General features: G+C 35.4%; 11 protein-coding genes and 1 long non-coding RNA gene across 15 annotated transcripts; 9 read left to right on the top strand and 3 right to left on the bottom strand.

Moving 5' to 3' along the window:
* The first annotated feature begins 9,138 nt into the window (after positions 1–9,138).
* On the top strand, positions 9,139–11,459 carry LOC141622048 (uncharacterized). Its single transcript, XM_074438119.1, has 7 exons — positions 9,139–9,315; positions 9,656–9,742; positions 9,839–9,880; positions 10,125–10,202; positions 10,530–10,613; positions 10,905–11,026; positions 11,401–11,459. The coding sequence occupies exons 1-7, from the start codon at positions 9,161–9,163 to the stop codon at positions 11,457–11,459; spliced, it is 627 nt and encodes a 208-aa protein (XP_074294220.1). The 5' UTR covers positions 9,139–9,160.
* Positions 11,460–16,422: 4,963 nt separating this feature from the next.
* LOC141621124 (uncharacterized) lies at positions 16,423–17,142 on the top strand. The gene is made up of 2 exons (XR_012532108.1): positions 16,423–16,456; positions 16,858–17,142. It is a non-coding gene; the product is annotated as an uncharacterized LOC141621124 (long non-coding RNA).
* A 1,471-nt stretch (positions 17,143–18,613) lies between these two features.
* On the bottom strand, positions 18,614–24,251 carry LOC141622156 (putative protein phosphatase 2C 55). Its single transcript, XM_074438214.1, has 4 exons — positions 23,414–24,251; positions 22,822–23,146; positions 20,528–20,677; positions 18,614–19,042 (listed from the first exon to the last, which is right to left on the bottom strand). Exons 1-4 carry the CDS (start codon positions 23,986–23,988, stop codon positions 18,752–18,754), a joined length of 1,341 nt encoding a protein of 446 aa, XP_074294315.1. The 5' UTR covers positions 23,989–24,251; the 3' UTR covers positions 18,614–18,751.
* Positions 24,252–31,858: 7,607 nt separating this feature from the next.
* On the bottom strand, positions 31,859–35,413 carry LOC141622154 (zinc finger protein GAI-ASSOCIATED FACTOR 1-like). Its single transcript, XM_074438213.1, has 4 exons — positions 34,531–35,413; positions 33,933–34,329; positions 33,459–33,751; positions 31,859–32,870 (listed from the first exon to the last, which is right to left on the bottom strand). The coding sequence occupies exons 1-4, from the start codon at positions 34,679–34,681 to the stop codon at positions 32,119–32,121; spliced, it is 1,593 nt and encodes a 530-aa protein (XP_074294314.1). The 5' UTR covers positions 34,682–35,413; the 3' UTR covers positions 31,859–32,118.
* A 4,303-nt stretch (positions 35,414–39,716) lies between these two features.
* On the top strand, positions 39,717–47,436 carry LOC141622153 (splicing factor U2af large subunit B-like). 2 transcript variants are annotated; one of them, XM_074438211.1, is made up of 13 exons: positions 39,717–40,014; positions 41,763–42,124; positions 42,364–42,486; positions 43,410–43,474; positions 44,283–44,353; positions 44,425–44,469; positions 44,573–44,632; positions 44,736–44,796; positions 44,898–45,010; positions 45,157–45,603; positions 46,206–46,341; positions 46,586–46,653; positions 47,077–47,436. In XM_074438211.1, exons 1-13 carry the CDS (start codon positions 39,901–39,903, stop codon positions 47,212–47,214), a joined length of 1,803 nt encoding a protein of 600 aa, XP_074294312.1. In that variant the 5' UTR covers positions 39,717–39,900; the 3' UTR covers positions 47,215–47,436. The 2 variants fall into 2 exon arrangements, with proteins under 2 accessions (XP_074294312.1, XP_074294313.1); XM_074438212.1 differs by lacking the exons at positions 39,717–40,014; positions 41,763–42,124; positions 42,364–42,486; positions 43,410–43,474 and adding an exon at positions 43,728–43,854.
* A 351-nt stretch (positions 47,437–47,787) lies between these two features.
* Positions 47,788–49,469, top strand: LOC141622151 (small ribosomal subunit protein mL103 (rPPR7)-like). The gene has a single exon (XM_074438209.1). It carries the CDS (start codon positions 47,877–47,879, stop codon positions 49,095–49,097), a length of 1,221 nt encoding a protein of 406 aa, XP_074294310.1. The 5' UTR covers positions 47,788–47,876; the 3' UTR covers positions 49,098–49,469.
* Positions 49,470–51,045: 1,576 nt separating this feature from the next.
* On the top strand, positions 51,046–52,889 carry LOC141622152 (uncharacterized). Its single transcript, XM_074438210.1, has 3 exons — positions 51,046–51,659; positions 51,743–52,078; positions 52,355–52,889. Exons 1-3 carry the CDS (start codon positions 51,375–51,377, stop codon positions 52,844–52,846), a joined length of 1,113 nt encoding a protein of 370 aa, XP_074294311.1. The 5' UTR covers positions 51,046–51,374; the 3' UTR covers positions 52,847–52,889.
* A 1,441-nt stretch (positions 52,890–54,330) lies between these two features.
* Positions 54,331–58,432, top strand: LOC141622150 (proline-rich receptor-like protein kinase PERK15). 2 transcript variants are annotated; one of them, XM_074438208.1, is made up of 8 exons: positions 54,331–54,982; positions 55,407–55,889; positions 56,350–56,433; positions 56,597–56,667; positions 56,765–56,841; positions 57,202–57,349; positions 57,544–57,705; positions 57,884–58,432. In XM_074438208.1, exons 1-8 carry the CDS (start codon positions 54,394–54,396, stop codon positions 58,157–58,159), a joined length of 1,890 nt encoding a protein of 629 aa, XP_074294309.1. In that variant the 5' UTR covers positions 54,331–54,393; the 3' UTR covers positions 58,160–58,432. The 2 variants fall into 2 exon arrangements, with proteins under 2 accessions (XP_074294309.1, XP_074294308.1); XM_074438207.1 differs by having other exon boundaries at positions 55,404–55,889.
* A 1,195-nt stretch (positions 58,433–59,627) lies between these two features.
* On the top strand, positions 59,628–69,699 carry LOC141622148 (ATP-dependent DNA helicase DDM1-like). Of its 2 annotated transcripts, XM_074438205.1 has the most exons (16): positions 59,628–59,755; positions 59,997–60,090; positions 61,446–61,724; positions 61,842–61,928; positions 62,567–62,913; positions 62,986–63,175; positions 63,278–63,453; positions 64,029–64,098; positions 64,183–64,372; positions 65,157–65,261; positions 66,916–67,010; positions 67,110–67,229; positions 67,901–68,020; positions 68,285–68,383; positions 68,470–68,571; positions 69,131–69,699. In XM_074438205.1, the coding sequence occupies exons 2-16, from the start codon at positions 60,022–60,024 to the stop codon at positions 69,365–69,367; spliced, it is 2,286 nt and encodes a 761-aa protein (XP_074294306.1). In that variant the 5' UTR covers positions 59,628–59,755; positions 59,997–60,021; the 3' UTR covers positions 69,368–69,699. The 2 variants fall into 2 exon arrangements, with proteins under 2 accessions (XP_074294306.1, XP_074294307.1); XM_074438206.1 differs by lacking the exon at positions 67,901–68,020.
* A 915-nt stretch (positions 69,700–70,614) lies between these two features.
* On the top strand, positions 70,615–77,469 carry LOC141622146 (nuclear matrix constituent protein 1b-like). Its single transcript, XM_074438203.1, has 8 exons — positions 70,615–70,908; positions 72,115–72,324; positions 72,438–72,691; positions 72,962–73,232; positions 73,340–73,423; positions 73,540–75,320; positions 75,465–75,750; positions 77,027–77,469. The coding sequence occupies exons 1-8, from the start codon at positions 70,687–70,689 to the stop codon at positions 77,051–77,053; spliced, it is 3,135 nt and encodes a 1,044-aa protein (XP_074294304.1). The 5' UTR covers positions 70,615–70,686; the 3' UTR covers positions 77,054–77,469.
* Positions 77,470–78,878: 1,409 nt separating this feature from the next.
* Positions 78,879–85,288, top strand: LOC141622147 (branched-chain amino acid aminotransferase 2, chloroplastic-like). The gene is made up of 10 exons (XM_074438204.1): positions 78,879–79,068; positions 79,180–79,265; positions 80,461–80,635; positions 81,202–81,378; positions 81,484–81,615; positions 81,700–81,798; positions 82,286–82,402; positions 82,638–82,733; positions 83,632–83,744; positions 85,073–85,288. The coding sequence occupies exons 1-10, from the start codon at positions 78,937–78,939 to the stop codon at positions 85,188–85,190; spliced, it is 1,245 nt and encodes a 414-aa protein (XP_074294305.1). The 5' UTR covers positions 78,879–78,936; the 3' UTR covers positions 85,191–85,288.
* Positions 85,289–95,836: 10,548 nt separating this feature from the next.
* Positions 95,837–102,481, bottom strand: LOC141622144 (cholesterol 22-monohydroxylase CYP90B51-like). The gene is made up of 8 exons (XM_074438202.1): positions 102,028–102,481; positions 101,526–101,850; positions 101,260–101,412; positions 100,833–101,087; positions 100,646–100,738; positions 100,256–100,334; positions 99,933–100,042; positions 95,837–96,245 (listed from the first exon to the last, which is right to left on the bottom strand). The coding sequence occupies exons 1-8, from the start codon at positions 102,228–102,230 to the stop codon at positions 96,000–96,002; spliced, it is 1,464 nt and encodes a 487-aa protein (XP_074294303.1). The 5' UTR covers positions 102,231–102,481; the 3' UTR covers positions 95,837–95,999.
* Positions 102,482–116,497: the final 14,016 nt, after the last annotated feature.

Here is a 116,497-nt window from a genome sequence, read left to right as displayed (position 1 = left end):
TTTTCTATTTCTTTATCATAATTTAAATTAAAATATGTGTAAATAATATGAAATTTATACTCTAGTGGTGGAATTTTTTACGACCAGTCTAGTTATATTATTTTCGGAACTTTTTTTACGATGATTATAATATCATTGTATGATCATGTTTCTCCAACTTACATGAAATTTGTTCTTTACGATGTCATTATATAAGAATATATATTAGTTCTTTTTTGTATGAAATCGGATCGTAGGATCGTAAGATCCAAGGGGATCGTTTTATGATTCTATCTCTATAATTTTTCAAATAAATAGGATCGTAAGATTCTACAACCATGATAGAATCGTAAGATCCAAGAGATTCTGACAATAACGATTTCACAGAAAGGTAAAGTTCGATAAAATGGGAAGGAACACTAATGCGCACAGATGATCACTGTACAGATGATCACAAGCGATTATAATATGCAAACGACGAAAATTACGAGGTCAGTGTGTGACTCTTTAAACAGAAAACTTGTAGGTTTTTATGGGGTGGTGACGAAGGAAAAAGGAAAATGCACTTGATCTCTTGGGAAACGATACAAAAACCAAAAAACATAGGAGGTCTCGGTATACGATTAGCACGTTAGTCTAATGCTGCTTTTCTAGTGAAATTGGGATGGCATGTATTGACAGAACCGTCTAGCCTATGGATTAGGGTACTTCGGGCTAAGTATTACAATGGTTGGCGTAACGTCGATATGTTCCAACCTCATCCGAATATGTCAAATGTGTGGGCCGGTGTTAGACCATTTGGTTGATGATGTCAAGTTTCTTGTCATTTAATGGTTTGCTTCTTAGTTATGTTTAATAGCATTTGAAACTCACAATTACTCCTCAAAGATGGTGCAAGAATGATCAAGATGAAGAAGAGCCATAGCCTAAGTCAAATGTTGTAAACGAAATTGTGCAACATTCTCAGAATGTCAAGTGACAGTAAAACCATGCAATAGTGCAAGACACTGTGGTTTATGATACAACTAAAGGAAAATTTTGAAAATGTAAACAAGTGTTTAATCTTTCAAAAGCTTCATTGTTTTCAAAAGATAACGTCTTACAAATCTGAAGAAACAAAAGGAGATTACTTACAAGTTGATTTTTGAGATAACAATCCTAATTGTGCAAGTTGATTATATTGCCAAAAAATGGATACTTCATTTTTTCTATTTATAGCAAAATTGTGAGTTCCAATAAAAACTCTTGAAAAAATCTTCTTTCATTGGAAAATGATTTTCTTCTTGAGCCTTACAAACTAAATGTACTCTTTATATAATTGTAAATGAGAAAGTATCTTGCAAAAATATTAAAATAATAAAATGAAGTACCATATGATTCTTCTTATGTGCACTTCTTTTCTCTATAAATAGAATCCTCATTTGTCATTTATTCTAAAGACTTTTAAGAGCATCTATTGAGATAAACTTTGCAAATCATTCTACATTTAAAGCTTTGTTTTCTAAGTGTTTGCAAAATAAGTTTTCAGTTTCAAAAGTCTTCATTCGTTTTTCAAAAAGGGCTGTAAAATCTCCATGTATCAATTGGCTACATTGTGGCATATAAGTTTGTTCATGATCTCATATTTAAGTCTTAATCGTGATCTCCATGTTCATTAAGTGAACCACTAAGATTCAAAGACTTTGTAAACCTGTGAGATAGAACACATAAACTCTTGAAGCGGAATAACTTTAAGTTTGAGTGCAACTGGAGTAGGTTGTCAAGTTATTTTCATTGGAAAAGGTTTAGTAGTTTGAGTAAATCTCTAAACAAGTAATAAAATAACGGTTGGACGTAGGTTTCGGAGTAGAAATCGAACCAATTTTTTAAACATCGTCTTATTTGTTTATTTACTTTTGTCTTCCTTTTCCTTACTTATCTCGTTTCAATTGAGCACTTTTGTCTGTGCAACAGTCCATCATATAGTTGCTCACACCTGCTGTTATTTTCTTCCGAACTTAAATTCGATTGAGTTTCTCAAGTTTGTGCTTAATAGTTTTTACTTGTGTTATCAAATAACCAAGCTAAGTATAAATTTTTTTAAAGTACGCCTAATTCACCCCCTCCCCTTCTCAGGTGTTAATTGTTCTTAAATTTTCAGCCGGGATTACTTCTTAAGCAAACATTCTTCAAAAATGTGTCATGGTCGCAGTAGGTAATGGTCGAACAACCTTATTTTAGGATCATGCTTGGGTCGATGAAGGTTGTCTATCTGAAAACATTAATATTCCGGAATCTATCTTAAGAGCGACCTTTAGCGAAGTGGGATGATACGTCGGGATGGAAATGGGACATATTCTCAAATTACCTTCTAAGGGAGGAATTGCGAAATTGAGGCATATTCGTTAGCACCCGAGTCTTACATCGAGGATGCTCTGTTTTGGAGGAACTACTTATGGTAAATTTTCCTTCAAGTCTGCCTACGTGTTTACGCGCACTGATGACTCTCCATCCGAACCTGACACTGTTGAATGTCACTTGATTTGGATGCCCCCCTTTCAACAACGCGCATCCGTATGTTCATTTGGGTTTCATCCCATAATCGTATCATGTTTAATTACAACAGAGTTCGTCGTTGCTTGACTAATGACCCAATGTGTCCTAGATGCTTGTCAGAGGATGAAACAACGGATCACTTGTTGCACTCCTGTCCGTTTTATACCGAAATCTGGTTGCAATTAGGCATGCTCGTGACATATGATTCGTTCTTCTTCGGCCCGTTTCCCAGGTGGGCTTCGGATAGTGTTCGAAACACCTATGCCAATGCCTCTCCTGATTGGACTATGAAATTTGCTATAACATGTTGGTGGTCATAAAAATGGAAAAATAATGTCGTATTCGGTTGCGGGGATGAAAATCTGACCGATCTCATCCGGTTTCTTCAACACCAATTCGTCACCTTTAAGAATGCATTTAATCTATTCTCTCTTTTTAACTCGTCTCCTGGTACATCTTATGAGGAAATTTATGTAAGATGGTATCCTCCTCCCTTTGGCTGGTTTCTTCTCAATACTGATGGGGCTTCAAAAAGAAATCCGGGTCTGATCGGCTGTAGTGGGATTATTCATGACAACTCGGGTAATTTCGTTTCAGCTTATCTTTTCTCTTGTGGTGTCTGTAATTCAATGAGAGCGGAGGTGAGAGCTTTTCTGGCCGGGTTAGAACATGCTCGTACTCTCCATATCACGAAACTTCTTTTTCTTATAGATAATAGTTCATGTGTGGGTTTCTTTCGAGATGACCAGCTCTTAAGCCATAGATTATCCCCCTTTGGTCCAGTGCTGCAAAGAGCTAGATGGATGGTAGGTAAAAATTGACCACTCGTATAGAGAGGCCAATCGTGTTGGTGATTGGCTTGCTAATGAAGGAGTCACTTCACTTTCATCAACAACCATTTTATCCGATCCACCTTATAGTTTACGTTCTATTCTTCGTGAGGATGTTCTAGGTGTTTTCTTATCTCGTATTGTAGCTAGCTAGTTTTGGGGCTCTGCCCCTCTTATGTACAAAGTATTCGGTGGAGGCCCTCAATTACAACCAATAAATTATTAATCCCTTCGTGTGTTTGAAGAGAACCTTCTTTTTTCATGAACTAAAACGCAACTAGCTTCGAGAAAAGATATAGAATTCTAAAACATTAAATTGTTAGATTTGAGATATAGTGACCCTGGCTTAAGACCGAGTCAGTCGAAGTAAATTTATCAACTATATTATTTAAAGAAACCGAGAAATAAAACAAGAAAATTATGCATCCCATAACAAATACAGAAACAACAAATAAATCAAAATAAAGAAAATTAACGAAAAATTAACATCGTAAAACCAAAAACAAAAGAAATAAAACTGGAATAAGTTTATACATCCTTCATCCCGGTATGTGTTTATCTTTAGTTTTGGAATAAATACAATTAGAAAAGTATATCCAATTAGAAAGTAAACAAATAAATAAGATACTCACAAATAGAATAGATAAACAAATGACGAGAAGGACGAAGTATAAATATTCTTCTACGTAGGGGTGGGCAAAATCCGGTCCGGACCGAAAAAATGGACCGGTCCGGACCGGAATTAAAAACCCAGTCCGGTCACCGGTCCACCAATTTCCAAGATTCCGGTCCGGTCCAGTCTGGACCGGCTTGGACCAGAAAGAGCGGATTTAATTACTATTTTTCCTTGAAAGTAAATTATAATCCGGTACAACCTGTCCAATGGACCGGAATTTTTTAACTAGGATTTGAAAAAGTGGGCATATTATGTTAAATTCCGGTCCAACCGATCCAGTTCCAGTCCTTAATTTTTGCCCGTTTCGGTCCGGCCCAGTTGGTTTTAGGCTGGTGCCCACACCTACTTATACGGAGTAAAGAAAAGGGATGAGTTTGAGAAAAAACAAAAGAAATAATCAAGGCGGAAAAGTCAATAGTCAAAATGTGGTAGAATTGGGCTTGGTGCAGGAACATATTTGCGGAATAAAAGAGCAAAAATGAACGCGGTGTCCTTGAACTTTGATGTTTTGCCTGAAATACTCAATTTTTTTATCCGGAAAACTTTAAGAGGCTGTAACTCGTGTTTACGAGCTCAAAAAGTGACGTTTTTTTTCAAGTTGATTATCTTTTCGAGGACTATGACTTCAAAAAAAAATGTCGAGTTTGTAATTCGTGACCAAGAGATATGGTCACTCAAAGTTTGTTCGGTAAAGCAAACTTTGACGTACAAAAACTCCTAACCACATGATCCAAATACGATAATTTTTTTTTTCAAATCATAGTTCTCGGAAAGATAATCGATTTGGAAAAAAATTATCACTTTCTAAACTCGTATACACGAGTTATAGCCTCTTAAAGTTTTCCGGAACAAAAAACTGGGTATTTCGGGCAAAACATCAATGTTCAAGGGCACCGCGTGCATTTTCCCATAAAAGAGATGATTGTTATCCGTTGTTTGGAGCCTCAATAATTATAAGGATAATCTCTCACATGCACCTTTTGTTATCGGGATCTCCACTTATTGTATGTGATGCACCTATTATTATTGGGGTTCTCACTTATTGCATGTAAGAGGGTGACTCTAACTCATTTTCCTATTTATAAGTTATGCAAAAGGTAAAATGGTTATTTTTTCGCGAAAGTGGTAATTTAGCTCCATCACTTTGCCTAATCTTGAGATCAAACCCTTAAGTTTAGATTGTAGCAATTAGGCCTCATAAGTTATGCAAAAGGTAAAATATATAACAATCAATTTGAGAAAATTTTAAATTATTTCATAAAAATAAAAATATTTATGTTTTATTAAAGAACTGAACATTTTTCTTGAAAGTGGTAATTTAGCTCCATTACTTTGTCTTGTAAGAAAATTATCCCCTACATATGCCTACTTTGATTTTTATTTTTATTTTAATATAATTTAAATTAGAATTATGATAAAATAATTTAAAATATTTGATTTTTTATTTGAGTATATTAATATTAGTTTAAAAACAACTTTTTTTATATAGATTTATGTTTTGTACGCGGAATGTCTTTTCATCCTTTTCTTTTTGCAACAGTTGGTTTTTTTTTCTTTTGCAATAAGCCAAACATTTTTTATTTCTTAGACTTCAAACTTGATGTAAGATTTATTATTGCAAAAAAGAAAGATAGAAAAAAAGATGAATTATAACGTAGACTTGTACTAACTTCGATGTTAAATGTTATTCGACTATTTCGAACACAATATATAAATAAAGTTATGAAAAAAGTATTAGTATTATTTTAATAATGTTAATACAAATAAAAAAAACATTTTAAATTCTTTGAGCATAATTGTAATCATAAATTAAACGGAGTTAAACTCTACTTCGGCTTTTAAAATAGTTTTAATCTCTATTCTCTATTTAAATTTTAAGTTTTTATAAAAGAAATCCGGACTTCTATTTTAAAACCTATAAGTTCACCTTAGACTTTGTATTATGTTTTGCTTTCCCTTTTGTTTTTCATTTTTCCCTTTTGTTTTTTCTCGCATTGTAAAGTGTGCGTTCAACGATACTAACTCCGTTTACAGTCCTGTTATGCCATGACGCGATCGTCCTACACCTCCTACGAACTACCCGATAATTTTCCGCCATTGTCTGAAATTATTAACCCAACACACTCATTACAAAAAAGAAAGACTAAAAGATAAGCCAAATACGGTGTTACATTGGGTTTAACCAAACAAAAAGATATGAACTTTGAGCATAGATCTACAACAACAAATCAAATATCTTCCCTCTAATTTAGTTGTTATTATTACAAAAAATTAATTTAATTTTTGGTTTAAAAAACCCACCAAAAATAACAACTACACTTAATAATATAATAAGCAATAATTGTAAACAAACATTTTGGGTTTAAGAAAAACCCCAACTTTTTAAACTAACACCAATAAATGAGGAAGGATTTGTGAGAAATAAATATACAAAATTACTACAGTAAAAAGCAAGTGCATATCTTCAACACCAAAAAAACACGCAAAAGATACTAACTTTGTATTGTATGCATAACCAAAATTTAGATCTACATAAATTACATAAATGTAGAAGAAGTTTAGTTGTTATTATTATAAAATTTTTTTACAAAAGATAAATTGTAAGGTTAAATAAACTTACAAAACTTGGGTGAAGGAATAGGTGAACCTATAAATTCTTCCTCCTTTTGTCTCTCAATGAAATGTTCACATATATTTTATACACAAATATAAGGTAGGATAGAGGGGAGGTGTAAGAAGGGAGACGGGATATAATAAATAAACCGTCTTAAATAAAAATCTGATTTTGTTTAACTTTGAGACGGGATATAGTAAATAAAAATATGAATTTGTTTAAGTGAGACGGGATATAATAAATAAAAATATGAATTTGTTTAAGTGAGACGGGATATAATAAATAAACCCGCCTTTTAAATAAAAAACTAGTTTTAAACCCGTGTAAAAAATGCACGGTTTGTAAGAACAGACGTTATCATTGAATATAGGAGCATATAAATAAGATTCAATATCATGACATTATAAATAGTCGCGATGGAGTATCTAGTTGAGGATCAATATGAATACACGCAGTGATGATACTCGCTTGCTCGCCTCATTGAGCTAATATATAAGATATGAATATTAGGTAATAGACAGTCATTTTATTTTAGTTACTTCCATTTTTTTCCAAAAACGTCTACTTACAATAAAATTTAACATGGTAAAGGCGAATATTGAATAAAACTAATTCAACATGTTAAATACAAATAATGACAATATAAATATTTAAGATGAAAATAATTATGTTTTTAATAGAGTTATTAATAATTAAAAAAAACATTAAAAGAAATAACCCGTTTAACAAATAATTGGGTCGAGAAGTAATAAATTATAAAATGATAGCCTAACTACAAATTTTAAAATCGCATCCCCTAAACCCGACCAGCCTAATAAACTCTTAAGCGACCCTACTAACTCCAACGCCCATAAGTCATATCAGTCACTACTCACTCTCATTTCACCCTCTTCTAATTTGTGACTTTTCCATCTCCATGTATTCAACCCAAAATAACCATAAATATGTATCCTGCTCTTTATTTTATTTTGTAGATAAACAAATCAAACATTGATTTAGTTAGATTTTTTCAAGATTAGATGTTCTAGTTGTTGTATTTTTCATGTAAAATTCGTTTTGTACACGGGTCTAGTTACTTTTATTTCGTTTTGTACACGAATCTAGTTACTTTCTACAAATGGAGTAATTGTTTAAGAAAGATTATAATTTTAGATTATATGAGATCCAAATTTATTTGTAGAGCATATGTTTTTGCAGTTATTTACACGTTGTCGTTTCATTTGAGATTTACATTTTGTTTATTTACGATACTTTATCAAATTCAAAGTATTTTTTTATGTTTTATATTCAAATTTGACATTTTTTCTGAAATTGTACCAAATAGTTCCATATATTTACATCTAATTATTTTCATTCAATACAGATGTCATATCTGTATATTTATTTTGTTAAATTTGTGATGTGGGAGTATAACAATCATGCTAATTTTTTTTGTTTGATTTACACAATGAATTTGACTACTAATTCCGAATGATTAATCAGTATGCATTTTTCACATTTTATTTATCCAGCTTAGAAGTAGGGGGAAGATTATTTGAATTTTTTAAAAAAAAATTAATTGTAATTTATTAATGTGTAATTGTATAATACTCCCTCCACTTTTTTATATATGACGTTTTACATGTACGAGGTAAGCCTTTAACTTTAATATTTACAAAAATATATTTGTTCAAAAAATATAAAAATGGTACCATTAAATTCCTTACGAAAAACTCTTTCATATGAGTATACATATTATAATATTTAGTCTTATATTTTAAGAGATATTGAAGAGAGAAGGGAGTGTCTCGAAATGTGAGAAAGTCATATATAAAAAAATAGAGGGAGTACATGGTTTTATATTATTTTGTGTAAATGCGTAATCTTAATTAAATAAGATTAAGAGAGTAATAGGAGTAGTGTAATTAATTTTATAGAGATAATGGGGGGCGCATTAAAAAAAAAGAAGAAAAAAAAAATCAGCCAATAGAAATCCTTTAAAAACCCATCTTTTATACTATGTAGATATTAATCGGCCTTTGTTCCAGAGATTCATGAAAAAAAATGACGTTTCTACTCTATAAACGTGGGGCTACATTTCAGGAAGATTAATTTCACAAAGAATTTCAGAAGGAATTAATTTCACCCTCGACAATCAATACAAATTTACATAGTATGGATACTACAAATTTACCAATATCTAAAAGTAAAAGTTTCTGAAGAAAAGAAACTATTTAGTTTGTATTTATTTTTTGTACAAATTTCCATTTATTTTATCTTTAGAGTAAGATTGAATGCATTTAATTATTTTTCATAAGCTTTTTAACATATGAATATGAATATATGAATAAGATTAATCACAATAGAAATTAAGTTGATGAGTGGAGTGGATAGAGAGTAATTAAATGTTGTACAAATCATGGAGGGTCTCATATGCATCAAATTCTCTCAAATCCATCAGCCAATCAGAAGTCAAAGAAAAACCCAACTTTTATACTATGTAGATACGAATTTGTCGAATACAATAGTTGTAAACTTTGAACAACAATGGGAGTGGAGAGAGAAAACGACGATGTAGATTTTGAGGTGAGCCTTCCTGGACAACGTTATCATTCAAAAGATGCTCCCTACAATTTTAGGAATTCCGTCGATCCCAGATTTTCCAAAAGTTTGATCGATTTGTTTTTCGTATCTGATGAATTGTAAGTTTTCAATCCTACTTTTCTCAAACCCTAATTTTTGTATCGTTAGATTAATTTGTTATTTTATGTATCAGCTGATGTGTATGGATTATTTTTTACTGCTTTAATCATACTTTTCTGGAACCCAAAATTTCCCCCCTTTTCGAAACCCTAATTTTTTGTTCGTGATTTGTTCAATTTTTTATGTTCAGATTAATTTCCTGTATTTTTTTATCACCTGATGTGTTTTTTTGTTGCTGTTTGAATCATTCATTTCCAAAACCCTAATTTTTCAATATTTATCATCATGTTTTAATCATACTTTTTGAAACCCTAATTTTTCAATATTTTCTATCATCAGCTCCGATTCGGATGCAGAAGAGCCACGGGGACCGGTGGAACTCATCAAACCGACGAAAAAGACGAAGGAGAAGAAGATGAAGAAGAGGTATTTTATCTAATTAAGTAATTTTTTATTAGAATCTTGTGTATAAAACACCAGTTTGAAGTTCTGAGTAGTTTGTGTTTGATTAATCTTACACAGGAAGTTGGAAGGCACCTCTGGAGATTCTAAGCCCGAAACCGGGTAACTAATTGATATTCCCTTTGTGATAGGATCCTTCTGTATATATAAATACATAATTACAACACTTTGTTTGAATGGTTGATGCTTTCGCTTTTTTACTAGTTTGTTTTAACTCATTTGACTTTGTTCTCCAAATTAAATTTTCATTCGGGAGGGAATATTCGATTCATTTATGATATGTTACAGCAAATTTATTTTTGTTTTTGTCGTCTTTAGATGGACTCATTCTATAATTTGTGAACAGGTGTGGAGTTATAAAGTCGGGTCCGGGGGTGAGATCCAAGGAGGCGCATGCTAAGCTCAATATCAATCTTACTTTCAAGTATGTACATTAACCCTCCTCGCAGCACTTATTTTCTGTAGCCGTATCTTCTCAACCCACCAATTGAACTTTTGATTGATTGATGCTTTCACTTTTTGTACGAGATGGGAGTATTTCATTTATTTTGAATGATTGATGCCTTCCCCTTTATACTAGGTTGTAGTCCAACTTTTAACTAGGAAGGGACTAGTTCATTCATTTATTTTGATAAATGTAGTAAAATGAGCAGAATGGAAGGAATGTTATTATATTAGGCAATAATTGTTGCAGTCAATCTAGTTTCATTTCCGTGTCTTTAGATGGACTCGTACTATAATTTGTGAACAGATGCGAAGATATAGAGTTGGGTTCGACGGAGATTTCTAAGGAGGAGCTTGCAAGGCTGCGTTATAAGAATAATACTCCTTTCAAGTACGTACATTCACCTAACCACCGAACATTTAATTTCTGTAGTCATATCTTCTTATGGGTCAACCCCATTCAACTTTCTTTGTCGTGTTGAACACAAGGAAGGAAAAGGTTGCTTTTTCAAACATCCGAACGCCCTACCCCTATCTTCCCGAGGCAGATGGTTCATGCTGTTGTTGACTTGTTGCTCCTGCTGTATCTTCTTAAAACCATTGCGTTCTTGCCTTTACTTTGCTTTTGGAGCTTGTGGAATCCCTGCATATTTATCACTTTCTTTTAATGAATGCCTTTCAGACAGCGCCATAGAGAGATGTTGAAGAAGGATAGGAAGGATTGGGAGGCTAATAAGGAACGGATATTTCGTGACCGGGATATTCGTTGTGCAAAAAAAGAGAGAATTCTACAACAAGAAACACGTATGTTTGTATTATTTTATGCTTATTCTTTTTCTAGTTTGCTCCTTGTTCCGGGGATTTTCCGGCCCATATTTGTTTTATCAATTGTTTGATCAGCTCTTTTTTTTTTTTTTGTTCGAGGTAATCGATTATATAATTGTTGAAACCCTCGGAAGCTATCTTTGCAATGTTTGATGGACTTCACTATCATTGCAACTTCAGAGCTGAGCGTGAATGTGTAATCAATTCTGGAAGACGCCCCTCACCTAAACTCTTCTTTGCCAAGTTACTTAATCAACTTGATCTTTGATTCTGTCAAGACTGTGTTATCTTGGATAACCCCGATCCTTGTAAGTATCTCGAAATTTTCTATGAGCTTTTTATTATTGCTATAGTGCTACCTTATGTCTCTTGCTCAGTGGCTGCTTTTGCGAATGCATTTTCTTCCTCCTAATGGTATATAGCTAGACTGATTATACGTGCCAAGGATTAGTAAATCTTGCTTAAAATTTCTTCCCATCATTTAGATTTCTTAAACTCATGAAATAATGGGCAATTGCATTCATTACACGTAGATGGTAAACAAAGAATATACATGACACATGATTAAAGAACCGACTTGAAATGTTTCGATTCGATTACCTATGTATTCCGGATATAATTATGTTGTTAACGCGTTGTTCTCACATGTAAATCTGCCTAGTATGGAGTATAAGTTTTGGTGATAGATGGCATGGAAAATATGTGTCTGCTTGTATTGTGCTTCTCTACGAGATAATACATGAGGTTTGAAGCAGTCATCAGTCATCACACGTGGCTGGTAAACAGCAATATATACGAAACATGATTAAAGAACTGACTCGAAATGTTTCAGTTCAGTTATCCATGTTTTCCGGATTTAATTATGGTGTTAACGCATTGTACTCGCATGTAAATCTGCCTAATATAAGTTTTGGTGATATATGGTATGGAAAATATGTGGTCTCCTTGTATTGTGCTTCACATGTAAATCTGCCTAGTATAAGTTTTGGTGATATATGGTTTTCCCTAGTTATACTTGATTACGAGACCATTCATATTTATTTCCCAGTTTTATTCTTTGATCAATCCCACATGATTGTTTAACTTTATATGTTCAGGTTACCGTTTTCCCCGTGGCTGTAAAATATGTCCAGATCTGTTGTGGCATCCTGTCAACTACGTAAGTAATAGTTGGATTCCGGAGAAATGAGAGGGTGATATCTTTGCTTGATTCCTTGCAAATGACGTGGTTGGAGGTGAACTTGTATTATATAGACTTAATTAGCAGGGTAAAAGTCTGACTTATATTATATTATGACTTTTAATGTTGGTTCCTCGTGAAACCTGTCAAGTGTTAACTGTATTAAGTTTGGTTGAGACTTTCTTAAAGTTCTGATGATTTTAAACATGAGACTGCTTGTTTTTTGCTCTTATGTATGATGAGACTGCTTGTTGTGTGATCATCTGTGCGCATTAGTGTTCCTTCCTTGAGTAGTTTTAGTGACCATGGTCCTTAGCTACTACTGCATTTTTCGGCATTTTGTCGTACTTTACCTTTCTGTGTAATCAATATCAAGCATCTTCAAGAATTCCTCCCTCTACTAGCAGTTGCCTTATGTTATGAGACAAATTAAGTCCCATCATATGGCTATTTGAAACATAATTCTCACCATTGTCTTATCTTTATTTTCACCATATAGTTAAACTCTACTTCGGCTTTTAAAATAGTTTTAATCTCTATTCTCTATTTAAATTTTAAGTTTTAAGTTTTTATAAAAGAAATCCGGACTTCTATTTTAAAACCTATAAGTTCACCTTTGACTTTGTATTATGTTTTGCTTTCCCTTTTGTTTTTCATTTTTCCCTTTTGTTTTTTCTCGCATTGTAAAGTGTGCGTTCACCCATTGATAGTGCTAGAGGATGATTCATGTCAGCCGACCCGAAATCATTTTGGGGCAAGGCTCTGATGTTGTTGTTGTAAACAAAATTATTCCCTTTAATTTCTGATTACAATTATGCTCAAAGAATTTAAAATGTTTTTTTATTTGTATTAACATTATTAAAATAATACTAATACTTTTTTCATAACTTTATTTATATATTGTTTTCGAAATAGTCGAATAACATTTAACAGTTGTTTTTTTTTCCTTTAGCAATAAGCCAAACATTTTTTTTCATAACTTTCTTTTGTTTTTTAAAACCTATATATTGTGTAGGACGTCTTGATCTGATGGGCGGCTCAACGATATTAACTCCGTTTACAGTCCTGTTATGCCATGACGCAATCGTCCTACACCTCCTACGAACTACCCGATAATTTTACGCCATTGTCTGAAATTATTAACCCAACACACTCATTACAAAAAAGAAAGACTAAAAGATAAGCCAAATACGGTGTTACATTGGGTTTAAGCAAACAAAAAGATATGAACTTTGAGCGTAGATCTACAACAACAAATCAAATATCTTCCCTCTAATTTAGTTGTTATTACTACAAAAAATTAATTTAATTTTTGGTTTAAAAAACCCACCAAAAATAACAACTACACTTAATAATATAATAAGCAATAATTGTAAACAAACATTTTGGGTTTAAGAAAAACCCCAACCTTTTAAACTAACACCAATAAATGAGGAAGGATTTGTGAGAAATAAATATACAAAATTACTACAGTACAAAGCAAGTGCATATCTTCAACACCAAAAAAACACGCAAAAGATACTAACATTGTATTGTATGCATAACCAAAATTTAGATCTACATAAATTACATAAATGTAGAAGAAGTTTAGTTATTATTATAAAAAAAATTTACAAAAGATAAATTGTAAGGTTAAATAAACTTACAAAACTTGGGTGAAGGAATAGGTGAACCTATAAATTCTTCCTCCTTTTGTCTCTCAATGAAATGTTCACATATATTTTATACACAAATATAAGGTAGGATAGAGGGGAGGTGTAAGAAGTGAGACGAGATATAATAAATAAACCGTCTTAAATAAAAATCTGATTTTGTTTAACTTTGAGACGGGATATAGTAAATAAAAATATGAATTTGTTTAAGTGAGACGGGATATAATAAATAAAAATATGAATTTGTTTAAGTGAGACGGGATATAATAAATAAACCCGCCTTTTAAATAAAAAACTAGTTTTAAACCCGTGTAAAAAATGCACGGTTTGTAAGAACAGACGTTATCATTGAATATAGGAGCATATAAATAAGATTCAATATCATGACATTATAAATAGTCGCAGTGGAGTATCTAGTTGAGGATCAATATGAATACACGCAGGTGATGATACTCGCTTGCCTGTCGCCTCATTGAGCTAATATATAAGATATGAATATTAGGTAATATACAGTCATTTTATTTTAGTTACTTCCATTTTTTTTTTCAAAAACGTCTACTTACAATAAAATTTAACATGGTAAAGGCGAATATTGAATAAAACTAATTCAACATGTTAAATACAAATAATGACAATATAAATATTTAAGATGAAAATAATTATGTTTTTAATAGAGTTATTAATAATTAAAAAAAACATTAAAAGAAATAACCCGTTTAACAAATAATTGGGTCGAGAAGTAATAAATTATAAAATGATAGCCTAACTACAAATTTTAAAATCGCATCCCCTAAACCCGACCAAACCTAATAAACGTCTTAAGCGACCCTACTAACTCCAACGCTCATAAGTCATATCAGTCACTACTCACTCTCATTTCACCCTCTTCTAATTTGTGACTTTTCCATCTCCATGTATTCAACCCAAAATAACCATAAATATGTATCCTGCTCTTTATTTTATTTTGTAGATAAACAAATCAAACATTGATTTAGTTAGATTTTTTCAAGATTAGATGTTCTAGTTGTTGTATTTTTCATGTAAAATTCGTTTTGTACACGGGTCTAGTTACTTTTATTTCGTTTTGTACACGAATCTAGTTACTTTCTACAAATGGAGTAATTGTTTAAGAAAGATTATAATTTTAGATTATATGAGATCCAAATTTATTTGTAGAGCATATGTTTTTGCAGTTATTTACACGTTGTCGTTTCATTTGAGATTTACATTTTGTTTATTTACCATACTTTATCAAATTCAAAGTATTTTTTTATGTTTTATATTCAAATTTGACATTTTTTCTGAAATTGTACCAAATAGTTCCATATATTTACATCTAATTATTTTCATTCAATACAAATGTCATATCTGTATATTTATTTTGTTAAATTTGTGATGTGGGAGTATAACAATCATGCTAATTTTTTTTGTTTGATTTACACAATGAATTTGACTACTAATTCCGAATGATTAATCAGTATGCATTTTTCACATTTTATTTATCCAGCTTAGAAGTAGGGGGAGATTATTTGAATTTTTTTAAAAAAAAATTAATTGTAATTTATTAATGTGTAATTGTATAATACATGGTTTTATATTATTTTGTGTAAATGCGTAATCTTAATTGTTGTTGCGGAATCCCTACCGTGTACAAATAGGGGTATCACTTCAACGACCAGTTAAAAGGACAGCCAAATTTAACCATCAATATTTGAGCTTTGGTAGACATTTAATAGTCTTTTCTAGGTTGGCGCTCTGGATTTGAAAGGGGTGATCTCTTTCCCGTTCTCCCAGGTATTCAGGAAGTAGGCAAAGAAAGAGGTTGTATTGCTATGCTATTTACAAGTTACAACAATTTTCATTGGTACCTTCTTGTTTTCATGAGGGTTTACAAGAGCGTTTGTCCTAGGCAGCCGAATATAAAACTATAGTTGATTAGGATATCTTTTGTAGAGATGCTTCTAATGTTTTAACTATGCAATATATACTTACTATTCATATCTTGTCATATGAGGCATGTGACAGAAGGGTATAAGACAAAATTGAGCCATTTTTTGAGGGAGCATGGGATTTCTCGACTGTCATGTTCTTTCTTCTTCTTCATCATTCTCTTTTATGGCGAGTTCCCTTCAACTTTCCCCTCTTTTCTTTACTTTTGGTGGATCGGTTATTGGTTGCTTGTTCTATTGTTTGTCGTCCTATTTTTCATTTTTTTTTAAAAAATTGTATGTCGGGATGTGGATTTGCATGCCGGATTTCTGGGGTTTTTATACGCGTTACTGTAGCCGCCTAATTTCTGAGTTTTTTTGACGCGTTACTATAGCTGGCTGATTTTTTTTTTTTTTTTTTTTTTTTTTGTGTGGAGGTGTTACTGTAGCGTGCGCAACTTATTACTTGATTCATAGTTGATTCATAGTTGCACTTTGGTATGTATCTGTATCCTCCTTTCTCATTTTTGTTTTTGGGTTTTAAAAGTTTGTATGCCGGGATGCTATTATTCCAATTTAATGTCCGGATTTTATTGATACTTATATTTCCTTTTTCAGGGACGATCCTACAAGAAATCAACCGAACAAGGTAAATTATTTGTTAGTGTGGTTTATGAATTAAGATGTCTAGGTTGAGGGTTATTAATCAAGTCGATCAATTTCTCCGAGGGCCATTAATTGTCCAGCAATTTTTTGTCATTTTTTTACGAGTTTTTTTTATTTTTATTTTCTCTGTGTATGCTTGGTTGATTATAATTGCACGTTAGTCTGACCAACCTTTCAAATCTCGTCTTTTCATTGAATTTTGAGCATATTTTTCAAGTTGATACGAATCCTATATTTTCCCTTCAAATTCAGTTTTAAATAGAAATTTCAATGGAGTACATAAATTATAAAGATTTGACATATGGAAAGGCAGTTCAATATTTATGTTGACAAGAATAGAGGATGTTATGAAAATTGTTCCTAAAATATTACCGGACGATGCAGGAGTTAGAGAAGATAAAAGGTAGCTGAGGAATTAATCGTCGATTGCTTTAGGGGTGGTCTCACAGTTGAGAGGAATGGTTTTATGGTTAAGAATACTGTTTTATATACAATGCTCGTTGGCTGATTTTATGTACTTGCTTAAACTTCCAGGAGTTCGGCATTTCAGGATTTGAGCTCTTTGTTGTACTTCAATGTTTCATACAATTATTTTTCTTATTGTTCATCCATCATAAGTTCATAGTCTCGGACCAAGGCTTCAATATATACTCCATATTTGATTTTGCAGTATACTTGTTCCTTTGTACAGAACACAACAAAATAATGATTTGTATTGTGAAGAACCATCCTCTTGCTCTTTTTAGATCATGAATGCAATTTTGAATGTTTATTTATTTGATGTTTCAAATGACATGTTTTTTACCGATCAAGGTAACTGGTTTCCCCCGACTTACTTCCAGTTAGAATTACACCAAATTGGGGCACCGCGCCCGCAACAGCTAGTTTATAAAAAATAATAATTATAGACATCGGATTTTTGCAAAAAAATCGATGTCCATTGATCAAATAGACATCGGTTTTCCTAAAAATCCGATGTCCACTCCATTGATCAAATAGGCATCGACTTTCCTAAAAATTCGATGTGCAAATTTTAATGGACATCGGTTTAAAATCCGATGTCCATTAATCCACAATGGACATGACCAAACTCTACATCGGCTGTGTATCCGATGTCCATATAGCGAAAAGTCCGATGTCCATCACAAGTTTTGTAGTAGTGGCAAGTAGTGAAATGTTATTGGTATTGTTTCATTAATAAAAGTAAAATATTAATATCGGGAGTAGTGAATTTGTCTCAAAATTTATTTCAAAGTAATTTTAGGATATGTTATTAAATATATATTAGTGATAAATTTATGGGTTATGCAACTTTAAGTAATTTTATTTAATGAAAAAAAAATTAATGGTGTGGTGAGTATAGGTAGCCCGGGCGAAGCCGAGCACCAATACTAGTTAACTCCGAAATAAGGAGCTTTTGTTTTTTTTTTTTTTTTGGTATACATTGAGAATTAATAAAATCGAAGCTTAAGCTTCATGAATCAGGAGGCAAGTTACTAAACCACCAATCTTTGTAAAGTGTATTATTTGTATGTGTTTGCTGCTGTAAACTCTGTTGGACCTTCTCCTTCTCTGAAAACAACTCAAATTTTGTTTCAGAGATTTGTTGGAGGGAAGCTTTAGCCTACGCCAGTGATACAAGGCTCAAGTTGCGCAGATTGAAGGCGGGCAGGGGGTGCCGAGTTACCGGATACTCCCACCTCCTCACTCAGGGCCGGGCTCGGTGTGACTCGCAATCACAGAGAAATACTCCTACACTGCAACCGTGTTGGTATGCCCTACCGAGGATAATAGAATGCACTACCGACCTGTTGGATACCGTTACATTTTAGGGACTACATCTATTTGACGTATTATTATCAGGTCATTTAAATAGGCATCGTTGGGTAAATTTGGTTAGAATCTTGTTCCTTTGTGTTGGCTACACTACTCCGTATTTGTTACTACATAAAAACCTTCATCGAGATGACGGAGTTTGGATGGCAGGATACGATCATACGACGGATTTGTCTGACATGGTTACTTATTCATATTGAGATCAGAGATTTTTGGGTAATTGATTTCCTTGAAAAACAGTTTCAGCGAGCAGAAGATCCAGATTGTAGACATTACATGGTAAGGACTAAGGAGTACACTCGGGTGGATGAAACGGTTTTGACAGTAAATTTTAGGAGTTTCGAAAAGTAGATCTTACATTATGAAGGAAAAGAGAAAAGTGGGATAATATACGAGTCAAAAACCAAAACTCAAACAAAATTTGCAGTCACAGAGTTCGAGGTTAATTATCGGCGGTAAGATAAGACACGACAACTGTGATGTCGTCAAGCTTGCCTCCAATATAACTCAAGCCAGCATCATGTGCAGCTGCAGAAAATGGCGACTTCCGGTGGCAATCCTGAGCTTTTTGTTGTGCTATGTTGGCTATATTTTGTGCTGTAATTTGTGGCTCAACACCTTCTTTCATTGCTTCAACCACCAAAGCAGCAATCTCATTATCGAACATGTTGTCAAATAATCCATCAGTGCCAGCAACTAAGACATCCCCTGGAGCAACTGGAAATGTGAAGACCTGTGTAAATCCAGCAATACCCTCTATCAAAACAATCCTCCCTATAAAGATAGGATCGCACCTTGAACTGAATCATTTGTATGCGAAAAAGCTTGTTGAAAATGAGGTTGACATTGTTTCCGATATTTGAATCAGGCAGAATTTAGGAACTCGGACCCATTCCCCAAAAGTAACCAAACATGGAACCCTGCAACGCTGGATAACAGTGCGATAGACTATGCACAGAAATCGCACAACTAAAAACCCAGGTACAACTACAAGGCAAAGCTGTAGAAATTCATATATCCCTTGCATAACACAGGGCTCCAAAAAAACCAGGTTGAAGAAATAAACTTTGAAGTCTCAAGGCTAGCACAGTAGAGAAATGCATTTAATTATAGTGCGCTCCTTTTAACCGCATCGACACAAGATCCAACTATGGGTGAATAACTGAATATTCTACACGTTTTTATACTGCTCCAACTTCTTAAAATACTCAGAACTTGGGTGACAGAATGGTATCTTACTTTGTAGCCTAGAGTCATAGACGATAGTCTCAGCAAGCTCTATCTCAAGTTTGCAACACCTATAGATCTAAAGTCTTAAGAAGCATGAAAACGAGACGCTTGCTGTAAGAAAATATAAATATAATCTCTTAATCTCACATGATCCAGTTAGGTACTTGACTACTAGTGCACTATTATCAGAGTCTGTATTCTTTCTATTCTGCTTTTCTAACAGCCTCTTTTTTATTATCGTTTCTCTTCCCTCTGTGCGTTCACTCTGAAAATGAAATATCTAAGGCTTTTGTAGAATGTGCCATACAAAGTGAGACACTGAAAAGCAAATTTTTCAGAAACAAAAAGAGAGCCATTAATTGAAAATTTGTACAAGATTTTAAGTCGATAACAATCCGTGGCAATTCTAGGAATTAGACGAAAGGGGTGCAAAGTTAAATCAACTAAAAGACATTTAGTAAGAGGCGAACGTTAAATTCGAACAATAGGGGTTTTGAGTCTAAATAAGAGAATTAATTAGGCTAGCGAAATTTATACTAGTAATTTATAAGTCGATGAGTCAATCCTATAATATGAGACTATGAGGCCGGCCCAAAAGAAATACTCCGTATAGTCCAAAAGATTTCTACTTGCATGTATGAAGAGGCCCACTTTTTACTACGATATGAGTCAATAAAAGCGAACACAAAATGTGTAGTCTAACAATCGAACTTGAGAACTCGTGAGTCGTGACCCAGGTTTATTACTAATCCCTAGAAGCCTAGACTCCCTACCACCACTTAACAGAGACTATCTTACTGATCCTTAATTACATAAATTATATTAATATCAGATTCAGAGGGAGCGCAGGTGGATCCCATACACCCTCTTGGAATGACAGTATATTTATCAAAAGTACCCTATCAAAAGGTCACTTATATTCTCCTTAAGTACAAGCAATCACATGAAAGTACACAATGGCAAATGAAAATTATGCAAAGAAGTATACCTGACCCGAACTGGGTGAATCCCCTTCACTGCCACTTGCCAACTGATACGGAAAATTGAAACCATACTGCTGTACAGGGGACCGAAAAACGGTACTTCCATCTCTTATTACTATGAATGCACTATCACCAAGATTAATTGCATTTATTCCCTGCCAAAAGTAATAAACTGGTGAGCCTCTGACAACAACAGTTGATAACATATTCAGAGATGTTATACGCATAGAGACCCAAGAAGAGACAAAACAAGCATAGAAAACAGACTAAGGAAAGCCACATAAATTTGCAAGTCGTAGAGTTGGTAACATATTCAACAACACTGCCAGCCGAAACCTACAGAAATAAAAACACCCTCAGTTTCGTAATAATCATGCTAATTTACTCTCTGGTTCAATGTTTACCGCAAACTTAATACCAAAATGTGTAGGTATTTTGTATTCTTGTTAAACAACACTGATTACAGTAACCAGAAATTCAAAATGTAAGCTTCATCATTCTAAAGTACTCTTAATATATTAATTTATTAGAAACCTTAGAGTAGAAATATGTGGTAAAGATGACAGGGTTTGATTACCAAAGAAAAAATAAGGTCAATTAATTTGACATGGACGTAGAGTAAAATAAAGGCGTAAGGTGCTTCACAAGGATGTCGCAGAATGTAATATTTACTAATCGTATAATGTTACGTCCATATGTCAGGTAAAAGATTTACTAATTCTATATTTTGTTACTATCGCACTTCAGTTATAAGATTTACTAATCCTATTTTATGTTACTTCCACACTGCAGTTTAGTTGGTGTCGTTTGTATCCAGCACTTTGAGAGTCTGATAAGCAGAGTCCTTTGACATAAACCAGTGCGAAAGGAGACATAGTACTCCCCTGTCCATAGTTTTAGATATTGGCCGTGACACCAACGCGACCAAGTTATAAGGGTTTTGGAGTTTAGGCGATCACATTTTACCGTATTTTAAGGCAATATTGACCTCATTTAGCGAAAATGCGAGATTAGGTGCGACAGGCAATACCGTGACTGCAAGCAAAACTGCGATTCAGAACTATGCCTCCATTCTACTTAATCGTCCCCTTCCTAAATATAGAGATAAAGAAGGTTCGAAAAGATGAGAGGATCAATGAGTATAGACTCCTATAGAGTATCATTGATAACTAGATCAATGTTCCAAGAAGGGAAGCTAAACACACCAAGGAGAGGGATAGCCAAGTGATAAAATCCGTAAGTCAAAAGTAAAGCAACTTACACTAAGGGTGATACGATGCACTATAATCCCCAACTAGAAAATCCAACTCATTTTACTTCTCGAGCATCCTCACGCAAATCTACAACACTACTCCAAAGAACTTCCTCAACCTCAAACACCGTCAAACTCCACTTACAAATTAATCCTCGAGACATTGGTATTCACCACAATTGTAACTTTCGATTTCCAATCAATGAGTTCCTTCAAACGTTTTTTTACAAATATCCAGACCAAAGCTACTCACAAAGAATGATCCCAGACAAGCATCGACTAGTATTGACATTCTCCCATCACGCCACAATCCTCAAATGATGATCCACAGTCAAGAATCCTTACTAAGTTTTATCAACCCAAATTCCAGCATGTCTACACCCAAAACCACAAGCACAAATGATCACAATTAAAAAACAAAAATCTTTACCAACCTCAAGGCAATGAAACCACCGTTCAGGTTATCCAGCCCCACTTAACTCGGATTTTTGCGGTCTTATCTTACAACAACATTTCACATGCCCAGATTACTACACCAAAATATCGTAAAGTAAGGCCTCTATAGTTGACATTAAACTCTCTCCTATAAGGGCTTTGAAGTGAATATTAGAACTCTCGACCAAAGTGATCGAGTCTCCCTCACAAATGAACCTCAAGGTAGCACTTAAACCACCAGCCTGGAAATGGCGCAGATCCTATATTACTCCTAGTTAAGTAACAACTAACATTTGATCCCAATTCACTGCTATTATCTAGCTATCTTCTCTTAATAAAAGGTTAATAATTTTAATTTTCACGGCATTTTCTTAAATCGAACTTTTTAGTCAAACGGAAAACCATAGGACTGGAAGGAGTAATAGATACAAAGTGATCATGATACAAACAAGTCAAAAGTACCATGGCAGTCAATGTCCCTCATTTATGGAAAAGATAGACTGCACATAAATTCAGAGGAATTCATACACAAAAGCAAACACAATAATCATCAATCATAGTAAAAATATTTACCTATTACTGATAGGATCATAACATAGAAAATGTACCAACCTGATCTGTAAGAGCGACAATACATGCTGTTGAGGAACCCATAATGTTGGTGTTAGCGTGAGCTTTTACCAGAACATTCGCTGGGTCAACTGAACCCTTGGACTCTTCTTTAATAGCAATTACAGAGTTGGACATGAGTAGCCGAGCATAAAATCCGGCATCAATGCCAACCTCTGCCCAACCTCCAACACCATCTGCGACTCCAATAACTTGTTTTTCTTCACAAATGAAGTGAGCATCCTCCCCACCAGTTTTCAATTTTTCAGGATGAGGCAGGTAACATGAGCCTGAATTGAGCTTCAAATTTCTCGTACCCACATGTTTACTTCAATCAACAGCAGAAAATCCAATTAATTCAAACCATCTAAATACTGTTGTTTTTTACTATTTTTTTTTTTCATTGAGCAAACAGCCTATGAATATCTTATGTTAGATTTTAAAGCATGAAGTATGTCCGTAATCATTACTCCATAATGGCAATTAATTAAGAGTATATTTTAGATGTATGAGATTGCTATCCTTTTGAATAAGCTAATAATATCAGAGCACAACCAATTCTACAACAGCCAAATTACGACACCAAACAACATACCTAGCTGAAGAATCAACAGAATGCTCGTCTCTAACAGAAATGTCAAGTGGGGCATCAGCAGCCGCAGCAGGAGCATTACTAGAAGAACAAGACACATGATAATGCCTTGAGCATTGTCCAATGAACAACCTAGAATAGCGACCCTTGTGAGCAACAACCCTTTGGACACCTTGATTCCCCAAACTAATATCACAAACTACGCACCTAGAATCGCGGCCCCTATGAGCAACAACCTTTGGGATATCACCAGATAACAACCTAGAATCGCAACTCCTGTGAGCAACAACCCTTGCAAGAGTTGCAACACCTTGATTCCCCAAACTAATATCGCCAAAGAACGCCGCAGCTGGCTTTGCAAAATTCCCAACATTCCCATACCCCCTCTCATGAACGTTACAAAAAGACGATGAACTAGGGTTTATCACTGGAACCTTATTATTCCTATACCTCAAAAAATTACCTCTTTTACTAAAAATTTGAGCATCCTGCTCCAAAGATTTAACCTGCCTAATTACAGCTCTTTGAAAAGAATTACTGCAGGCATTGTTAAGCTTCGATATAGAAATCAATTGCATCTTTCAAACCCTAAATTTAACAACTTCGCTAACTAATTAACTATAATAACAGAAACTATATCAATAATTGATTCAAAAAAAAAAAAAAAAACTATATAAATAATAATTTCGACAATTCTTCAACTTCAACAGTTTAATAAGATTACAAATTACATGTATCAAAGCTAATTAAGAACACCTTGAAATGTTGAAAATTTAGAAAATGAACTTACGAATTACGGTAGTATGAGGTTATGAGCAAGGAAGGCGGAGTGTTTTTGGATAATTTTTGAACGGAAAATTAATTTGATGGATGCCAAGTTTTGGGTTAGAGGATGAATGAGGCCCGCTTGTTTGTGGATTGATCGATGGGCCGAACGGGTGATTCACATTTTTATATGTTTGATCATATTTTCATTACAGTCCGTCTCATTATAGACGGATAGTGTCCTATCTGTCTATAATGAGAATTTGTGTTTTCATTAATAGGTTCCGATTTCATGATAAAACGAGTTCAAATAGAGAATGATTATCAGATATGAATACGATACTAATAGGAACCTAAAATTTTAAGTTGAAAAAGTATTTTGTATAATGATTATCGAATTTTTTATTAATGATTATCAAACTTTTATGCGTCAATTATCATTATCAAAGGTTTATCAAAATAAATTTTATAATTTGTACATTTAAGTAATACATCGTATCTACTAATTTCATATAGAACAACTAGAAAATTATCGAATTGAATGTTTATGTCATAAAATTCAAATTTATCAACGTCAAAATTATTTATTTATTAGTTTTTTTTTTACTCAAAATATACTCCCTCCATTCATATCTAAACACCCATTACTATGCATGAGTAAAGAGGATCTCACGATTCCTTACAATGTATAAGAAACAATAAGTTATTTGAGACTTTGTTTGATTCATCTTTAAGAGTGCAATAAAAATACCAAACTTTTGTATTTCTTATAATGTAAAATTATTAAAACTAACGATGTTTCTGATTTAAAATGTGCATTGACAAGTGTGCAAAAGTCAAATACTCCATTTCAAAAAAAAAACCGTCTTAATTTTAGATTTCTTACAAACTTCTTTTATTTTCTTTAATCAAATATAATTATCATTTTTAATTAAAACGGTCTTAAATAAGAATGGATAAGGAACTAATGTCTTACTATTCCTCTTTGGTTGTTTCCTTGCCTTGAAGAATTCTTCTTGTATATGAACAAATAAAAAATTTGGGGCTCTAACCAAGAAGTTTGACCAATAATGAAAAAAAGTCAAAGTGCATTAAAGCACCGATGCGGCTTTGTACGACTTACACCCTTACTCACATCACAAATTCTTGTTTCAGACGGACACTTTTAGTCTTATTTATTAGACGGATAAAATATTGCCATTTTTTAAGAAAATGTAACCAATTAATTCACAAAATGTTATGACTAGAAGTGTCATTTTTTACTCTGAAAATAATGTGAACAATAGTGGTAACATGTTATCAAAAAATAACAACATTTTATTGTAAAATGATGACATATTACCCGTCTTATTTCGAACCAAAAACAATGATCTTAAGAAAAACGGACCGTACTCACATAGTCACATAGGCAGAGTAGGACAAATTTCTTAATCATGTGATGTTTGTTAAACAATTATATAAACCACAATCGACGTAACGTAAACAAAAAGTACATGATTCTTTGATTCATGTATCATCCAAAAAGGAAGATGCATCATTCTAATATCTAATGTGAATGTGACATAAGCAAATTATATGATAAGCATTGTTAATTATTGTAAAACCTTCGCAAAATTACAAGATCGAGTGATAAGAGTATCACTCGCCTACGCCTTTCTAATTACGTACTCCTAATTTAGTCAACCTAATTAGCTAGCTTACTACTTACTGTTAGATAACACAAATTCTCATTTGTGCGAGGCATATTCGTTGCAACTTTGTGACGGGTCAAGTATTACTCATGTAAGGTAGATAAGACAAAAGCAGAATGTCAGGGGAGTAGCAATCTGTTTTGTCTTATTTACCCACATGGTTATTTAATTATTACTTGACTCGTCACAAGAGAGAGTCGCAAGCTTGTGACGGATACTTCTGTCACAAGAGAGACATGTTGTAGATTTAATCATTCGACTAAAGGCCAATAACTTCATATTAAATTATTCGGTAAATACTAGATGCGAAAGCGTACCTGAATATATGACGAAAAGTTGGCCTGAACCGCCTAATGGGAAGCGGAGAGATTAGGTAATTGTGTGCTACCAGAGGTCATAACCCACGTGACTACGGAGTAATATATAGTCTCCTAGTCTAATTGTGTCCATCATGCATTAGCAAACCCACCCAATGAGTATCTACACTTAGATAATAGATTGACTCGTACTTTTTAATAGACTGACTCGTACTTTTTAAGACGTATAAGTAATCAATCAATCAATCAATCAATCAATACTATATATTAAATTCAGAAACCAAAGGATTTCAATGTAATTAAAGAAAGTTATACAAATTAATTATACTATATAGTTTTAAATCAATAGTACCATGTGATGGACCCGATTAATGGATCTCAATGCAAATATTATATAATTTGGGTTAAAATTAAATTATATAAAAGTTTGGTAATTTTCCTAAACATTTGTAAGAGACTAAAACATGGTCAATTTCCTTAAAATAAAATAATTAATTAAGATGGACAATTTCCTTAAAATAAAATAATAATTAATTAAGATGGTCAATTTCAAGGAGACTAAAAAGAGAGAAGATGTTTGGTAATTTTCCTAAATATTTATAGAAGACTAGAAGATGGTCAATTTTCTTAAAATAAAATAATTAATTAGTATAAACATGCACACTTATGGTATTAATTATTATCATCATAAAATTATATATTAAATTTAAAATATATACAATTTTATTAAACTTTATAGTTTATTAGATGTGTAGAAACGTTAATTATTTAACATACACAAATATAATAAGTAGGTTATAAATAGTTCAAGTTAGATTCCATAATATATAATATTGCATAATTCTTTCGATTTGATTTAATGCATATATGTAATATATTTATATAAATATATAATTCTTTTTAAATTGCATGACTGAGTAGTAAAAGTAATTTCGTCAGTAAGAAAAGAATTGTAGTAACATTGGATATAGTTATATGATAGTAATCACTCATTTGAATAGTAAAAGTAACAATATTATCAGCGATATTAGTGAAAGTGATAGAAACAACAACGGGAGTAGTGAAATAATCAATATTAATGCGTCAATAGTGAAAGTAACAATAATTACGGCGGGAGAAGTGAAAGTAACAACGATTACGGACAAGTAGTGAAATGTTATTACTATTGTTTCATTAATAAGAGTAAAATATTAATAACGGAGTAGTGAATTTTCTCAAAATTTATTTCATCGTAATTTTAGGGTATGTTATAGAAAAACATATTAATGAAAAATTTAATGAAAAAAAATAAAAATTTATTGGTTGTAGAGGTAGCCCGGGCGAAGCCGGGCACCAATACTAGTAAACCCATATTGTATACTCCCTCCTATCCATAATAACTCTCCCTCTTTCATTTTTCATCTATTCATATAACTCTCTCATTTTCCTTATTTAGTAAGTTTTATACTTATTTTAATTACTTCACCTCACAACAATACCCCACAATACTCATACTTTATCTTATTTTAATCAACTTACCCACAACAATACTTATTTTAATCATCTTACCCCACAATAATATCTGCCCTCTCTCCAATTACCTTACACCACCACAATACTTTACACTAAAATAACTCTCCCCTTGATGTACGTGCCCTTTTAAAAGGGGAGAGTTATAATGAATAAGAGGGAGTATATCGTACTAGATCACTTTATATTTGAGTTAAACTTAACCGATAGCGCATAATTAAACAAAATTAATAATTTGTCCACATATATTAATATATTGAGACCCATATTTCTTACATTTACTACTTACTAGAGTTACCACCTTTATTTTCAGACACGAAAATTAAGGAATTCAAATACCGTTATTACCTCCCAAATAATAAGCTGATTCAAAGACGAAGTTAAAATACACAAAATTGAAAATGAAAAAGAAGCAACTTTGAGAGTTTGATTATGATCGGGCGGTAGGGTCAGTCACTATGGGTGATCAATAATGTATGATGAGTTTTCATCAATTGTCGATAAATTAGTACTCTGCATTTTTTTTTTCTTACGTCAAAATCAGAAACTGGCAAAGAGCTACCATCCAGACATCCATCACTTGTTGGCTTCGTCTAATAAATGTTCTTTTACATCATCAAAAGCCACACCTTATTACTCCCTATCAATGGATGTTTTTTACTTTTTTTACATAGATATTAAGAATAATATTCTATATCTCTAATTCTCTATCATCTTAGACTTGGCAAATGGATTATTGTGATTGGGTTATTTTTGGTCGGAGGAAAAAATCCACTTGGAGTCATAGAGGTTAGCATACTTTAATTAGCAGGCTAATGCGTATTTATATTAAGTGCTTAGTAATATAATCGCAAAAAGTAAATTTGTAAATTGTTAAAGGATGATTCCTTAACCATCTAACAATTCTTTTTTTAACCTAAACATCAATTGGCAAATTGAAAGTAAAAAAAAAAGATAACAAGTGGGAAAAAGACTGATTGAAAGCAACAACAAAAATATGATGGATCATATCAATATATCAGCCATTAGCACATTATCTTCCAAATATGAAAAAAGCATAATTGACCTTTTGCTCATTTTACAACTTTGGATTCCCTCGAATATCACACTGAATATGACCTACGAGTACAATCTAAATCCTTCCTCTTAAAAACCATCCTTAACCATAATTCTATTTTATTTAAACTAATTATACATCGTCATTTCATTTTCGATTTCCATACTAAACTATTTATTGTTATAGAATAAGATAGAGAAGGAGTGTAAATAGAGAATTAAAGGAGAAAACTCAACCAAGATGTTTATTCATCTTTGACATGAGGATATGTAAAAGAGTAAAATCCGTATGTGAAAAAGCACGACCCTATATAATACATTGAGTCTTCATGTGATAACCCTAATTACATAAAGTATCATAATGGATCACAAAGCCCAATAGACATCCATTTAATACATTTCATAACATTTATAGGACGATCATATAGGAGAGTTACTGTATTACATATATTAGGAGTAACATTTTATTTTAGTAGAAGATCAATTTCATCAACTATAATAAGTTATGTCATAGTTACAAAAGAAATCGAAATCATCTGAATACAAAGTTGTAAATATAATTCTATTGATTAGAGATAATGATAATGTCGTGCAGAAAAATGCTACTAACCATCGCTTTTTTTTTGCTTGAACCTGGGACTCCTGCGAATTTCACCAGGGCTTTTAACCACTAGACTCTACACTTGCGGACAACTTTCATTTTTCTACCTTTAACATATTCTATGCTTTTTTTTAATGAGTTGACCCCTCTCAAGTTTGACTTTTTCATTCGTAATAATCAGAAATTAAACTCGTGACCCCTTGTTTAAGAGATAAAAGTCATTACCACTCAAATCAGCCACCATATTCTATACTTCTCCAGCTAACAAAAGACTCTCATGAGAGGAGAATGTTTGAAAAATTGTTTCATTGGTCATGTTATTCCTAATTTGATCATGAATTCGTGGTAAAATTGCAGAGGATACATTACATGCTTAAAATCAATTCCTTTAAATTGATCTACTGTACTCCCTCCGTTCCAGTGAGATGTTTACACTTCCTTTATTTTGTGAGGGGAAAATAAAGAAAGTGTAAACATATCACTGGAACGGAGGGAGTACTTCTTTCGTTTCAGTCATTTATTTAGTTATTCCACTTTTTCAATCTTTTGCTTACCTTTCTTTTATATTGATAAGTTCTTTGATGAGTAATCTCATCATCCAATTGCATTATTATCTATTTATTATTATTATTAGCGAGTTAACCACAACCGGAAATTTTCACCCTCTCTTGGTCTTTTTGTCGAAAATAAAGATAAACAAATAATCGAAATGAGGGTGGACTCCTTTTCAGCAAGTCTCCCTTGTGACGAACAAACTTGTGATGGATCAAATACTACTTATACGGGTAGATAAGACAAACTAAATTGTTATTTCCTAAATACTCTACTTTTATCTTATCTATCTATATGAATAATACTCAACCTGTCGTAAACTTGCGACGAATATACCCGTCACAAATAAAAAAAATGTGATTTTTTTATCCTGATAAACTTTTGAGTCCACTCACTTATCCACACATGCTCCTTATCTCCTTTTTTTTTTCCATTGTTCGTAAGACCAACTTTTGATTTGGTCCATATACTCCCTCCAATCTTAAAAATGGAGTATTTAAGAAAAGATGGAAAAAATAAGCATAGAGAGGGAAAAAATAAATGAGCCATGTAATTATAGGATAACTTGGTAAAATTATAGGCCAAATAAAGAATCTTACCTTAGATTTAAATCGTTCGTCTATAATAAGTGTTGTTTGTTAGATTTAAATCGTCAGTCCTTTTGAGGGAATAATTTGGTTTGGATGCTATAAAGGAATACTTAATTGAGGCAAATGTGTCAACACAAGCTGACAAATGAACTTAGGAGACAAGCAACAAGTATAGTACCTGTCAAAGAGTAACCACATTAAGGGTTAACAATCAAAGTATATCAGCTTCCGCGCTTGACCGGGTGTCTCTCTTAATCTTAAATTAAATGCAAACTTATCTGATTGATAGTTGGAACATCAATAACTTACTCGTATTTAATTTAGAGCATATTAATTTTAAGTTTCAACCCATGGCTCTCATCTGTTGCGGTCGAATGATTTAAGAGTAAAAACAAGGCAAGATCTTAGTTCGGGATGTCAATGAATCGGTTTTAATATGATCCAAACTCGGTCCAATTTCTTATTGAATCATTGATTTGAATCCTTAACACGATTCATCATTTCGAATGAAATTTTGGCCAGTTTTGTGGATGAAAAATCGTTCAATAACGGATTTGGGAAGTTAAGTCATGTTTTCTCTAACTTCATTTCAGCTCATTTTAGTTCAGCTCAATTTTGTTCAGTGCTCAGCTTCAGCTTGCTTCATTTCATCTCAACTCTTACTTCAGCTCTATTCAATTGAACTCAGCTCCATTAAATTCCGTTCAGACTCTATCAACAGAAAAGAACACGACCTCATAAGAGGTTTGTGTATGTTTAACGTTTCCTTCAGACCGAGTCATCCATACACCGCCTCATAAGAGGTTTGTGTATGTTTAACGTTTCCTTCAGACCGAGTCATCCATACACCGACAAAACATTTTTGTACAGGCAGTCGCGTTTGTATCGAACTCATCAACCAAATTACACAAACACAAATAGTCATTTTGAATTATATGTTGTTGAATGTTGACTATGTTAAAAGTGTGTCCTCAAAAGTGAATAGCTGGGTGGATCGCAGTGTTTGTCTATAACACATTAAAGTTGAGGTGAATAGTGTTTACACAGAGGGACCATTAACATTTAACACCACTGTTAACTTCTGTATTTCTGTTTTCAGCATATATTGTCATAAAAGCAATGAGACTGAGAGAGCCAGAACACTTTACAAATTACTAAATGCAGTAAAATAATGGCAGCAATCAGCAAGCATTAAGATTTAAGACTAGAAAAATATAAATATGATAAGACCTTGATTATAGTACTAATTAAGATAATGGCCCCCTTTTTTCATATACTCCCTCCAAATAACAATGTTTGCCCTATTTCTTTAATATATGGGTGGAGTATTTTATTGAAATGGGGCAAACATAGGTATTGGGAGGGAGTAATAATATTGGGGGAAATCGATTCCTACAGTTTCTAACAAGTAGCAGTAAAACTGCATTATCACATTGATACAAAGTAGTCATTTGCCCTTTTCTTCATCAAGGCAGCAGAATTATCAAAATGTTCTAACTTACCTCTGGTCGATTCGAACCCGGGGCGAAAAACAGTAAAATACAAGGAACCTACTAAAACTATTAACTTCTTAGATAGAGTTGCCCTGTACAATGTGCTGCTGCTTGTCTCTTTGTTACTTCTATTATCATGAGTTTCCTCCGAGATTGTTCCCGGAGAATTCTCCGCCTTGATATGAGGATGCTGCTGACATGTCCAAGCCGCCACCAATTGATGTCATCAATCCGAGGAAATCGAGGGTTGGCTGATTCGACATGGATGAACTTCCGATCATCAGCTCTTTCAAACCCGAACCTTCATCACAGTGAAGGCCTAACCCAAGTCCAGATGTAACGGGGCTGTTCTCTGGCTTTACTTGGCGTGCAGCCCATGGTAAAGTCTCCGAGGGACCAGAAGATGGTCCTGACGACATAAGCCCAAGTCCACGAAGCAACGATCCGCCACCGGCTGCACCAATCTGAGCAGCTTTCTGGAGTAGGGCTGTGGCTGACATTGCTGGCTGTGGGGCTGGTGCTACATACTGTCTGCATTCCTGACCCGCAGGGGCGAAAATGGATGACCCGTGACTTGTAGCAAGGCAAAGGGATATCATTTCAGACGACGAAGGTGGAGGGAGTTCCCTGGGTGGGCATTCGGGCGGGCCCATTGTTTGGATGAAGTCTGAATATCCGGGATTTGGGTTTGAAGGTAAGGTAGACGTAGACGGTGCTGTTGAAGAAGCAAACAAGCTAGCAAAGACACTACTGCTAGTGTTCCCACTGCTGACTGAATTGCAACTGCTACTGCTGCTATAGCTACCATTTATGCCAGTTGAAACAATCGCAACAGGCGGTGATGGCAATGCTTCCTCTAAGACTGGACTTGACTCTTCTATCAACTCTGTATTAAAAAAATAATTAAGAAAACCGAAAAGAAATGGTTGTTTCAATAAGCAGCAAACCCTTTTGTTCAAAATCAAACTTTATGAAGAAAAAGCTAAAGAGTCAAATTCTTCAATCATATTCTCCTTTCTCCTCAACCACATCCACATCTTTCCAGTTGCACCCCTCTTTCTTTTCGCTTTTGAATCAATTAGATCAACCCATAAAAAAAGACTTGAAAAAATAAACAATATCATTGAATCTTTAATCATTAAAGCGAAACCGAACATAGATCTTCCCATTTATTTCCAGACTGTTACACAGATTAAAACTCAAGATGAATCCACATTAATAATAATAATATAGTATAAATGTATGCATCCAAACTACCCAAAAGAGAACAAAAAAAAGAAACAGTAAACAGACAAAATAAACTAAATCCAAATAAACCATTATATTTCCATAACAAACAAAATTAAGAGAAGACAATAAAATGGAACATCCATTTGAATATAAATACCACAATTCACATCTGACAAAAAACTAAAACAAACAAAAATAACCCGAATTTTCCCCCAATCAAAAGGCTCAGACAAATATGTTTCACCTGAATTTTGCACTGGTGGAATAGATGATACTCCCACAGTGGCTGATTGAGCCATTGTTGGTACTGGCATGGATACGGGTGTCGGTGGCAGAGACAGAACCGGTGACAGTACAGGTGACGGTGGTGGTAGCGGTGGTGGTAGTGCTGGTGGCGGGAGTGACGGAGATGCAATTGAATTGGAAGGTTTGGTATTTCCGTCGATTTTGTTATTACCACTAGCAGCAGGATGTTTTCTTGCACTTTCTTCAGCTAAAGCATCACAGAATGCTCTATGAGTAATAAAACTATCCCTCCTGCCAAATCATCAACAGCACAAAAACCCCATCAAATTATAAACAATTTCACTAACAAAATCGAAACCCCACCAAAAGCCGATACTAAACCCAGATTAAAAATTAAACAACCCTAAAAGAAACACTAATCAATCAATCAATCAATCAATCAATCCATATCCATTAAAAATAGATTAATAACCTTGAAAAAAGAGTGCCACAATCACATTTATACTCCCTAGTCCCACAAATCTTGCTATGAGCTTTCCAATCGGATTGAACCGCGTATTTCTTCGAACATTTCTCACATTTCCACTTCTTTTCACCGTGTTTCCTACAGAAATGCTTCTTTATTCCTGTTAAATCTCCCAACGCTCTAGATGGATCATTGTGCACACAAGTTGTTTCCGGACACACGTATACTCTCTTCCTCACTTCCTTATTCGATCTCTGCCTTAGCTTCCATGGCAAGTTATGCCCTCTTCTGTGTAACTGCAAATTTTGGTCTCTTTGAAACCCTTTGTTACATATCTCACATACGAATCTGTTTGTCGCCATTAGCGTCTTTGGCGACAACGCTATCACCTCCGCATCCGGATCTATACCCCAAACAAATAACCACACAACTTATTCATTCTATTAATTTAATTAAATTAATTAAATTAATATTCTCTCGTCTCAAGTCATTTCCATACCATCAAATATGGAAATGACTTGAGACGAGACTCATCAGCTTCTTTACAGTTTTGAAAATGTAAAGAAGCTGATGAGACTCATGGAATAACAAAAATATAAATTACCAGGCATGCCGGGTTGATTACGCTTCTTTTTGGGAGGAGGCGGTCTGGCGGAGGCATCAAAATGATCGCCGCCGCCAGAAGAAACACTAGCGTCGCCGGAAACCGTGGCGGAAATGGACATGGTGGTATCGTCAACATCGGCAGCAGGCATAATTAGTAAATAGTAACCCAAATTTGGAAAAAATCTAGGGTTTTTGCTCAAGAAAATTGACCTCAAAAATAAATCAAAAACTAACTTTTACAAATTAAAAAACAAAAAACAAAAACAAATAGTTAACAATAATATTGAGCTACCAGTCAATCTACTTTAATTATTAAAAAAAGGGGAAAATGAAGTTCAACTACCAGCTGGTCCCTGAAGTGATAAGTTTTCTGACTAAGGGAACATGACACTGGAAAGAAGATTTCAGCTCTATCTTATTAATCATTATATTCATATATATACTGGTAATATATTATTACTGTTTGACTGATTAAAAGCAGTCATTTTTACTGGTGGTAATTATTTTTTCACAAGTGTTGTGGTAATGATTATGGAGATAAGATATTTATATGGATCAAGTTTATTTATTTATTTTTTGGAGAGAGAAAATGAAGATCGGAGGAGGAAAGTAGAGAGAGGATTGTGATTTGTACAGACTACAGAGGAAGAAGAAAAGGAAGTCTCTGTGTACTACTATTGTCAAGTCACCGCTCACCGGTCTTCCCTATTTGATTTTGTTTTTGGTTTTTTTTTTTTTTGTTAACTCGGAATGTTCAACATTGACAACATTAAATAATTCGTATGCGAGTAAATGTATACAAGTACTTTTGTAATTTATTTGGAGTTTTGGGTGGTAAAAAGGTTGAGATGAGAACGGTTGAGGAGTTGGGGAGTTGAGGTGATTGTGGAGTAGAGTTGGGACTTGGGATATATATACAAATTCACAAATTACAATGGAGAAATATTAGCTAGTCTTGCTATAGACGATCCGTCTATAGTTAAAGACGGGTCAAGTAGCTTGAAAGTGGTGACATTTTTAGCCCACACTATCCCACTTATTGCTTGTCCTATTAGGAATGTGGTATTGTATTTGGCCCGTCTTTAGTTATATATGGATATGTGCCGTCTATAATTAGATTTTGTAGAGAAATATAGAGTTTGCTTGGTTTTTAAAGGTGAAATTGCAAGAGAGTTATTGTTAAAAGGTAAATTTAGTTTGGAGGGAGGGAGTAAATTGTTGATTGTGGAGGTGTTTTGTTAAGGGTAAGAAATCAAGGAATATTGTAAAGAGGAGAAGGAGAAACGATTTATTGTGTAAGGTTCTGTTTGGTAAACGGTAGAAGTATATTTATGATAGTAGATTGCGGTTGTCAGATTTTCATAGCAGGTTTGACTAACATGTTAAATTAGCATAATTAAGAAAACGTGTTTGGTAATTAGCAGAGTTATGTGACGAATCTACCATTTCCATGTATAAACTCAATATGTTATTACCTGCTAATAACGGTATATTCAAAAACTGTATATTCCGATCAATATGTTATTTGAATATGTCATTAACCAAATACTTATGGGTCGTTTGGTTCAAGCACTAGGAATGGAATGAAATTGATTCTAAATCTAAGGAGGTATGGAGATAGAACCCCATTCGTGTTCATAGTTGTTTGGTCGAATTCGGGAATGGAGAATACTAGTATTGGTGCCCGGCTTCGCCCGGGCTACCTCTACTTACCATTATTTTTTTTTTTTCATTAAATAAAATTATTTAAAGTTGCATAACCCATAAATTTATTATTAATATATTTTTCTATTGCATATCCTAAAATTACGATGAAATAAATTTTGTGACAAATTCAGTACTCCCGCTATTAATATTTAACTTTTATTAATTAAACAATAGTAATAACATTTCATTACTTGCCCGTAATCATTGTTACTTTCCTTGCTCATGCCATAATTATTGTTACTATCACTACTGTCGCATTAATATTGATAATTTCACTACTCCCACTGTAATTAATTAATTATTGTTACTTTCACTATTGTCGCATTAATATTGATTATTTCACTACTCTCGTTGTTGTTTCTACGACTTTCACTGATTACTATCATATAATTATATCCAATTTTATTACAATTCTTTTCTTTACTTACGAAATTACTTTTACTACTTAGGCATGCAGTTTTAAGATGATTATATATTTATATAAATATATTACATATATGTATTAAATCAAATAGAAAGAATTATACAATATAGTATAATTTATAGGAAATTGACCATCTTAATTAATTATTTTATTTTAAGGAAATTGACCATGTTTAGGAAAATTACCAAACTTTTATATAATTTAATTTTAACCCAAACTATATAATATTTGCATTGAGATCCCTCAATTGGGCCCATCACATGGTACTATTGATTTAAAACTATATAATATAATTAATTTGTATAACTTTCTTTAATTACATTGAAGTCCCTTGGTTTCTGGATTTAATATATAGTATTGATTGATTGATTGATAGGGGGTGTTTGATTGGCTCTTTTGGAATGGATTGGAATGGATTTGCTCCATTCCAATGCTTGGTTGGAAACTTTTGGAATTGAGTTAGATACTCAATAGATTCTAACTTCATTTCGGCCATGTTCTTTTGGACTTAAAGTCACTTAATTTAAGTTCAGTTCAGATCCTATAAGTTCAGTTCAGCTCAGATCAGATCCTATAAGTTCAGTTCAGATCTTATAAGTTCAGTTTAGTTCAGATCAAGTTCAGTTCAGGTCTTATAAGTTCAGTTCATATTCTATAAGTTCAGTTCAGTTCAGATCCTATAAGTTCAGATCCTATAAATTCACTTTAGAAAAGTTATATACAGAGTATTATTTTTAAAAACCGACGCAAAAACATTTGACATTATTAATTATTCGATACATATATACATTATTATTTTTAAAACAAAATTATCACTCTTCTCATTATTTTTTATCGTAATGTAACTGTAGTATAATGGATGAACAAACTAATATATATAAAGCGGAAAAATGTTATTATCTTACCTTGTGTTTTAAACTATATTTTCTTATCAGTGTTCTCTCTTGGCTACCCACTAATTTCTTGTAAATTTTTTGTTTAATCTCAGTAAAAGTTTGCGTTTTTTATAATAATAATAATAATAATAATAATAATAATAATAATAATAATAATAATAATAATAATAAAAGTTGCGATTTTATTAAAAAATAATAAAATAATAAATAATAATAATAATAATAACAAGAACAATAATAACAATAACAAATAAATAAAAAAAAAAAAAATAATAATAATAATAATAATAATAATAATAATAATTTTGTTAAATTAGTTTAAGTTAATCTAAATTCGGATCGTGTAAGTTCAGTTCAAATCTTGTAAGTTCGATTGATTCGAGATCCTATAAATTCGATTGATTCGAGATCCAATAAGTTCGATTCGATTCAGATCCTATAAGTTGATTCGATTGAGATCCTATAAGTTCAGTTCAGATCAGATCCGTTTCAGTTCAAAAGAACAGGGCATTCAACCCCCTAGAATCCCATACTCAATTTCCCCCCTTGGTATCAAACTTCATTCATCCCTTTTACAATTTTAAGATGAACCAAACAAGTTTATGAGGGAATAGATTTAGAATCCCATACCATTATGGATTCATATTCCATTCCATGCTATTGAACCAAACGCCCCCATAATGTATTAGGTGGAATGAAGTTAGATACTTGGAGGGAGAGATGGGTATGAGATTCGATCAGGTTGGAATGGAGTTAGAATCCATCAGGTATCAAACTTCATTTCCAAATGCTCCAACCAAACACCCCCTTAAAATCAGTAGATTGATTGGTCAAATTACTATTTAAGCCGGAATCTACTAATTTCACCTAATATGTTGTTTAACAAACATGACCTAAATGGGGATAAAATCAGTTGGGTGCTATTGGCATGGTAAAAATATAGAAAACCATGGATAATGCGATTTAAAGAAGATAATGTAATACAGTAAAGCCGCCTCTGGCAAGCGATAAAAACAAATTTATAATATCGGATAACGTTAGCGTAATACGGTTATTAGATTCAATATCATGTTTAACTATTGAATTAAATTAGCAAAAAAAAAATAATGTTTGATAAGTAGCTGATTATAAGACAATTAAATTGTTTTTGTGTATTTATTGAATATGTTACTACACTATGTTGTTATTAACAACATATTCAAAAACAGTAGAAAAACAGTAGATTTCGATCATGTGCTATCAAAATATGTCATTTACCAAATACATGAAATTAATATGTTGACTAGTACAAACCCCGCGCATGCATTGCGCGGTATATAGAGTTTTTATTTATTTTTAGTGTATTATTTACACTTTATAAATTTGCACCTCATTAATATTTAATATTTCAATCAATTGTATTTTGGTATGAAAAAAAAAAATGAAATGGAAAATTAATCCAAGAAAATTAAGTTAAGTTGTGATTTTTTTTTTAATAAATTTGGTTTATTGTCATGAAGCTAAAAATAAGTATGTGTGAAATCATTCTCTACGTAATAATTATTGCATTAATGAAAAATTTAGCAGGTGAATTTATAAAAGGTGAACTTTTCTATACTAAATTTTATACGAGTTGAACTGAATTTAAAGAAATGACCCTAAGTCCAAAAAACAAAGTTTCAAGTAGGGGTGTTAATGAGACGAGACAGCTCGCGAGCAACTCGAGCTCGGTCAAAACTTGCCTGGAGAGCTTAACAAGTCAAGCCGAGCTAATGTTGACTCGGCTCGAAAAGTTCGTGAGCGGTTTGAACTTTTGTAATTACAGAAATATTACTCATATTTTATAAATTTTTTTTGTCATGATTATATATTTGTATTATCAAACATATAAAAAACACCTCATTGATTTTCCAATATTTGTATATAAAGCCTTCGAGCTTTGTTATTGAAAAAATCAATAAAAAAACGAAAATGAAACAATTATATATAGGCTTGAGTTAAGTTCGAATTTGACTTGAACTCGCGTTATAGCTCGCAAGCTTGATAGTAAACACAATTTTTTCAAGTTCAGATAAGCTCGAGATTGGCTCAAACTCGAGTTTTACTTTATGAGCACAAGCCAAGCAAGACGCTCGACCTCGACTTGACTCATTAACACCCCTAGGCCTACAGCCTAAGTCGGCCTCCGGCCTCCAAATATCCCTTTTCAAATCGGTATATCCGTATATATAAGGATTTAAGAGCCTTCCAGAAGAAACACTCTTATTTTGCACATTATTTTAGCTTATATACTCGCAAATCCTCGTTACTTTGCTCCGATACGCGGAAGAAGCTCGGAAAAATACACAATAACGAAAGAAACATGTCGTATGAAGATAGGTACGATACTAACGGCGTAGATCACGCTTCACCGCCGCCGGAACCCACCGTCGGAAACGGCGTCGCCTCCGCCGACATCCATGATGATAACCCTAAGGTACTTTACTAATTATTCTCTTTGATTAATTACAATACGATTGATAAGATTTTTCCAAACTATGATCAATTAGAATTTGGAAATTTTTTCATTGAATCATGTAATTAATGATTGAATTTGTGTTTTTGAAGCTGTTTTATTGTATGATTAATTGATTATAGCTGTGGTTGTTGATATGTTAATACCAGGGTTTAAACTTGGTAATCTCGTTTGAAAGATTGAATTTGTGTTTCGAGTTGATTGTTATAGCTTTAATTATTAATGTACCGATGTTAGGGTTTAAGCGCGATAATCTGCTTGGGAAAATTGAATTCGTGTCTAGAGTGGTTGGTTTTTCTTAAGGGAGAGCCTCATTCTATTCAACTGGAAGGGTTCCCGGACTATGGCTTGACTTTCCTTCCTCCACTGACGAACCTAATCTCGAAGGCAGCTGGCAAACAAATAGGTGTCGCATATGATCATAGTGTTTGTTGTTAATGCACCGATGTTAGGGTTTAAGCACGATAATCTCCATTGAAATATTGAATTCGTGTTTAGATGACTAGAGGAGTTTTTTTTTCCTAATATGATCATAGTGTTCGACTGTTCGGTGTTAACGAACCGATAGGGTTTATGCGCCATAATATCCTTTGAAAGGTTGAATTTTTGTTGCGAGTCATGAAAAAATGAATTATAATACTAATGTTATGATCTTTCTAACGAGGATCAATTATGACTAAGAGATATAATTTCAAGGGGTGGAACCAGGGATTGGGTTTTTGATCTATAGAATCATAAACATGCCGGGGAGAGTCCTACTGTCTATGAGGTCAATTTGTTCTATTTATGTGGTCTACTCACGAGATCTTCCCCTTAAGTTTCATTGAAACGAATGATTATTTTTGTATATCAAGTTGTTTTTTTGTTGGTATGATTACAATTTGTTGTTGATATACCAGTGTTAGGGTTTAAGCGTGAGATCTCCTTTGAAATATAGAATTTGTGTTTCAAGTTGTTTTCTTTTTAATGTGATCACGATGTTCGTTGTTAATGTAGCGATGTTAGGGTTTAAGTGTGATAATCTCCTTTGAAGGATTGGATTTGTGTATCAAATTGTTTTTTATGTGATTATAGAGTTTGTTGTTAAAGTACCTCTGTTAGGGCTTAAGCACGGCAATCTAGTTAGGTTGACTCTCTATTGTAGTGGAGAGCCGGGATTGTGGAATGTCATTTATTTTGTCTCAATTTTCATCGATTATTTGACTCAACTTTGTGATATTATATGACATCTACGTTGAACCGATAGCTTATAGTGCACACTTAATTACTTTGTTTTCGTGCTCAATGTGAACTTGGAGTTTGATGATGCGTGCGTCATTTAGCTGTTGCTTCACTAGTCAGCGTGAATCATGTAGTGCGGCATATCATTTAAATGTTGAGTGTGTTTCGAGTCTGTTCTAGAATAGCAATCTTCTTTTGACATTGGGGAATACAAAAGTCGAGTGGGTGTTCTGTTCAGTTTTTCTTATTCTTGCTCTGCCTCAGAGCTTTATGATCATGTAACAAAGATATGTGCTTCCCTATGTTTCCTTTTTCGTACTTAGGAAAATGTTTCGTTTCATTGTGTGTAATTATTGTTTTTATTGTTCTCGCGGGGAGTGAATGTGTGATTGAATATCCAAAAAAATGTGGATGTTTCTTTGATATTAAGTTAATATTTTTGCTTATTGTTTATGAAAGTTTGCTAACTATTAATACATTATTGGCAGCTCAATTCCGAAAGCAACGAGAAGGATTCTCCAGGAAGGAGGGAAAAGGATCAAGACATAGAAAGAAAGGGGGACAAGCACAGGGAGAGAGAGGGGGGGAAGAGCAGGGACAGGGAGAAAGAGAGAGATGGGGAGAAAGATAAAGACAGGGAGAAAAGCAGGGACAAGGAGAGAGATAGGGACAGGGAGAAGAGCAGGGATAGAGAAAGAGATAAAGAAAAGAGCAGGGATAGGGATAGGGATAGGGACAGGGATAGAGATCGAGATCGTGATCGCCATAGAGATCGGCACAGGGAAAGGAGGGAGAGGAGCAGGACAATTGATGATGATGATTATCGTCATAGTAGTCGAGATTATGATAGGTAAAAATGCACAATTATTAAACCTGTCTTGCATGTCTTTTTCTGCGTTTTTTGCATTGCAAATATAAGAATCATTGTATATTTGTATGTTTGTGTTATAGTGTTTACGTTTAGCTGACTGGTGATGGTTTTGCTTGAAAGTTGTAATTCCTTTTAGCGTATCACCCCTGTATTTTTTTGGGGGCTGTATTGCCATTTCTTTGCTCCATGTTGATTTTGGATCGGGGTTTAACTTGCAGGAGAAGGGACTATGATGAGGACAGGTATAGACGTAGCTCTCGATCTCGATCTAGGGCAAGATCTCATCATAGATCAAGATCACGCTCTCGTTCAAGGTCACGATCTCGCTCACGCTCTAAGAGGTACTGCAATCTTTGACTAGCTAGTTTGCACTGCTTGGTGCGTGTTGATTATTTAGTCATATTGCATCGCGCTTGAGGCTTATTTATCATTGCCATCACAATTGATTTTTGTGTGATTTCTAGTTACTCCTCATTGCAATTTGTCGAAACATGCTTCTGTTTCTGTTGTGTGTCAGACAAAAGGTTGTTGAACCCTAATCAAGGGATTGGAAATATGATTCAAATATTCAGTGCATATAAGAGATAGTCTAAAAGATCTGTTTATGCATTGCTATGTTGAAGGGTAAGCTTCTTTGCTGAAAAGAGATGTTCAGTGGCTGGAGTTTCCTTTGTCTCTCTATTAAAAGTTTTACTGTGGCCAGCATAAATTTTTAGCTTCCCACTTCAAGAAAGAGTAACTATCTTTTAGATCATCTACTTCGTATTTTAGCATATGCATAAATTAGTTTTTGAAGATGATCAAAATTTATACTTGATAAGTTGGTGTTAGCTTAAGAGCTCTTTCCATGGCTTTGTTTGGCTTATTATAGGAAGCTTGGTTTTGGGAAGTTGCGTTTGGAGATTGTAAAATGACTACATGGACTTATGAAGTTTGGCCTTATCTGCATGTCATTTACGTCATGTATATGATACTGACTTTGGGTGGATTCTCTCGTTTACTCGATTTTTTTTTTTTTAAATATAGACGATCTTTGACTGTATAGCTCATAGTATATAAGCTGGGAAGAATCTGGCTTGTCACCATGAAGTTTATAGCTTCCTTGTTATTTGTACACGAGTTGTAAATTACTCTGAATATATCCAAGGTTTCACTAGCTTATATTTTAACTTCTATTACTTGATGTTGGTGCTTTTAGAGCATTGTGCCATTGTCACTGATGTGGTTGTTTCGTACCTTGATACTGACTGACTTTGTGCTGCAGTAAAAGGATTAGCGGATTTGACATGCCTCCACCAACTTCAGTGCTGCCTGGCGTTACTGTTCCTGGTATAACATCCTCTATATCAAAAGTTGTTTTAGTTCATAACTGTTGCTTCTTTTTTGTTGCTTTAGTGTGGAAAGTTCATATCAAATTACATGGTTTCATTGGGTAAGCTTATTCATTCACCCTTTATTTTCATTGTTGACTGCAGTGAAGTGTATGCAGATGGGTTGGATTTTTTCATGTTTATTCTTTTTGTTTAATTAGACAAATAACACTGGTACTGAGAGATATTTTGGTTTGTTCTTGTCTTTGTTGTTTGTCTCTTGTTGGTGTCTTTTGTTTGTTGTAAGAAGGTAACGTTGGGCTGCTTGCCCCACTGTGCCGACATTAGGTGTGAGCCGACTTCTGTAGCTTTAATGTACAAGGAAGAACCAATGCTCAGGTTGGGTTTTGTTCATCTTTAATTGGCGACTAGTGTGTCTTTCAACAGTTATTACAATTGTACCCCAGAAACAAGACATGCTTCATACTTTCTTGTACAATGTAATTCTGCATACCATCAGAAAAGATTATATTATCATATCGGTTGTTTAAAGTAAAAGGATGTGATACGGTCAGTCTAGATAAAAGGGGAGTCTTACTGTCTTAAATTAATGAATGAATAGACAAATAATGGTATACTATCTTTTATCAGAAGGTCTCACTTGTGACGTCTCACAAACACCTTCTCCCACTTGCTCTCCCACTTGCATCTTGTGAGAGGTCACAAGCTTGTGACGAAAAGTGCCCGTCACAAATGAGAATTTGTGATCTTTTATGTTGGTTATTTTCTTCATGGTCATTTTTCTGACGTACATGTAATCTTTACAGGCCAGATGCCAGGGATTGCTCCTGCAGTTCCTAATATGTTGCCAAACATGTTTCCTTTAGCTACAGGGCAGGTGTGTATTTTTTTTGTTAAATAATTTTTTTGATCGCCTTGTTATTTTGCTGATGCGTGTTTTTATTGCAGCTCCCAGCTCTTCCGGTCATGCCTGTACAAGCGATGACTCAGCAGGTTATCTATAAAATTATGTACTCTGTAGTTTGCAGCTTTGTATGATAGGTTCTTCATCCAATATATCACTCACGCTGCTGACATACGAAAATTATATTTGCAGGCTACTAGACATGCTCGTCGGATTTATGTTGGTGGACTCACTCCCACGGCTAATGAACAGGTTCCAACATCTTTCCTTCATATTTTGTTCTCACAGGATCGTTCCTCTATTTATATTTTAGCATATTACTGGTAATAACCTTGATTTTTCTTTTGTTATGTAGTCTGTTGCTACCTTTTTCAGTCATGTTATGGCCGCTATAGGCGGAAATTCTGCTGGCCCAGGTACTCACTAAATCCGTGTTACATATTATTGTATTCATTTATTTATCTTTTTCTGTATATGCGCACTTTTTCTTCTCAAATGAAAATGTTGTGATGTTCAGGTGATGCTGTTGTCAATGTGTATATAAACTATGAAAAGAAGTTTGCTTTTGTCGAGATGAGATCTGTGGAGGAGGCCAGTAACGCAATGGCACTAGATGGTATTATATTTGAGGTAAATTATCTCTCTTTTGAGGAAGCTGCTGATTTATTACCCTTTCTGCTTTTATATGCCTGCATGCCGGGTTGAATTAAATATCTCTTAGGAAACTGGATTTCTCAATAATTTTGTTAACTTAAAAATGTTTTTGGCTATCCCAGGGGACTCCTGTGAAGGTGAGGAGACCAAGTGATTACAACCCATCTCTTGCTGCGGCACTCGGCCCAAGCCAACCCAGTCCAAACCTGAACTTGGCTGCTGTTGGCTTGACACCAGGATCTGCTGGTGGTCTTGAGGGTCCTGACCGGATTTTTGTGGGTGGGGTTCCATATTATTTCACAGAGGTTCAGGTGCGTGAGCTGCTTGAATCTTTTGGACCTCTTCGTGGTTTTGACCTTGTCAAAGACAGAGAAACTGGGAACTCCAAGGGCTATGCATTTTGTGTGTATCAAGATATAACGGTTACCGACATAGTTTGTCAAGCGTTGAATGGAATTAAGATGGGGGATAAAACCCTTACTGTAAGGCGTGCAAACCAAGGCACTCAACAACCTAAGCCGGAGCAAGAGAGTGTTTACATGCATGCATATCAGCAGATAACACTGCAGGTAATATTGCGTATCTTGCTTTATATTTTTCAGTAAGTCTTGTCTCTCGTGTATGATGGTTGTATCAATATATTGTTAATATGGCCTGTTTAAATCTGAAATTGACCTAAAAATCATGTTTGGCAATCAACGGATTTTAGATTTTGAATTTTGGCAAAATACTCGGAATTTGATAGAAATTTTGAGTAGCCTCTACACATGACACTCTATGGCCTCTTTTTTTAAATTCAACTTCACCCTTACCTTCTCGATCCTCACTCGGTCTCATACTTTCAACTTTTCTCATCAATGATGGAAATACTTACCTTTGCCAAACAATGAATTTGCGTTTGAGTTTTATTATTTCAGTTTTCCCATTTCAAATCTGGATTCTAAAATGAAAATCAGGTTTCCAAACACCCCCTAAAGGGAATTAATGACCAATTATTGTTTCTGTTCTTGTGATTGGTTATTGGCATAGTGGAAGAGATCGTGTTCGGGCATCCTTCTATTTGGTTATAGTGTCTTATAGCTACCTAAGCAAGTCCATAGTGTATACTATCTACTTTCCTTTCAGAATATTGTATGAGAAGTCGTTTAACCGTATGCCTTTTACCGTGCAGAAAATGTTGTTCCAACCAAGTGGTCTCGCCACAAAGGTTATTTGTTTAACCAACTGTGTGAATCCTGATGAGCTCAAGGATGATGAGGAGTTCGAAGATATCTTTGTAGACATGAAAGAAGAGGGTAAAAAATTTGGTACGTTTTTCACAATTTGCATCATCTGAAACTTCATTTTATTTTGGAAACATCTTCGTTGTTACCCCAGTGTCATTTGTGAGTTTTCTTTATTGTAATAAAGAGGCCGGCGGAGATGCAGACGCACAGTTGACATCTTGTACTTGTATAATTCATTTTTCTGTGGATTGTTACTGGTATCATTCTTGAGCATGAATTATATTTTGTTTACAAGACGGTTTACTGTTGTACTTGTTTATTGTAGGAGCTTTGGTAAATGTTGTCATCCCACGTCCGCAGGCAGATGGAGGGCCATCACCAGGGCTTGGAAAGGTTAGTTTTTCTGCTGGCATGATTTTTACTTTACAAAACACCTGATGATGGGGTAATTACTTAATTGGGTCAGTAGCCCCTGTCAGTAAACCATACATTACGGTTATTGACCATATATGGCTTTGGTCCAGCCACTTCATTAACAGAATTAGATTTGATGTCAGTTTTCACGTATATATATGGGATTCTGGAAACTTGCCCATTTATTGATACTTGATCTCGAAACTGGTCGCTACTGCTTCCTGATTTTGGGGCCTAGGGCATTGTGCCGTAATTGTAGCGAAGAATGCCTTATAATAGGTTTCAGTGGCATTCGAAATCTGTGTGTACAATTCGGTTGCATATATCAGAGAAGTTTATAATATTGTTTGTGATTATGGACTTGTGGTGCTTTGCCTAATATAACTCGAAAGCATATCCCAGGTGTTCTTGGAGTATGCTGATACAGAGAGTGCTTCGAGGGCCAGAGCCGGGATGAATGGAAGAAAGTTTGGTGGCAATCCAGTTGTTGCGACGTACTATCCAGAAAACAAATTTGCTGAGGCCGAGTATGATGGCTGAGGAGGATCTAGGACGGGTTATTCTTTCATTTTCAAAGGTTTTAGATGTGGTAGATCCCCCTCCGTGAACCCTAAGGCAATCGTAATTAGGTAGTCGTCTAGAATTGATTTGTATGGATTGTGTTCTTGTGTAGTCTTAGACTCCTAGTTGATGAATACAGACGTTAGTTCTTTGACTCGAATCGATTCAAGTTCATAATGTTCACATCTGATTGTGTCTAAACTCAACTCACCACAATAATCTCAAAGCTCTCAGGTATGATCCCAACAAGTGAGCTGTATCATTTTCCAGAATGATATCCCTTCCAATTTAATCTCGATGGTCGATGAGCATAAAGTTGAAGGTTAATGAACATGTTTTTGTGAAATTATATACTCGTATAAAATAGCAAGCTTTTGAACTAAGCCTTGTTGAGCTCAAGACGTCTCAAAAACCGATCCCCATTTTTCATCAAGCGGGCTCAACTCGTTCAAAGCGTCTTGCTTGTGACGGGCTAATTCCGTCACAAGCTGAAGACCTCTCATGGATATTTTGATATCGCCGTCTTCAATGAGATTTTGTGCAACTCCAACACCACTATCTGTAATCTCCAAGCCTCTACATTCCTCATTCCCCATTTTTACACCTTAAACCCTAAAAACCCTCTTTCATCACACACCACCATGAAAATCCTCTCAGCACAGATTTCTCGCCGCCTTCTCCGCCACCTCTCCACCACCGCAACAACCGCCGCACCATCATCAACAATAACAATTAACAAAGCAAAACATAAGCTCCAAAAAGAACACGATCCAGATAAAGCCTTAAAAATCTACTCCTCTGTTTCCAACAACTCCACTTCTCCACTCTCATCTCGCTACGCTCAAGAACTCACCGTTCAACGTCTCGCCAAAGCGCGTCGTTTTGATGATATTGAAACCCTAATTGTATCCCTCAAAAATGACCCCAAAATCACCCAGGAACCCTATTTCTGTACCCTGATTCGTTGTTATGGTAAAGCTGGTATGTTTGATCATGCCATTAAGTTGTATGATCAAATGGAGGAACTAGGTACTCCTCGATCTTGTCTTTCTTTTAATGCTTTGCTTGCTGCGGGGAATAATTCTCGGGTTTTCGACCGTGTCCGCCAAGTGTTTGATGAAATGCCTGAGAGATATGGCTTTGATCCGGATAAATTTTCTTATGGGATTTTGGTTAAGGCGTATTGTGAGAAGGGGGAACCTGAAATGGGGTTGAAAATTATTGAGGAGATGGAGGGGAAAGGTGTTGAGGTTACCGCGGTGACGTTTACGACTGTGTTGGATTCGTTGTATAGGTTTGGGAAAGTGGATGAAGCCGAAAGGGTTTGGGGTGAAATGGTGGAGCAAGGGTGTGTCCCTGATGTCGCGGCGTGGAATGTTAAGATTGGTCATGCTCATGCTGGTGAGCCTGAGGAGGTGATGGGGTTGATTATGGAAATGGAAGGGGCCGGGTTGAAGCCGGATACGATTAGTTATAATTACTTGTTGGCTTGTTATTGTAGGAATGATAGGTTAGATGAGGCTATGAAGGTTTATGAGGACTTAGGGAAAGGTGGGTTTAGGCTGAAAGCGGCTACGTTTAGGACATTGATATCGTATTTGTGTAAGAAAGAGGACTATGGGAAAGGGTATGATGTGTTTAAGAGGAGTGTGTTTCATAATAAGATTCCGGATTTTGGGACTCTGAAGCTTTTGGTGGAAGGTTTGGTGAAGAAGAAGATGAAGAAGGATGCAAAGGGTTTGATTCGCACTGTGAAGAAGAGGTTTCCACCTAATTTTACGAATGCTTGGAATAAGGTTGAGGTTGAACTTGGTTTGCTTAATGAGGAGGGTTCGGCCAATGCCGATGCTCCTGCAGTGTAAGAGGTGCATGATAGGGCTCCTCATTAGAAGCTGAGGACTAGGAATCACTGGAGTGGATGCGAATGCGAATGTGGATTCCTCATAACGATTTGTGGCGTATGATACCCCGTTTGTTAGAGAACAGCTGCTGCTTTGAGTTATCTGCAGCTCAAGTTTGTACTGGTTATTCCTTTCATTAACACAATTGAAATGTTGGATCGGATTCTTTTGTTTGCATTGTTAAGTTTCATGATTTCGAGCTAATATTTTTCTGAAGTCCAGAAGAAAAATAAGTGATAAATGTCCCTGCCATCAATTTATTAGACAATGTAATAACTTTCTTCGAGATTTTGCTGCATTTGAATTTTGATGTTCAGTTCTGAGTTATCTGTTTAACAATTCGTGTTCCGGCATGTTATGTTATTTAATCTCTATTTGCTTTCATATGTCTTGCTGAAATTTCTTCTGTGATGAAACTAGTTCTATAAATTGAACATTCTGTTGTGTTGTAAGTTGTAACTCCCCTTGAGCAATCTTCAGTTGTTTAGATTAGGATTTTATTTTGTTTCCTTCAAGCTAAAATCGAATTTGGCTGCTACCAGCCTGCTATTCAATAACTGCTGTATTGAGCCCTGATGTGGAACTAGGAGCTATGTTACCTGGACTCAGGCATCGTTGTCGGACATGGATATACATCGCAAGTGTTAGAATTGGCTTGACCCATGTTGTATTGATCACTGGTGAGAGTGCGAGACCCATAACTGGAGAGAGGTGAGATTAGACTGCTAGTCGAGTTCAGTATATTATTTGTCCTATCTTTTTACTTGTGCCTGATCTTCTTACCATCTATGTAGTACGACAATGCTAAATTTCAGGTAGTTTTATAGGTCAGTTGATGCTTTCCTCTTTGACAAAGGTAGGTCTAGGAATGATCTATATTGATCTCCACAGCTGGTGCGACTGTGTCCGTAGTTCTAGCCCCTGGCGAAGTCTAAAGTTGCACTATCTCATGACATGATGCTCTATTGTTTTGTTATAGGTTAAAAAGTTCCACGACGGCCAAGCCATCCTGAGTGAGTTAGAGCAGAGATGAAGTTCGAACTACTCCAAACATATTTCATTTTATCTGCATTTTGGAGTGTTTAGTTTTGGGGCTTCAGCTTATGCTTGAGTGTTTTACTGCAACTCCGTCGTCTCCGTGCCCCTAAATTTGAGCCCCTAAATTTGTGTGAAATTTGAGACTCTCAGATAAGAATATTTTAACACTGAAAATTTGTTTGCTTCTGTTTTCAATTCAGCCTCAGAAATGCAGAATTTTTTTGTCATAGAATAGAGCAAAATGGTTTACCTAGATATAGGTCATGTTCTTTCTGCCTTATTTTCAGCTCTATTCAGTTAAGCTCAACTCAATTCAGCTCCGCTTCATTTAGTTCAGCTCAGCTCCACTAAATCCAGACCATTTTCGCTTTAGTTTTCGTTATAGATGATTTGGAAACGACTTCTCTATATTGTTTACACAAAGGAAATATTTCCATGTTTAACTTGAGACGATATGGGGGTAACCCATACTGTGCCGTGAACCCTATCCTTTTTGTAACTCAAGCTATTTGGAAGTCGTAACAACTTTTATACGAGTGTCTAATACGAAGTACATCTCATCTAATTCAAGGAGTCTTTAGTACGGCCTTAGAAAACGGCTTAACGAAAGTTTGCGTATTGAGGACAAAAAAACCTACATTTTAGCACCGGAAACGCATTTGATTATATTTATGAGGTACAATTATATGGAAAAGAATTTTAGCAATTTGGAACTTGATCTTCTAATTGGCCTTATTCTCTTTTCTCGGTCTTTGTGCCAAAACAAAAGGACATCAATCTTTTCTCGTCTTTGTGTCAAAACCAAAGGACAACAATTTGGAACTTGATCTTTTTTTTTCCATTTTTTTTTCACAAATGAGCGTGAATTTCGTTCACCCAAATTCCTAGTTGAATTCTTACACATGGAATATCTACATTCAAGGGCTACCTTTCACATGTTGAGTTTCTCATCTCATACTTCACATTTCACTTTTTTTCCCTCCCCAAATTTATCCATTTTCAATAGTCACAGTTACTTTCGATATCCCTTGTTTAGTTAAACCAATAACTTATGTAACTCTTTTAATTCATGCCTTACAAATTGTTAGTCGTTTATACCATAAGACCACTCCTACCGTGTTCGGGAAAAAAAAATACTACTTCTAACGAATCCATCATTTTTTCCACTAGTTTTTTCCTTACAAAATTTGATTTCTCGAAATGAGGAAACTATGTCCGAATTTGGACAGAGAATATTCCCTTGAGACGATCCTAGAGGTACCAATTCCAGAAGAGATGTTCAATAGCATGGGCAACAATATCGCGTTACGTTGCCAGAACATGCAATCTTGGATGAAGGCCCAGACGTCGGATAAATGGTCGTCACCAGTCATCTTGGGGAGGATCAATGAGCTTCGGTTTCTTCTTTATCATATCGGGTCTCCCCTCATTCCTCTCCAGGTCCATATCGACAAAATCAGTCAACCCGTTAAGGATAGCACCATTGTAAGCTACTTTTTCCGCTCTTTACCTTATAAGCTAAGTTTGTTGACATTTGCTTGATAAAAATGTGGGGAATCGGAATGCAGCAAGCGTCAACAGCGAAGTACATAGTACAACAGTATATAGCAGCGACAGGAGGACCGGCAGCAATAAGCTCAATACAGAGCATGTGTGTAATAGGGCAAGCTAAGATTGGTGCGACACCGTTTCATCTTGGTGATCAAGCTGTTAAAGGTAATGCAACAGATGAATCTGGCGGCTTTGTTTTGTGGCAAAAGAACCCTGACTTGTGGTGCTTGGAGTTCGTGGTGTCCGGTTGCAAGGTCTTATCTGGCAGCAATGGAAAGCTATCATGGCGCCAGTCGTCCAATCAGCTTTCCATCACTGCTGGGCCCCCTAGACCCTTGAGACGCTTTCTACAGGTACTTATTCAGTCTGTTTCGATAGATTGTTTACACTTCTCAAGAAATCTGACAAGAATTTAAAATACGTGTAAAGTAAGTAACCTATCGAAATAAAGCTAAGCCATGCTCTAAAATGGGTCATTTTCGTGTGAATGGTTACAATTCGAGTCATTATCAGGTCATTTCTTGTTGATTCTAATAGGTTGGTACAATTCGAGTCAGATCAGTTTTTACTAGGCCTAAAAAACGATATGTAAAACTCATATGAACATAATTATGTCGAACATTGACCAGGGATTGGATCCGAAAGCAACAGCAAACTTATTCATAGATGCAGTATGCATAGGAGAGAAGGTGATAAACAATGAGGATTGCTTCATCCTTAAGCTGGAAACAAGCCAAGCCACACTAGATTCACAAAGTGGGCCGAAGTACGAGATAATCCACCACACACTATGGGGTTACTTCAGTCAAAGATCAGGACTCATGCTGCAATTTGAGGACTCGAGGATGCTTAGAATGAAGAACGATGTTGATAATGATGACGGAGGTGGAGTGTTTTGGGAGACAAGTGCGGAGTCAGTGATAGAAGATTATAGGTACGTCGATGGGATTAATATAGCCCACTCTGGTAAAACTTCTGTTAGGGTGTTTCGGTATGGAGAACAGTCTGCTAATCACCAAAGAGAGATTAAGGAAACTTGGATGATTGATGAAGTCGGTTTTAATATTTGGGGTTTAGATTCTGAGTTTTTTATGCCTCCGAAAGGGGATTTGGAGAGTTAAGATCTCATTTCAAGCCATTCTTCTTTCCTATTTTTGTTTTTAGACTTTAGTAGCTAGAGATTGTGTTAATCAAGGTTTCAGTAGAAGAGATCATGTATGTGTAATGTCAGTTTTAGCGACAGAAATCGATTCTAATCTGTTTTGTCTTAATTCACATCCGCTTTTAATGATTAAATCGATTCTAATCTGTTCTGTCTTAATTCACATCCGCTTTTAATGATTAAACTACGCATTCAAATCATATAAGCTGATATATGAACCATTTTCTAAGATAATGCTCAAACAATATAAAAGTGAGCCAAATGGGCAGGTGCGAAAACTAATAAGCGAAGCAGAGTATTTACGACTTGGTTTACCATCACGCTGATACAAAAATTCTCACTGATCTTTCGATTCTGGAATAAAAGACAACTGCTTACCAGCATTAGCATGGTCTAAGAACTAAGAAGGCCAGTTACGTTGCGCAAATGGGCAAATAATGTATTACTGCAGTAGTTATATCAGCTAAGGGAGCATTATAACAAAACAACAATACTGATTATTGTTTCGGACAGAAACCGATTTAATGCAGAATCACAATAACTATTTAGTAGAATTTTCTTTCGAAATTTGCTTAATTTCATTACATGGTTACACTAAAGAGAGATTCGTAGAAAGGCTTCTAGAAATATGTTCGATACCAAAGAGGTCTTAGCTTAGTGGTTAAGACTGAGATATTCTGATAATAGGTGACGTATTTGAAACACCCCATCCCCCCTATTTTGTATTGGCCTTGTGAGTAACAAAAGAACTTAATTAAACTTTGTATGATCTTAATTCTTAATTGAATCTCAAAATGTGTTCAAAAGTTTTCTATAAATAATGTTGTATAACTAACAAAACTAATTAATTAGCTAAAAATGATCAAACTAAACCAAAAATAGGATTGTTTAACAACAAATTTTCCTAAAATTAAGATGGATCAATGAAAAGAAGATGGGAATTAATGAGAAAAATTAAGGAAAAAAGAAGTTAGAAATGAATGAACAATTAGAAAGCATTGATCCTAATTTGTAGGAATAGACCTCCTTTCTATGATTGCATCAATTTTCTAATGCAATTTTTGCTCCTCTTTCATTTGAAATTCCTTTCAAACTTTCTTCTTTCAGGTTTATACTCTTCTCTCTATTAATTATCTATCTATTACATATAAAATTGATGTTATATTTTCATGTGGCATGTTTAAAAACGGACTATGAGTTTGTTGATTTAACGATTTATTTTTATTGTTTTGTTACGGTCTTATAATAATAAGTTTATCGTGAAATCAGTGTTATTCTGAGGCGGTATTAGTTAAGAATTGACCATATAAGATGGTTAATGTTGATTGTTCTTGTGTTTGTGACGTAGATATTACAATGTGGTTGGATTGTACAGGGTCGCTAAGCTAGAAAGGCGAACAATTAAAGAGGAAGCCGAAGGGGAAATCCAAAAGCATTTCATGGGGAAGACGGCTTAAATTGCCAAAAATAGTAAATAAAAAAACCGGGAGGTTGTAACTTGTAACAATGTCGGACGGTTCATCTAGCGCTCCGGAACAATCACCAGATTCACCACCATCAGATTCAAGCGAAACACCGCCACCACCGTCCGATTCAACTACCTTGTCACCGCCGCCGTCCGATTCGTCATCTTCACCACTACTGTCGTCACCACCACCGCCGGAAGCCGATGTCGTGCCAGAGCAACAGCCGCCGACGGTGGAAGCTCAGCCGTCTCCGCCGCCACCTGACGGTGGCGGTGGTGGTGATGGTGGAGGCGGTGGAAATGTGGGACAGTCGCCACCAGTGCCGGCAGCACAAGTGGTGGGACCGACACCTCCCGGGGCTGGACCGCGTGAAGTACCGCGATTGGCGCCCCCGCGTTCGTCTCAGACATCTTCGACGAATGGAAACGAGGTTTCGACACCAGAATCTACCTCGAATAATAGTCATGGCACTAGTAATAACACTGCGTTAATAGTCGGAGTGGTGGCGCTAGGGGGGATATTATTATTGTTGGTTATTTGTTGTGTGTTGTGTGGGAGGAAGAAAAAGAAGCCACCTAGTCATGGCCCTCCTTATGGTTGGGAGGGTCCTCCTAAGCCTCATCCTCAAGGTAATTTCTCGAACAATATGTGTTCTCTCGAAAATAATACTCCTCCGTCGCAGTCATTCATTAATGAGTAAAATTATACTCTATATGTCATGTGATTAATGAGTAAAATTATAAAAGAAATTCGGACTTTGATTTTAAAACCTACAAGTTTACCTGACTTTTGTATTACGTTTCACTTTTTTTTTCCGCATTTTTGAGGTGTGCGTTCAGCCATAAACGATTCTAAAGGATGATTCATGTCAGCCGACCCCAAATTATTTTGGAATTGAGGCTCTGTTGTTGTTGTTGTTGTTGTTGTTGAAGATGTCATGTGTGATGGTGTATATCATCCCTCCGTTGTAAATTACAACAGTTATTAGTAGGACCGCTGCACTAGTACAATTGTATTGATATATTGTTGTAATAACCATGAACATGTAAGGAGGCAACCAATATTGGCAATCATCGGCCCAAGACCACGTAGTAAAAATACCCCCGCCTTCCGGTGGTTGGGGACAACACAGCAGCGGGGGTGTTGCCGAAAGTGGCGGGCTAAACACGGGAGGCGGAAACATAAACACATCATTAGCGCCATCACCAAGCCTAACACTAGGATACAACAAGAGCAGCTTCAGTTACGAAGAGTTAGCAGCAGCAACAAATAATTTCGACAAGTCGAGAATGCTGGGACAAGGTGGATTTGGGTATGTTCATAAGGGTACCTTGCCAAATGGTAAGGAGATAGCGGTGAAAAGCCTTAAATCGGGAAGTGGACAAGGGGAGAGGGAGTTTCAATCTGAAGTCGAGATTATTAGTCGTGTACATCATCGACATCTTGTGTCTTTGGTTGGGTATTGCATTGCTGGTGGTCAAAGGATGTTGGTTTATGAGTTTGTGCCTAATGATACTTTGGAGTTCCATTTGCATAGTGAGTTTTCTTTCTTCTTGGTACTGGCTTATAGGTAAAACCGTCTTACAGTAAGTTACGATAAATAGGTAATGTATGGTGGCTTTCATGATTGTATGTGAAGGTAATGACACAATGAAGGTGAACTCGATCTGTTTGTTCATGAGTTAATGAAATTTCGAAGTTTAGGGCTACCAACATCGTATTGATCAACGGTCAACCGTCTCAATTGAGAATTCGCGAACAATAAACATGTCATTTAAGTTGGTTTGGGTTTGTCATGTGACACTACGTTATTCTTAATACTACTTATTCTGTTCAATCATTTGTTTACTTTTTTTTATTCTTTACGAGGAGTATTGTAATCAAGGTAAATAACTGATTGAGACGGATGTTGGTAGGACTTAAGGTTAATGGGTCTTAATTAGAAGGATTAATCATCTTAACTTAATATCACAGTTTTCTTGAATCTTTATCGCAGAAAAGGATCCGCCCTTGGATTTCCCAACTAGGCTTCGCATTGCACTTGGTTCGGCTAAAGGGCTTAGTTACCTTCACGAAGATTGTATGTTCTTTTTCATTTCCTGTACCATCTTCCAACATACACAATACAAGCCGGCCTACTTCCCCTACATAAATCATTTTAATTAAGTTCTTTTTTTAAAAAAGTTATTATACGCCTCTAAATAATAAGAATTCTGCTATAATTTCTATGAAATGTTTACTAGGTCACCCAAGAATCATCCACCGAGACATTAAGGCTTCTAACATTTTACTCGATGAAAATTTCGAGGCTATGGTACGTTTTCAATGTACTACAAGAAATGATGTCTAATTTGAAGTTCTCAAGTCTCTTGGAACTACTCTCTAATAGACAACTCTTTTCAATGTCTCAGGTTGCTGATTTTGGACTAGCTAAGCTTACAACTGATACAAATACTCACGTCTCAACTCGTGTCATGGGAACATTCGGGTAATTGATCATATTTCGGCTTGAATTGACATTCTTAAATGTAATTGTCTGAAAACATGGAGTAGCACCTATGCAATACTACAAGAAAAAGAAATTGATAACATAAATTGTTTTTTTTTTCTTGTACAACTGCCAAAAAAAGAAAAAACTTAAATGATTACTAAGGATATTGTTCATAATGACCATTTCTATATATAAGAGTATTGTTATTATATACAACACTAAAATTTTGGAGAAACGGTTTCTTACTAATTTAAATTCAAAACCAGGTTAAATGGTGAACTGGCTATCATAAATCCTTAGATTAAATATATATGATGGACTATGTTTTCAATTCTAATGAATTACTTGATAATGTAGGTATCTGGCCCCGGAGTATGCTTCAAGTGGCAAGCTAACAGAAAAGTCCGATGTTTTCTCCTACGGTGTCATGCTCCTAGAACTCATAACGGGACGTCGACCCGTAGACCCTAACATGAAGTACATGGAAGATAGCTTGGTCGATTGGGTACATATCTTTAACTGTCCATAAATCTCGTTCGGGTTTTAAGAAATGTTTCTTAAGAGAAGAATTTTATACCTAACTAGCTAGGTAGTGTAACACCCGTGAAAATTCACAGAATTATTTTTAATTTTTCTAACATAAAATTGATATGAAATTGTTACCTACTTATACACAAGTGTTAATGTTAACTATGTCAGTCAAGGCCACTCCTAGCAAAAGCATTGGAGACCGGAAATTATGACGAGTTAGCGGACCCACGCTTGGAACGGATTTATAATCCTCCAGAAATGCAAAGAATGGTGGCCTGTGCCGCTGCCTCTATCCGGCATTCAGCTAAGAAACGCCCAAAAATGAGTCAGGTTTGTATACTTGCTAGTTGCTACCATTTAACTACTGTTTCTTTACAGGCCGGTTTATACGAGTATATTAAGTTTATGACCGAAATATTTAAATTTAATGTTATTAACATCGCATTTATCATGTTACATGTAATAACCGAGTGATATTCATAATAATAATAATAAATATTTTTTTTAGATTGTTCGGGCTCTAGAAGGAGACGTGTCATTAGACGACCTAAACGAAGGCACAAGAGGAGGCCAAAGCACGGCGTTTAGCTCATCAGAAGGAGGCTCGGACTACGATACTCGTCAATACAATGCGGACCTGAAGAAGTTTAGGCAAATGGCTTTCGAAACTCAAGATTTTGCAAGTAAAGAACATGGAGGAGACAGTAACGACTATGGATTAAACCAATCTTCTAGCTCTGATAATTCAAGGGAAATGAATGACAAGTTACACCGACCATTTTAATAATACATTTAAATTAAATTAGGCTTACTAATCATTTTTATTGGGCTGTTTAATTGATGAAAGGTAGTTGTCTAATTGATTGAAATTGGTTTAATTTTTTGTGTTGGCAACTTTAGTTGCAATGGGTTGAAAGGAAAAAAAAATGTTAACGTGCTCATCGATTGTAATTTTATTTATTCTTACCAAGTGTTGAAAACACGCAAAAAAAAGAAAAGAAAAAAAAGGCAACTATTGAGAATTCGAGTTGGAAAAATGATGACATAAGTTTATAAGAAAGTTTCCCCTTTACTTTAATGGATATTAACTTTTGTATATAGTATTATAAGAGTAATTATGTTATTGTTAATTTGGTACATTCGCTCTTTTTTTTTTTCCGTTGTTATTTTTAGGTTTTTATTTAGGAGAGTGTCTTATTCATTTATTTATTATTTTTACTTTGAGGATGTTTCAGTTGCAAATTTTAATGGTTTGTAGGCATAAAAGGTAAATAAATGTTTGAGATGAATGAAATAATTTGTTATATATTTCTAACGATATACACTGAAGCTGTTTATTTGATTCGGAAATTCTAAGATCACATGAAAAACAAAATCACGAGGAGTAAATTCACTTATCTAATTCATGGGAATTTTCAAATTAATTGGCTGCTAACGTGGAAATTCATTTCCATTAGGAACTTGAATGTTACTCCGTATCATATTTGGGTAAAACTACACCGTAATTAAACCTTACATGGTTTGGGCCTAGCCCACCTGAAGAGCCGGTCGATGAGGTGGGCCGAGGCAGGCTGTATTAAGCCTGACCCTAAATCCGACGCATAATTTAATTGAACTTGGGTCAACACTCAACATGCAACTAGGGTCACCAGTCCAGAATCAGTTTCACATCGGTAAACCCGAAGACCGGAAATTCTAAAAATACGAATTCCTAGACCGGACTAGATGACAACCAGTCCGGTCCGCTCCGACAACCGCTTTTTTACACCAAGAAGGGTTTGCTTCAACCAAAAAGTAGAACGGATAACCATAATATATGGCTTCGTAGACCGGTCCGGAAAGAAACGGACCAGTCCGATTTACCAAGTCACCCAGTTTTTAAACAGCCGTACCTACAAGCCTTGGACCCTAAACCATCCCAACAGAGGAGGTCGTCTGGGCTTGGTCGGACCAGCCCATCCAAATAACTATGTACTCCTATCCGTAAATCCCGTAATTAATCAATTCATACTCGGTACCCAAAAAACACGACAAAACCAGTAAATAAAGCAAAAACCCATCCATTCTCATCGAACTCCACAACACAAATTCAAAAAGAAACTCAAAAAAGCCAATCCTAGAGAATATCCCTCTTTTTTCCATCAATTCCCCCCAAAAGTTTCAAAAAAAACCCTATGAAAAGGGTAAAATTGTCCAAAAAACCCACTTCATTTTCCCGCCCACGCCCATCAGTACATGTCCACAATTACATTAAAATAATCAATTTATTATACACGGAGTATCCATTAATTGTGCCTTTTAATGAACTTTTGCTACTCACACTTCCTCCATTTTTTCTTCAACACACTCTCTCCCTCTTATTTTTCTCTCCATTTTCAAGGTTATTCTTTATTTTCTTATCCTCTTAAATTTTGTTTATGTAAATAATTGTACACATTGTCGTAACGGGAGGCTAACAGGGACGCTCGCCTCAAATTAAAAATCCGAAACTTTTGTTTATGTTTCGGATTTTTTTTTTTTTCAGTTTACATTATATGGTGAATTTTGGAGACATTTTATCCGGTGTTGTTATTGTTTTTATTTTCTGGTATATGTTTGACTAATTTTGTTTGAGATATTAGGTACCGAAGAAATTAGGGTTTGAAAATGGCGGAAAACAACGGAGTCAAGGCAGATCTTTCAATTGATTCCCCCATTTCCGTCTTGGCTGACGAGGTATATATTATACTGAGTATTTTTCTTCACTAATTATTGTTTTAAGACCGTCTTACCTTGAGACGGCTCTCACACCCGATTAAAATCAATTAATAGACTATATCACCAGTTGTAGGGTGTAGAATCCGAGCTTTGTACTAAAGTTTTCTAGTTTTGTTTAAAGAATCTGAGCAATGTTAGAAGTTTTTGAACTCACGCACTCTTAACATAAAAAAAATAAACTATTAGAAAACTCAGAAAAATTACACATAAGCTCGGATAAATGTATAGTGGTTGTACAATACTTATTATACAACTGGATGTATAGTAGTATTTGTGGATTAAAATAGAGATGGAAATAAAGAGTGAAAGGTCTTGAGTTAAGACGTCCTATTTTCTTGTTAAGTGTACAAAATGTGGTATAGTTCTTTGTTTTTTAAATGTACGAGTACTTTTTATTTAAAGTTGGTTGACTTGATTGGTAAGCTGTTGGTTTGTAAATAAGTGGTAAGAAGTTTGATTTCTAACTTACGTGATCACAAAAGCCAAACTTGAGAGCGGTCTTTCCATTAACTGGCATTTAGTATTACCTTTAGGAGATTTCCCTAATTGTCATCGTCGCCCTCGTTGGTAGTGCTACCATTGGTCAGCACCCCAAAAAATATAGAGAAGTGTCTAAATTGATGTTCATTTTTTTTTTTGTACTTATATACTTGGAAGTTCTTACAACTTATGTGGTGGTGTGGACAATTATGAACTTATGGTCTCAATGTATGATTCTTTGCCTTGTACGGTTTTAGCGAGTTTTTGTTGTTCTGAAGAGCTTTGTGTATGTGTGGTGTTGTATGAGTTTCAAAGTACGAATCATGTTTTTTAGTTTATTACTAGTAACAGAAACTTCCATGCGGTCACATTTTGTACGGCATATAAGTTTTTTTTACATGTAATCGAGATTGCATTGTGTTGTTTCAAAAATTGGTTAAGTAACCTTTACTGGTTCAATGTAAAAAGATTCTTCTTGCTTTATATACTTCATACATGTTTTTGCTACACCGATCAATTAAAGTGAAAACAAACTAAAAATCTATAGCTTTGCTAATCAAAAACTGATTATTGAAAAGGTTCTTGGTTTCTTTGTGGATTGGTACAATGAAAAGTTTTACTTCCTAATTAACGTTGGAGTTTAGACTATAGAGCAGTAATATTTTAATGTGAAGCTGTGTACATATGCTCTTATTCCTTCGTTGAGAATTAGAAATCGAGTTGCTGAATTGAAGTTTTTTCTACCAGTTGACACTTGGTCAAAAGTACCTCATAGGCTCACCTGTCATTATTGCATTTGATATTTGATAAGAAATTTGCGTTTTAATTTGTAGGATCTTATCAAGGAAGAGGCTGAAGTAAAATCAGAGGATGATGTGCTTGTTGATGCTAAGAATGGAGATTCTACTCTTATCTCTAAAAAGATGGCGGAAGAAGAAGAAAAGTTACTTGAAGCTAGAGTGCAGGAAGAACAAGCTGAGCTAGAGAACCTGCCAAAGGATGCTGCCCATTTAGACGACATTAAATTCTCAAAGCTAGATGATCTTTTAACTCAGACACAGCTATACTCAGAATTTTTGTTGGAAAATATGGATGACATAACAGTGTCTGCGGTAAGTTATTAGTTTATTTTCTTTTAGATGAATGCTTTGTGGTTAATTTTCTTTTTGGAGTTATAATCTGCTGTATATTCCAATGCTGATGCCACCTTATATTGACGGTTGTTGTAGAATGGAGCGGAGGAAGAAAGAGAGGAACCCAGTAAGGAGAAAAAGAAAGGACGAGGTCGAAAGAGAAAAGCATCCCAGTATGATGATGTGAGCCTTCTCTCTCTATATCCGGCTAATGTACATTGCATATCTTTAAATTTTTACATGTGCAAGCACCATTACATAACATGTATAGGAATAGGATATAAGCTTTTATGAATCTGTGAAAATGATAGTTAGCTCTAACAACCTAAGGTAGTTAGTTACATCTAACAGAATCAGCATCTTGTATGTATACCTTCTCTGTACATACAATCTTAATACAATCATTCTTCTATTTTCATCCTCTCTCACATTTTATCTCTCTACAAATCTCTGTTTAACTAACAATGGACCTCGTTTACGCCATTGTAGTTAGCGTAAGCTTGGGTATTAATCTTCACAGAATTGCATGTTCCTGGTTAGAACTACATAAGAAAACTCAAATGTGTTATATTTGAGTGAGTGAATCTACTTGCAAATTATCAAGACAGTTGACATTGTAGACTTCTACAAACTTATTTGATAACTGTAGACATTTCTCCGTACCTGCCTTAAAAAGATTGTTGTGGGAGTATATGTGACTATTATTGACACCTTCCAAACACTCACCCTGGCCTCTTTAATTTAAACATAACGTGATGATTGATGCTTAGGGTAGACTGTAGAGTAGTGATGTTGCTAATTATGGCTCTGTGTTTCTATAGATGAAAGCAAAAAGAGCAGTGGCAGCTATGCTGACTAGATCTAAGGAAGGGACGGCTGGTGAAGATGCAGACCTTACTGCTGAGGAAAGAATCGCAAAGGAGCAGGCAGAACTTGTACCCCTCTTGACTGGTGGAAAGTTGAAGTCTTACCAGATCAAAGGAGTAAAGTGGCTGATTTCTCTTTGGCAAAATGGATTGAATGGTATTCTTGCTGACCAAATGGGACTTGGAAAGACAATCCAGACCATTGGGTTTTTGGCACATCTGAAGGGGAAAGGTTTGGATGGGCCGTACATGGTTATTGCTCCTTTGTCTACACTGTCTAACTGGGTAAATGAGATATCTAGGTAAATATTCACAAATCCTCCGTGTATTTCTCTCCTTGGGGCGTTATGTTTCAAAATTTGCTTATTTTTCAGATTTACCCCATCACTGAAGGCTATCATTTATCATGGCGACAAGAAAGAGAGGAATGCGTTGCGGCTGAAACATATGCCAAAAAACATTGGTCCCAATTTCCCGATTGTTATTACTTCTTATGAAATTGCTCTTAGTGATGCTAGGAAATGCTTGAGGCACTACAAATGGAAATATCTTGTTGTGGATGAGGTATGTGTTCAACATAAGACTTTGCAAGACTGGCTATCTTTTTTGGTTGCCAGTTTCATATGGCTTGTATCTAATGATTTGTGTGAATGTGTGTCTTCATAGGGCCATCGCCTGAAAAATGCAAACTGCAAATTACTGAGAGAGCTCAAACTTTTGCCTATTGAGAACAAACTTCTACTGACTGGGACACCATTGCAGAACAACTTGGCAGAGCTTTGGTCGTTGTTGAATTTCATTTTGCCCGACATATTCTCTTCTCATGCAGAATTTGAATCATGGTTTGTCTCCACATTCCTTCACCTTCATTTATATCGTTTCTTAATCCTTGCTCTCTGTCAATGTTTATTTCGTACTTTTTTAATTTTCTATTTCCTTGCTTCTCGTCATCATTGTGCTGTGTGTGACTGTCTGCTTCACTACCCATCCTTGGCATCAGCAGTTTTTAAAAATCACAACGCATTCCCCGGGCTTCAAATATTCTGATAAGGTAGTTTGTGTTACTCATGTTCCGTAAGTCATGGCTTTGTGAAGTGCAAGATGTGGATTTAACTATAGCGTTATAACCTGATCAGTACGTCCAACTAGAAATGAGTCTATGTACGTAGTTTGGAACCTAATGAAGTATCTCTCTATCATGCACTTTACATGTGTTAATTTCTAGTAAAGTTGGCTATCTTAGCTGTCCCGGCAACAAGTTAAGTAACATTTATTGTATTGCCATCTTCATATCATATTTATATCAATGTTGTTACGATGATCTGGTTGGTGTATGAAATTGTAGCTTTCTCTGTGCTTTGACATGCCGCGGTTGGTGGCTTCACTGTCTTATATGATGCCATTGCATTGAATTCAGGTTCGATTTGTCAGGAAGGTGCACCAATGAAGCTGAAAGAGAGGAAATGGAAGAAAAAAGGAGGCTTCAAGTATGCAAAAAATAAATAATTTTTGTGACCTATTCACCTATATTTCTGGTATCCCTCCTTATCAACTAATCTGACTATGTATAGGTAGTAGCCAAGCTCCATGCAATATTACGCCCATTTCTCTTGCGAAGAATGAAGTCTGATGTTGAGTTATCGCTCCCACGCAAAAAAGAGATTATTTTATATGCTTCCATGACTGAGCATCAAAGGAACTTCCAGGAGCACCTAATTAACCGCACTTTGGAAAATCATCTAGTGGAGAATGTTAGTCTTGGTAAGGGTTTAGATTTGATGTTGACACTATTCTATATTGTTTTTATGCCTTGTACTTTCTTTGATTTGTTACGATATTATGTGTAGGCCCAAAGTTTACTTTGTAATGTGTGCTGTGGTGTTTTTAGTGGCTATTGCTGGACATGGGTTCTGTCTACACTTGCAAATTTAATACATAATTACTTTGGTCATTTATATTTCTGGTTGGCCTTATAGATGCTACTGTTTCTATACAAGTAATAAATTGCACATGAGTGTTAGATTTGGTAGAGACAATATAGAAGCTAACCTAGGGACATTGGGACATTATAATAAAGGATCATCTGTCAGGTTGCATTCAATAATTAATTGCAAGGGAAGGCTTAGGATGGTGTGACTTTTAGTTTTAGCTGGATACTGAAAACATTTTATCTGCTGGAGACTATACAGAGCAATATAAATGGGTATAGGTGGTGATGGAATTTCATGTTTGTCTCATCTAAATCTTTTGGATGAACTGAAGTCTGCATGATATTAAGACTTTTTTGACGGACTAGGAATTGTTTACTTGATCGTTGCTTACTAATGGATTATATGTTTATGCAAAACTGCTGATCATTATTGCTGCCAACTTGCCATGATGTGCTGTTATATTACCTTGGGGAATGTCAGTATTGTGCTATTGTTGTATATTAATGTCACTTTTTCTCATATGCTTCTGATGAGTGTCAAGTATCAGCCCTGGTTTGCTGATTATGCTATTCCCATCTTTAGAGCCTGCTTAATGCTCACTTAAAAACACGCAGGCACAGCACCACGTGGAATGAAAGGAAAGCTAAACAACTTAATGATTCAACTCAGGAAAAACTGCAATCATCCTGATCTGTTGGAGTCTGCTTTTGATGGGTCATGTAAGTTTCTAGAATGTGCAAAATATAGAGATTCATTAATGTTAGGAAAATTTGTAACAAACTGACTAATTTAGTTTCAGCGTAAGATCCACCTAATAAATTTTTTAATTCGGCCAAAGACTCATTGCTCTTTGGCTGTGAATTATGATGGAATCAAGCAAAATGGCTAACTAAAGTGGCTGTGCTTCTTTCTCTTGTGAAGTACCACTCCTTTGATGCAATTTTGACGCATCTTGGGTCATTTGGAAACAGTCTCTTTGTGTTGCTAACACAAGGGTAAGACTGCATACATCCGAACCCTCTTTACAAGCAATTTGCGGGAGCCATTGAGGCACTGGGGTAATGTTGCTGCAGCTGTTGTCACACTTTAAACACTAAAGGTCCTAATTTCCTCTCATGTAGGGATGACATTGGATCCTGGATTTTGGGATCGAGATCTTACCCTTGCCATCCCTAATATTTTTATGTGACTTTTGTTTAGATTCCTAATTCTTATCTCACCATATTAAAACAATTATCAGCCCTGATCAATCAATTTCCCCCTTAGTTTTACAAGGCACGAGATGCACTGGTGACGTGGGCCTGTGGTGGTGGTGAGGTGTATAGCGAAAGGCGAAGGCAGGTCCTTCATAGACACGAGGCGTACTGTTCTACAAACCAAAATAAACTTTTGTGCAACGATACCCTTGTTGGATTTTGAAGAGGTCTAACATAAGAGAGTAAAAGCTACAGTGGCAAAGAGAAGGGTGCAAAAGAAGAAAAAGAAAATGGAAATTGCATAGTAGTCGAGTCGGTCGTCCTAGTTGTGTCACATTCAGAAGCCGAACTTAAGAGATTAAAAGCTATAGATAAGGTGGCGAAGAGAAGGGTGCGAAAGAAGAAAAAGAATATGGAAATTGCATTGTAGTTGAGTTGGTCTTCCTAGTTGCGTCACATTTAGATGGCGAACCAATGTATTTTGGTTAGTGCCTCACTAGTCCTCGGGCTTAGTTGAGCTTGAAGCTTTTTATTTAATTTTTGTTAATTTATTTAAGCTTGCCTTGAGATTCTCCAAAATTCCGTCCACCTAAACTAAATGATTACTCTTTTGGATAATGATGTGACCGGGATGATTAACAATGATATATGTTGATGGTGAGGGAGATGATGACTAGGGGAGAGGTTGTGTTAGGGGGGTGGAGGGATTGAGCCACAAACAAGAGACTGGAGGAAACGGGAGCTGGAGAGATTGTGTGCAGAAGGTACCACTGATCAAATAGTTAAATTTGATTTTGATGATGTTACAATGATGATGATACTGAGATTCATGATGATGAAACATAGATGATGTAGGAATAGGGCGTTGTTGATGGAGGTGGAGAGGTAAATTATTCTGTTTTGTGATGAAAGATGATTTAAGTTGATGAAAGAGTTTTAAGGGCTTAAATAGGTCATATTTGATGATGGTGGAGGGTTAAATTGTTTGTTCACTTTATTCTATCATTGAATGTCTGGCAGTGAACAAGGTGTGACTGTGTGAGTCGGGTTAAATGAAGTTTTTTATCAGGCAATTCTTTACAAAATCAAATTTGTGTAAGGTGCTTTCTACAATTTATCATATTTGTTACTTGAGATTTTATTCATCTGGCACAATTTGGTTGTCTCTTTTTGGCAGATTTCTATCCACCTGTAGAACAAATAGTTGGGCAGTGTGGCAAGTTCCAGTTGCTAGATAAGTTGCTGACTAAGCTTTTTGCCCGCAAACATAAGGTATGTGTTAGAAGCTAGATTATATAATAAACATGCATGGAAGGAGGTTTGTTCAGGTTACTTCCAGGTTTCTCCTGTCTAATTAACTTATTTTACCAGGTTCTAATATTTTCTCAATGGACCAAAATTCTTGATATTATGGACTACTACTTCAGTGAAAAAGGATTCCCAGTTTGTAGAATTGATGGTAGTGTGAAACTTGATGACCGGAAGAGACAGGTAAAACTGGACTGGTTTTGAATCTGTTTCATGTTATTTTCATTTTGTTCATGCATAGGTTATTCTCATAGTTTTGTGGCCTGTGTTTTATTTTGTTCTTTTTTTTTAATTAACATATATGTATATCCAGCTTCTTAGAAATTGTATCTACCTTCATTCGGTTTTATGTAACACCATATTATTAAGTTGCCGGATATTGGATGGTTGCTCTTTTAAAATCTCTCTGTATTCATTTTTCTTTGCTACATTTGTTTTTGGAGATGCACGTCAAGGATCAATTTTGCCGAAATAATTTATTTTGGCGATGCCTTGGTTTTGCTTTTCTTGGTTTGTATTACTTTTATGACATGTTTGCAATACGTAGCCGGAGTGAATAGTAAGGGCTCCAACAGTGTTTAGGTGTTGATTACTTAGTTTGTCACGCGAAATAAATGTTAAGGCCACTTAAAATTCACTGCATTGTAGATGAGGTCATGAGGATGATGGCTTGGTTACGATGGGTTCTTAAATATGGGCAGACGTGGAAATTCTAATACGGTTTTGTATGGATTTGCAACTTTTTCTAGACCTTCAAAGTTGTCTTTTTTGTTTGTAGTGCCATTGAGTGTACTGATTTGATTTTTTATACCTATATACACTTGACCATAATAGGCGTTTATTTGCATCAACAGATACAGGAGTTTAATGATATCGATAGCAACTTCAGAATATTTCTCCTCAGTACAAGGGCTGGTGGATTAGGAATTAACCTTACTTCTGCAGACACTTGCATTCTTTATGACAGTGACTGGGTATGTTTCTCTCGTGTTTTTGATTGGTCCGAAAGGACAGAGTGATGATATATGCTATCGATGGAGCTTTTACGTTTAATAGGCGATCACTTTTATTTTTACTATATTTCCGTGTTCTTTTCTTTTCCCTTGGTCTTTTCCCTTCTTGCTTGTGATGGCCATGTTAGCCATCCCTCTATTTTGGAAGACTAAGGCTGTATTGTTGATGGACTTGTCTTTTTCTATTAGTTCTAAGCTCATGACCTTTATTTATGTTCCTTGCAGAATCCTCAAATGGATCTGCAGGCAATGGATCGCTGTCATAGGATTGGTCAAACCAAGCCTGTTCATGTTTACAGGCTTGCCACTGCACAGTCTGTCGAGGTCCTTCCAAGCCCTAATTGCTGTGTAACTGTGTAATGATTTTTAATTCCTTCCGTGCTTGTCTTCAACAAAATTCTTCTTCGCAGGGCCGGATCCTTAAAAGGGCATACAGTAAGCTGAAGCTTGAACATGTTGTGATTGGGAAAGGGCAGTTCAAACAAGAAAGGATAATGGACTATGACATGGAGGTCTGTAATCAATTTGTCTATTATTGTGGCCTGTGGGCTGTGGTGCTGTACTCTTGCTTTTCTATGTCTTAGAAATTTCAAGGCTTTCCCTAGTATAGTAGTATCTTGTTAAAAATGCTTTTCCTAGATATGTGGCTACCTCTGTGTTATAACTGGTCCTGGCAAGTTCAATTTTCAGCAACTGCATTTTATAGAGCTTGCATGTGTATATTAGTGTGACTGACTGAGTGGTGGGAACCGGTGAACGAGTTGTTATGGATTCAGCTTATTTTGTGCGCTGTGATTTCATGTCTTCATGCTAGTGAGCTCTTAATTTTGCGGTCATAGTGAGTTCAAGCCTTGTTTGGGTCAGGACATTCCGCGGTCAATCTTAATTTTGCCAGGTGTAGGTGTACGGCTGCCAAAAAAAAATTAGGGCTTCCTTTTCCCAGCTGAGTTCATTGTGGACTCATCTTGTTTTATTGTTTAGTTGCCTTTATATTTTGGTGGGCTGTCTTACAATGGCACTAGCACTGAATAGTAGTATCCTGACCACATGAAATTTGGATGACATTGACAGGAGGATCTGCTGGCTCTCCTTCGCGATGAGGAGGACGAGGAAGACAAAATGATACAGCAGGACATCAGCGAAGAAGATATCGAGAAAGTAATGGACCGAAGTGACCTGGTGATCAGAACAAAGGAAGAAGAAGAGTCAGATGCCGCCAACATATATGTGTTGCCTCTCAAGGGACCTGGCTGGGAGGTGGTGATACCAACTGCGACCGGAGGTGTCTTGTCCACCCTCAACAGTTAGTTAAAGTGGTGGACGACTGGACGCCAGCCGGCCCCTCGTTAACTTCTTGGTTGCAGGGGGCTAGTTTGATTATTATCAATTTTTGGGTATTTATTTTGGTCAATCTAAGACTAGAAGGGGTGGGATGTGAGTGTGACATAGGATGTCGAAGCGCCTTTCATTTTGTATATGTGGCTTTGAGTACAGCAGGCCTTGGGGAAAGGATGCTAGTTTTTGCAGCTTACCTAAACTCTTTATTTTTTAACTATTTAGATCCCAAAATCCCATGTTCCTAGTCTTACTAGTAGTACCCTTATTTTTAATGTTTTCTACTAAGAAACTACTTTTAATGAGATTTTTTAATGTTCTAATGTGCTGTGTTGATATTTGACACCTAACCATAATTAAATGTCAAAGTACCATAGCCACAGCAAGCACAGCTGTGTTGTGCTATTGTTATATTGTACTCCTATTCACTTCAATAGGCCAATGATTAAGGAAGAAAAACCTTGGAAATTGTAGGTTAAATGAGATAATAAAATCAACTATTCCTAGTAAATTTCCGAGCTGACTAAACTCGAATCCGTATTGAATAATAAGTCCTACTATCCCTTTTAACAAATGCGAACATCACTTTATAATTCAAGAACAACACACCAATACAACAAAAAATGGAAATAGGCCGTGTTGGGTCGTACTTAGTGCTGGTCCACGGTACCACAACCCCAAAATGGCAAGAGAAGGGAATGTTTAGTTGGATGTCGTGCTGTACCGTTGAAATGTCTGTGTTGGCCTTGACCTTGCCCAAGCATGCTGGCACGTTGAGCCATGTTGTGTCCTGCTTGGGCTAGTTGGTGTGCTTAAGCACGCACATAATGGGCTAAGAGTATAACTACAGGCGTGAAACACTGCTAGCCCACCAAGTAAACGTTAATATCTTTTCTACATGTTTATCAGTTTATGCAGCGTACCAGTGGGCGAGGCCACCATATCATACGCTTTTTTTATTAAAACATCGGTCTCAACATGGAACACCGGAATACAACCCATCTCATGTCGTGTTAAACACTAATTTTCATTGAAGATGGACACTTTTCGTCACAAGTTTAAAACGGGCAAAATGTCATCATTTTAACGACAAATGTGACCATTTTAACGACAAACTGGTATTGCGTGTTAAAATGGGTGATGGCCTGATGGGCGTAGCAAGCTCAATGGCCCGCGTGACTGCGACCTCAATAAAATAAAATAAATCCCTCAAAAAGTATATAAATAAAATAAAATAAAAGAAATATTTCTTTCTCTCTCTTGATCTTCTGAAGAAAAACCAGTAAAGTGAAATGGCTTCAAGTCCTCGGATGCCGTTAACTCCGGTAACAGCAACCCTAAGACCGTTAACTATGTCACCGGAATCAAGTAATTTAGACGTTTCTTCAACTCCGTTAACTAACGGCCGTTTCGAGATCTCGAAACGTTTTGGTGATAGTGGTTTCGACGAAGACTCCATTCGCCGTCGTGATAAAGCCGCTCTCATCGCTTATATCGCCAAACTTGAAGCCGAGGTATATACATTTATCGTTATAATTTTTTTTTTGATTTAATTTAATTTTATTCTTATTATTATTGTTGTTTTTTAATTGTGTTATAGGTTTTGATTTTGATTCTGTTTTTTAGTTGTATATAGGTTTTGATTGTGAATGTAAAGCGGTTTTACAATAAAACATTGTAGAATTGTCCGGCAAAAACAATGATAGTTGGTGGAAGTTTTGCTAGTAGGAATATTAAGTAAAACAACACTTGTGTAAAACGGTTTTATTCAAGAATTTGTGTTTTTTGTTTGTGCTGTTACTGTTAGTTGTGGATTAATTTTTATAGGTGAGCGAGTTTTGTTAATTACACCCTCAATCCTAGTTAATAGTTTATGTTTACGTTTATTTTGCGAGGGAAAAGTAAAGCAAACATAAATTATTGACAGAGACGGAAAGACTACATTTTAGTTTGGTATCTAGGTATTGAGAATTCACTCTCAGTTACAGGTTGATGCTCTTATTTTTGTTTGTGCTGTTAATTACGGAGTATTTGAGAGAATTTTGTTAATTACTCGTACATTTTAGTGTGGTATCTAGGCATTGAGAATTCGTTGTTCGTTATTGATTGATACTATGGTAGTTACGGGTTGATGCCTTTATTTTTTTTTTTTTTTTTTTTTTTTTTCCGGTTTGAGCGGTTAACTATGGTAGTTTGGCATTCTATTATTAGCTATTAGTATATGAATGTTGCCAGTCATATAGAAGTATATGCTGATTACTCAATTTCCACGGTTCCACTTAGAATTAGGCTCAGATAACAAGCTACGGTGGGTGGAGTTTCTTATAAATATGGGGTTGTCAAGCTATTCATAGACGTATATGTACCCCCTTTTAATTCAGCATGCTGAAAGCTGACTTTAAATTAGCCGACTACTGAAGAATTTGGTGGAGTTACAGATATATATGCGCATTTCTCTGTGAAAATGCAATCTAGGAGTAATTGACAGTTAGGACGTCGAATTACAAGACAAATTGATGAACATTGTTTTGGGGTTTGTTCAAGAAAGATCAGTTTAGGCTCATAAATAAAATTCAAAGCACTTATAAACTTTTGACTCTGTAATTGACCTTGGTAAGATAACTAGAGAATGAGTGATATTTTGAACGAGGGTATAAAATATAAGACGTGTACTTGGCTTTTGACATATTTACTTAATTCTGCTTTGTACGTTCTTGTAGATTTTTGATCTTCAACACAACATTGGTGTTCTTGTTTTGGAAAGAAAGGATTCTGCTTCAAAGTACGAGGACAGTAGATTATCTACTGAAAAGGCTGAAGTCAAACATTTGCGCGACCAAGCTGCAATTTCATCTGTCTTAGCTGAAGCAAGAAAGCGAGAAGATAACCTAAAGAAGTTGCTAGGAATAGAGAAAGAGTGTGTGGCTAATGTGAGTTTTCCATCATGTTCTGAATAACACTTTTCATTTGGTTTCTGTTCTATTGTAATCGGTCTTATAAACTTATTTATGCTCTCTAAAAAGTTTATCTTTTCCTATTGTAGATTGAAAAGGCCTTGCATGAAATGCGTGCTGAATCTGCGGAGGTAAAGATTGCAGCTGATATTAAAATGGCTGAAGCGCGCAGTCTTGTTGAAGATACTCAGCAGAAGTATGCAGAGGCTGAGGAGAAGTTACGTGCTGCAGAATCGTTACGAGATGAAGTAAGGAGATCTGAACGAGCTGCTGGAAGGAAACTCCAGGAAGTTGAAGGCCGTGAGGATGATCTTCGTCGTAGAATTACATCTTTTAAGTCCGAGTGAGTCATTTTGTTGTTCCCTTAATTTTTGCTTTCAGAATGTCAAAATTTGTTTTGGCTGTGTATATAGTTTGTTCAGTGCGTTCCACTGTGCTAGTATATGTATTTTGGTCAATGCATATGCTTTGCCAGTATATTTAATTTGCTGCCTATTTTTTCTTTGGTAGTGCTTGACCAACCCCCTAGACTGTTTTTAGTTGAGGAAGATGATATTCGTAAACCATCAACTCTGCAGTAGCATCTTACAGTTTTATATCTTTTATGTGCTAGTTGTGACGCTAAGGTGAAAGAGATTATGCTTGAGAGACAGTCCTTGGCAGAAAGACAGAAAGTGTTAAGTGAATCACAGAATAAGTTGCTTGATAGTCAGGCTCTGTTAAACCAGAGGGAAGCCGATATTTTAAGTAAATCACAAGCACTGAAAAGGCTTGAGAGAGAGCTGGAAGATAAGAAAGAGAGTATTGCAGCTGAAATGAGGGTCTTTGCAGAGCAAAGATCTAATTTGGAGCTTAATGCTATTTGTCTGTCCGAGAGAGAAAAGGTTTTGTGTCCTCTCTTCTATTAATACTATTTGCTTATTGGAGGTTGTGCAATTTGTACGTCTCCAAATATCTATTATTTATGATGCCAAAAATACTTATTTTGCAGGTCGTGGTTGAGAAAGAGGTTTCTTTGAACAAGAAAGAGCAAGAGTTGCTTATATCACAAGAAATGCTTTCTAGCAAAGAAAATGTACGTGTTTACGTGTTGACCTCTTTGTTAAACAATCTGTTTATGAGATTCCGATAATCTAATCTGAATATGGTTTGATGTTGTTTGATGAGATGGATAATTTGTGAACCATGCAGAACAAAATCCAGAAAGTTCTTGCTGATCAGGAAATTGCTCTGAAACGTAGAAGAGATGAATTTGATGTGGAGCTACTGGCAAAACAGAAACTTGTAGACGAGGATATTGAGAAAAAAAGAAGGGTATGGGAGTTGAGGGAGTTAGATCTCAATCAACGGGAGGACAGTATCATTGAGAAGGAGCAGAATCTGGAGGTGCAATCTAGGGTAATAGCAAATAAGAGTGAAGACTTAGCGGAGAACATGAAGAACATGCAAGAGAGGGAGTATCATCTTAATCGATCTGAGACTCAGGTTGAGCTAACTAAAAGCCTCTTGCAACAGGAGAGAGAAGAGATCAACAAGTTAAAGGTGGAACTGGAAAATTCTTTGATTTCCTTGAAAGAGGAGAAGAAACAGATTTCAGAAGAAAAAATGAGGTTTGAGGTAATGAAAAGAGAGACTGGTGAGCTTTCGGTTTTGGAAACAAAATTAAAGGAGGAAATTGATCTGATCAGGGCTCAAAAACAGCAACTTGACTCAGAAGCTGAGAAGTTGAAGGTTGAGAAGGCCAAATTTGAGACTGAGTGGGAGTTTATTGATGTCAAAAGAGAAGAACTGTGCAGGGAGGAAGAACGTATAGCTGTAGAGAGAGTGGTGATCGAAAATTTTCTCAAGGATCAACGTGATAGCCTTAATCTTGAGAAAGAGGCCCTGCGTGAGAAATTTAAACGGGATCTTGAATCACTTAATCATGATAGAGAAACCCTTATGAGTGAGAGTCAACATGAACGTTCTGATTGGTTCTCAAATTTTCAAAAAGAACAAGCAGATATGTTGCTGGAGATCGAGTGTCGAAAGAGAGAATTGGAGGATTCTGTTAACAAACAGCGTGAAGATATTCAAAGCTACTTACGGGAGAAGGAGAGAACATTTGAGGAAGAGAAAAAACGAGATCTTCAATATATTAGTTCTCTTAAGGAAGATCTGATTAAGGAACAAGAACGAGTTGCTGTGGCATTAAATAAGTTTGAGGCAGAGAAGTTGGAAATTAAAGTGGATCGTGAGCAAAGGGACAAGGCATGGGCGGAGCTGCAGAACCTGATCGAAGAGCTGCAGGTTCAAAGGATGAAATTAAAGGAGCAGAGGGAAATGCTGCATGCTGACCGAGAAGATATACATTCTCAGATTGAACAGCTTAAAAAATTGGAAGATGTGAAAGCCGACTCTGATCGTGTCTTAGTTTCTCAAATTCAGAAAACATGTGTAGATTCTACTCCTCAAGTCCTTATACGGGTTTCTCCAATCAAGCAAGCTCATAAACTCTCGTCTTCGGAAAAGAGCCCAGGACCGCCCTCGTGGCTTCGAAAATGTGCTTCATTGGTTTTTAAACACCCCCCTGGAGAAGTTAAGCACATGGAATCATCTTTGGATTCCACGTACGAGGTTGCAAAGTTGGGATCTGTTGAAAAAGAATTGATGAGAATAGATGAGAAAATCAGAAGACAGAAGGAAATGCAAATGGTTGCTCCTTCTGCTGAAAATGCTGCCCACCAGCCTGGCAGAACGGGTTCTGGAGAAGCGAAAGTGATTCATGAAGTCCCCTCTGTAGATGAAGAGGCAGCACCTTCAGAAGTGAGAGAACATGTGCATAAAAGCTCTGATCCTTTTCCCTTAACTTCTAGTGCGAGAAAAAGAAGAATCGATAATTCGTCTACTCCTGGGACTGATATGGAGCATCAAAATGATGCCAGTTCAAACAAGAAAAGGCGGCAGGAAGTTGTTGATGCTCATGATAGCAGGTATCAAACTTTTCCCATAACATCTAATTGGAAGAAGAATGCAAATTCTTTTGTCTGCTCATTGTCTCTTGTATTTTATCTACTACTTAAATAGTTCCTCCGCTTTCCCTGGCGATTTACGCTTTTGCCTTGGTATATGTTCAGTGTGAAATCCAAGCAGTCAAGTGGTGATGGTCTACATGTTGTCAGTTTGTCAAGCCAAAGTGAAAGTACTGAAAAAGTGGTCAATAGTCTAGCTGAAGTTGAGAAACACTCTAAAATCATTTCAGAAATGGTTGATACTAGAATAACTCAGACGCAGGTTCAGCAAAGTGCAGTTGACAAATCTGTACTAGTCGAGAATGAAGCAGTAACGCGTATCATAACGGAGCAAACTGTGATACAGCAAGTGCATGTAGTAAATTTTGGGGAACCAAAGAAGCCTAATGAGGTAACTTGAACTTCAATCTGTGATTCTTGTCAAATTTACAGAGTGAATAGAGGAACTGTCCTCCATTTTATCTTTCCAATTTTGTACTATTTGTGATATAGTATTTCGAAGGTAACCTGTGTGTGTAGGTGTTTGTTTTACATGTGTGGAAGTATTCATCTGCCCATCCCAAACTAATAGGAGAAACCATACAGGCACTCTCTTTAATCCAAACATACTCTCAATGCAAAAGTTTTAAGGTAAAACTGAAAAAGTATTGAACAATTATCTAATTTGGAAGGGGGATATATCATTTAGAACAAATATATACTGAACACATCAACCCATCACTGCTGCCATTCCCATGAACCCAATGCTAGCACCGCCGGCGTCAGCCATGATCGATATTATCCCCTGTAAAATAAATTAGTTATCGAGGTTCGAAATTCTCCGGCAAAGACAATGGGGTGATTAGTTTTTTGACTTGGTATTTGTTTATTTTTTGTTTAAACTTGAATTTCTAGTATTTCGGGAAAAAAATGTAGAGGGGAATGAGAGACAATTAAGGAAGTGTGCAGAGGAAGGTTTATCTAGGTGAGTGACGGTTGGGGTGGGTGGAAAATGGCCCACGGAAGGTGGGTAGGGATGTGAGGTAGAATGGAATAGTTAGAATGAATTGGATTGTCTCGAAAAGGATTGGTAAAGTGGATTGGATTGGAGGGGGTTAATACCTAAATAAGCCACAACTTACTCTATCTCTTATACTAATAGACATCCAGTTTGTATTGACGCCTCGAGATGCTGATATATAGAGTGGAATTACGAAGAAGGCGGTCATTGCTCTTGGCACAATCATGAAAAGGTGCTGATGTGATTTGAAAATTTCCCTCTGAACTTGCTTACACCTTAGAACAGCGTGTAGCGCTCTTGAGTCTTGACACTCAATCACATGTTCCCACAATTCAGAGGTTGCTACAAGACTACAACGTTACTGTCAAGAAAAGCAAGGAGCAAGTTCTGTTTGTGGTAGCCCAAATTAGTACGTAAAGTCGTAAACGATTACTTGACGGTGGGGAGGACTATTACTTCTTTTGGGACCATGTAACTGTATTGCCATTTTCTAATCTTCATTTGAATTGGATAAGTTAGGTTTGCTAATTCGAGAACTGCCAATTTGGCTTCAGTATTCCTATATTAGTTTAAGTTACTTGACGGTTGGATTGCACATCCTTCAGACTAATGTTTTGTCTCCTGTTGTTTAATACTCCGTACTTGTTTCTCCCTTTGTAACTCACAGAAGGCATCTTGTCTGGAGGACGCTTGAACTGATCTGTTGCCATTTAGCAGAGAAGTAGCCGATTTCAAAGTCAATCTAAACATTCAACTGCTCATCAGTGGCGACTATGGTTCTGCTTCTTTCCTCGGTTTGACCAACTTGTGTCTTTGCACATGCTAGATGCTCTTTCTGATTATAAAGTTTTTTTATAGGGTCGCTTTATGCGAGATTAATTTTGACACTGGTCTTCAGTAGTCTCTGGCGACTCATTTTGTCACATACCAACCAGTACATAGTTGAGTGAGGTTTAGGATGTAATTTTGTTAAGTGATTGGTTTGATTGTAATATTGTTGGGCTCTTCGTTGATGCTCCTCATGATGTCCGTGTAGAGGCGCCGTTGTGTTCTTGTTTACGGCTGCAGGGGCTGTCCTGATAGTTTGTTAATCAACTAATGTCATTGATCTATATATCTTTTTTTTTTGTGCACAAGCAGTCCCCTACTTGTAGACATGTTGACGTTTCACCCTCCGAGACGGGTTGTAAAGCAAAACATGGATTTCTTTGATAAAGTGCATATGGACCCGTATTCGCCATTTTCAAACGTTTGTTCAAATTATTTTTCTCACATAATTTGAAAAAACGCATGAAAATCTCTCAAAACAAGCAAATATTTTCTTTACATATTAGTCACCTACTTGCCTACATAGATGATCATTTACATGACTTACATCCGTATAAAATCACTTGCATACTTGTAATAAATTTTTTACGGGTTTTTCTAACATGTTATAAAACATCAACATCACTTGCTATCAATAACAAAACAAAATATCAATAAAATGGGGGAAAAATATTTATGGACAAGAATGTACAAAGTGAAAAGTTGTCACGAGATTCTTGATACTATATATAATACCTAGGGATGGCAATGGGTGGGATATGGATGGGGTGGAGCCATATCCATATCCATATTCATTTAATTTATGGTCATCCATATCCCACCCTCATCCATTTAATATTTTTTCATCCATCCATATCCATATCCACCGGGTGAAGCGGGTGGAGCGGGTACCCGTTGGATATTTTCACAGCGTATAAAATTTAAAGATAATATATCGTAAAAAAATTGTGGCGATAAAATTAAAAGGCATACATAATTCAAGTAACAATATGTGTTAGCAAATAGCAACCTAGTATATATCCAACAACAAAGTGTCTTTGCAAAGCAAGTGACCATACAAATACGCCACGCCAACTACAAAGAAACCACCAACGCATTATATTATTGATTAAACTAACAAAAGTAAGTTACTTTGATTAGTGAAAATAACAATATCCACCTAAATACAAGTTTTACTTTTCCTAAATAACAATATGATATTAAAATTAAGTAAAATTTCTGATAAAAAAAATATACTTTTGAAGGGAAATCATTAATGACCTAAATAATTATTAACTTAATAAAAAATTAATTATAAATATTAATTTCGGATATCCACAAAATTTAAGTTAAGCGGGTGAGAGACGATAATCCATATCCCACCCTAAATTCACCCATATCCATATCCTACCCTAAATTCGAAAAAAATTCGTCATCCATATCCCACCCATTTAATTTCGGGTGGATGGATATCCACAGGGTAAGGGTGGGACTGCCATCCCTAATAATACCAAAGAGAGCCCAACTAGGCAAGTAGCCAAGGGGCATATCAAACCTAATTTATCATTTCTTAATTAAACGGAATCTATTTAATCCGTTTTTTATTTAAACCAGATATTATCCGCCTTAAGTATAAGTGTATAACACAAATTCTTATTGAAGACGGAAATTATTCGTCACAAACGAATATTTAATGCTCGTGCTAATAAACCAACGCACTAACACAAACAAGTGAACGACAGTCTATAGATAGAGAAGGAACGAAAAACAATGGAGAGCAAAGCCGCCACCTCTCTGCTTAGTCAAACTTTTCTATCTCCTTCTCCTCTAAACGACGTCGTTTATCACGCTCCTCTCTTCTTCCCCTCCTCCAAGCGCCTTCGTCATCCTCTTTCTCTCAAGGTTTGTCGTTACTCTTTTTTATTTTTAATTTCATTTTTATTTTTATTTTTTAGAGTTATTTTGATGAAAATTACTGTTTCTGATGAATATTTTTATGTATTTGATTTGCAGTTTCAAAAGCAATTATCAATCTCAAATGTTAATGTTCGTACCGCTTTGTCTGCGAAATGTGCTGCTACATTGTCCGATACTATTAGGTTTGTTATTTGATTTGATTTTATTTCGTGCAGTGATTGTTTTGCAGTAATTTAGTGAGACGGTTAATTTATTTATATATAAAAACACTCATATATTGATAGTAATAAACGAGTGTTTAATTAAACAAGTGTTTAACCAGTAAAATAACATATTCTATATTTTTGTTATTGATTTCTTGTCATTGTATTGTACGGAGTAGTGATTAGTGCGAATTTGAAGTGAATTGTTTTTTTTAAGCGAATTTATGTGATCTAGTCATTGTTTATTAAATGTCATTTGAGAAAAATGAGGACTGATTTAGGTAGAAATCATACTGTTTTGTCCGTGTTCAGCAAGACGTGTAATGTCGGTATTTAGGGGATGCGTTGATATTGTGTGGTGAATATGAAGCGAGATGGAAATGGATCACTTTTGGTCACTGAATGTGTGAATTTCGTTATATGAAGAATGTGATACCTATATGAAGCGAGTTAGAAATCATTACTGTGTTGTCCATATCTATCAAACTAGTTATTTACTCTATAACAGCTATCTTGAGCTATTTGAGTGGGTTAAAGTCCTGTTCTTCATTATATGAAGAATGTGATACCTATATCATTCAGAATTCATCGCTTTTGGCAAACATTGCAATCGTCTTGCTACGTTCTTTCAAAAGCAGTTTTATGACTTCTAGAATTAGTCTGTTTTAGTCTAGTTTTCATATTTACGTTCTGTTTTGGCTTTTACATGGTCCTGAGCTTATTAAGGTGTATGATTCTGAGCAAGTTTTAAGTGCCTTGTTCCACTTGGAAAGTTAGGACAGCATTGAATATTCACATGTAGCTAACTTTCTTCCTTGATGGATTTATATTAGAGCAGTGGAGTTGCCATTTGGTTTACAGAAGGTACTTTCGGTGTAGAAAAAGGTCCACTAGGAAACATGGCGAAATTAGAATAACTCCGAGTTCAGTTGGACAGCAGTTTAAATGAAATTTGTCGATATCCTGTTAATGTAGGTTACTCGGACTCGGTTACAAGTGTTTTGCTCATTTTTTGTAGGTAAAAAATTACAATAGACCTTACTTGAATAAAAAAAAAAAATAATTACACTAGACCACTCTTTTTCTCTTATTGCTGGATGCTAGATATAAAGGTCATCCTAAGCAGTTATATATCCTTCTCTTGCGTGGCACTCATATTTATCACTGTTTGCAGTGAAACATCCACATTAGCCGATATTGACTGGGACAACCTCGGATTTGGACTCTTGCCTACTGATTATATGTATGTTATGAAATGTGCTCGGGGTGAAAATTTCCAAAAAGGCGAACTAAGACGATACGGGAACATTGAAATGAGTCCCGCTGCTGGAGTCTTGAATTATGGACAGGTGCAGTATCCTATTCTTTCACCCCCCATCCTACTGTCTCTCCTATCCTGGTTGATGGCCCTGCATATCTGTGCTGATGCAATATTTGTCCTTCCCTAATTATCTATGCCCGTGTACTTTTTCTTTTCTTTCACCAAATGTACCATACCGTTCCCAAATGTCTTTAGTGGAGCTCTTACATAGCGCAAATTAAGGAATGGAGTACTAATGCGTGCAGACTACCCATGGATTTGAGAAAACCCTTTTTATCACATAACAGATGGTTTCAACTTTCATGTAAAATCCTGTTTCGGATGATAATTGAGCGAAAGATACTGATGGCATATGCTAACATTTTTGTTTTTCTTGAATTGTTGTATCCCATCTTTTACTGTCCTGAAGGGTGTTAGTGGTGTTGCTTCTGTACAGCTATTTGCAAAAGATTGAATTCTTATCTGATGTACTATCTTCAAGTTTATTCATAAATACTAGGAAGAGGGTTTTAGGTTTATGACCAGCTTTTATGGTCAACCTTTGTGGCCTGTTGGGGCTTTCGTTTTATATAATCAATTCAATTCTTATTTCAGGGGTTATTTGAAGGCTTAAAAGCGTATAGAACACAAAATGGTAATATTGTACTTTTTCGTCCAGAGGAGAATGCCTTGAGGATGAGAAATGGTGCAGAGAGGATGTGCATGTCTGCTCCAACTGTTGATCAATTTCTGGAGGCTGTTAAGGAGACAGTGTTGGCAAATGAGCGTTGGGTATATAACAATTTATCTTTCTTGGCTGCAAACATCCTAGTTTAATTTTTTTTCCCCCTGTTTGCTGTGAAATAATTATTAAATTGGCTACACTTTGTGCTGTAGATTCCACCTGTGGGAAAAGGCTCTTTATATATCAGGCCGTTGCTTATGGGGAGCGGGTCTGTTCTTGGAATTGCACCAGCTCCGGAGTACACCTTTATAATTTACGCTTCACCTGTTGGTAATTACTTTAAGGTCAGAAAACAGTCGTCCTCTTTGTATACTTTTCTTTTCTGTTCAATTGTGAATATGTTGTCACATATTAAGATCTTGTAACAGGAAGGTCTTGCGCCCATAAATTTGGTGATTGAAACTGATTTTCATCGTGCTAGTCCTGGTGGAACTGGAGGAGTCAAGACTATCGGAAACTATGCAGCGGTATAGCACTCTTAAATCTTTTTGATGTGTCATTACATATACTCTTGTGTGCACTATTTTCAGATGATTTGTTTTTTCTTTTTAGAGTCTTAGCAATAAAATGTTGTTTCACTTGCTCACATTGCTTATAGTCTAGTCATTTCATTTTCTTGCCAAGGACAGGCTGAGTATCCAATAATCAATTATTTGGTTAGATTGTTCTGCACAATTGAATTTCTATAAATAAAATGCTGAGGAATATTTTTGAAATGTGGTCCTGATGGTATACTTAGCTATTTATATAGAAGATATTGGTTAGAGTCATGGGTAAAACTTGACCAAGTTGAAGTGTATTTGCTGAATTCATAAGACGACGCTGGAAACCACCACTATAGTGATTAGTAGTTAATGCTGTCAACTTTGCTTGGTGATGCATCTTTACTAAGATACTCTCTGCCTCTCTGGTGTTCGTTGTGCTTTTGTTTAACTTATCATTCTTCTCTTGTAGGTTCTTAAGGCTCATTCTGCTGCTAAAGCCAAAGGCTATTCTGATGTACTATACCTGGACTGTCTACAAAAGAAGTACCTGGAGGAGGTTTCCTCTTGTAATGTCTTTGTTGTTAAGGTGTGTTCCTCTCTTCCCTCTCTCTTCACTCCCCTTATTATCTTGGCATTTAAATATGTAGACAGAGTCCATTTGGTTCTTCATACTGTGTTTTGTATACCTTGTTATTTATTTGAGCATTCTGTAGCAGCTCGCTGACCATGCTTTAATTGAGCATTCTGTCCCGGTTGTCAATTTTTTCTTCTAAATCTGCAAATCACAATTCTAATGTTCATCCGGTAATATAATTTTGCAGGGTAACAAGATTTCTACTCCTGCCATAAAAGGAACCATTCTGCCTGGTATAACAAGGAAAAGTATAATTGATATTGCTCGTAGTCTAGGATTTGAGGTATTCCGTAATCTCTCAGGCTCTTTCTCATCAAGTGTTTATTACATACACAATTGCTTACTTCAAGCTTCTAAACCGTGTGTGAACTGCCTAGTTAGTTTTCCTTCATGGCAATCAAGTGTATTAAGATCATTGTTCACAAGTGAGCAACCGTTTTGTTTAATTCTAATTTTTAAATATACGTGAGGACTTCCTTTGGTGGTTGATTATATACCCTATTGAGCTGTTGCTGACTTCCATTGCACAAAAATGTGGTCTCACTTTCATTTGCCATGATGATTAGGATGTCACAGTATCAGGATGTCAAGGATGTAACACGAAAAGTTTTGGCCTATGCAGCCAGAAATTTTCGAAACATTTTCCAAATGTTTTAGTTACTGACGTCTTATTGAAATCTGAATTTTGAGTTGATGTTTCATGTTTTAGTTCATATCCCCTCCTTTTCCTCAAATACATACACCATTTTAAGTTCCCCACTTTACCAATTTTCATTTGGAAAGTAACAGGTAGTATGACTAGTCACGCATAGCGCTATAGTGATGTACAAAATATAGTAACCCAACATTTTTATACCATGTTGACTTAGATATATTACGTCTTGCGTCGTGTTGAGTAGTGCCTTGAATAAGTTTACACTTGACAAAACTAGTAATTACCCAATCATATGTGGTAGTGGTGACATCTAAAGGACTAATGTATCAGAACATGGAAGTATGGAACTCATCAATCCATTTCTGTCTTTACCATTCCTCATGAAGTTGACTTAAAAGCAAACAACTGTAATAGGTGTTTGTTCGGTTCAATGTTTCTGCGACTTTCTTATTGAATTATGAGCATACGTTGCATCATAGTTTTTACAGCTTTTGTAATTTGGTTTATTATTGGTTTTGCTAAATAGGTTGTGGAGGAGCCTGTGTCAGTGGATGAGCTTCTTGATGCTGATGAAGTATTTTGTACTGGCACTGCTGTTGTTGTGTCGCCTGTAGGAAGTATCACATACAAGGATGAAAGGTAACCTTCATATGCTTTTGCTTTTATTAACATGAAAACGATTTTACTTGTGTATTCCTAGCCTGTTTGGAGCCAAAGACTCGTTACTCTTTGGTTCCGGATTATGATGAAATAAAGCAAAATGGCTTACTAAAGTGACTGCGCTTCTTTCTATTGTGAAGTACCAGTCATTCGATGTAGTTTTCGACGGAATTTTCATCTTGGGTAGTATGGGTACAGTCTCTTTGTGTTGCAAACAGGGGGTAAGACTGCGTACATTTGACTCCCCTTACCCCGCAATTTGCGGGAGCCATTGAGGCACTGGGGTAATGTTGTTGTTGTTGTTGTTGTATTCCTAGCCTGTTTGGAAACCAGTGTTTGAATTTCACATCTGAATTTGACCCAAAAATCATGTTTGGCAATCAACTGGATTTTGGCAAAATACTCGGAATTTGATAGAAATTTGGAGAAGCCTTTTACATGACACCCTATGACCTTCCATTTTTAAAATCAACCTCATCCGTACCCTCTCGATCCTTACTCAGTCTCATACTTGTAACTTTTCTCTTCAATGACGAGTTATTTAATTGAAGGTTGTAAGTGTCATGCTACAATAATGATTAGGTGAGATCAATTTCAAATTTTGGTTCAAATTTTAGGGTTATGCAAATCAACTCAAGTATCTTGCCATAGGAAGTTAACACAAAGTGGTTGTAAAAGTCGACATCTTAGAAAGAGAGAGAAAGAGGTGAGAGAAAGACTCCCTCAAATTTCCAGAATATTGGAAGAGATCTGAATTTTTTTTCCTATCTTCTTCCTTAGTACTCCACCTCTCTTCTTGAACCCATTTCTTTATAATCATCTCCCATTCTCCCCTCATCACCATGGTTATATAGATTTCAGGTCATTTTTTAGTCCTTTAATTGCAAAAATATCAGTTTTCTTTCTTTGATTTTCACTTTCTTAAAGACTTGACTTTAATTTTACTCTCCATTTTAGCCTAGGAGAGTTCTTTTTTAGTCATATGACTTTACATTTGATGATCATTATTTCAGTTTCCCTTCTTCAGATCTGGGTTTTAAAATGAAATTCAGGTTTCCAAACACCCCCTAACTGATTTAGACAACCCGAGTTCAAATTATCAATTAAAACACGCCTAACATTCACGTGATAGAAGTTCTACTTGATGCCCATTTCAAGTGCATTCGGAAGTTTTTTTGGGCAACTATTCATATTTTTTTTTTTTGGCATGAAGAGCTGAATTAATAGTGGTTCCTTTGAGATCTAACCCGTCTTCAGTGCTTGGAACTTGGAAGTCAATTGTAAATTTGCGATGTTGTGAATTACAGGTACAGTTTTGGAGATGGAAAGGTTGGGGCTGTAGCACAGCAGCTGTATAGTGCACTTACCAGTCTACAAATGGGTCTTTCCGAGGACAAAATGGGCTGGATTGTCCAACTTAAGTAATTCCTGCTTTCATAATTTTCCTCTTATACAATGTTCTTTACACAGTCCAGAGAATGTTAAATATTGATCTTCTGCTATTTGTTTACAGTTCCTTCTATATATTATCTCAGTTTTTGTTTTGCTACTTGCGCACCATATTTTTAGAAATACTCGATTATGTAATCACCACAGAAAATATAATTTTCAGAAATTTCTGAAGACGAAAAGCGGTTGAAATTCCTAAGATAAAAATGTGTATTGGATTCCTAAAATCCTCTGTCCCACTTTTGTGTCTCTTATCATGTCCTATTGCCTTTATCTTACGACACATCATCCTTCACAAGGAAGGATAACGGTACATAAAAAGGAATACAAAATAGGAAAGAGAATCCGCTCTCCAACTAAATGTCTTAAGAAAGGAAACGCCATCAAAATCTGCCATCTAAGAAAGCATTCATTAACCCAAAAAATTTGGAAGATAGAGATACATTTACTAACCTTAATAACAATAAGGAATAATAAGATCAATATATATGAATTACAAGACGATACCCGTCAAATATACTACTCCAAGACCCAATTTGGTTTGGCTTAGTGAAAGACGGTAAGAACTAAGAAGCATTTACAGAACAAAAAAGTGAGAAAAAGAAATGGGCTGATCTCTCTTTCTACTACTTCCACACATGACAATTGCTATATCCTCTCTTACAAGTAGCTAAGATCAATAGCAAGAAAACGTGAACCCAGATATTGTAATACCCCGTATTTTTATATAATAAATTAAACGGATATTATTATTATATATTAATTATTATACAATTCAGATTACAAATTATATCGAGTTAATGGTGAGTCGATAATTACATCCAACGATCGTAAGTTTACGTTACACATAAGATAATTAAGTAAGGATTACGGGTATTGGTTAAATACAAAATAAGAAGGCATGCTTGATTATTTTTATAGAACCTAGACTACCCATACTCCCTTGTTCACCCCAACCCATACTCCAAAGCCACGCCTACATCACCCCCCATACAAACCATACTTCATTGTTCTTCTATCCCCCTCATCCCGTCTCCCTCCTTAACCAACACCAAAACTCCATCTTTCACGTTTAGAGAGAGAGAGAGAGTGGTCGTGGTTGCTATTGGCGCAGCAAGGAAGGGATAGGGGAGCTTGTCGACGTCTGAGGGTGGCCGTGGTGGCGGCTATGGCGGCAAGAAAGGTAAAGGTTCCAACTCTTCTCTGTTTTCTTTCGAATTGAATGTCGGGTTTTGTGAGTTGTTTGTGTCTTGTCGAAACATTGTTGGTAGTTGTTGGCAAGGTATAAGGGTAGGGTGGTTAGTGGTGAGTGTAGTGGTGGTGGTCACGGTGGTTCTTGGTGGTCTTAATAACAGTAAAATGCGGTAATAATGGGGGGTAGCAAACAGGTTTGTAATACGGGTTACACTCGGGTTTGGATGGGTCTGGTTTGGGTGGTGTTTATGTCGACTAAAGGGAGGTCGACGGGGTGGTGTGGGGGTGTCGGTGTTCGTGGGTTGACGGCGTGTAAGCCGGTGGTGGCTTGACATGAGTTGAATAATAGTTGCGGTGGTGGTGAGAGGAGAAGCAGTGAGTGTTTGGTGATGATGCGCGGTGGACCACGCCAGTTGCCAGCTCTGGTTCGACTCGCCGGCGGCCGTCGACCAGGCTGGTGGTGGTCGTGGGTGGTGAGGTCAGAGTGGGTGCAGGGTCAGGTGGTTGTCGCGGTGGTGAGGTGGCCTGTGGTGGTGTATGTGCGTTGGTGAAGGGGACGAGTTGATATCGAGTGTTTTTGTTATTTCGAAGCGGGTTTTTAATATTTAAATCGTCACATTGTAATGAGTTGTATACTTAATTAGTTAATTTATTTCCCGAGTCTTCTAAATAATTAATTAATGTAATTCCCGAGTTGATTAAATAATTGAAGACGGGTTTAAATCGGGTTGTTTAAGTTGTGGTTCGATTCGGGTTCCTTAAATCATTTAATTAATTAAATTAGTTATTTAATTTAATTCCCGGGTATTGAAATAATTAAAGACATATTTTGGAGTCGGGAATGTTTGAGTTGTTCGAGGTTGGATTCGGGTTTTCTTAAAATAGTATAATCCGTTTAAATTACCGGGTTGGTTTAAGTGTCGAGTTAATTAAGATAAAATAATAATTAATTAACTAGAAATGAGATTTCGAGACGGGTTTGTTAAAAGAGAAAAGTTACTATATCGGGAAGGTTTCCATTTTGAGAAATTATACTTTAATAACTCCCATTTTGGGAAGTTGGGTCAAATACTAATCGGGTTACTTTAATTATCAGTAGGGCATATGTTGGTGTCGGGATTGTATTTCGGGAAGACTTCTAATTGAGAGATCTCCATATTTAGTAGTTAGTAATTAAAAATATTATAATTGTGCTAGGTGATGGATTCGTGAAGGATCGATAATCAATTCATTGCTTCTTTCTGGACTGCTAATTGGAATTTCTTTGGCACTTGAGGTAGGGGAAATACACTTGTCCTGTTATCGTTATTGTTGAATTGTGTTGGCTGAATTCGTGGTGGTTGATTTATATTATCATTTATATTGGGAAAGGTGATTATTTGAATTGATCATATTGAGTATGATATTACAATATCGGATAAGCGGCATGATCTTATGATTCATCATTTAATTGATTTGTATAACGTGTTGCATCAATTTCTTGTGAACATTCATATGCATTGGAGTTGGAGGATGTTCTGTGATATGGAACGAGAGATTAATCGGTCTGTGTGATATTCGGGGATTTGTGATATTCGTGGATTTGTGATATTCGTGGATTTTGTGATATTCGGGAATGTGATATTCGTGGTCTGTGATATTCAGGGTATGTGACATGATGTGGAAGTTATTGATATGGTGTGAAAGTTATTGATATGGTGTGGAAGTATTGTTATGATGTGGGAGTTATTCAGGGTCTGTGATACGGAGAGGTGGAGTATGTGACAAATTGGAAATGGAGCTATGTATTTTATTGTCGTACTTATTTTGTTTTCCCTACTCAACCTCGTGGTTGACCCTGTGTATTCGTGAACACCTGTGATGATCCGTTTTATGGGAGCAGACTTGACGAGTTTAAGAGATAGGACGGGAGCTGGATGGGCGTGAGACATCTGGATCGAGGACGACCTAGTAGCTAGATCATCATCTAGAAGACTTCACTTTTACTTACATCAGTTCTTGGCATTTAATTTGAAAAGAGGAATTGTAATAATTAAGTTAAATATTTTGTAAATTGCCTTGGAGTTTAATTTGTTATTCACTACCTCGGGAAACCGAGATGGTAACAGTCCGTTTTATTAGAGAATGTCTTGACGAGGACTTCTTTTATAAACCGGGGTGTTACAAAGTGGTATCAGAGCGAACGATCCTCAGGCCTAAACCAATGAACCCAATGAACCTAGGATGTGTCTAATTAAAATGAACACCGGGATAGAACTGTTAGGAGCACACTGAGGTAAGGTTTGAGTTAGGGGCCCCCTCACACCGAACCAGTGGCCCTCTCAGTTTGACTCGGAAAGCCCTGAGGGTATATGAGGGAAAGGGTAGAAAAGTTGCCTAAGGATGAACCTGAAATGCCTATACCGTTGCCTAAGTGTTAATTGATTGATGCGTTGATTATTGCATAATCGAGTTGATATAAACTTTGAAACCCATATATTCTAACCATTCCGCAGGACAACGCTACGGTAAGTATTCTGTATGAATGATGACGTGATCATATAATGTTGGAAAATGAGAAACAAATTTTCGAGTTCAGGTTAATAATCAATGAAGTGTTGTGCTAGACGTGAGCATAAAAGTAATTGCGAGTCAATGATAGTTATCTAGGTGGATGTTGAATGATGTGCTGGTAGTACTAATATGACTAAGTAATATGCGGTTGTGTGATCCCGAAGCCATGCTAGTATAGTATCGTGTTAGTAATAGGAAACACAATAGAATTTCATATCTTTAGTCATAGCAATTTTGATTTAGATGTAATGGGTAGGTCGAGATGCGAAGGGAATCTATGGGGTATATGCTTACATAAGTACAGTGTTAGATCTAATTTGGTATGGGTTAGTATCAATAGTGTGATTGTAGGAGTTGGAACATAGTAAATAAATAATTTAGTGATAAAACTTAATTCGGTTGATGTTACTCTTTAATGGACCTTACCACCATTTCTTTTCTGTTTATTGCCTATCGGCGAAAATTTTATGAAAGAGAGCCTCGTGAGTTAGTGTTCATTTGGCGTTGGTTTCATGCTTATATGATATACGGATTAGGAGAAATAAAGATTTTAGTAGGATGTGGTTAGGAAGTTCTGTGCAGTGACGCTTAGCCAATGATGTTGTAAAAATCCACATTTAAATTGCATTAATAATTCTCACATAATTCCAACCCCACCGATCATAAAATTCACATATGTGTTCAAATTAATAAGCCACGAAAAATCTTGGTGTCTTGATATTAAATAATAAGTTTCGCAAACTGACCCAAGTTTTGGACCAATAGCATCACATGTTTGGTTGGACCAACTGAGTTGTAAAATTCTTTAAAAATGGTATTCTTGTGCTTTGAACCTAATTCTTTTCCCTGTGATTTTAACTCTCCGTGTTTTATAAAAGTAATACGAATCAAGTTTTAATCGAACGGTTATTTATTCATTCGTGATCTTTGAAAGTTACAACGTGAAACATGACTTGTAAAATGTGTGTTCTAGGTTGAGTCTTCATACGAGTTGTTTGATTAAATTCATGAGCCTTAGTAATGTGAAATTATAATGTCTACACGATGATAGTAACACGCACGTTCAGTAGTTATGCATCTCAACCAGTGATAAAATTAAAACCTAATTGGTAATATTGTTGGCATGATGGTATAAGTGAAATTGAATAGTTAAAATTGATTCTTAATCGAGGGTGAAATGTTTATACGAGTCCAGTTGTTTACATATATTAATATACATTTGGCATGTTGTGATATCTCTGAGTGTTCATCATATTTGCATAGTGGTCGGATATATATAAATATAAAACTATATTGTCATATCTTGGTGAGGTTGATGGTATTAAAAGTAATTTGATTGATCTAATATGCTCGCATGAATAATTATAATAATTATGTCTAAATGTTTACACATGGATGGTAGTAATGAGTATGTCTAAAATGTTCACAAATGTAGGATGCATCTGAGTCCTAATGTCGTTCATATGAGTCGGTGTGCCTAAAGTATGTTTATTACTTACATTGCATTAATCTATTTCAGTGGAACTACACATATAACATGATAATAAAAAAGTGTTGCTAATTCTTAGTGGATATGTTCATCACTATATCGTCATAAAATGCTAAAGGGATTCTTGCAATTGTAGGAGCATGATATAAAGGAAATTGTTTGATATAATACGACGATTGGTATATCTAGATTCTCGAGTCATCACAATTAATTATATTCTAATAAGGATTGTTGTGAAAACTATGTTGGCAATATTATAATGGGATAACCCTTTGATGATTCACATGCCATGCGTATGTTTAAATGATAGTCGTTACAGCTATGTTTAATTGAGTCGCGAGTTGCCTATTTGTTCAAACCGTGCAAACCAGAGAACTTGTTCACCTTACTAATCTTTTGTCATAGATAATGTGTTACAAGTTATATGATGATATATGTACATGTTTAAGTTGTTTATGCGATATCTTTTATTGTTCTTTGAAAATGATTCATACTTGAGTTGATGGATACAATTGGATGGTATGGTTGCTAAAATGTTAAACATATGGTTGATATGGAAGTAATTTTGTTGTTATTGTGAATCATATAACTATTAATACTCGGTTGTAATTTCAGTTGTTTGACTTCTACATTATTAAGTTAATTACTCATGACGACTTACGATCGATAGTCCCGTAAGGAGTTTAACTGGGAATTTTATAGTGTGCCTCCGATCTAAACTAATAATCTTCTTATATTGACCATATGGTTAGACCCTTGTCTAGTTCTTATGATGTGATAAATCGTTTTAAAATTTAACATGTAATTGAGTTGGTACTTATACTTTCGTGTGACCATGCAACCTGTGATAAATAGATCTGTAATAAAGTGGTACAATTTTGATTGAACACAGTTAATTTGTAGTTTTGCTTTACATTATGGTACGAATCGAATGCTTTGATGAGACGTCACCAGGGAATGTATACTATCTAAAACGTCGCCGATTAAATGCGGTAGTCGTGTTAGCCGTGAATAGAACTGAGTAAAGAAGTGCAACTAAAATCCTGATGATTGAAGTAATAGTCGTTCATTAGTAAAGATAGGGCTGAAATGAATAAGCTGAATCTGTAAGATTATAATATATGAGTCGACACCCAAGCTTGTTTTGTTTAAAGGAATTGAATTAAGTTTATCTGATTTGGGGTTTCGTAGTAAGCCGTAAGTGGATTCTATGACGGCTCTGTTATAAGAGTTATGATTAGGAAAGTTATTCATCGCCCGGTATGAAAGTAAAAGTTTGAAAATGAAGCTAAATTTTGTCGTGTGAGTATAAATTCGGAAGGAGATTTCCAGCTAGTGTCTGGTTGCATGGTTTCATGATAGTTGCTAAAGTCTGGAGTAATGGAATTAGAACGGAGTCACAAGTGGTGGGTCAAGTTAGTCAGGTTATTCGTTCATGTAGCGAATTGGTGAATTGTGGTTGGTTACGAATGTCGAAACGGGAAATGTGATGTGGTGATTTAAGTTAGTTACGTGTTAACATGGTAAGTGATATTAGCATGTCATTGTGTTGGGTGCAGTTTAAATATATTAATACAAAGAACAAAAATTTACGTATGATAGTCTTGTATGTTACCTTTCCAATATCGTTGCTTAATCACTTGTGTGACTCGACCAATAAGTTATAAAATTTGCCAATCAATGTGCATTCGTCATTTATGAATAATTACCAAACCTTTGCGATGAGGATTTAAAATATTTCTGGGACGATAAGTACTGCGAAACTGGTTGTCTTCATTTGTCATCAGTGATTCTGTGCCTTGACCTGAATTTGTACAATTGTGTAAAGGAAAGTTAGATTGGACCTATTAGGTTATAAAATTTTAATAAGATCGATTTACCAAGGTGTTGACCCTAATTCTTTCCTGATGATGATTGATCCCCTATATTCTAAAGTATGAAATTACAATGATTGGTGAGGTGAATAATTACTAATAATTTTTACTGGTAACGGTAGCAATGTAGCATCCTTGAAACAGTTGTATATCGATTGTCTTTGGTAAGAACTAGTTATCTGGGACGTGAGTTGAGAACCTTTTATTTTTTTTTAGTTGTTAGCAATAGTTTGAGACCGTAGATATAATAATGAAGGTTACGAGGACGTAACCATGTTTCTAGTTGGGGAGGATTGTAAAATCTTGATGCTTAAATTGCACTTGTTTGTAGGCTATAGTTGACCAAGTTGACGTTTAGTTGTGGGGTACGTATGCAAATGAGATCTATATGTTTTGTTACTACTTCTGTTAGTTGGTTGATGTGTAAAAGGGAAGTGTGATTAAACCGTAATGTAATGAGTTACGAGTGGCCTATGAGCCGAGTGATGATTACGGGAGATATGTTTGCGGTCCGATGCGACCATGGTTAATGAGTTTATGTTGAGTTTGAGATCGGAATTGAGATAAAAGATGATGGTGTTCTCATATGAGTATTCAATTGGTATACATTGTGTTCTCAGTTGTTATTTGTTGTAGTTAGTCGGGTTAAGAAAGACGAGTTAAAACTTCGGGACGAAGTTTCTTTTTAGGAGGGCAGAATGTAACATTCCGTATTTGTCATGTTTAATTGGTGTGTCAAAAGTGGTGTTAACCGCGTTAGAAATGCGTGACGTCCATAAGTACGATATGCAATACCATTTTGAGGTTTGGGTATGGGAGCGAACTTCGGGACGAAGTTCATTTTAAGGGGGGAAGACTGTAATACCCCGTATTTTTATATAATAAATTAAACGGATATTATTATTATATATTAATTATTATACAATTCAGATTACAAATTATATCGAGTTAATGGTGAGTCGATAATTACATCCAACGATCGTAAGTTTACGTTACACATAAGATAATTAAGTAAGGATTACGGGTATTGGTTAAATACAAAATAAGAAGGCATGCTTGATTATTTTTATAGAACCTAGACTACCCATACTCCCTTGTTCACCCCAACCCATACTCCAAAGCCACGCCTACATCACCCCCCATACAAACCATACTTCATTGTTCTTCTATCCCCCTCATCCCGTCTCCCTCCTTAACCAACACCAAAACTCCATCTTTCACGTTTAGAGAGAGAGAGAGAGTGGTCGTGGTTGCTATTGGCGCAGCAAGGAAGGGATAGGGGAGCTTGTCGACGTCTGAGGGTGGCCGTGGTGGCGGCTATGGCGGCAAGAAAGGTAAAGGTTCCAACTCTTCTCTGTTTTCTTTCGAATTGAATGTCGGGTTTTGTGAGTTGTTTGTGTCTTGTCGAAACATTGTTGGTAGTTGTTGGCAAGGTATAAGGGTAGGGTGGTTAGTGGTGAGTGTAGTGGTGGTGGTCACGGTGGTTCTTGGTGGTCTTAATAACAGTAAAATGCGGTAATAATGGGGGGTAGCAAACAGGTTTGTAATACGGGTTACACTCGGGTTTGGATGGGTCTGGTTTGGGTGGTGTTTATGTCGACTAAAGGGAGGTCGACGGGGTGGTGTGGGGGTGTCGGTGTTCGTGGGTTGACGGCGTGTAAGCCGGTGGTGGCTTGACATGAGTTGAATAATAGTTGCGGTGGTGGTGAGAGGAGAAGCAGTGAGTGTTTGGTGATGATGCGCGGTGGACCACGCCGATTTGCCAGCTCTGGTTCGACTCGCCGGCGGCCGTCGACCAGGCTGGTGGTGGTCGTGGGTGGTGAGGTCGAGTGGGTGCGGGGTCAGGTGGTTGTCGCGGTGGTGAGGTGGCCTGTGGTGGTGTATGTGCGTTGGTGAAGGGGACGAGTTGATATCGAGTGTTTTTGTTATTTCGAAGCGGGTTTTTAATATTTAAATCGTCACATTGTAATGAGTTGTATACTTAATTAGTTAATTTATTTCCCGAGTCTTCTAAATAATTAATTAATGTAATTCCCGAGTTGATTAAATAATTGAAGACGGGTTTAAATCGGGTTGTTTAAGTTGTGGTTCGATTCGGGTTCCTTAAATCATTTAATTAATTAAATTAGTTATTTAATTTAATTCCCGGGTATTGAAATAATTAAAGACATATTTTGGAGTCGGGAATGTTTGAGTTGTTCGAGGTTGGATTCGGGTTTTCTTAAAATAGTATAATCCGTTTAAATTACCGGGTTGGTTTAAGTGTCGAGTTAATTAAGATAAAATAATAATTAATTAACTAGAAATGAGATTTCGAGACGGGTTTGTTAAAAGAGAAAAGTTACTATATCGGGAAGGTTTCCATTTTGAGAAATTATACTTTAATAACTCCCATTTTGGGAAGTTGGGTCAAATACTAATCGGGTTACTTTAATTATCAGTAGGGCATATGTTGGTGTCGGGATTGTATTTCGGGAAGACTTCTAATTGAGAGATCTCCATATTTAGTAGTTAGTAATTAAAAATATTATAATTGTGCTAGGTGATGGATTCGTGAAGGATCGATAATCAATTCATTGCTTCTTTCTGGACTGCTAATTGGAATTTGCTGGCACTTGAGGTAGGGGAAATACACTTGTCTGTTATCGTTATTGTTGAATTGTGTTGGTGAATTCGTGGTGGTTGATTTATATTATCATTTATATTGGGAAAGGTGATTATTTGAATTGATCATATTGAGTATGATATTACAATATCGGATAAGCGGCATGATCTTATGATTCATCATTTAATTGATTTGTATAACGTGTTGCATCAATTTCTTGTGAACATTCATATGCATTGGAGTTGGAGGATGTTCGTGATATGGAAATGTAGATTAATCAGTGTCTGTGATATTCAGGGATTTGTGATATTCGGGATTTGTGATATTCGGGATTTTGTGATATTCAGGGAATGTGATATTCAGGGTCTGTGATATTCAGGGTATGTGACATGATGTGGAAGTTATTGATATGGTGTGAAAGTTATTGATATGGTGTGGAAGTATTGTTATGATGTGGGAGTTATTCGAGTGCGTGATACGGAGAGGTGGAGTATGTGACAAATTGGAAATGGAGCTATGTATTTTATTGTCGTACTTATTTTGTTTTCCCTACTCAACCTCGTGGTTGACCATTGTGTATTCGTGAACACCGTGATGATCCGTTTATGGGGAGCAGACTTGTGAGTTTAAGAGATAGGACGGGGAGCTGGATGGGCGTGAGACACCGGATCTGGATCGAGACGACCTAGTAGCTAGATCATCATCTAGAAGACTTCACTTTTACTTACATCAGTTCTTGGCATTTAATTTGAAAAGAGGAATTGTAATAATTAAGTTAAATATTTTGTAAATTGCCTTGGAGTTTAATTTGTTATTCACTACCTCGGGAAACCGAGATGGTAACAGTCCGTTTTATTAGAGAATGTCTTGACGAGGACTTCTTTTATAAACCGGGGTGTTACAGATATATATGGTCTACACCGGGGAGAATGAATTTTCTTTCTAGCACAAAATCATTATTCTTATTCTTATTATTTATTTATTAAATATATATTATTATTTTTTTAGTATTGTTTTAACTTCTGTGCAAGTTTTTCGATGATAAATAAAATCATCTAGAAATCGAGTTTTTATTGTTGAGGATTGAGACGTTGTACAGTGATGGGTAATCCTTTAGGGAATTCGACGTAAGGGTAGGCGAAAGCTTGGTCTTTATCGGCTAATTGCCAGTTGAAGTTAAGTACCAAATGGCGGATGAAAATAGCCATCTCTAGCTTAGCTAGTTCGGAACCTGCACATAGTCTTGGTCCTCCCCCAAACGGCATGAACTTGTTGCTGCTTGAGCTGCTTACTGTCGCTCCACGGTTACCTCCGTTCTGTTTCATAATGGCAACACTTAAAAAGGTAAGATACTTAATGTTGGATCTTCATGTCACTACGTGCTAATTAGTTGTATGATTGTCATAAAACTATAACAGCAAGTACATTAAGTCAGTTCTGCAAAGGCTTCAGTTAAGACGGGTTGATAAATACAACCTTATTTCTTTATTAGAAGCACACGGACAATATGAATATCAAAATAGTGTGTCGAAAATTACGACAACTTACTGTTAACGCAAATTCTTGTCTAAGAAAGGTATATTCGTCTTAAACATGAAAAAAAATGTTAAATAGTTAGATGGGACGAAAAATAGAATGTCTTGAGAATGATAAAGATCTTGTCCAATCTAACAATATGAGTTCTATTTGAAACTTAAGACCTATGACCGTCTTAAAGGAGACCAACTATACTTCTAAAATCCTAAATCAAAGAAGTGGCGAAGCAATGGGACAAGCACATACTGACACAAATCTTTAAGCAGGGAAGAATATGAAATTGTCAGTCCAAATTAAGTATTCAGATTTTGTATCTGTAAGTTATGTTACTAGTACATTAATAGTCGCTCATACAAAACTTTCAATCAATGTTTTAGTCATACTAACTTCGAATAATACCTCCGCCACTAAACAAAGGTATTTCAAGGCTAATTAATGTGAGTGTTTTGCTCCTCTGAAAAGGAACCAAGCTCATAATAAATCATTGCTAACAAAATTAATTTTAGAGGAAAAGAAAGAATGTAAAATTTGGCAAAGAAATAAAGAAGCTGAGATATGAATAATTAGACGTATATTTTATAGATTTAGGTATGTAGATGTCAATGAGAAAAAGAAGGGGACGTTGTGACGCAATTATGAGAATAGTAGAATCCAAGTTGTCAAATCCAAGAGGGTATCTAGAATAATTAAAGGTGATCAACTTTGCTTCATTACTTATATAACTATAAGGTTAATACCTGTCTCCTTATAATTAAGAGGAAAAAACGAAAGGGAATCAAACATTTGAGTCCTATTAGTCACTGTTTAACGGTTTAACCAAGAGACTGGAAAAAAGCTTTGACCTACTGTTTTTTTATAAGGAGCAGCTATATGTTAGCCCCAGGCAATTATTTTCTATCTCACACCGACTTAATTGCTAGTTATCTTTTATAGCATCGTTATATGGAGTATAAGATATAACGATTGTTTTAATACTCCGTAGTTGATTGTTACTTTGTTAGTTCGGTGCATGACCCGAAATCAGGGGGAGCTACATATTATCATGGGGTGCTATCCAAATTCCAAAAAAAAAATAGTTAAAATTAATGATCTGTGCTACCCGAAATCTATAAACATGCAGTCTCAGCAAATATACTAAACTAGACGAAGAAAATTTTCTACCCAACATATCTGACTACGCCCCTGCCTAAAATAATCAATTTTGTCTCATAATAAAGTTCATCAATCCACCATTACATTCGATTGTAGAACGTCAAATAAATAGATTATTTTGGGAAGGAGCGAGTAATGCGACTCCAACATCCTCAGTGCACTGGAAATCAGCTAACCCATAGTTGACAAATAAAATGAAAGTAAATGGGGAAAAAAGAAAATTCCTAGGGGAGATACATCGTGGTTTTGCGGACCCGTTGAGAAAAATAAAAGACATATTGCACGTGCAATCTACAGTCCCCACGCCCACGTGGGGGGGCAATTATCCTCTTTGGACCATATTAATGGGGAGAGAGAAAAACATAGAGTATAAAAAAATAACGAGTAATAATAATATTAATTATTAATAACGTAATAATAATAATAATAATAAAAATAAAAGAAGTCTTATCTTATACGTAAATCATATAGTCCGTGGGTCTGTGGTTGATCACATCAAAACTAGTGGTATCAAAGGTGGCCTATTTGCTATTTCAAACCCCCACGCCCACCTTCTCCGTACTCAGTGCTTAACCTACTGCTTTGATTGTGACACTTCATCTGCTGGGTCCCTACCTTTTTCCCTCATCAAATATTTCTATGAATTATTTTGTTGGAAAATGAGATAAGAAAGAAACAATAGATTCTTCTTTAAGACGGGTAAAATAATATGAATAAAACAAAAACAGAACATGGAGATGCTATTTGACCCATTTTTAAATTAATAGAGACAAATACATTCGTCTTAAGGGAAACTAACTGGAAAAAAAATGTAGGATCATGTTGCTAATTTTTATATTTACCCCTCTATCCGAGGTTGTAATTAATTAAACTCGGCTAACTCGCAAAATCCTCGAAATCGATTTGCTTCAAGCTCGTTCAAACCAATTTCGAGCCCGAGCTGGAGCTGATCTTTATCAAATCCAACTCAAGCCATGCTCAAGCTTTTTCTGAGCGCAATCTTTTTTCAAGCTTGACGAGCTCTAACCCGAACTAAGCTCGAGCTCAAAATGGTTCCATTCTGATCGGCCCAATAACATCTCGATTTCTATCTTATGAATAATGCATAAAAAGCAAATCAATATAATTGACTAGGATAAAGGGAGTCCACGATTGATTAGCTGTTGTAGAGGAAGTACCAAATTACCAAATAATGGACGAAATCACTCCCGAGTACCAAATATAATGGAGGAAGGGCTTGATAAACATATTACACGAATATAGCCACAAGCAAAACCTAACCAAGAGGTGAGTCCTATCAATATGACAACCAATTTGGGAAGAAAGTTTGGTTTAGGATATATACCTTGGGTGTACGTAATGTTATAGACAGAAATCATTCAATTCAAACTACCCCACTCAGTCATTCTCAAAGTACCATCACCCTTAAGTCGAGGGGCATTCCCTAATTTTTCTCTAGGGTCCCTAATATTTGATTTTTTTTTTTTTTTAAACTACATGAGAAAAACTCTGACAAATTTTGGAGCATTCAACTGCCCTTCTATTCATTGATCATTAGTGAAATTCGTGCTCCTATCTTAGTCAATTGTATTTACTAGTCGTCCTATGAATGCTGGATAGGCTCTTGTTTTTAGTCAAATTGATTTACTAGTAGTACCGTGAATGCTGCATATTTTCTTGTTTTTTATGTAGAAAAGTAAACCATAGCAACAACTGGAGTACCATATATTCAACATGCAGTCAATATCCTAAGATCCGTCTTACAATAATATTTAAACAAAACACGTCAAATATCACCTAACTTGGCGTATATAAGACAAATCTTTTGTTTTTTCATACGCATTCTGCTTTTATCTTATTTATACACCCCGTCTTAAATAAGAATTTTTGTTCAACATGAACTTCCAACAAGCATATTTGAGCCACTTCAAAACATAATCACCTTTTACTATTATTCCTTGAAGGTCTTGAATGAGACTTGCGATTTTGATTCTAAGCAAATCATACTTTTGAACTTTCCGTAAAAATACTACGAACCGGTATCAAAATTTCACTAAAACTTAAAATCATCACAATTCACAAGGGACTTGGGCGTTTGTCACTACGAGTAGTAGTTAGTTCTAATTACGCAAGTCTAGCAGAAGACCGTCCTATAACGAGACTACCTCAAATAGTCAAATATTATTAGTAAATTTAGTTTCGTCTCATAGTAATCAACCTCATAAGATAATTTAAGCTTTTTACGTAATGCAGAGTAACACTAAAGAAAAAGACCAGACAGGGAGGAGAAGATGCATATATAAAATAAGACTAACCTGTTGCCACCTCCAGGGATTGAAGAGGTGAGGCTGGTCAAAAAGGGCAGCATCCAAATGCGCAGCTGAAATCACCGGCAGCACTTTCCATCCACATGGAATGTCATAACCTTTACAACATCAAACGTTACTACATTAATTAACTAAAGCTTCCGCGATCTCTTTATTATAAAGCAAATATATATTTCTTATATATAAAAGCCTTCTTCTACTTTCTGGCCGGCAGTTTTCCCATGAATCATCCACAAAAGAAAGACAAACACACACAAAAATGACGAAAGCATAATAAGAGAGATTCGTCCCAAATTTACAACTGACATTACCTTTATACCGAACGTCTTTAACAGCCTTCCGATGTAGAAACCTCACGACATTACCCAGCCTCAGTGTTTCCGTAATAACCTTCACAATTCACAAAATAGTGTTACTTTTATTGACACTTGTCACAAACGTTCTCGACCGATACATACAACTCTTGCATACTACAACCACATTATATGTGACGGCTGAAAAGTTTTGTGATGTTGAAAACACATGACGCATGTATCCACGAAACTACGCAACAGACTACTACAAATTTTTATATGAGATGTTTTCATGATAATACAATCGAGAAAGTAACCCATTTGAGGTAGTTAATCTTTGAGAGAGTTAGTTAATTGGTTGGCTATATCATGTATAGGTTAGTTTATAATTAAATGGAGATGGCTTACACATTGCGTAAATTCCATTTTCTTGTAGTCCTCCCAATTTAACTCTTTCTCATCTGATTCCTGCTTAGCTTTGGAAATGGAAAGTTGCTCTTCCTGAATATTTTAGTAAAAAATGAAAATTTAAGGAAAACGTATGAGAATATTAAAATATAAAAAGAGAGAAGAGAGATTAAAGAAAAAGGTATACCCTTAATTGCTGAAGAACAGCTGGGGAATCCTGAAGAAAAAAGATGGCTAAAGCAATGGAAACAGAGGAAGTTTCATGACCAGCAAAGAGTAAACTCAAAATTAAGTCAAGTATTTGCTCTGTTGAAAGATTTGAATGCTTCAACACCCATCCAAGGAGATCATCATCATTCATACTATCATTCCCACCGTTCTTCATCTTCTCTAATCTTTCATTCATCTTCCCCTCGATAAAGTTAAGAATTGTTGATCTTGACTGTCCATTATAATTAAGTGAGAAGATTTCAATAACTTGATAGTATGAGGTAATTTAGTACGACGACAATATAGACTTGTCTTCGTCACGAAATGATTTGGAGTCAGCTAACAAGAATTGTCATAAGAAACCGTCAATACGACAAATCAATTTTCGGGTTAGTGTTAAATACCTTGAGAGCCCTTCTGTAAGGAGTTCCAGGGAAATTTAAAGGAGGTGATATAACACCCTTCATAAAAGTAATATATTCCTTTTTAAGCTGCTCTGTTTCTTGCTCTCCAGGATCCAAGCTCATTATATGTTTTGCCATCAAATTGAATGTGAACTACAAAAACAGCACATAAAATACTTAAACCAGTTAATAAATACGACATTTAAAACTCGACTTTTTAAGTGAAAAAATGACATTAATGCTCCTATGAAGATTAAAATTTTTACCTTCTTAGCTTCATCCTGAGCAGAAAAGGAACAATTTTCTTTCCATGAATTAAGCACAAATAAAGTGTGTTTCTCAACCTCTTTGATTAAATGAGTTTTTAGTCTACCATTGCATAAAAAGTTCAGAGAAATATTTCTCATGTCTCTGTGCATGTCTCCCACCAAAACAAGCATCGACCATTTTCCAAGTATTCCACCAATGCTTTTGGGATAACTACATTCAAACAACCTCCCTTCATTTTGGAGGATGTACCTATTGAGACCAGGATCCACTGATACAATGGTGGGTTCCCCAAACAAATGTGACTTGTAGATTTTCCCAAACCTGTAATAACGTAAAGAGTACATAAATATATTAACATATGAATTATATCACTAGACATATACACTCGACACTCGGACGTGGGTACGGACATAAACATGATTACTTTTATCCGAGACTGAGCAACATCACTTATAAGTTACGATATGTCGAATAACTTAAATCACTAAATGTGAGTACCTTGCAACATGTTGTTCCATGAACTGTCCTATAGTAGTAGCAGTGTAGGGCTTCAAATAACCCATAGTTTCTCCAATAAAAGGCAAACCCATTTTGCCTGGAGGAAGGTTTAAAGGAGGTTTCTTTGTTTTAAAGAAGTTGAGCATCCAAGACAAAGTTAAAACAAATGGAAGAAGGTACAAGAAGAATTCTAAGTCAGACATTGGTTTCTGAGTAGTTTATGCAAGTTTTTAGTGCATATAAAAAATGCCAAGTAAAAGCTGACTTTATTTTGTCCTTGGCTTTTGATCCTCTTTAAGATGCAGCAACACAAAGCAGAGGAACCAAGACAAGTTTTAAAGTAGAGAAGGAGAGGGAGTGAGAGAGGATCAAGAACAAAGAGCTAATGTTAAATGAAAAGATTTGAAGCTAATTTGTGGTCTTTTATAACCTGCTTTCACTGTCATTTTTAAAAGCAAATTTGGCCCAGATATAAAGCAAAGGAGGACGATTTACAAACAAATGAACAAAAGGTAACATTTGATTTTTGTTTTTAAGGACGATTTATCATAAAAACAGAAAACAAATTACAAAAATAATCTTTAGCGAATTTTACTTGCCTTATTCTTTTAATCTTAATAATTTCAGTTTTATAAATTCGTTTCAGTTTATTTTACTCTTCTCTTTACTTTACTTCACTTCAAATTTTTCTTTACTTTAAATTTAGACGGTTTCAAGCGAAAAAAATAAACAATTCCTTACTATTATCCTAAATATTCAAAGCAATGCAATTTACCCTTTTGTTGCACATATTGCTAAAATGGTACAGAATTATCTGATCCGACTACATAACTACATTAATATTCTAACTTATAAAAACCTACAATTTTATCATAATTAAAACACTCCTTTACAAGGGTTGATCTCTCTTAAGATAGCCATATTCGTGTTAAGTTTAAAAAGGGGTTTAATACTAATGCGGTTGCATGGGACAATCTTTTTGCCGTTTTCAAAACATTCTACTTTTCATCGCATCTAACAATTTGACCCGTTTCATATTAGAGACTAATATCTTCAGCTTAAAAAAAATTTGTGTGATAACAACAAATAGAATATGGGTTAATCTTCAATCCCTTCACCATATCGGAGTTCACTCATACCAAATAGTGACCCCACAGCCAAAGGTCAATTTTCACGTTTAGTCGTCCAAGAACTGGTGATACGACAGGTGGATCGGCCATGCACGGGTGACTGCCGAATTAATGATAGTATGAAATGCATGAAAAAAAAAGTGTAGTTTTTGACACCCTTATCACAGTCTATCTTCATAATAACTTGTACATCAAAAATATTTGAGATAATAACTTCATTAGGTAGCAGTGGACCAGTTTCCTCCCTGTATTTGATATTTAATAGTCAAGGGCAATCAATACAGTCAAACTCCCATCACCCTTCCTATCAAAGAAGTTTGATTTGGCATGTCTTTCCTTTGGCTTTTATTTAGTTCCTACTTCCTAGTATAAAATCAATTCAATTCCAATATAATTGAAACTGAATGTAAACCATACGAAACTCTAGTTATTGTTAGGCTTGGTTGACATTTAGTCACTTGTTTGCCAAACTTGATTGTGGCTCCATGCTATCTTATGAGGAATTAAATACGTATAATGGCTGAGTAAGTCATAGATGATAGCCTTTTAGAATTATTGATTATTGATGTCGACAAGATTATAGATACCAAAGTTAACAATGTACCATCACTGTTTTCATAGTCATAGTCAATGTCCTTTAAAGAAGTTGCTAGGGGTACAAACTTGTATCTCACGTACATTAAGAAAGAAGAGTAGACTTAAAAGGATTCACCAACATTAGAATTGACATGTTGGTAAGAAGATTAAAAATAAATTCGAGCAGACTTGATCAAAAGCGAACAATATAATGTTAATGAGAGTTAGTGGTGACAGCATTCCTAACATGCGATACCAGAGCTGGCTCAACTTGGTCTAATGTCTAGTGGAACATAAGGAAGTGGACTAATTGTCTATATGACGCTAAGAGAACCTAGTGAGACCTCACAATTAAGATTATGTGGTCCTTGAATTGAGAGGAGCGTTGGGGTACAAGCTCATGTCTTATATCGGTCAAGAGGAGCAGACTTATCTTGTTTATAAGTATTCACCGCCTATATTAATATGACATTACAGAAAAGTGGCGGAAAACAAATCCTTACAGATTTGGTTTATAGCAAACAATATCATCCTTATTCATATTGATGTTAGTAGATGGTGATAGCGGTAATCCCAATATACGTATACATGACTTAAAGGATGATACCATCTTTATATTTGTGAATCACATTTAGTCCCCTATAATATCATTATAGGTCCACCAAAATTCACTTAAAAAATGATATGCGAATTATTTGAAAGAGTGCCTCATCTATATGCATAAGCTTACTTTGCGTTCATCCAACTAAATCTCAAATCATAAAACCTGAGTAAGGCTTTCCAGCTAGGAGAAATTATTGAACAATTATTGCCATAAATAAAGCAATGCCCAAAGAACAGAATTTTTCACAATTAATCATAGTCACTCAGCTTCGCCACAGAAGCAAAATAAAGCAAAGGCCAACTACATCCTACATTGTTGGCCTTCACGTGAAATAACACACTCTGATTTAGTCGTCTATTTCTTCGCAATTTCTCTCTCCACCATTTCACATGCTTCAACAGGAATTTAAAGAAAAAGATAAAACAAAGAAGGCAAACGGGCCTGGTGAGCGGCCGAGGGCCTCTATAACATTATTATGAGTAACTACATTACATATCAAATACAAATAATCACACATAGAATTGGACCCAGTCACATTTGTGCATTACCATCTTCTATACAAACATAGAACATATGGGGTACTTAGTTGACCAAGTCGAAATATATCAAAGTTCTTACGGTTGTTTTTGAGACCGTGAAAAGTTAAGCAAAAAGATCTTGAGTTAGGAAGGGTACTATTTAAAGTGTGTGGTTTAATGTAGCTCGCATTCAAAATTACTTTTAAAAGTAAGTTGAATTACGTAATTTGTGTATTTAATAAACTCTATAAATAAATATATATTGGCTTTTTGGTGAGAGTTTAACAAAAAAAAATATACTTTAGATTGAATTTGAATTTTCGTTAACATTGTGGAAGTAAAAAAGTATTAACTAAAGCTAAAATAAATCAATGATTAATTGAGTTAAGCGGATTATTTACCTCATGATTGTACATCGATAAAAAATATTACTCTGTATTTATTAAGGTAAATAAATTATTGGGATGGAAAAACTAGTGTACTCTGTACTATATAACTTGGGACAAAATTCGAAATCAGAACAGATCGTGAATCTTAGAATAATTAATTCATCTGTGTGGTTTAGATGTTCATGCACTAAAATCACAACTTAAATACAAATAAAATTTGAGAAGAAAGCATCAGTAACTTGGGAAATTTTTTTACCACTTGAGCTTCATGCCAATCATAGGAATTAATAATTCTTTTACTACAACAGGAAAAGCTAAAAGAAAGATGGAAATTGTTAATTATTGTCACCCACTCGTGCGGGTGGTCCAAAGATAGTGGCAGACCAATGATTGCGAGTTGTAAGCAGTTTTTTTTATTTTTTTTTATTTGAGTGGCATACTGGTATGCAACCAATTCTAGTCAATGAGAATTTTTACCTTTTACTCCGGGGTTATTAATGGTTTTGGTTTCTCACTAAGCTCTAGGTGAGGGTGGTAATGGTCGTGTTGTGCGGTTAACTGCGCCTAATAAAAAGAAATGGTACAGCTCGGCCTTTTTGTAGCCTTGTAGGGTGGGCGTGTTGTGTAAAATGCCTAATTTTTTTGGGAGTGAAACCGCCTGCATATCAGCATGGTGGCCGGTTATGCTGCTGTGAGTTGTCAACTAAGCTAAGTTAATTTGGCTTAAATGTCGTTACATATTCAATTCATACAATAAAATTATACATTTCTAATAAAAAAATGCGTAATTTAATATAAGTGAAATATCTCATAAATTTTATTAAATTTATACTTGAAAGTTTTGAAAAAAAAATAAAGAAGTTTATATCTAGAGAACAATAAGATACGAGTCTATTAGGCGATAGACAACCATACCGAACCCTTAATTTTTTCAAAAACGATAATTAATTAGGCAGCCTGAAGGTAAAATTAAGCCGTGTTGGAGGCAACCCGTCTCTCCTAACTAGTAACTACCGCCCTTAGTGTAATACGGATAGTATAAATAAGACAATATTCCATAATTGAGTGCCAAATTACCAACCTTATTTTTAAAAAAACTTATCCTCCAACTTGGTTTCTTTGCATGGGAAGCTTTATCACGACCACGTGTTATAACCATGAGCGCATGAGCGCATGAGATTGACTTGGGTGAAAGGAAGCAAAATGAAGTTAATTTATTACCCAACAAACAATTGGATGCCGTCTTACTTTTAAGATGGATCTTCTAAGATCCGTTCCTTTACAACCCGATTTGATTAGACCTTCCATCTCGCTTTCAAAAGAACATACATTATTGTATGCAAATTATTAGAGAATATGTCAATGCCGGGTGTGTAATGTGTAATGTGTAATGTGTAATGTGTAATGTGCTAAGCAAACTTAAAGTTTTGTGATGACGCATCCCCACGCCCAATTTATACTCTTTTGCCTCATTTATTTATTTCAAATCCGTAAATGTCTTATACTTAAGGCCAAAAGCTATTAAAAAAAAATATTATCAATCGGGAGATCGAATTTCTACTAGGAGTAATTGAATTTAAGCATGTGTCAGGATTTTCGGGAACACTTTTGCTATAACAAAATATTATAGGTTGATAAAGTTAACCAAGTATATTAAGGTCTCAAAATAATATAAGGAAAAAAACGAAATGTAAAAATATTTTCTTCTATCACATGTGAACCATGATTATATATTTTGGAAGAACATAAATCTAGGGTGGACAAAAATGAACCTATTAGTCTAGCCTAGGGAAATCTAAGACATGTTATTTACCCACACATATAACACCTACATCATAGAGACGTAAACCAACTTAAATAGGCCCGTGGAAATAACTCCGTATTTTACCTGGTTCATGCGTGAGGCGCATGAATTGCATGTGTAGTACAAGCCCTTATATTTGTAATCCCTTCATTTATTTTATTTTCATACCAAAATCTTCCTGGTAGATTTTGAACAAATGTATAAAAATAAAATTAATAAACAAGAGTACATAACTATAAAGTTAGGATATCAATAAAAGCAACCATAAACTACTGCTTATGCAATCACAAATTACAATCTCTAGTCTCGCACATTTACAATAATACAGAAAATCGATGGTCAAAGTGGTACCAGGCTACCAAGTCAAGACCATTGATAAGAGAGCCTAAAACAAAGCTAGAGCCGCATTAAAAGAAATCAGCTTTCATTCAATTAATATGTTTACGAATATATGGTAGTAACGTTTAACACCTTTTATTTGCAGCTCTGCACGTCTGTACTTATGGACAGAGGAGGACAAATGGAAAAGATACCAGAGAAGAGACCAGGGTTATTCTCGTCTTTTCATGACTGATTTCTCATTGTGGTTCGTCGAACCATGGAAGGGACTTGTTTAAGTAAAATGCTTTACTTAAATATTCGATGGGAATTAGCCTTTTGCTACAATTGGTCTCCCTAGTGACGGGTTACCATTTGTGGCGGATATTTTGTGAGTTAAAATGGTAACAAAATGGGTTAGTGGAGAAAAGGGACCACATGAATAGTGTTGCAGAGAGAGAAAAAATGAGTGCTTTGTGAGGTAAAATGGTATCCGTCACTCAAGAGTGACGGATATGTACCGTCACAAACAAGAATTTGTGCTTTTGCTATTAGCAATACCAATCTCGTGTAACGTTCCCTCATACAGAGTAGTATGGAACCATGAATGGAAGGAAGGAACTATCTAAGACTAGTTGTTTACACCTTCCATGATATACTGCTATGTTATTCCATTTACCGAGTCTTAGTCAATTATTTACGTTGCTTTTTATTTACATTTTTATTTAGTAAAGTAACTTCGTGAGCTTAAATTACAGTTAGATTAATTCCTAATCTAGTTAATCTCATGTACATGATTTTATGCCGCTTGGTTCACAAGGGTGGAATGGGATGGATTGGAGCTAGATACTTTGGACTTGGGAGGTATGGATTTAGATACTCATACCACTTTATAGTTGTTTGGTACTCCGATACTTAGGGGGGAATAAAGTTAGAACCTCTGGTAGATAGTAGGGAATGCCGAAATGGGATTTTAGTAGGTTAAAATGGAGTTGAATATTTGATACGGAGTATATTCTAACTTCATTCTAAAATCACTCAACCAAACATTTAAATGGACTAAATCCAATTAATTTCATTCCAAATCACTCAACCAAAACCCCCCTCGCCTATACACACTCAAGACACATACATGTAACTTTATTATGGGAGTAGTAGACTAGTAGGATCAAATAATGGTTGATTTTACGGTCATTTCTGCATAAAGCAACGTTAACAAAACTTTAATTAAACAAAGCTATTAGAATAACATAAAGAGCATTTACTCAATTTTCTTCCGTAAAAACGAACTTCTATTTAAAAATCTAAAAAATCGAAACAACTCAATTCTGATGTTAGGGACAAACTAATCTGTAATCACTATATGCTCTTTTCTTCCCGAACTTATAAGTTGTACTAAAATTCATCATTTTTCTTAATTCATTTTACGAAACGGTTCACTTTTCACACCTATGTTTCTCCCCCCAAATCCGCACTCGAAATACCACTCAGTCCATCCCGAACATCACTCGAGCCATCCCAATTCGCAACAACCATTGAAGAATATGTGGAGTATAAACTTCTCTTAGACTTGTAAATTGAGAAATTGTTTCTAGTGTCACCAAGTTGGACAAAGAGAGCACTTAAGTGAGAAGGTTAAAAAGAACAAAAAGAGACGAAAGGTGCAACCCATTCCACGCACACGCTGCCATCAACAATTGAAGAAGCCCCATAAGAATGATGATAAGCATCGCAATCAAGTCTCCCTCCTCCCCAAAAATAAGGACAGCTCTTCAAACTCAAATTCATTGCGCACGCACGCACTGATCTACTGTTCTACTCCCTCCACAGTCCAGCCGCACACTTTTCCAACCCCACGCACGCCCACCTACCTCAACAGGTTGCCCTTCATTTAATTATACGCTCAATGCCATACTCTCAGGATTCACACCTTACAATGTCACAATTCATCTCTTCATTTATTATATTGTACCTAACCATCTCTTTTGCATTGTTTTTCTACAAAACTTAAATAGTCTCTCCATCTCATAAAACGGTTTTTCCAAAATAGACAATTTTTTTCTAAAATGTGCCCTAATGGCACATATTAAGGAGTCTTAAATGGAAAGTTTTATGATAAACCGCTCATAAAAAACCTTCAAAATACAAAAGTTATACAACTTAAGACATAACTAAATGGCGAGAATAAAAATATTTGTTTTAATAATGATATAGCAGGACAAGTGAATGGTCGTTGTGTACTAATAACACAAAAAATAAAAAATAAATGATATTGAACTTCCAAAATGGTGAAAAATACAGTAATATGTAAGTTATTTATGAACAATTAAATAGTGTAAAATGAAAGGTATTTTTTAAGGTCATTTGGTTGCCTTCTAAATTCATGTGAATTGGATATTTCTACGAATTGATAAAATAGGGAATTGTTTGGTTATCCAATTCACTCTCCATGTAACTCCATTTTCTACGTAATGTAGAAGTCACTTATCTAGCCCCTTTTAATAAGTTAAAGTTCCACGTGAGTTGGAATTCCCACATCCAACCAAACATTTTTTCAATTAATAAGAATTTAACTTCTTAGAAACTTTATCCTTCTATAGTAAACCAAACAATTCATACGATGAACAAATTAATTAACATCGATCATGAATAGCGTGTATTGAGCAATTGTTATACATGTCTAAAGATACTCATATCAAATCCGATCCAATGCTATGTGATTGGAAAAAAAGGAACTCTAGAACTTACTGGATCTAAAAGTCATTGTATCATGGTTAGCTAGGTGTAATTACATATAGCACAAGCATCCAGAGATAAAGAGCATATCTTAATGTAGTACTATATGGTGTTCATGACGGCTGACCAATGAACTCTACAGTTCATTTTCTTTTGATCCTTGGCTGAATTTTGTACACATATTTTAGAATAGAGGATGACTAGAGAAGATGTAGTGATTGATTACCAATGGTGCCTATAATTAGAATTTTGTGGTCATACTTTCAAGCATTAATGACCATTATTATAAGATTTGGAGAATCTTTAAAAGTCAAAACTTAAGTTAAAAAAAATATATATATTATACATGAATGAATTGTCCACAATAATTCAAAATAAGAGTATTGCTTTCAAGTTTAACCTTCAAAATAAGCTTATTCTCTATCAATTTTTTTTTTAATCCCCTTACTGCCAAGAGAATAAAAATTCTCAATAGTATTTCCTCCAAAAAGAATCTACCTAAATAAGAAAATAAAACTTTATTTTTTATTATTAAATTATTACTTTTTTAATTAAGATATAATCTTTTAATCATTATAATCTATTTTTAACTAAATTATAATCTTTTAATTAAAATATAACAAAACTGATATAAATCTAAAAATTCGTATATGAAAAACCTATCAACTGATATTATTAATTTTGCATAAAAAAAAACTTCAAGTATTTAATTCCTATTAAAAAATTATGAACTGGTATTATTAATTTCCTTAAATTACATATTTCATGACTTTACTCAATTCTTTGGATTAGTTTTTCATTTCAATTTCTTACCCTCATATTAAAATATGAAAAATTAATAATATATCAATTTTAAATCTATAAATAATACTCCCTCCTATTCACTATGATCTTCTACATTGCTTTTGGGTAGTTTTTAAGAAGAATGAAATTTGTGGTGGAAAATGGAGGAAATGGAAAGTAAGAGAGAAAATGTGGGATCACAAATCCTAAGAACCACAAATTATAGACTAATAAGGAAAGTAGAAGATGTTAGTGAATTTGTTATTTTAGGAAATGTGGAAGATGTTAGAGAATAGGAGGGAGTACATTTTTATAAACTAAAGGATCTATAAATATCAAGCATGTTTGCGCGAAATCCATACTAGTGCGACTTACATTAGAAAAATAATTATTTTATTTTTCTGGATTTTCCAAATTTTTTATAGGATAATGTTTCTTTCACAATTATTGGCATACCATTAAAAGCAACATCCTATTTCCTTTTCCCCTCCCGTCCCACCTTTCTTATCTTCTCGACTAACCACTTTTCCGCAACACCGCTCCTATTCCTCTAAGAATCCCCCTTGTTACAATTTCTTATGTCATCAATTTCCCCTTTGTAATAGACTAGCTATGAAATCTAAACTCATGTAAGAAAAACTATGTTTTCCACCTATCTAAAACAAATGTGGAAGATTATAGAGAATAGGGGAGTAACATATAAGTCTACCTTTATATTCCAATTAACTATTCATGATAAAAATACATAAATTTTAAGTTAATATTCCAATTATTCATGATAAAAAAAATACATTAATTAAAAAAATTCTTGTATATGGATCATGAAACAAAATAAAAGGGTGGGGTGACGAGGGAATGGAGTGGTGAGACACTAAACGGGTGGAGAAAAGAAAGGGGAAGGGGAAAGGAGCATAGGAGAGAAAAGGGAGGTGAACTATTGTACTTCAATTATTCAAGAGCATGGGTATATACAATAACATTACGCCAATATATGAATGGCGTCCGCAATTTGCTGGGTAAGAAAGGGTCAGATGTAATCAGTCTTACCCTTATATTGTAAGAAGATGGGTATATATTTCGAAAAATGTATAAAACTTGTTGAAATGAAAGGAGCACTTTACCAATTTGACATTCTACCTAACCGAGACATATTTAGGGGCTAAGTAGAGGAAAAGATACTTACGCCTATCGGAACATATTTGCCTGAAAAATACTCTATTTCATTTTAAAAAAATTATATATTTCATATCTTTTGATAAGTTTTGATCTAGTGAGATGTCTTGTAGCACATCCTTATTGGAAAACAGTCATGTGTCTTAAATTTGAGTCATAATACACTTGTGACATATACATATTCAACACTTAATACATATCCGCCCGTATCCAAGTCCCGTGAGTTATATAGTGTACTGGTATATCCCACAAAAGGTACCTAGAAGCGATCTCAAATCCAGATAATAATAGTCATGCAGCTAAAGTCAATCTACACACTCAAACAAGGGATCAACAAGGTTACTAAAGCAAGCCAAATAGCACAGCAATCAGCATGCATGCTTCCTCAAATTCGTGATAGAGGTCCTTGTCAAGGGAAGCACTTAAATGGGACCAAAGCAACAAAAACATCATTGAGAGGCACCGCACTGGGTGTCCTCTCAACCCAACAAAGGCCTACAAATATTGACAGAGAGTCAAAAAAGAGGAAATGAAAAATGGCTTTTAGACTTCAATCAATCCAAATTTCACAAGATAGATACCATGCAATTCATGCTTGTATTCCCATATTTAAACAAGTAATGTAGGCGGAAATGATATGATGGTTGAAGTAAGACAACAGCTTAAGCATACAAAGAAAGAAAGGGAGAATAAAAAGCAAACCTTTTTCAAACTGGGACACATAAGAACTTGATTATTTTGGCTCACGCACTAGCTTTTGCTTTCGGCTACGTGGCCTACGTCCCTTTGAACCTCCGGTCCCCCACCTAATGCTGGACGTTTTGGGTTCGTACTGAGAACTGCAGGCAGAAATGCAACATCATAATCATATTAAGTGTTTCAACATACTTCATTAAACAAATCATACTCTTCAAAATGGTGCTTAAACTATAACAGACAGTGGCAAGTAAAATGATTAAAGATTAATGTTAGTTAGTGGCAGTGTGTTATTAATTTTCCGAAAATTTCGGCCTTTTGAGCTTTTAGATTAGCAAGGTGTTGCTTTGTCCTATCATTAACGGGAAGAGCTAGCTACTCAACCGTTGACAAGTAGGCCGCCAAGCTTAAAATAAGGTATATGACAGAATCATGAGCTGCTCTAGACACTAGAAGTTAGGGTTGATAATATCATATAACCAATGAGAAGATTATTAATTACATTACAGAACAGTAGATAGAGATTCATGCGTCATAGTTGGTAAAACATGTTTCCTTCAGAAACGACAAATCTATTGCTTAAAAATCAACCTTTGCATGGAAAGAGTAATACTTCAAATGCAAGGTTCAGAAAGTATTATTTAGTCATGACTAATGAGAGATGCATCCATTGAGTGTTCACCGTGAAATTATTACTGTAATTAGTATTGTTTAATTTTGCTACATTTTTTAAAGTACGTATTATGTTTTATACTTCAATGGTATCTATTACAAGCTAAACTTCAGCGACATTCCAATAATTACATTATCAAACTCTTCAAAATTAAATACTTCCCCCTCATGAAAGAACAATTAAAGGGTAAAACGTTCAAAGCTAAAAACGACTTCCCTTCAAAATTAGCTACAATTTGATGATGACTTTAAACAAGACCGGGATGGGATTTAAACATTATGACCTAATGTCCAAAATATCTTCTTTACAACTAAGCCAAGATTTCTTAGGAAAATTGTATCACTTCTTAGCCTCATACCACACAAGTACAGCACATAGACCACATACGTGAAGAGGGAAGGGGGGAAATAATAGCGGTATCAATGGCAAAGAGTGGTTGCATATCATAAATTCATAACACAGAGTCAAGGTACAACTCATAATTATCCATATCAAGTTATCAACTAAATATTTACTGTATTGATCAAATATTGGTTAGTACAACTTTTATTGTACAAAATATGGGATACTACCAATATGGAATCAAAGTAAACTTATTTCAGAATGATTCATCTGGAAACAAAAGGACACAGTAAATAATGGTTAAAATTGAAAAGAATATCATGCACGAGCTGCTGTCTTGTCTGAATTATGTTTGATGGACATCTTCATACATAATGACAATTATGTGTCTTTTGTGTGCCCCCAATTTTACCAGTTATCATAACTCGTACTAGTGGACCAACGGTATACTAACATCAACGTTTGATTTAAATTACAAGATCAACCCTTGACCAGCAGGGGATGTTAGATGGAAAACTTGAGAAAGACAAAAAAACAGAACTTCCGTACAGAAATCTGCAAAGTGGAGGTTCACTGTGCACAAAAGGTGTGGAGCAAAAATACCAACCAATACCTCCCTTCGTCCATATAACCACTGTTGTGTTACAACCTGGTATGGTGATGCTAAATGCAAGGGCAGAGAAAGGAAAATGGGCATTAATCGACCAGTAACTTTACTCTTTAAAAGTATACAAATCATGGAGTTCTGGTTATGAAAATAAGATGAGTTAACTCCTAGTGAATAAATAGCCTTAACATTTCAGAGACTTCAAAGTAGCCAACATTAGTGACCAAATAATGACAACTTTTCACAGAAAATAAAACTGCTGCAATATTTGAGAAATACAACAAAAGCAAAGCCTTAGTCTCACCATAGTTTGGGGTTAGCTAACATGAACCATCACCCAAATTAATTTAGGCTTGAATATATCGATAAAGGCAAGGGTAAACAAACAAAAGAATAACACCAAAGCTTTAACCCCAAAATGATTTAGGGTCGTGTGATATGAATCATCCTTTAGAACCGTCATGGAGCGGTCGCACACCTTAAAAATCAGTGCTCTATCATCCACATGTATCATTTCCCTCCATAATGCTCATACACTCTTCAATCCCAATAAATCTCATATTATTTACAATTACCTTAATCCAAGTTTTTTTTGTCTTCCTCTACTCCAAGCAACCTTTATGTTCCCCAAGTTTCAAGCCTCCCAACTAGTGCAGTCATAGGTCTCTTTCTCACATGCCGAACCATCTTAGCCGGTTCTCCATCATCTTATCCTCTATTAGCGCCACTCACCTTTTCCCCCAATCACAACGTTTCTAAGTCGATATTTCCTTGTACGGCAACAAACCCACCTCTACATACGTATCTCCGCCACATTCATCTTTTGAAAGGGACAATGTTTCACGGCCCAAACACTATGAGTTGTAAAAAAGTGCACGTGTAATTGTTGTGCGATAGAACTTACCTTTAGTCTATGTGGCATACCGTTAATCACATAAAAACTTTATGGCGCTTTTCCATTTCAACCAAACCCTCCTTTAGTTTTGTGATTCACATTCCCATCTAATCACCATCTTTCTACATAATAGATCCTAAATATCAGAAGAAATATGATCCATGAATGACAATTCCATCAACTCTTGTTCTCACTCCAATAAACTTACACCCCAAATACTCGATCTTACACCTAGTTGGCCTAAAACCTAGAGTCCTTTTCAAACTCTTCCTTCGTCTCATCGATTAGCACAATATCCTCATCAAACATCATACACCAAGAGTTGTCGTCCTAAATTGCCCTTGTCTACTTCAGTAATTTGATATCCTAATAACCCCTTACATGGAAGTCATCTGAGAAAGACTGAATAATTCATAGACTAAATCACTTGTTGAATAATTTGAACTTGGGACCAAAGGCTCGTTGAGACTCTCAACTAAAAAAAAACTAATATGGATTGTCTATGTTGGCTCTTGACACTTAATTGCAATGAAAACTATTCAAAATGGTACAAAATCATCCATAAGCCTGCCATCACTTCAATAGCTCATTTTGTGGTCCTAAACTCCATTAAACACTCTAAAATTTATGACATTGAAAACACCTTTGAAATAGCTTTCAAAGACAAATCATACGATAAAAACGTATAATGACCAAGGAAAACTCATCCGTTTATCAAAGTCACGCTCAAACAAACACGGCTCCATTGTTCGGCCAAATTCCTTTAAACTCGATACTTTTTTGGTGAAACCAATTTCATTAGAAAATAGACTTCATATGCTTTCAGCGGTATTATACATGCTTCAAGAAGAATTTTTGGATCAAAAGGTATGACCATTTAAAATTGACCTTTCAAAGCTAGGAAAACGTTAATGTCGGCTAAACGTTTTTGGATGACATATTGTGTCACATTTCTTTGCTATCGAGACAACACATTTCATCGGCTTTCCTTGTCAACCCACAACATTTGTTTGTCGACCTTATCAAGCCCACACACCTTGTTGGTCTTGATTTCCAACCAACGCTTAATTCTGGCAGACAATCATTGTAGTTCTCGTTCCATTAGCCAACAAAACTTTGTTGATCTCCACTTCTTAGCCTAATCTCTTATTTTCCTATTATAATACCCACCTCCCCAACTTCATTTTAAGCATCAAGAAGACACATCATATGAATCCTTCAAGAAC

This window comes from Silene latifolia, chromosome X, assembly GCF_048544455.1.
Source record: "Silene latifolia isolate original U9 population chromosome X, ASM4854445v1, whole genome shotgun sequence".
In the NCBI taxonomy this organism is placed as follows: Eukaryota; Viridiplantae; Streptophyta; class Magnoliopsida; order Caryophyllales; family Caryophyllaceae; genus Silene; species Silene latifolia.
The sequence above is the reverse complement of the archived record's forward strand: the minus strand, read 5'-3'. Positions and strand labels throughout refer to the sequence as shown.

Coding starts and splice junctions, on each gene's coding strand:
- LOC141622048 (XM_074438119.1), top strand. CDS start 9,161: ATGGGAGTGGAGAGAGAAAACGACGATGTAGATTTTGAGGTGAGCCTT. Junction 9,881..10,124: donor GATTCTAAGCCCGAAACCGG/GTAACTAATTGA, acceptor ATTTGTGAACAG/GTGTGGAGTTATAAAGTCGG. Junction 10,614..10,904: donor AAGAATAATACTCCTTTCAA/GTACGTACATTC, acceptor AATGCCTTTCAG/ACAGCGCCATAGAGAGATGT.
- LOC141622156 (XM_074438214.1), bottom strand. CDS start 23,988: ATGCAATTGATTTCTATATCGAAGCTTAACAATGCCTGCAGTAATTCT. Junction 20,678..22,821: donor TTGTCGCTCTTACAGATCAG/GTTGGTACATTT, acceptor TACTTTTGGCAG/GGAATAAATGCAATTAATCT. Junction 19,043..20,527: donor ATTCACCCAGTTCGGGTCAG/GTATACTTCTTT, acceptor GGATTTACACAG/GTCTTCACATTTCCAGTTGC.
- LOC141622154 (XM_074438213.1), bottom strand. CDS start 34,681: ATGCCTGCTGCCGATGTTGACGATACCACCATGTCCATTTCCGCCACG. Junction 33,752..33,932: donor TGTGGCACTCTTTTTTCAAG/GTTATTAATCTA, acceptor ATGATTTGGCAG/GAGGGATAGTTTTATTACTC. Junction 32,871..33,458: donor TCCACCAGTGCAAAATTCAG/GTGAAACATATT, acceptor TTTTTAATACAG/AGTTGATAGAAGAGTCAAGT.
- LOC141622153 (XM_074438211.1), top strand. CDS start 39,901: ATGTCGTATGAAGATAGGTACGATACTAACGGCGTAGATCACGCTTCA. Junction 42,125..42,363: donor AGTAGTCGAGATTATGATAG/GTAAAAATGCAC, acceptor TTTAACTTGCAG/GAGAAGGGACTATGATGAGG. Junction 44,633..44,735: donor CTCCCACGGCTAATGAACAG/GTTCCAACATCT, acceptor TTTGTTATGTAG/TCTGTTGCTACCTTTTTCAG.
- LOC141622151 (XM_074438209.1), top strand. CDS start 47,877: ATGAAAATCCTCTCAGCACAGATTTCTCGCCGCCTTCTCCGCCACCTC.
- LOC141622152 (XM_074438210.1), top strand. CDS start 51,375: ATGAGGAAACTATGTCCGAATTTGGACAGAGAATATTCCCTTGAGACG. Junction 51,660..51,742: donor CCGTTAAGGATAGCACCATT/GTAAGCTACTTT, acceptor ATCGGAATGCAG/CAAGCGTCAACAGCGAAGTA. Junction 52,079..52,354: donor CCTTGAGACGCTTTCTACAG/GTACTTATTCAG, acceptor AACATTGACCAG/GGATTGGATCCGAAAGCAAC.
- LOC141622150 (XM_074438207.1), top strand. CDS start 54,394: ATGTCGGACGGTTCATCTAGCGCTCCGGAACAATCACCAGATTCACCA. Junction 57,350..57,543: donor AAGATAGCTTGGTCGATTGG/GTACATATCTTT, acceptor TAACTATGTCAG/TCAAGGCCACTCCTAGCAAA. Junction 57,706..57,883: donor AACGCCCAAAAATGAGTCAG/GTTTGTATACTT, acceptor TATTTTTTTTAG/ATTGTTCGGGCTCTAGAAGG.
- LOC141622148 (XM_074438205.1), top strand. CDS start 60,022: ATGGCGGAAAACAACGGAGTCAAGGCAGATCTTTCAATTGATTCCCCC. Junction 61,929..62,566: donor AAGCATCCCAGTATGATGAT/GTGAGCCTTCTC, acceptor GTGTTTCTATAG/ATGAAAGCAAAAAGAGCAGT. Junction 63,454..64,028: donor CATGCAGAATTTGAATCATG/GTTTGTCTCCAC, acceptor CATTGAATTCAG/GTTCGATTTGTCAGGAAGGT.
- LOC141622146 (XM_074438203.1), top strand. CDS start 70,687: ATGGCTTCAAGTCCTCGGATGCCGTTAACTCCGGTAACAGCAACCCTA. Junction 72,692..72,961: donor ATTACATCTTTTAAGTCCGA/GTGAGTCATTTT, acceptor TTTATGTGCTAG/TTGTGACGCTAAGGTGAAAG. Junction 75,321..75,464: donor GTTGATGCTCATGATAGCAG/GTATCAAACTTT, acceptor GTATATGTTCAG/TGTGAAATCCAAGCAGTCAA.
- LOC141622147 (XM_074438204.1), top strand. CDS start 78,937: ATGGAGAGCAAAGCCGCCACCTCTCTGCTTAGTCAAACTTTTCTATCT. Junction 81,616..81,699: donor CTGTTGGTAATTACTTTAAG/GTCAGAAAACAG, acceptor ATCTTGTAACAG/GAAGGTCTTGCGCCCATAAA. Junction 82,734..83,631: donor CTCGTAGTCTAGGATTTGAG/GTATTCCGTAAT, acceptor TTTGCTAAATAG/GTTGTGGAGGAGCCTGTGTC.
- LOC141622144 (XM_074438202.1), bottom strand. CDS start 102,230: ATGTCTGACTTAGAATTCTTCTTGTACCTTCTTCCATTTGTTTTAACT. Junction 101,413..101,525: donor CTCAGGATGAAGCTAAGAAG/GTAAAAATTTTA, acceptor CTGTTTTTGTAG/TTCACATTCAATTTGATGGC. Junction 100,739..100,832: donor CTGTTCTTCAGCAATTAAGG/GTATACCTTTTT, acceptor TAAAATATTCAG/GAAGAGCAACTTTCCATTTC.